Source organism: Ovis canadensis, chromosome 22 (assembly GCF_042477335.2).
Source record: "Ovis canadensis isolate MfBH-ARS-UI-01 breed Bighorn chromosome 22, ARS-UI_OviCan_v2, whole genome shotgun sequence".
Lineage (NCBI taxonomy): Eukaryota > Metazoa > Chordata > Mammalia > Artiodactyla > Bovidae > Ovis > Ovis canadensis.
Window position 1 is genome coordinate 57629979 of NC_091266.1, and position 141524 is coordinate 57771502.

Sequence of the window (141524 nt, forward strand, 5' to 3'; positions counted from 1 at the left end):
GGTAGAGGATGGAGTCATTGCAATGACAAGAATGAGGAAGGGCTGCTGTCCTTTGTGTTCTGAACTGAGTTATCCATGGGGCTTCCTCTCCAGTTTTGGGGCAGGATTCCCCTCCCCCAGCCTCCACTGTCTCACTGTCCTGGAAGGTCACTTCGGTTCTTCATCTGGTCTTCCCATTCTTGGTTGCCAAATGACTCCTGAATGCATTTCGTCTCACTTCCTTAGAGAAACTGCCTCTGCCATCGAGTCACATGGTTTTTCACCCCTTAGCAACTGGCACTAATACTCTTGCAAAGGTCACCATGCAGGTCTGTCTCTAAGACAAGACAGTCTGCTTCTGCGGGGGAGGGACCTTTTATACCCCCTCCTCCCTCGTGGATATTTTGTATTCCCAACTCTTATTCCTTTTTTTTGCTGTGTGCAGGACAGGTGCACAATCACGGCACTCTTTTTTTTTTTATGATCCTAAACCTAACTCTTCTGGATCCAAACAATCATAACCTCCTCTCATAATAACCATCATAACATAATAAGCAATAACAAGCAATCATAACCATTCTGGTCATAATCATAAGAGGAATCCACCGTGGTATCTGGTCTTACGGGCTCCCTAGCAGATGTGTATCCTGGTTCTCTTCTCCTGTCACCTGACACTCATCAATTGTTGGGCTGCCAGGAGGGCAATGGAAAACAGTCAAGTCCCTCGGAAACATGCCTCTTCTCATCAAGGGGAGAGGAGGAATTGGGGAACAACGGGAAAAGCTATAGGACTGAAAAAAGAAATCCAATGTTGAACGTAACTTTCATCTGGATGGAACCTAATGCAAACGTCTGGCCCGAAATCCTGCCTGGTGACCAATACAAGACATGGGTTCCTAGTATCCTTCCAGAATGAAGCTGCGGAAGATCAGGGGTTCACAACTCATGGCAAGGAAGCTGAGGTGTCATCTCATAGTGTCCACATCTCAGCTGAAAGGCAAGACGGGGCTCACTCAGGCCAGGATAACAAAGGCAAGTCCTGAAAAGCCATATGCTTCTGACCAAGAGTTACCGACCTTCAAGAGAATTTTGGGAGGGAAAAAAAAAAAAAAAGAACAACAGGAAACCTTCTAGGTAGGTTGTGGGAGTTTTACCAGAGTCTGGTGATAAAGACCAGGGATCTCAAAGTGATATCTACATAAGAGAGGGATTGTGGGCAAAGTTGGAGGAGGTCGGAGGCAGGTTTGGTGGGTTTGCCGGGCTGGACAATAAAAAGGTTGAGTGCTAAAGAATTGATGCTTTTGGTGGTGCTGAAGACTCATGAGAGTCCTTTGGACAGCAAGGAGATCAAACCAATCAATCCTAAAGGGAATCAACCTTGACTATTCCTTGGAAGGACTGAAGTTGAAGCTCCAATACTTTGGCCAGCTGATGGGAAAAGCTGACTCATTGGAAAAGACCCTGATGTTGGGAAAGACTGAAGACAGGGGAATAAGAGGATGACAGGATGAGATGGTTGGATGGCATCACTGACTCGGTGGACATGAGTTTGAGCAAATGCCAGGAGATGGTGAAAGAAAGGGAAGCCTGGTGTGCTGCAGTCCACGGGATCTCAAAGAGTCGGCCATGACTGAGCAACTGAACAAGAAAGGGTCAGGCAATGCGAATACCAAGGGCATAAAATCAAAGCCTGCGAATGGTTGGAAGTGGTTCAGTTCAAGGTCACATGTTTCTCAGTTCCTGGATTATGGAATGAGTATGAGACCCGGAAGATGATGGCTAAAGCTAATATAAGCCCATGGAATCCATGAATATCTCTTACGTCTTCTCCTCTCCAATCATGTCTGCAATGTCATCCTCATTTCTTCAAGGCCAGGGGCCAATAGGAGAGTGCCATGCCAGGACAAACCATCTCAGAGATGCTTTTCCCCTTGGCACTGTGTCCTGTATTTGCTCAGCAGCCCACATCCTGCTCTGCCCTGAGACTTGGAGCAGACTTCCCACAAATTCATTCACATTCTCCCAGATTAAAGTCAAGCCTATATTCAGGGAGCACTTGAGAGACTTAGAGGTTCACCTAGAAGGAAGTTGGAAATTGCACTGCTAATATCAGCACTTTTGCAGTTGGGAAATTGCCAGACTGTTACACAACAATCAGTCTAACCCACCTAAATTGTTCCACAGATTAGCCATCGATTGTTAGAAGAGCCCCTGACTTCCTTTATCTTTATGGCACCAGTACAAATATAGTGTCCTGGAGGACACGCCTCCTTTTAACTACGAACCTATAAATATCAAGGCATTTTTACTGAGATTGAGAAGAACCCAGCAAAATGGGGATCTCTACAGTCATCCTTCAAATATGTCTTTTATTGGGTCAAATTCTATCTACAGGTATTATATCTAATTATTACATTTGTTTTTCACTGCTGTAAATCTGAATCATGGCAAATTATATCTGTTTCTTGGTGCTCTTCTTTCATCTCAAGAGGAGTTTTATATCAAGAATGGGGGGATAGTTCTTTAATGATCATTGTAATTGCAAAGATTTCTTGCTTTGTTTCTGGCTGAGAAATGCAAAGGTTGTAGTTAGAAAAAGCCAATCACTATGTCAATTGTCTTCAGTGACTCACTCAACTAAGGAAATGACTGACTGGTTTTAGAAAAATTCCTGAAATTAAGGAAAAATGTATATTATTAAAACTAAAGCTTTGTTATCATTGATTAAACCTGTGGTTTGTGCATTGATGAACATGGCCAGCAAAGATTGCCCTGTAAATGCATGTGATGTGACTTCTATCTGCTGGTGTGTCTGGCTTGATAATTAACATTTACCAAGCAAAATCAGATCACATAGCTGAGCACAGAAAAGATCATTAAGATTCCAAGTCTATGTCTGTCACTGCTTTATTTTTAAATTTTTATTTATTTATTTGGCTATGTGGGGTCTTATTTGGGGCTCGTGGGACCTTGGCTGTATTATGTGGGATCTTCCGTTGCAGTACATGAGCTTGCCTGCCCTGAGGCATATGAGATCTTAGTTCCCTGACCAGGGATCAAATCTGCATTCTCTTCATTGCAAGGCAGATTCTTAACCGCTGGACCAGCAGGCAAGTCCCTGTCTGTGACTGGTTTAGATAAATGATTTGGAGATTAGTTTCAAGCACATCTTTGTGTTCTTAGAATGTCAAGTGACAAAATGGACATGAAAGAGCCCTGGGTAAATCACTGAGGCCTTGAACTGCAACGTCGTTTTACCGAGATGCTAAGGGAACAGGATGTTTAGCCAGTCTGTTTATCATTCCTCCCTTCCTGTCTGTCTCTCTCTCTTGTTCTCTTATCCCTCTCTGTCTGTGTCTAGGTCTGTGACAGGAAACTCACTGACGGGCAACACTTGCCTTCCCCTCTTGTCAGGAGGACCTCGGCGGGTACTGGCTCTGGACAGACTAGGGGCCAGAGACTGTGTCTCCATTAGAATACTGGAAAATGGAAGGCAGTGTTTTTAGCTCTGGCTTTTATCAATATGAAGTTCATCCCCAGACTTGCACTGGCTCTGAAAAGTGACGGGGAGTTCACGTCAGCCCCTAAGGGACAGGAAATGAATTGGCCTGTGTTATCTACAAAGGGGGCTTCCTTGATAGCTCAGACGGTCAAGAATCTGCCTGCAATGCAGAAGACCCCGGTTCAATTCCTGGGTCAGGAAGGTCCGCTGGAGAAGGGATAGGCTACCCACTCCAGTATTCTTGGGCTTCCTTGGTGGCTTAGCAGGTAAAAAAAATTGCCTCCAATGTGGGAGACCCAGGTTGGATCCTTGGGTTGGGAAAGTCCCCTGGAGAAGGGAAAGGCTCCCCACTCCAGTATTCTGGCTTGGAGAATTCCATGGACTGTATAGTCCACGGGGTCACAAATATTCGGACACGACTGAGTGACCTTCACGTCACTGTCTACAAAGGGGCTTACGGCACCCTCTACGAGTGGCTTGAGCGGCTGTGGTTTTGCATGTTATGTGCACACACAGCACAGACACGCATACCGGCATCTGCATTTTAGCCTTGAGAATTAAACCTCTGCAAAGTGGTTGCTCTGTACCAGGTACTCTGCGAGACAGACACCTACCTTTTCTTGTTTAAATCTGCTGACAACTCCCAAGTTGGGTATCCACCCTGCAGATGAGGAAACTGAGGCTCAGAGAGGTTCTGTGTCTTGTCCAAGGTCAGCAGTTGTTGCAGGGCTGGGCCAGGATTTGAACCTGGAGGAGGTCTGCTGGCATTTGAGTAGAGGATTTGGCTGGTTAGCTCCCACTGTTTCTTGCGGAGAACTCAGCTGAGGAGATGGACGGTGGCTTTCAGCTCAGAGCTGGAGCCCTGTGGAGAAGCTCCGTGCTGGGGAAACCCAGGCAGCAGACACTGCCCAGTTCTAGTCTTTGCACAAATTCTTGAGAAAAAGTCAAAGAGTTCAGGTTTGTGCTGGCCTAAAGGGGCCATGAAACTCCTGCTCTTGGCAATGTCTTTGGTTCTGTCATTTACCAACTCTGAGGCCTTTGCAAGCCTCAGTTTACTCACTGATAAAATGGGGTTGTGTTCCAGCTTCATAAGGCTGTACAGACATGGGGTCACCCATGCAGTGTCTGGCATGTGGAGAGTGTCTGGGTGCCATCCACTGTGACTCTTCTGGGCATAATCCTAACACGATTTCCTAAATGCAAGGTTGTATGTTGGATTGGATCCTAGAAAAAGGAAAAACTGGTGAAATCCAAATAAAGCCCGGAGTTTTGTTAGTAGGAGTGTACCCTCGTCAGTTTGGTAATCGTGACAAATGTAACTTGGTCATATGAGATGTTATCATGAAGGAAAATTGGGTAAGAGGATATGGAAACTGTGTATTTTCTGCAACTTTTCCGGAAAGTTATTCTGAAATAATCTTTTTTTTTTTTTTTAAACTCAACTTCCCTTGGTCTCATTTCTTCAAGGTCAAAATGAGAAAGTAATAATTGCTTACAAATTAATTCCTGGAAAAGTTTTAATGCTTGTACTTCCCCTTTTCACAGTTTATTGGGGATCTGGGCAATAATTAACACATTAAAAAGAAGGAGGAAATTGTGAGATGTCCTTAAGTGGCTGACATTGGGCTGGGGTAGGCCCTTCTGTTATCCTTTAAATAGGTCCCGCAGATGTCTAATTATTCCCTCATCAGCTCTCTTCGCTGCAACTTGTCTTTACTGCGCAAGCTACCCCCTGGGTGTTAGGTCACTCAGTCCAATCTAGGTGTGGAGTGTTCCAGAATGAAGAGGAAGTCCAAGACCATGCCCAGAGCCTGAGTCTCAGCCAGGCACCCAGGACCCTCGTTTCCAGCCTCAGGTCTCTCCATAGCTGGCTTGACAACCCCCACCAGGGTTTCAGTTCCAACCTGTCCCCTGCTGTTTTCCACCCCATAATTTTATTTGCTCTGCCCCTTTCCAGCAGGATGCTTTCCAGCAGGATGTCTTACAGTGCAGAGCACATCTGTCCCGGCCGCCTTACACCCTCAGGAGCTGCCTCTTGCCATGGTGTCTCTCATGCAGTTGCCTCCACCTGGAACACAGTCTTATTCTTCCCCTCCTCACCGCCTCACCTCTGGCTAAATCTAGCTGCTCTTTTTTAAATACCATGGGCATTGTCCCATCCAGGAACCCTGACATGTACGCTCAACACACACACACACACACACACACACAAGCCATGTGTCATCCTATGCTTGCCACTCTTATTCTCCGATAGCATCTTAACTCTATGGATTTTTCTAGAGATCCTGCTATGCAGGGAGTCCCTGGAGGGCAAGGACCATGTCTGGCTCACTTAGTACAATAGCGTGCATCCCTTGGAGCCTCGCAGAGGCTCCTGCTGGCCATAATGGAGGGGCAGGAGGACCCTTCCTGAGATCTTCTCTCTGTGCCCTGGGCCAGGTCCTGAAAAGTATTTCTCATCCTTATGTATCGTTTAAAGAGAGCCAGACACCATACTGGGGCTTCCCAGGTGGCTCAGTGGTAAAGAATCCACCTGCCGATGCAGGAAACGTGGGTTCAATACTTGGTTCGGAAAGAGCCCCTGGAGTAGGAAATGGCTACCCTCTCCAGCATTCTTGCCTGGGAAATCCCATGGACAGAGGAGCCCGGCAGGCTACAGTCCAATGGGGTGGCAAAAAGAGTCAGACATGACTTAGTAACTAAACAAGACCCCATATCAGGAGCAATCTGCATAGCTGCTAAGTCGTGTCTGACTCTTTGCGACCCTATGGGCTGCAGCCTGCCAGGCTCCCCTGTCTGTCGGAATCTCCAGGCAAGAATGCTGGAGTGGGTTGCCATTTCCTCCTCCAGAGGATCGTCCTGACCTAGGATCGAACCCACATCTCCTGCACTGGCAGGCAGATTCTTTATCAGTGAGCCGCCAGTGAAACCCCTAAATCTGCTGGTTTCTCTTTGGCATGCGTATTCATTTGTGTTGTTTTAAAACTGCACGTAAGTGATACCATACAGTGTCCTACAAGTCTCTTCCCCACTCTTGGCTGCCCTAAACCCAGTGCAGTGTTGTGGCATGGAGGTGGTGGAGACAGAGCATCACCAGGTAGATAACGGGGTCATTCACAGGAGAGCCAGGAATGTTGCTTCCCAGCGGATACTCATGACTACTGAGCATGGAGTGCAGTGTATGAGCTGGGCTCTTGAGGAGGGGAGGGCAGGGACGGAGGGTGGACTAGCTATTCTTTGAGTCCCCAAAGCTGGGTTGGAAGGGAAATAGGACTACAGTGACCAGATTCCCCTTGTCCTGAGATAGGCAACCTGACAGTGAATCCCAAATACCTGTCCATTGCTCGGAGGTAATAATTAGAAGACACACCCTCACTGTGCCTCAAATTCCTCCCTAGAAATGGCCCATTTGCTGCCTGATGACTGCAGTTGTATCCTCCCATGCTGGTACCACCCCAAACTCTACCAGCCCCAGTGCTGTCAGGGGCAACGCTGACCACAAACCCTCCATCACTAAAGATTATTATTTCAGAATGCTTTGCTTTCTTACAAGTTGAAATGGAATCTCGTTTGCACTTGAATTTTGGGAAGGGGTGGAGCTGAGCTATGAGCACATTTACTCTGGGGTCAGTGCCCTTGACTTCCGGCATCAGTTTCACTGTCAGCGCTGTGTGACCTTTGACAAGCTGTTTTACGTCCCTAAGCCTTGGGTTTCACTTCCATAAGATAGACTGCGTAATAATCTGACACTGTAATAATCTGATAAAGGATATCCTGAGGATAAAATGAGATACTGCAGGTAGCACAGTTAGCTCAATGCTGGGAATGCTGTAATTGCCAAGAGATAAGAGTATCTCATCTGCCTCCCTACATGTCCCCTCCTCTCCCCTTCTTCTCTTTCTTTCCTCTTCCTCCCTCTCTGCTTTATCCTTAGCTTCATTTTTTTCCGTATCTTCTTTTTCTTCCATCCTTGTTCTTTTCATTTAGCCTACGACCCCACTTCCTTCCGAAGCTAAAAGAATCTGCCTCCTGTATTACCTGCCACCACATCTCCCGCATTCAGCCTCAAACCACAGCTTTTAATGCACAGTTAGGGTGGAGAGTATAGGAACTAGAGAAATACAGAGCAAAGGTTAAAACACACTCATCCTATCACCTGAGATTGGCTTTATTAAAATACGTATTTCTTTCCAATTACATGTGTATGGAGGTGATATCATTCCCCGCCCCCCATGCCCCCACCCTCTCTGAATGGCATGCCAAATCTTAGTTCCCTGACCAGGAGTCAAATCCATGTCCCCTGCAGTGGAGGCTCAGAGTCTTAACCACTTGACAGGCAGGGAAGCCCCTAAAGGATAGCATTTAGCATACAGTTTTCCTATAGCTTATATTCTGAACACTTTAACATGCAGTCATGATTTTGGGAAATTGAAGTTTTTTTTTTTCAGGTTTTATTCTTTTTAAAAAATTTTTGCTTTATTGAGGTATGATTGGCCAAGAAATTTACAGGATATTTAAAGAGCACCTTGTGGTGATTTGATATGCGTATGCATGGTGGAAAGATTCTCCCTCATCTAGCTGAGAACATATCCATCACCTCACATATCTATTTTTATTTTGGTGAGAACATTTAAGTTCTACACCCTTAGCAAATTTCAGTTGTATAAGAGATGCAGTTTTATCAACTATAGGCCCCATGTTTTACATTAGATCCTAAGATCTTATTCATCATCTGGCTGAAAGTTTGTACCCTTTTCCCAACCTCTCCCTATTTCTATCATCCCTTTTCAGATTCTTTCTGTAATTATAATGGATAATACTGTGAAGATCATGTTTGTTCATGCATCTTTGTCCATATTAAGTAAATTATGATTTCCTTTGGTTAGATTCTTAGACATGGAATTACTGAGTCAAAGAGTTGATCGTTTTAAGACTTTTAAAGCATATTGGTACATTATTTTCTAGCAATCTACCAAGTCTTTCTCCAATAGTAAAAAAGGAGAATGGAATCTTCTACAACTTTGCTGAATCTGAATATTACCATTCAAAACTCTTGGCTGAATTGTTGGTTAAAAATTGATGTACAGTTATTTTACTTTGCATTTCTTTGCTTTATAGTGAAGGTGAAAATTTTTAAGCCATTTAATTTCCTTTACTCGAACTGTCTGTTTTTATCTCTGTTTTTTTTGTGTGTGAAAGTTAGTATCATCTTTGTTGGTTTATAGAAACTCTCTCTGTTTGTCTATTATATTGAACAAACTCTCTCCACTTTGTCCATTATATTGATGACAAATATTGTCCCAATTTGTTATTTGCCTTTAAATTTTGATTTCCTTCTGCACAAATATTTTAACATAATTAAATTTATTGCTATTTTTCTTTGTAATTTCCTGTTGATTTAAAATCTAGAAATTTCACAAAAATCAAATAAACATTTAATTAGTTTCTTGTTTTCATTTGTTTAATAAAATCCTGTTCTTTGGTTTTGAAAATTATTTTCCCTTCTGGTGTGAAGTAAATATCTAAAGTGATTCTAAAATAATTTAAATTTTAAACTTTGCTTTAATTTTTATAGCTTTATTTTGAATATTTTGGACCTAATCATAATTTTTTGAATGCTGACAACATGGCAAACACTATATTAATTAAGCACCTGATATATTTTTCTACCTTTGTCTTCACAATAACCTTGTGAAGTAGGTTAGTATAACTATCTTTTTACAGATGAAGAAACTAGGACTGAGTGAGAATAAATGGCTTGCCCAAGTTTAGAGACCAAATAAATAGGAGAGCTAGAATTTGAACTCAAGGCACCTGTCTCCCAGGTTCATAGGTGGGTAAGACCCCCAGTCCCAAAGCCACATTGTCCCTTTCCCCTCCACATCAGTATTTTTTTTTTCTTTTTCAAGAACTTATCAGTCATTTCCAGTCTATTTACTTTTCTTGATAAACTTCAAAATTGTTTTTTAAAGACCAATCCAAGAGAAACTTTTTGATGGAAATGATATTAAACCTATGCATTAGTTTAGAACCACTGATAGTCCTATATTCAGTCCTCCCATCCGGAAACCCGATTCATCTCTTCATCTGAGTGACAGCCAAGAGGCTTTACATAGAGTTGGCGGTTTCATTCTTATGGGTTGCTCCTCAAGAAAGTTTATTTAGGGCTTTACTTCCTTGCAGCCTGTTTTCATCCACTCCTTCTTCCTCTCTGCCTGGTGCTGTCTGTTCAGAAGTCCTGGTTCCATTCCGGGAGCTCTCCTTCTGGACTCCTGACGTCCCGCAATCAGAGCTCTCAGTTCCCTGTCCTCTAACTGTTTGTCTCTAAGTTTCGTCCACTAGAGCCAATTTCCAGAGGCAGCACTGTGTCATCTCAACATTCCCCCCGCCTGCTGGAGTCAGGCATCCAGCTGTTGTTTGTTTTCAGCGGCTAAGTTATGTCCAACTCTTTGCCACCCCTTGGACTGCAGTGCACCAGGCTCCTCAGTCCTCCACTATCTCCCAGAGTTGTCTCAAATTCATGCCCATTGAATCAGGGATGCCATCTAACCATCTCATCCTCTGCTGTCCCCTTCTCCTCCCGCCTTCAACCTTTCCCAGCACCAGGGTCTTTTCCAATAGTCAGCTCTTTGTATCAGGTGACCAAAATATTGGAGCATCAGTCCTACAAATGAATATTCAGGGCTGATCTCCTTTAGGATTGACTGGTTTGATCTCCTTGGAGTCCAAGGGATTCTCAGGAGTCTTCTCCAGCACCACAATTCAAAAGCATCAGTTCTTCGCTCAGTCTTCTTTATGATTCAACTGTCACATCTGTACACAACTACTGGAGAAACCATAGCTTTGACTCTACAGACCTTTGTCTGCAAAGTGATGTCACTGCTTTTTAACCTGCTGCCCAGGTTTGCCTTTCCTTCCAAGGAGCAAATGCCTTTCAGTTTCACGGCTGCAGTCACCATCTGCAGTGATTTTGGAGCCCAGGAAAATAAAATCTGTCTCTGCTTCCACTTTTGCCCCTTCTATTTGCCATGAAGTGATGGGACTGGATGCCTTGATCTTAGTTTTTTTAATGCAGAGTTTTTCAAGCCAGCTGTTTTACTCTTCTCTTTCACCCTCATCAACAGCCCATTGCTCCTCTTCACTTTCTGCAAGCAGCGTGATTGTTGAATACATCATTCCCTACCACTCTGTCAAAACACTTTCGCTGCAGGCCGTAGACAGTGGTTTTCAAACCTTAACATGTGTCAGAATCACCTGGAATGGATACATATTGTTTGACATCACATCAAGGGTAAATTCTTAAGTCTGGGGGAGGCCGAAGAATTTGCATTTTTTTTTTTAAAACAAATTCCCAGGTGCTGGTTGGTGCTGAAGATGCATGGAACCATTTTAAGAACCATTGTTTTAAAAGAACCCTTTTCTAATGTGACTGGGTCAGGCAGTTGTTTTTTTTTCCTGCAAAAATATTGTTTAAAATCACAAAATATGATAGATACACATTTAAAATGTTTCCTTTTATCTTAAAACATATAAACACACTTTGACTCGCCAATCTGTTGCTGTAGGCTTCTCTCTCAACAGAGGTCTTCAGCAGTTCTGCAGCACCTTTCTTGTATAAATTGCTCCCATTTGGCATATCTATAACTTTTAGTTTTTAGTCTCTTCAGAGTGTGAAATGAAAGACCTTTGCAAAGCAGCCTCCTAGGTGGCTCAGTGGTAGAGAATCTGCCTGGCAGCATAGGAGATGAGAGTTCCATCCCTGGCTCAGCAAGACCCCCTGGAGTAGGAAATAGCAACCCACTCCAGTATTCTTGCCTGGGAAATCCCACGGGCACAGGAGCTTGGCGAGGTACAGTCCATGAGGTCACAAAAGTGTGGGATATGACTGAGTGACTGAATGAACAAAGAGGGTATAAGTTCAATTGCTTTAAATATATATCTCCCTTTTGCTGCCTAACCCACTCAATTTCTTTTTAGCACCTTAATTTTATTTCCAAAGCATTCAGCCTTATTTTTTTGAAAGACATCTTTCTATTTGTACCATATTTGATCGATTTACTTAATATTTATTTTAGTGTCAAGTACAATCAACATAAACAGGTTCAGGACTCATATCTGTCATTCACTGATCACACAACTCGGTTGGAATGCAAGTTGCTAAGTGTACTAGAAATTAGCCCACCAGCGCTAGTGGTCAGTAGGTTTAAAGGAAGGATGGAGAGCTCAGTGGATCTGGCTCGGGGGTTAGTTACCTAAAGGACAGTTAAGACAACTTTTTGTCTACTGCCCCTGCTGGAATGCCTTCCGTCTAGTGAGTGCTAAGTCACTTCAGTTATGTCTGACTCTTCGGGATCTCCCATGGACCACAGCCCGCCAGGCTCCTCTGCCCATGGGATTTCCCTGGCAAGAATACTGGGGAGTAGCTAGATATTGTAAATAAAAATATAACACATCCAGTTAAAGTCAAATTTTAGATAAAAGTTTTAAGTATACATATATTCCATGTACTATTTTGAACATACTTACATTAAAGAAGAATTCATTGTTTATCTGAAATTCAAATTTTACTGGGCATTCTGAGTTTCATCTGGCAACTCAACACCTTTCACCCTGTTCTTTCTTGACATATATCTATGCCTTCTTCTAAGCCTTGTTGAAAGATCCTGTCCTCTCTGGATTCCTCCTGCCCTTCTTCCAAGCTCAGGAATTGCTTCTTTTGAGATTTCCATTTCCCCTCCACTGTGTTCCTCATTGGCCAAAATGGAGAATTACTGGTTAGCAAGTCTGGCTGCCAGGGGCTTCCCAGGTGGCTTGGTGGTAAAGAACCTGTCTACGTATGCAGGAGATGCAGGAGACACGGTTTCAGTCCTTGGGTGGGGAAGATCCCCTGGAGGAGGGCATGGCAACCCACTCCAAGATTCTTTCCTGGGAAATCCCATGGACGGAGGAGCCTGGTAGGCTGCAGTCCATGGGGTCGCTGAGGGTCGGACACGACTGAGTGACTTCACTTTCACTTTTCACTTGCATGCATTGGAGAAGGAAATGGCAACCCACTCCAATGTTCTTGCCTGGAGAATCCCAGGGACGGGGGAGCCTGGTGGGCTGCCATCTATGGGGTCGCACAGAGTCGGACACGACTGAAGCGACTTAGCAGCAGCAGCAGCAGAGTGACTGAGCATGCGCACGAAGTCTGGCTGCCATTGGCCTCTGGGCTCCCGAGGACTACATCTTACCTACATCTCCCTCTCCTCTGTGCCCCTCGTGTGGTCAGAGACAGGTCCATATTCCCTGAGTGAATCAATGAATTAATGAATGATGGGTCCCGCTACCCTCCGAAGCAAAGAGCAATGCAACTCCCTCTGCTGCTCGAATTAGCTGATGGGAGGAGTGTGGGTCTGGCTTTAACACTTGTTTTTGGAAGAGCTCTCATCTGGCTGTTTTTCTTTGTATTTCCAGCAACATCAACAACGGAAGGCACCACAGACACTACTTTCTGGGAGTTACTCAGCTCTGGTAAGTCCATCTGAACTCCAGGTAGGCGGGGCGACTGTGGTGCCCAAGGCCACCCCCAAGGGCTCAGGAGGGACTGCCACAGAGAATTCTGCTGGGTTTTAGATGTGGGACAGGAAGTGTTTCCTCTGATGGGGTCCACCTAGACCCTTAGCTCCTTCCTTGTGAGGTTCCATACTGACCATGAGCTCGGCCCCGAGGCTCCATACCAGTGTCTGTCCAGTCACACTCCTTCCCTAAGGTCTCTGGCCCCCAGGCGGCCCACTGGGTGTCCAGCAGGGCGGCAGGGGCAGTGGTCAGCGGGGGGAGTGGGTGTCGGGGGCAGTGGACTGCGGGGGGAGTGGGCAGCAGGGGGAGTGGGCGGCGGGGGCAGTGGTGGGTCAGCATGTCTAGCTGAGCCTCTCCGGTGAGAATCACATTCCTCTTCTTCTCTAGAACTGCTAACAAGTCTTGGGGAAATAAGGAGCACCCTGGCCTCAGTCAGTGCTTCAAATGCTAACTGCTGTGTGCCCTAATTCCTCTTTTATGGCAGTCCTGTGTGTGCATGAGCATACCTGCTTGTGCAAAAGCACAGACTATGATTTGAGCCAAATACAAATAATACAGATGGTAAATATATATGCACTGGAAGGTAGAACAGTGAAATGGTTAAGAGCAACCATCTGAGTATAGGTCCGGCTGTCACTTACTGGTCAGTTGATCTGGGTCACCTACTCAAGCCAGCTTTCCTATATGGGGTTATATGAGGATAAGCTGAGATGACACTTGTAAAATCCTTGAGTATGATGTAAAACTCTGGAGCATGACCGCAGGTTCTCAGGCTAGAAAATGTTCAAAATCATCTGCCATGATTAAGCTTTTAAAAATGGGCCTCCTTGGGTGTGTGCAAGGAAGAAGAGATGGCATAAGTGCAGACTTCCTGTTTTAAAACAACAACAACAACAACAACAAAAACAAGTCTTTGTGGACTTTCACCCTGCAGGCATTTTGGAAGCAAGCTTAGATCTCTCATTTCACGAGATCTTTAATTCAGAGCCAACTACAAGAAAAGCAATGGCTCAAAGGTGGATTTCTTGGTTAGGGTCCTTATGCATGAAACATGCACATGTCTGATTTTTCTTTTATTCTTTTATAGTTTCTGAGTCAGATCCTCCCACAACACATGGTTAGTGTTTTGAAACGGTATGGTGTATTTGGTTTAAAGTTTATCATTCTATACAGCTATTTATATCTGAAGAATAAACACAGCCTCTCTGGAATTTAGTGAATGGTATGAGGGTTGGGTAATAATGTGATTTGTGTCCTTTATGGAAATACAAAGGCAATAGAAACTTCTTTCAGCTACAGCACAAATGGACTGTGGTTATACAGTTAGTTTTTTCTTTGATTTTGTTTTGCCTTTGCCTCAAACTTCAGTGCACATCAGAATCAACTAGGGTATTTGGTTGAATGCAGGTCCTTAGAATTCACCTCCCCACCCCAGACACTTGGATTTGGGTGGTCTGGGGTGGGACTTAGGAATCTGAATTTTTATGTAACTGAAAATAAAGATGGCCTGCAGACCCCATTTTCAGCAAGCATGCTACATGGCCCAGGACTGAATTAAGCTTCCATGTTTGCAATGTGCTTACAAGATTTGACTAAGAATTTCCAAAGCAAGTGACAGAAGATCTAAGCATATATTTTAAGTGCTACCTTTTTAAACTTATTTTTTCTTAATGTCTACGTTTTGCTTAATGTCAAGTGAATGCGGCTTTTAAACATTTTCCCAAATGGTTATTGGCTACATCATAAGTCTGGCTTGTTGATGTAAAGACTTTTCCATAAGAGAGTTGCTAACACTGAACTTCCACACATCTTTCACAATGGGCTCAACATCTATGCCACCTCATCTGTCAAGAGCTAGTCCTACCAGGATCCTTCTAAACAGGACAGGCCCCTGTAGCGAATTAGGGTTTTATGGAAAGATATACAGTAATCTCTGAACACACAGTTACAAGTACAGCTATGATGGGTGCTGAGGAGAGATATCCTTGGCAAGAGGCATGTGCTTAAGCCATCAGAGAAAGCCACCCCGTGGAAGTCACAGGTAAACAGAGGTATAGGGCTGGTGTAAGAGTTGGCCAGACAGAGGAGGAAGGAAGAGCATTTTTCTGTTATTCCTGGCACTGATGCCAGGAACTCGAGGGAACAGATATAGATTTCGGCTGACTTAGTCACCCTACCCTCACCCCCACCCTAATGTTTTATCTAAGCATCATAGTGCCCTGATGGGGGCTTATCTCTAAGTTCCATTTCCCAAACTGTGCCTTTGACGTATTTTCTGAAGCTCTAGGGGAAAAAAAGGACTTCTGATCAATGGAGTACAGAAGTGTCAGCTGCCATTGGCAGTAGAACAGCATTTGTCTTTGGGGGCAAACGAGTGAAGAGCAGGCAAGTGGGTGGCTGCCACTCAAACACAGTTCTTGTTTGCCTTCTAAGTCTCTGTCTAAATCTGCATGGAGACGATGGAGGCGAATCCAGAAGAGGATCCATGAGCACATTTCCGGGATGCTAATCCTTGGTCACGTCTTGAATTGTTGTTACACCAAGCAACGAGCAGTCTGGCACAGCCTCCATTTTGTCCCATCCTGTCCCTCTCTAAGTCACTTCAGTCATGTCCGACTCTGTGCGACCCCATAGATGGCAGCCCAACAGGCCCCCCCATCCCCGGGCAAGAACACTGGAATGGGTTGCCATTACCATCCCCTTAGGCTGGACATCCTCCGCTTAGTCCATGGAGAGGGCTCAGACAAGGTTCCCATCCACAAAATCCTTAGACTTGGAGATCGATGCAGTCTGCTCAGCAGAAAAGATAGTATTCAGGAGAATGAAATAAGCTGGGTGATTTCTGAGCATAGATCGCATGGGACTGTTGACTAGTGTTAGGGGGCCTGGTAAACAAATATGTACTTTATTACGTCTAAAACTACTGAATGCCCCATAGCCGACCCATTTGTTTTGAAGTTCTATTACAAAACCCCAAACGCTTTTAGCAAGAATGCTGCAGGCTCACAAGCCCAAGACTGAATCACAGCGCCCCCTGGCGTGATTGTAAGGTGAACCTCAAGCCGTTTGCTATGACCGTGTGTCATTTACAAGCAGCAGAACCGACTAAGATGAATCTGTATTTCTTTGTATATCAGGAGAATTTCCAGACTATAAATGATGGTAAAACATTTTTTCTTTACTTGCCTTCCCCGGGGCTTTGCTTGCTGGCTGGGTCAGCCAGGGATGCGGTGAACTGAGGTTGAGCGCAGCCTTGGCCACAGGACAAGGGCCTGCCCTTTAGAATGCAAGGATGGAGCAGGAGGAGTCCAGGGGTGCCAAGACCCTTGGTGCGTCCTAGACACACACTCAACAAGTCCCCTGTGTCCTTCTCCCTTCATCTCTCTCAGTCAGTCAGTCACTTAGTTGTGTCCGACGCTTTGCAACCCCATGGACTGCAGCACGCCAGGCCTCCGTGTCCATCACCAGCTCCCAGAGTTTACTCAAACTCACGTCCATGAGTTGGTGATGCCATCCAATCGTCTTATCCTCTATTGTCCCCTTCTCCTCCTGCCTTCAATTTTTCCCAGAATCAGGGTCTTTTCAAATGAGTCAGCTCTCTGCCTCAGGTGGCCAAAGTATTGGAGTTTCAGCTTCAGCATCAGCATCAGTTCTTCCAATGAATATTCGGGACTGATTTTCTTTAGGATGGACTGGTTGGATCTCCTTGCAGTTCAAGGGGCTCTCAAGAGTCTTCTCCAACACCACAGTTCAAAAGCATCAATTCTTCGGCACTTAGCTTTTTTCTCTCTGCTGCTGCTGCTAAGTCACTTCAGTCGTATCTGACCCTGTGTGACCTGATAGACGGTAGCCCACCTGGCTCCCCTATCCCTGGGATTCTCCAGGCAAGAACACTAGAGTGGGTTGCCATTTCCTTCTCCAATGCATGAAAGTGAAAAATGAAAGTGAAGTCACTCAGTTGTGTTGGACTCTTAGGGACCCCATGGATTGCAGCCCACCAGGTTCCTCTGTCCATGGGATTTTCCAGGCAAGAGTACTGGAGTGGGGTGCCATTGCTTCTTCTCTCTACCTGTCAGTTATTCATTGCATGAGATTAGCTTCAGCTTGGAGTCAGGAGGTGGTGGGAGGGGGGTAGAATCAGTGCCTCTTCTTGCCATGAATGCCAGTTCTATCGAGCACAGTTAACATCTCCCAAGGACTTGCTTTGTACCCTGCACAAAATTATTTTCTTACAAAGAATGAGTTAAGATATGTATATTTTTAAAAAGCATTTGAAAGACTGGCTGGCACAGAATAAGTGCTCAACTAGTGCCGGGGTCCAGCCCCGGTGGATCCAGGGTAATTTGAAGCAGAGACGGAGTTGGCGTCTAGGAAAGGACTACTTAATTAGAAATATAAGATTAGGAAAGAATAGTATAGTAGGAAAATTAGTGTAGAAAAGATGGTGAATAACTTGGTTTACGTGGAAAGCTAATAAAGTCTCAAGACAAGAAACTTGCACCACCTACGTAGGCCACTGGCGCCCGCTTGAATAGCGGAGGGTGCCCCACCTTGGGCTCCCTCTCGCGTGGGTCTTAGAAGCCAGGGCAAGTAAGTATACATGGTGAGCCTCCACGCCCTAGATGGGAATTCAGCCAGAAAAGAAGAGAAGGAGAAAGACCACACAGGGGAAACCAGTCTTTCCAGTGACTGGCCCATCCTTTATTGTTCAGGAAAGTTTTTTATACTTTTGGTTGTACATAGAGATCAATGGACAATAGAAAGTTATGCAGCGTCAGCAGCCCTGACTCTTATCAAGACCAGGCTTTCTCTCTGCATACCTAGCTGTATACACAAGTCTTAGGTGATTTACATCGTCTTCTGGCCAAAAGGCCTATTAGCATTTTAGGGCCCTTTTCTGATAAGGGTCTGTCAACCAGAAAACTCATTTGCCTTAATAGTGTTTTTTTTTTTCCAAAATCTGGTACCACTCTCAGAAAACACTAATTAAGGTTACATTCTTACATAGCAAGAACACAACAATTTATAACAAAGAAACAGGAGTACAGTGATTTATAACAAAGAGAAAATTAATTAAGTCAAAAGTCTAGTGTTGCTAACATCAAAAACTACTATATTCCTTCTTCTATATCCCAATTACATTGATTAATATCCTTCAGGTGCCTAAAAGATAAAGAATATGAAGGCCTGGCAGCAGTCATTGACTCAACAGTGAAACCCATCACCAATATAATTTTTAGCTTTTTAGAAAAGGCTCTATATCTTTAAGATGCTTTAAGCTTCATGCCTCTTGCGGTTGGGGGGCCGTAAGCAATCGCATGTATAGTTGTAAAAATCCAGACAGACCAGTCAGGTAAGTTAGAAAGCTATCAGAGGGGTTTAAGCCGAGGCATTCTTTTTATATGCAGGAGACTTATTGACTGGAGCTCTAAGTTAATTCCTTTTAGAGGAAGGTGGTGGGGGACAGCCCCCCTGTAATGTCAGAAGAATAGGTGGAAAGCATAATGCAGTAAGGCAGGCAGACTCTGGTTTTGGGGGTAGATGCTTGAGAAAATTCAGCGAGGCTCCCTTAAGGCCTGACTTGCCTTTGCCTGTCGGACCCCTTAACCTCATGACCTATGCCACGGGCGGGACTCCTGGTGCTGGCTCCCAGCAAACTAGTGCACACAGAAAGTGCTACTGCCACGAAATCTTCCCAACAGCACTTTGAGGTGAGCAAGATAATTAACTTGGTGCAGATGGGGGAACCAGGGCATCGTTGGGTAACTTGTCAAGTTCTGTGTCTCAGGTCACGTGGTGGGCCAGTGGCTGGGCAGGGATTCGAACCCAGAACAGGTCCCTTTGGCTCTGTCCATGATTCTTTCTAAATGGATCCTCTCTCATCCTTCTCCCCAGTGAGCATATACACCCTTTGTGCCAACTTTGGTACATTAGCATCTTTCATGCACTCACTTAGGGCAGCTGACCCTGCTATTGGGTCCTGGCTGTGTTGAGGCCAATCCCTGCCCTTTCAGAGCATGCCCTGAGGGTCCAGGAATGGCCTGGGAGGGACCTGAGGAGCAGGTTTCTGGTGATTGACCTCCAGGAGAAAGGCACAGGTGAAAGCTGGATTTCTGCAGGGACCATTCACAGAAATGATCAGAAGGGGGCAGTGGCTGGAGCTAAAAATACCCCCAGAACGCACCTTAGGAAAAGCCTACAGGCCATCCAATTGGCTATTCCTGCTTCCCAGGTGGCACAGTGATAAAGAATCTGTCTGCTAATGCAGGAGACACGGGTTTGATCTCTAGGTTGGGAAGATCCCCTGGAGTAGGAAATGGTGACCCACTCCAGTATTCTTGCCTGGAAGATTCCATGGACAGAGGAGCCTGGTGGGCTACAGTCCATGGGGTCGCAAAGAGTCAGACACGACTGAGCACACACACACTCAGAGCAACCTCTGGCATTTACTGTGTGGGCTGCTGTGTGTACATACATGTCACTAAGCATAGGATATGGCTGTGAAATCCAGTCATCACCTGAGAATGTGTCCCCCAAGAGAGCATTTCTGTCCAAGCAGTCATGTTGCAGCAGGTATCTTGGCTTTGGAGATGCATCTTGGGAACATTTTTCCTCCTAGTTGGGGCCACCCTTGGGAATATATCAGTGACAGTAGATGTCATCATCTTGGAGTATGTTTGCACCATAGAAATAGGCAGCTGGTATTTGAAGTTTGCGTGTGTGTTGGGTTGCTTCAGTTGTATCCGACTCTTTGTGACCCCAAGGACTATAGCATGCCAGGCTCCTCTGTCCATGGGATACTCCAGGCAAGAATACTGGAGTGAGTTGCCATGCCCTCCCCCAGGGAATCTTTGTGACCCAGGGATCAAACCCAGGTCTCCTGCATTGCAGGCACACTCTTTACTGCTGAGCCACCAGGGAAGCCCATTTCAAGTCTGGTCTTGTGAATAGATTTGGGCCATTCATCGATGGGGTGATTTTTTTGAATGGAGATTATGCTTCCACAATTGGTGAGGATAACATGGTGGGCATGGAGCATGAGGAACAGGACTTCCTTAGAGACAGAAAACCAAGCTCTACTGGATCTCCTTAGAGCTGTCTCTGCAGGTTGATCCCTCCCCTATCTCAGAGTCAAGGTCCATGGAAGAGACACCCATTCAGAGAGGCCTTGTTCAGAAGCCCTCCCCTTTGAGAGCTGAGGTGGTAACAGAAACCAAGAATGTCCCTGATGGCCTCCAACATTGAATGAGGGCTGGCAGGGAGACAGATTTGCCTTCTGCTTCAGCAGGAACACAGCCTTGGGGCAGTGGGCAGGGCTTCTGTATCTTTGCCTCCAGCCCCATTTCTGAGCCAAGCTTGAGGGCCAGTCCTCCCTGGAGGAGAGCCACAACCCAATGACCCTTCCTTCTCTCCACTCTGCAGTTATATTTGCCACGTAGGAACTCTCAACAGTGAGCGCAACAGAAGGTGATGTTTGTTATGTGGGATCCTTGTGGGCTGATTCCCCTGCCGCACCCAGAGGTCTATATCTGGTCCAGAAGAGGTGCAGAAGGCACAAGGGATGGGGGTGCTCAGCTCTCAAAGGGGAGGGCTTCTGAACAAGGCCTCTCTGAATGGGTGTCTTTTCCATGGACCTTGACTCTGAGATAGGGGAGGGATCAACCTGAAGAGACATCTCTAAGGAGATCCAGTGGAGCTTGGTTTTCTGTCTCTAAGGAAGTCCTGTTCCTCGTGCTCCATGCCCACCATGTTATCCTCACCAATGCATGCTGACCTTGGGTCAGGCTAGGATTCAAGGTCACTGGCTGCAGAGCCTGGAGAGGCAATTGAAATCTGTTGAGGGGGCCAGCTTGTCTGGGCTCTACCTGAGTCCATATGAGGCCTCATTGATTTTTGTTCACTCTACAGGAACCATGGTCCTTTAGCCTGGGGTGCAGAGGTCCTGTAACCCACCCTGGAGGCCCCTCCAATAAGAGAGCTGAGAGTTACATCCAGGAGAGCCTGAAGTCCTGGCAGCCTGGGCTGGGGGAAGACAGTCTCTGTTTATTTCCCTGTGATGAAGGTTAACTCACAGCCATATTCAAAGGTGGCCCCCAGCCCAGGGAACTGTGGCCACTTATTGCTGTTTAGTCACTTTGTTGTGTCTGACTCTTTGCAGCCCAATGGACAGCAGCAAGCCAGGCTTCCCTGTCCTTCACCATCTCCCAGAGCTTGCTCAAACTCATGGTCATTGAGTTGGTGATGTCATCAAACCATCTCATCCTCAGTTGACCCCTTCTCATCCCCTCCTCAATCTTTCCCAGCATCAGGGTCTTTTTCAATGAGGCAGCTCTTTCCATTAGGTGGCCAAAGTACGGGAGTTGCAGCTTCAGCATTTGTCCTTTCAGTCAATATTCAGGGTTGATTTCCTTTAGGATGGACTACTTTGCTCTAAAGCCATTAGAAGTCCCCTGAATCTGGAACCTGCCTTAGGCCTGTGACCTCAAGAGAAACATGAAGTGGTTCCCTGTGCTGCCCTCTAGGGATTGAATTGGGTTTGGCCCTGAGGCTGGTGAACGGAGAACACAGGTGTCAGGGCCGGGTGGAGGTCCTGTACCGAGGCTCCTAGGGTACCGTGTGTGATGACAGCTGGGACACCAATGACGCCAACATGGTCTGCAGGCAGCTGGGCTGTGGATCGGCCATTTCAGCCCCAGGAGATGCCCGGTTTGGTCAGGGTTCAGGGCCCATTGTCCTGGACGAAGTGGGCTGTTCAGGGCATGAGACCTACCTGTGGAACTGCCCCCATAGCCCCTGGAACACACACAACTGAGGAAACAGCGAGGACGCCAGTGTCATCTGATCAGGCGGGTGTCGATAACCTGGGTGTGCTTCTCTGGAGGTGGTTTCATGCTTACATTCTGATCCCCTCGAGAAGCAGTCTCTACATTTCCCTTTTCCTTGAAATCCTCCTAGTGCTTTGCTTATTTAGTATATTAGCTTTTGTCTGGACCCTGGGTGTGTAGATGGGAATTAGAACAAAAAAAGAAAAAGAAAGGAAAAAAAAAAAAGGAAAGTGACATTTCACTCCATGCCCTAGTGCAAACCAGAGCCAAAAGAGAGCCGGTCTGCCAGGAGGTCTCTGAGCAGAGATCGTGGGCTGGGGCTGCAGGTGGCCTCTGTTCTGCCTCCTGAGTCCTGGATCTTAAGAACTGGAAAGTATGGTTCTGCTGTGAGCAGGGCTGTGGCCCCTGTGTGGCCTGCCAGGCACCATCTTGTCTCCCTTAAGGTCGAATCTGACAGATCACACACGGGACTTGACCTGGAGCTGGAGCCCTGTCTCACTGCCTCAGTGGATCCATAAAAGCTGTGAGCCTGGCAATTGACTCTGGATCTACTGTGTCATCAAGACATAGAGTGAATTACCTCAATATTGCAAATAAGAGATGCTGGTCTGTTGGAACTTCTCAGGAGGAGCCTCTTGGGAGGGTTGAGGATGACAGAGGGTGGCCCATCCATCCCTGGCAGAGCAGATGCATGGACTGACACCTCAGCGGCTCTGCAACTTAGCATCACCCCTTTGCCCACGTGAAACCCCTTCTGTGCATTGTTTCTGACCTGCGTTCTCTGTCCCCCAGCTGCCCAGACCCAGTCCACGTTTGTGCCAGGTGAGTCCTGCTGCCTCTTGACTCCGGTATGTCCCCTCCCCAACAGTCACCCCCAGAGCCCCCATCCAGTAGCCCCTGGAGGCGACTGTGGAGGTTTTCCACCTCTCTGTACCTGCCCTGGTCACTCTGGACCACAAAGACAGTTCAGGATGAGCCGTAACACAGGCATCCTCTGGACTGGCTCAGTGATTTCAGGACTTCGTGGCTACACAGAGTCTCCCCAGAGCTTTGGGTGACAGGGTGGTCTGTCCTGGGGTCATTTCTGCTTGAACATATTCTCTGGACCAAGAGCTATGTGTATGGAGAGGACAGAGCTTTTTCCTGTCTTCCACCCCAGATGGAGTCTAGGCGATGCTCTTACCAAGAAGTACCCAGTCAGCAGGGCATGCTGATGGCTCTGTGGGCTGTGCTGCCTCCTTAGATGAGTGTGTGCCTTTGATGGCATGATCTGGGCTCACAGCAAACTCTCAGAAAAGGCTTCTTCTCCTCGGACGGTAGAGCCCCTCAGATCCCACTGTCCTGTTCCTGGTCATAGGAAAAAGACCAACCTTGATTCTCCCAACCTTCTTTGTAATCCTGCTCTGTTTCCCCTGCAGATTGGTGGAATCCAACTGGCTATGGTAAGGGTCATTCAGATCCTGCTAAAATACCATTCAATATCATGGTAATCCAAGCCTATGGCCCAACCAGTAACGCTGAAGAAGCTGAAGTTGAATGGTTCTATGAAGACCTACAAGACCTTTTAGAACTAGCACCCATAAAAGATGTCCTTTTCATTATAGGGGACTGGAATGCAAAAGTATGATGTCAAGAAACACCTGGAGTAACAGGCAAATTTGGCCTTGGAATGCAGAATGAAGCAGGGCAAAGACTCATAGAGTTTTGCCAAGAAAATGCACTGGTCATAGCAAACACCTCTTCCAACAACGCAAGAGAAGACTCTACACATGGACATCACCAGATGGTCAACACCAAAATCAGATTGATTATATTCTTTGCAGCCAAAGATGGAGAAGCTCTATATAGTCAACAAAAACAAGACCGGGAGCTGACTGTGGCTCAGATCATGAACTCCTTATTGCCAAATTCAGACTTAAATTGAAGAAAGTAGGGAAAACCGTTAGACCATTCAGGTATGACCTAAATCAAATCCCTTATGATTATACAGTGGAAGTGAGAAATAGATTTAAGGGTCTAGATCTGATAGATAGAGTGCCTGATGAACTATGGAATGAGGTTCCTGACATTGTACAGGAGACAGGGATCAAGACCATCCCCATGGAAAAGAAATGCAAAAAAGCAAAATGGCTGTCTGGGGAGGCCTTACAAATAGCTGTGAAAAGAAGAGAAGTGAAAAGCAAAGGAGAAAAGAAAAGATACAAGCATCTGAATGCAGAGTCCCAAAGAATAGCAAGAAGAGATAGGAAGCCTTCTTCAGCAATCAAAGCAAAGAAATAGAGGAAAACAACAGAATGGGAAAGCCTAGAGATCTCTTCAAGAAAATTAGAGATACCAAGAAATATTTCATGCAAAGATGGGCTCGATAAAGGACAGAAATCGTATGGACCTAACAGAAGCAGAAGATACTAAGAAAAGGTGGGAAGAATACACAGAAGTACTGTACAAAAAAGATCTTCATGACTCAGATAATCACGATGGTGTGATCTCTCATCTAGAGCCAGACATCCTGGAATGTGAAGTCAAGTGGGCCTTAGAAAGCATCACTACGAACAGAGCTAGTGGAGGTGATGGCATTCCAGTTGAGCTATTTCAAATCCTGAAAGATGATGCTATGAAAGTGCTGCACTCAATATGCCAGCAAATTTGGAAAACTCAGCAGTGGCCACAGGACTGGAAAAGGTCAGTTTTCATTCTAATCCCAAAGAAAGGCAATGCCAAAGAATGCTCAAACTACCGCACAATTGCACGCATCTCACTTGCTAGTAAAGTAATGCTCCAAATTCTCTAAGCCAGACTTCAGCAATACATGAACTGTGAACTTCCAGATGTTCAAGCTGCTTTTAGAAAAGGCAGAGGAACCAGAGATCAAATTGCCAACATCTGCTGGATCATGGAAAAAGCAAGAGAGTTCCAGAGGAACATCTATTTCTGCTTTATTGACTATGCCAAAGCCTTTGACTGTGTGGATCACAATAACCTGTGGAAAATTCTGAAAGAGATGGGAATACCAGACCACCTGACCTGCCTCTTGAGAAATCTGTATACAGGTCAGGAAGCAACAGTTAGAGCTGGACATGGAACAACAGACTGGTCCCAAATAGGAAAAGGAGGACGTCAAGGCTGTATATTGTCACCCTGCTTATTTAACTTATATGAAGAGTACATCATGAGAAACGCTGGACTGGAAGAAACACAAGCTGAAATCAAGATTGCCGGGAGAAATATCAATAACCTCAGATATTCAGATGACACCATCCTTATGGCAGAAAGTGAAGAGGAACTAAAAAGCCTCTTGATGAAAGTGAAAGAGGAGAGTGAAAAAGTTGGCTTAAAGCTGAACATTCAGAAAGCGAAGATCATGGCATCCAGTCCCATCATTCCATGGGAAATAGATGGGGAAACGGTGGAAACAGTGGCAGACTTTATTTTGGGGGGCTCCAAAATCACTGCAGATGGTGACTGCAGCCATGAAATTAAAAGACGCTTACTCCTTAGAAGAAAAGTTATGACCAACGTAGATAGCATATTCAAAAGCAGAGACATTACTTTGCCGACTAAGATCTGTCTAGTCAAGGCTATGGTTTTTCCTGTGGTCATGTATGGATGTGAGAGTTGGACTGTGAAGAAGGCTGAGGGCCGAAGAATTGATGCGTTTGAACTGTGGTGTTGGATAAGACTCTTGAGGGTCCCTTGGACTGCAAGGAGATCCACCCAGTCCATTCTGAAGGAGATCAGCCCCGGGATTTCTTTGGAAGGAATGATGCTAAAGCTGAATGAAGCTCCAGTACTTTGGCCACCTCATGTGAAGAGTTGACTCACTGGAAAAGACTCTGATGCTGGGAGGGGTTGGGGGCAGGAGGAGAAGGGGATGACCCAAGATGAGATGGCTGGATGGCATCTTGACTCGATGGACGTGAGTCTGAGTGAACTCCGGGAGATGGTGATGGACAGGAGGCCTGGCGTCCTGCGATTCATGTGGTCACAAAGAGTCAGACACGACTGATCGACTGAACTGAACTGAAACTCCCAGCATGCCACACTCCAGTCCACAGACATGGGTGCAGTTCCTGCCTCGTGGTCGCAGGTTATGAGGTCACCACCTCATCTACTCTGAGATGGTTGCATTCGCTTGCCAGAGTTATGGATAAGCTTTACTATAAGTTGTGCCATATGTTACTCAGAATGCTTTTGTTTGCAAGTATTAGGATGGCCACTCACACTCTTAATTGGGGCTGGTGCCACGGCCTACATATCGAGGGTATTGAGCCGTAGGGCAAACTTCAGGTACAGCTGGATCCAAAAATTCCAGTACTATTTATCACCATGCACTTTTCTGACCTCTGCTTGGTTTGTTTATGAGCTTCAGTGTCAGGTTGCTTCCTGCCCGGGGGCACTTGTCAGCCACAAGTCTCCTGCCACAGGAGGAAAGAGTCTTGTTCTCGATGTTGAGCAGAAAGTCCTGCGGGGATTGTGAAGAGCCTGCTGGTAATAGGTGCCTTCTCCCCAGTCATCTCCAAGTCCTCCAGTAATATCCAACAATTCCAAGGTTGTTTCAGGGTTCAAGCTTAAAAAAAAAAAAATTCAAACTATACTTTGTGTGTGAAAGTACCTGAATACATACTGAGTGAAAAAGTGTTCCAAATAACCCTGGGCTGACGTAGTGGGTTGCCACGTGGGGTGAATGGCCGAACTCGGTCCCTTGGTGGGAACTGGGAAGCTGTGTCAGTGGTCTTCTGTGGCAGAGGCTCATTCTACCCCAGAGGTCTGGGAAGTAGGTTGCCCACTCAGGCTGTGGGCTTCCCTTCCTCCCACCCGCATCCTGAGACAGGATTCAGTCTCTGAATTGCTGAATGTGGGATGCCATCAGAGAACCTGCAGACTGAGTCCACAGTCCACAGTCCAGGATTCCATCACACAGCCATCGGAGACAGAGTGATGCACACGCTCAGTCACGTCCGTATGCACTCACTACCTAGACCTCAGCAGCCTTTCCCTGGAAGAATTCTGAATCTCAGTCCTCAGTGCCTTTTCCTTCATGGGAAACAGGAGGGTGACTTTTCCTGTCTCCTTCCAGGAACTGAATCGGGTTTGTCCCTGAGGCTGGTGAATGGAAGTGACAGGTGTCAGGGCCGGGTGGAGGTCCTGTTCCGAGGCTCCTGGGGCACTGTATGTGATGACAGCTGGGACACCAATGATGCCAACGTGGTCTGCAGGCAGCTGGGCTGTGGCTGGGCCATTTCAGCCCCAGGAGATGCCCGGTTCGGTCAGGGCTCAGGGCCCATTGTCCTGGATGACGTGGGCTGCTCAGGGCATGAGACCTACCTGTGGAGCTGCTCCCACAACCCCTGGAACACACACAACTGCGGACACAGTGAGGACGCCAGCGTCATCTGCTCAGGTTGGTTTCCATGACCTCCATTTTAGTGACTGATTTTCTCCCAACAAGAGCTCTTCTTTGCACTGGGCTCCAATCACACTGATCTGTCATGGAAGATGGGTGGTTTCACAGATTCCATCGTTGGTAGATATTGGTCCTGGATTTCATGGATCCACTGCAGCCCCTTCTGTATTGGACCCCCAGAGCAGGGGGGTGATTATAGGTTGGAAGAGCAAATTCCCCTCAGCCTTTTTTATATTGTGAAGCCTGATGTCTGAGCTTGATGTTTCATATTCCGTTATCCTGGACACAACCCAGGCCACCCTTTTCAGGCCCTGGAGTGACTGGGCATCAGCATCTCTCTCTCAGGGACCTGATGGGTTTCTTGCATTGCAACCTGGGTGCTCAGCCTGATCATGCTTCCTCTTTCTTGCAGCTGCACAGATCACCTCCTCCTCTCCAGGTGAGTCCCTGCAGCCCCACCCAGCCACACCCTTCTCTGAGATTCCACCTTTCAGTTTTCCAGAAGGAGAAGAGCAGTTACCTGGGTAGTCATTTCCTTCTGAGGAATCTGGAGGCTATCTTTCAGGGAATGTTTAACAGTAGGATTCCCGTGTGCTGTTTCCCATCTCCCTTGAGCCCTCTGTTCCTTATCAGTTCCTGTCAGCAGCCAGAGGAGGGGCAAACCACTCCCAGGACTGAGATCATAGAGTTGGGATGCTTGCCTAGGATTTCCTTCATTAGCTTTTCTGTATGGTGAAAGGGATTATCTATGACCCTCTTTTGATATGGATTGACTTTTTGCCTTATGGCCTCTATTGCTCCTTGTTTCCTTGGTAAATTGGAATGTCTGGTGTTTTTATCTTTATTTGAAGAAGCTACCTTGTAATACAGTATATAGACTCACACAGAATTCAGTAAAGCACCCTTGTTCCACCAGAGACTTGGGTCCCCGTGTCCTTCCTTCTCTCTCCTTCTCTCTCTCTATTTCTGGCTGATTCCCTGGAGCACGAAGGCCGCTGCATAACCCAGGGAATATTAGCCTCTTTCCTTCTGTCACTTTCTTATCATCAACTCGGACCACCAGGTTCCAGTCCATTAAAGGACCCCAACAAGTGGTGCCCAAAACAGGGGCCCGATATACGCGGCACTTCAGACAGAGTGACTCAGGGCCTATTGAGGCCAGTAAGTACAAGGACATGGGCCAAAAAGCTGGAAAGCCCCTTCACTTTTCTACTTTACTTCATCATTCATATAAAGTTCAGAGACTTTCAGTTCACGCCAATGAGCAGAGACTCGTCTTCAAACAATAGTTGAACAAAATCCCTGGTTCCTTATGAAGACAGTTTTGATTTAGAAATTTGGTACTGGGTAAAAGAGAATGTTGAATGAGCCGCCAGATGAGGAAAAAATATTCCAATTGATTTCTGGCCCCTGTGGGCTCTCATTAAAGCTTTAATTCTGCCATTTCAAGGCAATTCTAGCCTTCTCGATATTCGACAACAGACAGAACACTTATTACATAAATATGAATTAGATGATGAAACTTTACAAAAGGCCCAGTTAGAACAACATAAAATATTTCAGAATTTTCTTACAAGCTCTGCCCAGGCTACTCCAAATGCTCCTCCTCTGCCAACAGGCGCAAATCCAAAAGTCTCTCCTTTGCTGGGACCTAATGATTCTGATGACTCTCCTGAGACACTTTTTGACACCAAAACAGGCAATACTTTTCTGGATAATAATGATAAGGCCTTAGCACAAACTCATATTTGCAAAAAATTGCTACCTATTCACTCTCCTTTGCGACAGAGGCTCTCTGAATCGCTGGCTTTACAATCACAAGTCTCTGAAGCTGATGGTTTTTCCACCTTCCAAGTTTTAAGAAATGCTAATGCTCAAGGGCAAATAATACCTCAATATGAAGGTATTAACTTTTTCACATGCAACAAATGAAAAAGGCTGTAACTATATATGGCCCACATTCGTCTTTTACTAGAGAAATTCTAAATGCTATGGTGTCTTCTATTGCAACATTTATTCCCTGTAATTGGTGAACTTTAATAAAAGCTCTCCTTAAACCAGAATATCTTCAATGGACAATGTGGTTTCAAGATATAGCCAGAGATCATGCTATCAAAAATGCTCGAACCGGTGCTTCCCAAAATCAAATTACTTTTGAAATGTTAACTGGCACCGGACAGTTTGACGCTATAGAAGCTCAAATACAATGCCCTCCTTTGTTGCATGAACAATTAAAAACAGTGGCCCTTGAAGCTTGAGATAGAATTACTCCTCAAGGGGAGCCTGCAGGTAGCTACACTAAAATATTGCAAGGACCTAATGAAACTTATGCTGATTTTTTAGCTAGATTAGAAACTGCTATTTCCCGTACTGTAATCGGAGAAGAAGCCAAAAGGCAACTAGAGAAATTACTTGCTTATGAAAATGCAAATCAGGAATGTCAAAAGGCTATAGCCCCAATTCATGAGACAGGGACTATTATTGATTATTTGAAGGCATGTCGCAATCTAGGATCAAAAACTCAAAAAAATGCAAATGCAAGCTGAAACAATGGTTGCTTGCTTTAAAAAGGGAAATGAGGGATGTTTTATATGCGGGGATAAGAACCGTTTAAAAAGGGATTGCCCTAAGAAAGCTGATAAAAAACCTCCAAAAGTCTGCCCCCACAAACCTTCGGTCTTTTACTTGGCTGGTCTAGTTTGACTTCTAAAGGAATTACTGTTCACCCTGGAGTAATCGACTCAAGTTATTGTTATGCCCAAGTCGCGAAATCTCCCAATGACCAACAGGGAGCCGATATCCGATGCAAAAGCAAGAGAGTTTTTATTACCAAGCTTGAGCTGGGGCTCCCACCATTACTGACGCAGCGGCTATAGGGAGGAGCCCTGGGTTTTGGGTTACATTGCTTATATAGGGAGTGTTCATGAAAAAAAGAATTTCTAGGTAGGGGGATGTCTGATTGGTCACTTTCTTTTGAAGCGTTGTGTGTTGGTTTTTGATTGGCCCCTATTACCTAGGTAGACCTTAATTTCCTGAACATTAAGTCAGGAGATTCTGGTCTGGGGTCCGATTGGCTCATGGGTGGTGGGGTGAGGTCAGGGGATTTCCAAAGGCTCTTTTCCCGGAACCTTACAAAATGGAGTTTTTCTGTTAACAAAATGGAGTAGTTTAGATTCTTCAGTTATAAAGGAGAAATTCAAATTATGATGTCATCTAAGATTTTATGGCAATTCAAAAGGGGGGACAACATTGCTCAATTACTTCTTTTACCCTATATTTCTATTAATTCCTCTAATGATGTGTGGACAGGCGGATTCGGCAGTACAGATAAAAAATACAATCATATATCGTACAAGCTTGTATTCCCCTTCCTTTTGTTTTAGCCATAGGAAACTTATAATTCAATAAGACTTTACATTCTGTAACTTGTATAAATTGCAAATTGTATACCTGTCTTAACTCTTCTGTTTCCTTAAGAAATGAATCCCTTTTGATTCTTCTATCTCAACGTAATTTGTGATTACCAGTAAATCTCCAATGGCCCTGGGAAGAAGGTCCCATGGCCGGGCTTGCTTCCCAGTTACATACTAAACCACTCTGATGATCTAAATGATTCGTTGGATGGTTGATTCTTGGCATTTGGGGATTAATAACTATTTGCACCATTGTTGCCATCGCTGGTGTTGCTTTACAAACCTCAATTCAAACACATAATTTTATCCAAGATTGGACTAAAGATGCTCATACTATGTGGGCCACTCAGGCTCAGATAGATGAGGATATTCAGAATGAAATACAGGAACTAAAAACAGTCATCAGATGGGTTGGAGATCAATTAATAGATGTACAAAAACAAGTGATACTAAAATGTGATTGGAATTCTACTCAATTTTATGTTACTCCTGTTCAATTCAACCATAGTACCTATAACTAGGAGCAAATCAAATTTCACTTACAAAACATACATGATAATGCCTCTTTGAATGTACAATTGTTGCAAAAAGAAATCTTTGAAACCTTCTGTAGAAGTCTGCCCTCATCCACCACTGGGAATTTTATCTGGGCTAGACCCACGAGGATGGTTCCAAAGCATCACCCACAGCATTGGGTCTGGAACTATAACTCTGGCGATTGTCTTGGCAATTATACTTGTTGTTTACCATTGCTTTTCTGAAAAAATTGCTAAAACTAAACAAACTCAAATGGTCAGGACCATTTTTACAAATATAATAAAATAAGGGGAATTGTCAGGGAATGTTTAACAGTAGGGTTCTGTGTGCTGTTTCCTATCTTGCTTGAGCCCTCTGTTCCTTATCAGTTCCTGTCAGGAGCCAGAGGAGGGGCAAGCCACTCCCAGGACTGAGATCGTAGAGTTGGGATGCTTGCTTAGGATTTCCTTCATTAGCTTTTGCATGTGGTAAAAGGGATTATCTATGACCCTCTTCTGATACGTATTGCCTTTTGGCTTTATGGTCTCAGTTGCTCCTTGTTTCCTTGATAGCTTGTAATGTCAGGTCTTTTGATCTTTATCTGAAGAAGTATTACCTTGTAATACAGTATATATACTCACACAGAATTCAATAAAGCACCCTTGTTCCACCAGAGACTTGGATCCCAATGTCCTTCTTTCCCTCTTCCTCTTTCTCTCTATTTCTGGCTGATTCCCTGAAGCACGAAGGCCAGCTGCATAACCCAGGGAATATTAGCTTTTTTCCTTCTTTCACTTTCTTATCATTGACTCCAGACCACCAGGTTCCAGTCAATTTAGGACCCCAACAGCTTTCCAGTGACCAGGGTTGTCACTCAGCTGCCCCTGGAGGGACCTCTGGTCCCCTACCACCTCCTGCTGCCTGTGCCTCTTCAGAGCTGCTATGAGGGGAGACAGGATTAGGTCCTCTAATCATTTCTGTGAAAATAAGTGTCCCAGTCATGCCATGCAGAGCTGTGACCATGTTAGAAGCATGACTGAGTAGCAGACTCACAAATGTCTGCCTATTAAAAAAATTCCTTCATGTTGAGAGCAATTCCCAAAATGATCCTTTGGCCTCAGTGATAATATCTGATGCTGAATAAGATGGCAACTTCTATGTACTGATTCCATATGGCCAGTTACACTGTTGGTGGGAATAGTCAAGGTTCTGAGATGACCTTATTAGGACAAGGATTTACTTTCTCCACCAAAGTGAGGACCTTGGAATTTAAATATTTTTAGCAGCATCCTAAAATCACTTGTTTTCTCTTCTAGACTGGTGGACCCCAAAAACTACAACCACACAGAGTAAGTAACACATTTTTCCACCTGACCTACAGGCTTTGGGATTCACTCCAGTCCACAGACAGGGGTGCAGTTCCTGCCTCTTGGGTCCAGGTTCTGAGCTCACCTCCTCATCTACTCTGGACGGTTGCCTTCACTTTCCAGAGTTATGGATAAGCTTTACCTACGAGTTGTGCCATAAGTTACCCAGAAAGCTTATGTTTGCAAGTATTAGGATGGCCACTCACACTCTCTTAATTGGGGCTGGTGCCACGGCCTACATATCGAGGGTATTGAGCCGTAGGGCAAATGTCAGGTACACCTGGATCCAGAAGTCCCAATACTCTATGTCCCCATGCACTTTTCTGACCTCTGCTTGGTTTGTTTATGAGCTTCAGTGTCAGGTTGCTTCCTGCCCGGGGGCACTTGTCAGCCTCAAGTCTCCTGCCACAGGAGGACAGAGTCTTGTTCTCGATGTTGAGCAGAAAGTCCTGCAGGGATTGTGAAGAGCCTGCTGGTAATAGGTGCCTTCTCCCCAGTCATCTCCAAGTCCTCCAGTGATATCCAACAATTCCAAGGTTGTTTCAGGGTTCAAGCTTAAAAAAAAAAAAAAAGATTCAGGCTAGACTTTGTGTGTGAAAGTACCTAAATATGCACTGAGTGGAAAAGTGTTCCGAATAACCCTGGGCTGACGGAGTGGGTTCCCACGTGGGGTGAATGGCCGAACTCAGCACCTTGGTGGGAACTGGGAAGCTGTGTCAGCGGTCTTCTGCTGCAGAATGTCATTCTATCCCAGAGGTCTCAGATGTAGGCTGTGGGCTTCCCCTCCTCCCACCTGCATCCTGAGACAGGATTCAGTCTCTGAATTGCTGAATTTGGGGAGGATATCAGAGAACCCGCAGAGCGAGTCCACAGTCCACAGTCAAGCTTTCTATCACACAGCCATTGGAGATAGAGAGTGATGAACACGCTCAGTCACGTCCGTATGCACTCACTACCTAGACCTCAGCAGCCTTTCCCTGGAAGAATTCTAAATCTCAGTCCTCAGTGCCTTTTCCTTCATGGGAAACAGGAGGGTGACTTTTCCTGTCTCCTTCCAGGAACTGAATCAGGTTTGGCCCTGAGGCTGGTGAACGGAGAACACAGGTGTCAGGGCCGGGTGGAGGTCCTGTACCAAGGCTCCTGGGGCACCGTGTGTGATGACAGCTGGGACACCAACGACGCCAACGTGGTCTGCAGGCAGCTGGGCTGTGGCTGGGCCATTTCAGCCCCAGGAAGTGCCCGGTTTGGTCAGGGCTCAGGGCCCATTGTCCTGGACGAAGTGGGCTGTTCAGGGCATGAGACCTACCTGTGGAGCTGCTCCCACAACCCCTGGAACACACACAACTGCGGACACAGTGAGGACGCCAGCGTCATCTGCTCAGGTGGGTCTCAATAAGCTGGTGTGCTTCTCTGGAGGTGCTTCTTGCTCACATTTGGATCCTCTCGCAAAGCACTCTCTACATTTCCCTTTCCTTTGAAATCCTCCGAGTGTTTTGCTTATTTAGTATGTTAGCTTTTATCTGGCCTCTGGATATGTAGTTTGAGAATTACAAAAACAAAACAAAAAAAAAAACGGAAAGTGCCGTTTCGCTCCATGCCCCAGTGCAAACCAGCGGCAAAAGAGCGCAGGTCTGCCAGGAGGACTCTGAGCAGAGGGCATGGGCTGGGGCTGCCAGTGGCCCCAGTTCGGCCTCCTGAGTCCTGGACCATGGCCCTGCCAAAGAACCGGGAAGCACGGTCTGGGCACCAGGACTGCTGTGAACAGGGCAGTGGCCCCTGTATGACCTGCCAGGCACCGCCTTGTCACCCCCTAAGGTCGAGCCTGACAGATCACACACGGGACGTGACCTGGAGCTGGAGCCCTGTCTCACTGCCTCAGTGGATTCATAAAACGTGTGAGCCTGGCAATTGACTGGATGCACTGTGTCAGCAAGACACAAAGTCAATCACCTTGATTTTGGATATAAGGGGTGCTAGTCTGCCGGGATATCTCAGAAGGAGTATCTCTGAGGGTCGAGAACAGCAGAGGCCCTGCACTCCACGGCAGAGCAGGTGCACGGACTGACCCCTCACCTGGTCTGCATCTTAACATCACCCCCGTTATACCCTTGGTGCCAATACTGTACTATGTGTCTGACGTGCCTTCTCTCTCCCCCAGCTGCCCAGACCCAGTCCACAGTTGTGCCAGGTGAGTCCTGTGGCCTTTAGACCCCAGGATGTCCTCTCCCCAGCAGTCAGCCCCTTGGCCCCCAACCAGTAGCTCCAGAAGGGGACTGAGGAGGTTTTTCACGTCTCAGTACCGGCCCTGGGCACTCTAGAGCATGTAGATGGTTCCAGATGATCCTTAACACAGGCGTCCTCTGGACTGGCTCAGTGATTTCAGGACTTCGTGGCTACACAGTGTCTCCCCAGAGCTTTGGGTGACAGGGTGGTCTGTCCTGGGGTCATTTCTGCTTGAATGTATTCTCTGGACAAACATTTATGTGTATGGAGAGGACAGAGCTTTTTCCTGTCCTCCACCCCAGATGGAGACTAGGCAATGATCTTACCAAGAAGTACCCAGTCAGCAGGACATGCTGATGGCTCTGTGGGCTGTGCTGCCTCCTTAGATGAGTGTGTACCTTTGATGACATGATCTGGGCTCATAGCAAACTTTCAGAAAAGGCTTCTTCTCCCCAGACGGTGGAGCCCCTTAGACCCCACTGTCCTGTTCCCGGTGATAGGAAAGAGACCAGCCTTGATTCTCCCGATCTTCTTTGTAATCCTGCTCTGTTTCCCCTGCAGATTGGTGGTATCCGACAACTGGCTATGGTGAGTGTCATTGAGATCCTGCTAAAGTCCCAGCAGCCACACTCCAGTCCACAGACATGGGTGCAGTTCCTGCCTCTTGGGTCCGGGTCTGATGTCACCACCGGATCTAATGTGGATGGTTGCTTTCGCTTGCCAGAGTTATGGATAAGCTTTAATATAAGTTGAGCTATATGCTACTCAGAATGCTTTATTTTGCAAATATTAGGATGACCACTCACACTCTCTTAATTGGGGCTGGTGCCACAGCCTACATATCGAGGGTATTGAGCCCTAGGGTAAATGTCAGGTACACCTGGATCCAGAAGTTCCAATACTCTATGTCCCCACGCACTTTTCTGACCTCTGCCTGGTTTATTTATGAGCTTCAGTGTCAGGTTGCTTCCTGCCGGGGGGCACTTGTCAGCCACAAGTCTCCTGCCACAGGAGGACAGAGTCTTGTTCTCGATGTTGAGCAGAAAGTCCTGCAGGGATTGTGAAGAGCCTGCTGGTAATAGGTGCCTTCTCCCCAGTCATCTCCAAGTCCTCCAGTGATATCCAACAATTCCAAGGTTGTTTCAGGGTTCAGGCTTAAAAAAAGAGAAGATTCAAGCTAGACTTTGTGTGTGAAAGTACCTGAATATGTACTGAGTGGAAAAGAGTTTCGAATAACCCTGGGCTGACGTAGTGGGTTCCCACGTGGGGTGAATGGCCGAACTCAGTCCTTTGGTAGGAACTGGGAAGCTGTGTCAGCGGTCTTGCAGAGGCTCATTCTACCCCAGAGGTCTGGGATCTAGGTTGCCCACTCAGGCTGTGCGCTTCCCCTCCTCCCACCCACATCCTGAGACAGGATTCAGTCTCTGAATTGCTGAATGTGGGGATGCCATCAGAGAACCTGCAGAGCGAGTCCACAGTCCACAGTCCAGGATTCCATCACACAGCCATCGGAGACAAAGAGTGATGCACACGCTCAGTCACGTCTGTATGGACTCACTACCTAGACCTCAGCAGCCTTTCCCTGGAAGAATTCTGAATCTCAGTCCTCAGTGCCTTTTCCTTCAGGGGAAACAGGAGGGTGACTTTTCCTGTCTCCTTCCAGTAAGCGAATCGGGTTTGTCCCTGAGGCTGGTGAACGGAGGTGACAGGTGTCAGGGCCGGGTGGAGGTCCTGTATCGAGGCTCCTGGGGCACCGTGTGTGATGACAGCTGGGACACCAATGACGCCAATGTGGTTGCAGCCAGCTGGGCTGTGGCTCAGCCATTTCAGCCCCAGGAGGTGCCCGATTTGGTCAGGGCTCAGGGCCCATTGTCCTGGATGATGTGGGCTGTTCAGGGCATGAAACCTACCTGTGGAGCTGCTCGCACAACCCCTGGAACACACACAACTGCGGACACAGCGAGGACGCCAGCGTCATCTGCTCATGTGGGTCTCAATAAGCTGGTGTGCCTCTCTGGAGGTGCTTCTTGCTCACATTCTGATCCCCTCGACAAGCACTCTTACATTTCCCTTTCCTTGAAATCCTGTGAGTGCTTTGCTTATTTAGAATATTAGGTTTTGTCTGGCCTCTGGGTATGTAGATGGGAATTAGAACAAAAACAGAAACCCATAGTGTCATTTCGCTCCATGCCCCAGTGTAAACCAGAGGCAAAAGAGTGCAGGTCTGCCAGGAGGTCTCTGAGCAGAGGGCATGGGCTGGGGCTGCCAAGGGCCCCAGTTCTGCCTCCTGTGTCCTGGACCGAGGCCCCTGCAAGGAACTGGGAAGCACGGTCTGTGCGACAGGATTGCTATGAGCAAGGCAGTGGCCCCTGTGTGACCTGCCAGGCACCGCCTTGTCAACCCCTAAGGTCGAGCCTGACAGATCACACACGGGACATGACCTAGAGCTGGAGCCCTGTCTCTGCCTCAGTGGATGTATAAAAGCTGTGAGGCTGACGATTGGCTCCGGGTCCACTCTGTCATCAAGACATAGAGTCCATTACCTTGATATTGGAAATAATAGATTGTAGTCTGCTGGAACTTCTCAGGAGGAGCCTCCTGGGAGGGCTGAGGATGGCAGAGGGTGCCCCATCCACCCCTGGCAGAGCAGATGCGCAGACTGACACCTCAGCGGCTCTGCAACTTAGCATCACCCCTTTGCCCATGTGAAGCCCCTTCTGTGCACTGTTTTTGACCTGCGTTCTCTGTCCCCCAGCTACCGAGACCCAGTCTTTGGCTGTGACAGGTGAGTCCTGCTGCCTCTTGACTCCAGGATGTCCCCTCCCCCACAGTCACCCCCAGAGCCCCCATCCAGTAGCCCCAGGTGGTGACTGTGGTGGTTTTCCATCTCTCAGTACCTGCCCTGGTCACTCTGGACCACAAAGACAGGTCCAAATGAGCCATAACACAGGCATCCTCTGGACTGGCTCAGTGATTTCAGGACTTTGTGGCTACACAGTGTCTCGCCAGAGCTTTGGGTGACAGAGTGGGGTGTCACTGTGGTCATTTCCTTTTGAACATATTCTCTGGACCAAGAGCTATGTGTACGGAGAGGACAGAGCTTTTTCCTGACCTTCACCCCAGGTGGAGACTAGGTGATGCTCTTAGAAGTACCCAGTCAGTAGGGCATGCTGATGGCTCTGTGGGCTGTGCTGCCTCCTTAGATGAGCGTGTACCTTTGATGACACGATCTGGGCTCACAGCAAACTCTCAGAAAAGGCTTCTCTTCTGCAGAAGGTGGAGCCCCTCAGATCCCACTGTCCTGTTCCCAGTCATAGGTAGGAGGCCAGCCTTGATTCTCCCGACCTTCCTTGTAATCCTTCTCTGTTTCCCCAACAGACTGGTGGAATCCGACAACTGACTATGGTAAGTGTCTCTCAGGTCCCGCTAAATCCCAGCAGCCACTCTCCAGTCCACAGACATGGGTGCCGTTCCTGCCTCTTGGGTCCAGGTTCTGAGGTCACCACCGCATCTACTCTGGACGGTTGCCTACACTTTCCAGAGTTATACATCAGCTTTACCTACATGTTGTGCCATATGTTACTCACAGTGCTTTTGTTTGCAAGTATTAGGATGGCCACTCACACTCTCTTAATTGGGGCTGATGCCACGGCCTACATATCGAGGGTATTGAGCCCTAGGGTAAATGTCAGGTACACCTGGATCCAGAAGTTCCAATACTCTATGTTCCCATGCAATTTCTGACCTCTGCTTGGTTTGTTTATGAGCTTCAGTGTCAGGTTGCTTCCTGCCCGGGAGCACTTGTCAGCCACAAGTCTCCTGCCACAGGAGGAAAGAGTCTTGTTCTCGATGTTGAGCAGAAAGTCCTGCAGAGATTGTGAAGAGCCTGCTGGTAATAGGTGCCTTCTCCCCAGTCATCTCCAAGTCCTCCAGTGATATCCAACAATTCCAAGGTTGTTTCAGGGTTCAAGCTTAAAATAAAAGAAGATTCAAGCTAGACTTTGTGTGTGAAAGTACCTGAATATGTACTGAGTGGAAAAGTGTTCCGAATAACCTTGGGCTGACGTAGTGGGTTCCCACGTGGGGTGAATGGCCGAACTCGGTCCCTTGGTGGGAACTGGGAAGCTGTGTCAGCGGTCTTCTGTGGCAGAGGCTCATTCTACCCCAGAGGTCTGGGATGTAGGTTGCCCACTCAGGCTGTGGGCTTCCCCTCCTCCCACCTGCATCCTGAGACAGGATTCAGTCCCTGAATTGCTGAATGTGGGGATGCCATCAGAGAACCTGCAGAGCGAGTCCACAGTCCACAGTCCAGGATTCCATCACACAGCCATCGGAGACAAAGAGTGATGCACACGCTCAGTCACCTCCATGTGGACTCACTACCTAGACCTCAGCAGCCTTTCCCTGGAAGAATTCTGAATCTCAGTCCTCAGTGCCTTTTCCTTCAGGGGAAACAGGAGGGTGACTTTTCCTGTCTCCTTCCAGGAACTGAATCGGGATTGGCCCTGAGGCTGGTGAACGGAAGTGACAGGTGTCAGGGCCGGGTGGAGGTCCTGTACCGAGGCTCCTGGGGCACCGTGTGTGACGACAGCTGGGACACCAATGACGCCAACGTGGTCTGCAGGCAGCTGGGCTGTGGCTGGGCCATTTCAGCCCCAGGAAGTGCCCGGTTCGGTCAGGGCTCAGGGCCCATTGTCCTGGACAATGTGGGCTGTTCAGGGCATGAGACCTACCTGTGGAGCTGCTCCCACAGCCCCTGGAACACACACAACTGCGGACACTACGAGGACGCCAGCGTCATCTGCTCAGGTGGGTCTCAATAAGCTGGTGTGCTTCTCTGGAGGTGCTTCTTGCTCACATTCTGATCCCCTCGAGAAGCACTCTCTACATTTCCCTTTTCCTTGAACTCCTTCGAGTGCTTTGCTTATTTAGTGTATTAGCTTTTGTCTGACTCTGGGCATGTAGATGGGAATTAGAACAAAAACAGAAACCGATAGTGCCATTTCGCTCCATGCCCCAGTGTCAACCAGCGGCAAAAGAGTGCAGGTCTGCCAGGAGGTCTCTGAGCAGAGGGCATGGGCTGGGGATGTCAGTGGGCCCAGTTCTGCCTCCTGAGTCCAGGACCGAGGCGCCGGCAGGGAACTGGGAAGCGTGGTCTGTGCACCAGGATTGCTGTGAGCAAGGCAGTGGCCCCTGTGTGACCTGCCAGGCACCGCCTTGTCAACCCCTAAGGTCGAGCCTGACAGATCACACACGGGACGTGACCTGGAGCTGGAGCCCTGTCTCACTGCCTCAGTGGATCCATAAAAGCTGTGAGGCTGACGATTGTCTCTGGGTCCACTCTGTCATCAAGACACAGAATCAATCACCTTGCCTTTGGAAATAATAGATGCTGGTCTGCCGGGACCTCTCAGGGGGAGCATTGGAGGGTTGAGGATGGCAGAGGCCCTGCCCTCCATGGCAGAGCAGGTGCACGGATTGACCCCTCACCTGGTCTGTATCTTAGCATCACCCCTTTGCCAGCGTGGAGCCTATTCTGCAAAATGTGTGTGACCTGCCTTCTTTCTCCCCTAGCTGCCCAGACCCAGTCCTCGGTTGCGCCAGGTGAGTCTTGCTTCCTCTTCACTCTGGGTTGTCCCCTCCCCCCAGTAACGTCCTGGGCCCCCAACCAGTAGCCCCAGGAGGGGACTGTGGAGGTTTTCCATCTCTCAGTACCTGCCCTGGTCACTCTGGACCACAAAGACAGTTCCAGATGAGCCATAACACAGGCATCCTCTGGACTGGCTCAGTGATTTCAGGACTTTATGGCTACACAGTGTTTCGCCAGAGCTTTGGGTGACAGGGTGGTCTGTCCTGGGGTCATTTCTGCTTGAACGTATTCTCTGGACCAAGAGCTATGTGTATGGAGAGGAGAGAGCTTTTTCCTGTCCTCCACCCCAGATGGAGACTAGGTGATGCTCTTAGAAGTACCCAGTCAGCAGGGCATGCTGATGGCTCTGTGGGCTGTGCTGCCTCCTTAGATGAGTGTGTACCTTTGATGACAGGATCTGCGCTCACAGCAAACTCTCAGAAAAGGCTTCTCTTCCGGTGAAGGTGGAGCCCCTCAGATCCCACTGTTCTGTTCCCGGTCATAGGAACAAGACCAACCTTGATTCTACCAGCCTTCTTTGTAAACCTGCTCTATCTCCCCTCCTGACTGGTGGGATCTGACAGCTGACTATGGGGAGCATCACTTGATGCTGCCGCACTATCAGCGTTCAATGTCTAAATCTTGGCTTAAAGCTCTGTGTTCACCACCTCATTCAATGTCAGGGATTCCGTCTGCTCATCTGAACTGTGGATAACCACGACCTATCCATTAGAGAATGTATTCGTTAGGCTGTTTCAGTTTCCATGTGGCAGAATTTCAACTGACACTCAAGCTGGGCTAGGACCTAGTAACTTTCGTGTCCAAGACATGTAGTCATAGTTCTGTCTTCAGGTAGAGCTGGGTCCAGAGGTTCCAGGACTACCTGTCTTAACCACTGTTTATACCCGTGATTTTTATGTGTTTGGGCTTCATTCTAACTTTACTTCCTGTCATGGGTTGCAAGGATCAGCTCCAAGTCTCCATCCCAATGGGGAGAAAGATGCTCTTTGTTCTAGACCTTCAGCTGACAAGTTCTGGAGAGACTGGCAAGCTCAGGTTCTGCCTCCTGAGTCCTGGACCGTGGCACATCCAAGGAGCTTGCAAGCACGGTCTAGGTACCAGGTCTGCTGTGAGCAGGGCAGTTGCTCTGTGTGACCTACCAGGCACCACCTTGTCACTGGCTAAGGTTGAGCCTGACGGATCACACACAGGACCTGAGCTGGAGCCCTGTCTCTGCCTCAGTGGATGTATAAAAGCTGTGAGGCTGACGAATGGCTCCGGGTCCACTCTGCCATCACGACATAGAGTCCATTACCTTGGTATTGGAAATAATAGATCGTAGTCTGCTGGAACTTCTCAGGAGGAGCCTCTTGGGAGGGTTGAGGATGACAGAGGGTGGCCCATCCATCCCTGGCAGAGCAGATGCATGGACTGACACCTCAGCGGCTCTGCAACTTAGCATCACCCCTTTGCGCACGTGAAGCCCCTTCTGTGCACTGTTTCTGACCTACGTTCTCTGTCCCCCAGCTACCCAGACCCAGTCCACGGCTGTGCCAGGTGAGTCCTGCTGCCTCTTGACTCCGGGATGTCCCCTCCCCCACAGTCACCCCCAGAGCCCCCATCCAGTAGCCCCTGGTGGGGACTGTGGAGGTTTTCCACCTCTCAGTACCTGCCCTGGTCACTCTGGACCACAGAGACAGTTCCAGATGAGCCATAACACAGGCATCCTCTGGACTGGCTCAGTGATTTCAGATGTTTGTGGCTACACAGTGTCTCCCCAGAGCTTTGGGTGACAGGGTGTGGTGTCACTGGGGTCATTTCTGTTTGAACATATTCTCTGGACCAAGAGTTATGTGTATGTAGAGGAAGGAGCTTTTCCCTGTCCTCCACCCCAGATGGAGACTAGGTGATGCTCTTACCAAGAAATACTCAGTCAGCAGGATATGCTGATGGCTCTGTGGGCTCTGCCGCCTCCTTAGATGAGTGTGTACTTTTGATGACACGATCTGGGCTCACAGCAAACTTTCAGAAAAGGCTTCTTCCCAGATGGTGGAGCCCCTGAGACCCCACTGTCCTGTTCCCGGTCATAGGTAGGAGGCCAGCCTTGATTCTCCCGACCTTCCTTGTAATCCTTCTCTGTTTCCCCTACAGACTGGTGGAATCCGACAACTGACTATGGTAAGTGTCTCTCAGGTCCTGCTAAAGTCCCAGCAGCCACTCTCCAGTCCACAGACATGGGTGCCGTTCCTGCCTCTTGGGTCCAGGTTCTGAGGTCACCACCGCATCTACTTTGGACGGTTGTACTTCACTTTCCAGAGTTGTACTCAGCTTTACCTACATGTTGTGCCATATGTTACTCACAATGCTTTTGTTTGCAAGTATTAGGATGGCCACTCACACTCTCTTAATTGGGGCTGATGCCACAGCCTACAAATTGAGGGTATTGAGCCGTAGGGTAAATGTCTGGCACACCTGGATCCAGAAGTTCCAATACTCTATGTTCCCATGCAATTTCTGACCTCTACTTGGTTTTGTTTATGAGCTTCAGTGTCAGGTTGCTTCCTGCCCGGGGGCACATGTCAGCCACAAGTTTCCTGCCACAGGAGGAAAGAGTCTTGTTCTCGATGTTGAGCAGAAAGTCCTGCAGGGATTGTGAAGAGCCTGCTGGTAATAGGTGCCTTCTCCCCAGTCATCTCCAAGTCCTCCAGTGATATCCAACAATTCCAAGGTTGTTTCAGGGTTCAAGCTTAAAAAAAAAAGAAGATTCAAGCTAGACTTTGTGTGTGAAAGTACCTGAATACGTACTGAGTGGAAAAGTGTTCCGAATAACCTTGGGCTGACGTAGTGGGTTCCCACGTGGGGTGAATGGCCGAACTCGGTCCCTTGGTGGGAACTAGGAAGCTGTGTCAGCGGTCTTCTGTGGCAGAGGCTCATTCTACCCCAGAGGTCTGGGATGTAGGTTGCCCACTCAGGCTGTGGGCTTCCCCTCCTCCCACCCGCATCCTGATACAGGATTCAGTCTCTGAATTGCTGAATGTGGGATGCCGTCAGAGAACCTGCAGAGCGAGTCCAGAGTCCACAGTCCAGGATTCCATCACACAGCCATCAGAGATAATGAGTGATGCACACGCTCAGTCACATCCGTATGGACTCACTACCTAGACCTCAGCAGCCTTTCCCTGGAAGAATTCTGAATCTCAGTCCTCAGTGCCTTTTCCTTCAGGGGAAACAGGAGGGTGACTTTTCCTGTCTCCTTCCAGGAACCGAGTCGGGATTGTCGCTTAGGCTGGTGAACGGGGGTGACAGGTGTCAGGGCCGGGTGGAGGTCCTGTACCGAGGCTCCTGGGGCACCGTGTGTGACGACAGCTGGGACACCAATGACGCCAACGTGGTCTGCAGGCAGCTGGGCTGTGGCTGGGCCATTTCAGCCCCAGGAAGTGCCCGGTTCGGTCAGGGCTCAGGGCCCATTGTCCTCGATGACGTGGGCTGCTCAGGGTATGAGACCTACCTGTGGAGCTGCTCCCACAGCCCCTGGAACACACACAACTGCGGACACTACGAGGACGCCAGCGTCATCTGCTCAGGTGGGTCTCAATAAGCTGGTGTGCTTCTCTGGAGGTGCTTCTTGCTCACATTCTGATCCCCTCGAGAAGCACTCTCTACATTTCCCTTTTCCTTGAACTCCTTCGAGTGCTTTGCTTATTTAGTGTATTAGCTTTTGTCTGACTCTGGGCATGTAGATGGGAATTAGAACAAAAACAGAAACCGATAGTGCCATTTCGCTCCATGCCCCAGTGTCAACCAGCGGCAAAAGAGTGCAGGTCTGCCAGGAGGTCTCTGAGCAGAGGGCATGGGCTGGGGATGTCAGTGGGCCCAGTTCTGCCTCCTGAGTCCAGGACAGAGGCCCCAGCAAGGAACTGGGAAGCACAGTCTGTACACCAGGATTGCTGTGAGCAAGGCAGTGGCCTCTGTGTGACCTGCCAGGCACCGCCTTGTCAACCCCTAAGGTCGAGCCTGACAGATCACACACGGGACGTGACCTGGAGCTGGAGCCCTGTCTCACTGCCTCAGTGGATCCATAAAAGCTGTGAGGCTGACGATTGTCTCTGGGTCCACTCTGTCATCAAGACACAGAATCAATCACCTTGACTTTGGAAATAATAGATGCTGGTCTGCCGGGACCTCTCAGGGGGAGCATTGGAGGGTTGAGGATGGCAGAGGCCCTGCCCTCCATGGCAGAGCAGGTGCACGGACTGACCCCTCACCTGGTCTGCATCTTAGCATCACCCCTTTGCCCACGAGGAGCCCATTCTGTACAATGTGTCTGACCTGCCTTCTTTCTCCCCTAGCTGCCCAGACCCAGTCCTCGGTTGCGCCAGGTGAGTCTTGCTTCCTCTTCACTCTGGGTTGTCCCCTCCCCCCAGTAACGTCCTGGGCCCCCAACCAGTAGCCCCAGGAGGGGACTGTGGAGGTTTTCCATCTCTCAGTACCTGCCCTGGTCACTCTGGACCACAAAGACAGTTCCAGATGAGCCATAACACAGGCATCCTCTGGACTGGCTCAGTGATTTCAGGACTTTGTGGCTACACAGTGTCTCGCCAGAGCTTTGGGTAACAGGGTTGTCTGTCCTGGGGTCATTTCTGCTTGAACGTATTCTCTGGACCAAGAGCTATGTGTATGGAAAAGACCGAGCTCTTTCCTCTCCTCCGCCCAGTTGGATTCTAGGCGATGTTATTACCAAAAAGTACCCAGTCAGCAGGGCATGCTGATGGCTCTGTGGGCTGTGCTGCCTCCTTAGATGAGTGTGTGCCTTTGATGACAGGATCTGCGCTCACAGCAAACTCTCAGAAAAGGCTTCTCTTCCGCAGAAGGTGGAGCCCCTCAGATCCTGCTGTCCTGTTCCCGGTCATAGGAACGAGACCAAGCTTGATTCTACTGGCGTTCTTTGTAATCCTGCTCTGTCTCCCCTCCTGACTGGTGGGATCCGACAGCTGACTATGGGGAGCATCACTTGATGCTGCCGCACTATCAGGGTTCAATGTCTAAATCTTGGCTTAAAGCTCTGTGTTCACCACCTCATTCAATGTCAGGGATTCCGTCTAGTCATCTGAACTGTGAATAACCACGACCTATCCGTTAGAGAATGTATTCGTTAGGCTGTTTCAGTTTCCATGTGGCAGGATTTCAACTGACACTCAAGCTGGGCTAGGACCTAATAACTTTCATGTCCAAGATATGTAGTCATAGTTCTGTCTTCAGGTAGAGCTGGGTCCAGAGGTTCCAGGACTACCTGTCTTAACCACTGTTTATACCCGTGATTTTTATGTGTTTGGGCTTCATTCTAACTTTACTTCCTGTCATGGGGGCAGGGGTCAGCTCCAAGTCTACATCCCAATAAGGAGAAAGATGCTCTTTGTTCTAGACCTTCAGCTGACAAGTCCTGGTGAGACTGTAGGACTCAGGTTCTGCCTGCTGAGTCTGAGACCGTGGCCCATCCAAGGAGCCTGGAAGCACGGTCTAGGTACCAGGTGTGCTGTGAGCAGGGAAGTGACCCCTGTGTGACCTGCCAGGCACCAGCTTGTCACTAGCTAAGGTCGAGCCTGACAGATCACACACAGGACTTGACCTGGACCTGGAGCCCTTTCTCTGCCTCAGTGGATGTATAAAAGCTGTGAGGCTGACGATTGGCTCCGGGTCCACTCTGTCATCAAGACATAGAGTCCATTACCTTGGTATTGGGAATAATAGATCGTGGTCTGCTGGAACTTCTCAGGAGGAGCCTCTTGGGAGGGTTGAGGATGGCAGAGGGCGCCCCATCAACCCCTGGCAGAGCAGATGCATGGACTGACACCTCAGCAGCTCTGCAACTTAGCATCACCACTTTGCCCACATTAAGCCCCTTCTGTGCACTGTTTCTGACCTACGTTCTCTGTCCCCCAGCTACCCAGACCCTGTCCACGGCTGTGCCAGGTGAGTCCTGCTGCCTCTTGACTCCGGGATGTCCCCTCCCCCACAGTCACCCCCAGAGCCCCTATCCAGTAGCCCCTGGAGGTGACTGTGGAGGTTTTCCACCTCTCAGTACCTGCCCTGGTCACTCTGGACCACAAAGACAGGTCCAGATGAGCCATAACACAGGCATCCTCTGGACTGACTCAGTGATTTCAGGACTTTGTGGCTACACAGTGTCTCCCCAGAGCTTTAGGTAACAGCGTCGGGTGTCACTTGGTCATTTCCTTTTGAACATATTCTCTGGACCAAGAGCTATGTGTATGGAGAGGACAGAGCTTTTTCCTGTCCTCCACCCCAGGTAGAGTCTAGGCGGTGCTCTTACAAGTACCCAGTCAGCAGGGCATGCTGTGGGCTGTGCTGCCTCCTTAGATGATTGTGCACCTATGAGGACATGATCTGGGCTCACAGCAAACTCTCAGAAAATGCCTCATCTCCCCAGGCGGTGGAGCACGTCAGATCCCACTGTCCTGTTCCCAGTCATAGGTAGGAGGCCAGCCTTGATTCTCCCAACCTTCCTTGTAATCCTTCTCTGTTTCCCCAACAGACTGGTGGAATCCGACAACTGGCTATGGTAAGTGTCTCTCAGGTCCTGCTAAAGTCCCAGCAGCCACTCTCCAGTCCACAGACATGGGTGCCGTTCCTGCCTCTTGGGTCCAGGTTCTGAGGTCACCACCGCATCTACTTTGACGGTTGCCTTCACTTTCCAGAGTTGTACATCAGCTTTACCTACATGTTGTGCCATATGCTACTCAGAATGCTTTATTTTGCAAGTATTAGGATGGCCACTCACACTCTCTTAATTGGGGCTGGTGCCACGGCCTACATATCGAGGGTATTGAGCCGGAGGGTAAATGTCAGGTACACCTGGATCCAGATGTTCCAATACTCTATGTCCCCACGCACTTTTTGACCTCTGCTTGGTTTGTTTATGAGCTTCAGTGTCAGGTTGCTTCCTGCCCGGGGGCACTTGTCAGCCACAAGTCTCCTGCCACAGGAGGAAAGAGTCTTGTTCTCGATGTTGAGCAGAAAGTCCTGCAGGGATTGTGAAGAGCCTGCTGGTAATAGGTGCCTTCTCCCCAGTCATCTCCAAGTTCTCCAGTGATATCCAACAATTCCAAGGTTGTTTCAGGGTTCAAGCTTAAAAAAAAAAAAAGATTCAAGCTAGACTTTGTGTGTGAAAGTACCTGTATATGTACTGAGAGAAAAAGTGTTCTGAATAACCCTGGGCTGACGTAGTGGGTTCCCACGTGGGGTGATTGGCCGAACTCGGCACCTTGGTGAGAACTGGGAAGCTGTGTCAGCGGTCTTCTGTGGCAGAGGCTCATTCTACCCCAGAGGTCTGGGATGTAGGTTGCCCACTCAGGCTGTGGGCTTCCCCTCCTCCCACCCGCATCCTGATACAGGATTCAGTCTCTGAATTGCTGAATGTGGGGATGCCATCAGAGAACCTGCAGAGCGAGTCCAGAGTCCACAGTCCAGGATTCCATCACACAGCCATCGGAGTTAAAGAGTGATGCACACGCTCAGTCATGTCCGTATGGACTCACTACCTAGACCTCAGCAGCCTTTCCCTGGAAGAATTCTGAATCTCAGTCCTCAGTGCCTTTTCCTTCAGGGGAAACAGGAGGGTGACTTTTCCTGTCTCCTTCCAGTAAGCGAATCGGGTTTGTCCCTGAGGCTGGTGAACGGAGGTGACAGGTGTCAGGGGCGGGTGGAGGTCCTGTATCGAGGCTCCTGGGGCACCGTGTGTGATGGCAGCTGGAACACCAATGACGCCAACGTGGTCTGCAGGCAGCTGGGCTGTGGCTCAGCCATTTCAGCCCCAGGAAGTGCCCGGTTCGGTCAGGGCTCAGGGCCCATTGTCCTGGATGATGTGGGCTGTTCAGGGCATGAGACCTACCTGTGGAGCTGCTCGCACAACCCCTGGAACACACACAACTGCGGACACAGCGAGGACGCCAGCGTCATCTGCTCATGTGGGTCTCAATAAGCTGGTGTGCTTCTCTGGAGGCGCTTCTTGGTCACATTCTGATCCCCCGAGAAGCACTCTCTACATTTCCCTTTTCCTTGAAATCCTGGGAGTGCTTTGCTTATTTAGAATATTAGGTTTTGTCTGGCCTCTGGGTATGTAGATGGGAATTAGAACAAAAAGAGAAACCGAAAGTGTCATTTCGCTCCATGCCCCAGTGTAAACCAGAGGCAAAAGAGTGCAGGTCTGCCAGGAGGTCTCTGAGCAGAGGGCATGGGCTGGGGCTGCCAGGGCCCCCAGTTCTGCCTCCTGTGTCCTGGACCGAGGTGCCGGCAAGGAACTGGGAAGCACGGTCTGTGCACCAGGATTGCTGTGAGCAAGGCAGTGGCCCCTGTGTGACCTGCCAGGCACCGCCTTGTCAACCCCTAAGGTCGAGCCTGACAGATCACACACGGGACTTGACCTGGAGCTGGAGCCCTGTCTCTGCCTCAGTGGATGTATAAAAGCTGTGAGGCTGACGATTGGCTCTGGGTCGACTCTGTCATCAAGACATAGAGTCCATTACCTTGATATTGGAAATAATAGATCGTAGTCTGCTGGAACTTCTCAGGAGGAGCCTCCTGGGAGGGCTGAGGATGGCAGAGGGTGCCCCATCCACCCCTGGCAGAGCAGATGCGCGGACTGACACCTCAGCGGCTCTGCAACTTAGCATCACCCCTTTGCCCACGTGAAGCCCCTTCTGTGCACTGTTTCTGACCTGCGTTCTCTGTCCCCCAGCTACCCAGGCCCTGTCCACGGCTGTGCCAGGTGAGTCCTGCTGCCTCTTGACTCCGGGATGTCCCCTCCCCCACAGTCACCCCCAGAGCCCTCATCCAATAGCCCCAGGTGGCGACTGTGGATGTTTTCCACCTCTCAGTACCTGCCCTGGTCACTCTGGACCACAAAGACAGGTCCAAATGAGCCATAACACAGGCGTCCTCTGGACTGGCTCAGTGATTTCAGGACTTTGTGGCTGCACAGTGTCTCCCCAGAGCTTTGGGTGAGAGTGGGGTGTCACTGTGGTCATTTCCTTTTGAACATATTCTCTGGACCAAGAGCTATGTGTACGGAGAGGACAGAGCTTTTTCCTATCCTCCACCCCAGGTGGAGACTAGGTGATGCTCTTAGAAGTACCCAGTCAGCAGGGCATGCTGATGGCTCTGTGGGGCTGTGCTGCCTCCTTAGATGAGTGTGTACCTTTGATGACAGGATCTGGGCTCACAGCAAACTCTCAGAATAGGCTTCTCTTCCGCAGCAGGTGGAGCCCCTCAGATCCCACTGTCCTGTTCCCGGTCATAGGAACGAGACCAACCTTGATTCTACTGGCGTTCTTTGTAATCCTGCTCTGTCTCCCCTCCTGGCTGGTGGGATCTGACAGCTGACTATGGGGAGCATCACTTGATGCTGCCGCACTATCAGGGTTCAATGTCTAAATCTTGGCTTAAAGCTCTGTGTTCACCACCTCATTCAATGTCAGGGATTCCGTCTGCTCATCTGAACTGTGGATAACCACGACCTATCCATTAGAGAATGTATTCGTTAGGCTGTTTCAGTTTCCATGTGGCAGAATTTCAACTGACACTCAAGCTGGGCTAGGACCTAGTAACTTTCGTGTCCAAGACATGTAGTCATAGTTCTGTCTTCAGGTGGAGCTGGGTCCAGAGGTTCGGGACTACCTGTCTTAACCACTGTTTATACCCCTGATTTTTATGTTTGGGCTTCATTTTAACTTTACTCCCTGTCATGGGTTGCAAGGATCAGCTCCAAGTTTCCATCCCAACGGGGAGAAAGATGCTCTTTGTTCTAGAGCTTCAGCTGACAAGTTCTGGAGAGACTGGCAGGCTCAGGTTCTGCCTCCTGAGTCCTGGACTGTGGCACATCCAAGGGGCATAGAAGCACGGTCTAGGTACCAATTCTGCTGTGAGCAGGGCAGTGGCCCCTGTGTGACCTACCATGCACCAGCTTGTCACTGGCTAAGATTGAGCCTGACAGATCACATGGGACTTGACCTGGAGCTGGAGCCCTGTCTCTGCCTCAGTGGATGTGTAAAAGCTGTGAGGCTGACTATTGGCTCCGGGTCCACTCTGTCATCAAGACATAGAGTCCATTACCTTGATATTGGAAATAATAGATCGTAGTCTGCTGGAACTTCTCAGGAGGAGCCTCCTGGGAGGGCTGAGGATGGCAGAGGGTGCCCCATCCACCCCTGGCAGAGCAGATGCGCGGACTGACACCTCAGCGGCTCTGCAACTTAGCATCACCCCTTTGCCCACGTGAAGCCCCTTCTGTGCACTGTTTCTGACCTGCGTTCTCTGTCCCCCAGCTACCCAGGCCCTGTCCACGGCTGTGCCAGGTGAGTCCTGCTGCCTCTTGACTCCGGGATGTCCCCTCCCCCACAGTCACCCCCAGAGCCCTCATCCAATAGCCCCAGGTGGCGACTGTGGAGGTTTTCCATCTCTCAGTACCTGCCCTGGTCACTCTGGACCACAAAGACAGGTCCAAATGAGCCATAACACAGGCGTCCTCTGGACTGGCTCAGTGATTTCAGGACTTTGTGGCTGCACAGTGTCTCCCCAGAGCTTTGGGTGAGAGTGGGGTGTCACTGTGGTCATTTCCTTTTGAACATATTCTCTGGACCAAGAGCTATGTGTACGGAGAGGACAGAGCTTTTTCCTGTCCTCCACCCCAGATGGAGACTAGGTGATGCTCTTAGAAGTACCCAGTCAGCAGGGCATGCTGATGGCTCTGTGGGGCTGTGCTGCCTCCTTAGATGAGTGTGTACCTTTGATGACAGGATCTGGGCTCACAGCAAACTCTCAGAATAGGCTTCTCTTCCGCAGCAGGTGGAGCCCCTCAGATCCCACTGTCCTGTTCCCGGTCATAGGAACGAGACCAACCTTGATTCTACTGGCGTTCTTTGTAATCCTGCTCTGTCTCCCCTCCTGACTGGTGGGATCTGACAGCTGACTATGGGGAGCATCACTTGATGCTGCCGCACTATCAGGGTTCAATGTCTAAATCTTGGCTTAAAGCTCTGTGTTCACCACCTCATTCAATGTCAGGGATTCCGTCTGCTCATCTGAACTGTGGATAACCACGACCTATCCATTAGAGAATGTATTCGTTAGGCTGTTTCAGTTTCCATGTGGCAGAATTTCAACTGACACTCAAGCTGGGCTAGGACCTAGTAACTTTCGTGTCCAAGACATGTAGTCATAGTTCTGTCTTCAGGTGGAGCTGGGTCCAGAGGTTCGGGACTACCTGTCTTAACCACTGTTTATACCCCTGATTTTTATGTTTGGGCTTCATTTTAACTTTACTCCCTGTCATGGGTTGCAAGGATCAGCTCCAAGTTTCCATCCCAACGGGGAGAAAGATGCTCTTTGTTCTAGAGCTTCAGCTGACAAGTTCTGGAGAGACTGGCAGGCTCAGGTTCTGCCTCCTGAGTCCTGGACTGTGGCACATCCAAGGGGCATAGAAGCACGGTCTAGGTACCAATTCTGCTGTGAGCAGGGCAGTGGCCCCTGTGTGACCTACCATGCACCAGCTTGTCACTGGCTAAGATTGAGCCTGACAGATCACATGGGACTTGACCTGGAGCTGGAGCCCTGTCTCTGCCTCAGTGGATGTGTAAAAGCTGTGAGGCTGACTATTGGCTCCGGGTCCACTCTGTCATCAAGACATAGAGTCCATTACCTTGATATTGGAAATAATAGATCGTAGTCTGCTGGAACTTCTCAGGAGGACTCTCTTGGGAGGGCTGAGGATGGCAGAGGGTGCCCCATCCACCCCTGGCAGAGCAGATGCGCGGACTGACACCTCAGCGGCTCTGCAACTTAGCATCACCCCTTTGCCCACGTGAAGCCCCTTCTGTGCACTGTTTCTGACCTGCATTCTCTGTCCCCCAGCTACCCAGGCCCTGTCCACGGCTGTGCCAGGTGAGTCTTGCTGCCTCTTGACTCCGGGATGTCCCCTCCCCCACAGTCACCCCCAGGGCCCCCATCCAGTAGCCCCTGGAGATGACTGTGGAGGTTTTCCACCTCTCAGTACCTGCCCTGGTCACTCTGGACCACAGACACATTTTCAGATGAGCCATAACACAGGCATCCTCTGGACTGGCTCAGTGATTTCAGGACTTTATGGCTACACAGTGTCTCCCCAGAGCTTTGGGTGACAGGGTGTGGTGTCACTGGGGTCATTTCTGCTTGAACATATTCTCTGGACTAAGAGCTATGTGTATGGAGAGGACAGAGCTTTTCCCTGTCCTCCACCCCAGATGGAGACTAGGCGATGCTCTTACCAAGAAATACCCAGTCAGCAGGACATGCTGATGGCTCTGTGGGCTCTGCCACCTCCTTAGATGAGTGTGTACTTTTGATGACACGATCTGGGCTCACAGCAAACTCCCAGAAAATGCTTCTTCTCCCCAGATGGTGGAGCCCCTGAGACCCCACTGTCCTGTTCCCGGTCATAGGTACGAGACCAGCCTTGATTCTCCCGACCTTCTTTGTAATCCTGCTCTGTTTCCCCTACAGATTGGTGGAATCCGACAACTGACTATGGTGAGTGTCATTCAGGTGTTGCTAAAGTCCCAGCAGCCACACTCCAGTCCACAGATATGGGTGCTGTTCCTGCCTCTTCGGTCCAGGTGCTGAGGTCAGCACAACATCTACTCTGGACGGTTGCCTTCACTTTCCAGAGTTATACATCAGCTTTACCTACATGTCGTGCCATATGTAACTCACAATGCTTTTGTTTGCAAGTATTAGGATGTCCACTCCCACCCTCTTAATTGGGGCTGGTGCCATGGCCTACATATGGAGAGTATTGAAACGTAGGGCAAATGTCAGGTACACCTGGATCCAGAAGTTCCAATACTCTTTGTCCCCACGCACTTTTTGACCTCTGCTTGGTTTGTTTCAGGGTTAAGCTTAAAAAAAAAGATTCAAGCTAGACTTTGTATGTGAAAGTACCTGAATACGTACTGAGTGGAAAAGTGTTCTGAATAACCTCGGGCTGACGGAGTGGGTTCCCACGTTGGGTGATTGGCCGAACTCGGCACCTTGATGGGAACTGGGAAGCTGTGTCAGCGGTCTTCTGTGGCAGAGGCTCAGTCTACCCCAGAGGTCTGGGATGTAGGTTGCTCACTCAGGCTGTGGGCTTCCCCTCCTCCCACCTGCATCCTGAGAAAGGAGTCAGTCCCTGAATTGCTGAATGTGGGGATGCCATCAGAGAACCTGCAGAGCGAGTCCAGAGTCCACAGTCCAGGATTCCATCACACAGCCATCAGAGATAATGAGTGATGCACACGCTCAGTCACGTCCGTATGGACTCACTACCTAGACCTCAGCAGCCTTTCCCTGGAAGAATTCTGAATCTCAGTCCTCAGTGCCTTTTCCTTCATGGGAAACAGGAGGGTGACTTTTCCTGTCTCCTTCCAGGAACCGAATCGGGTTTGTCCCTGAGGCTGGTGAACGGAGGTGACAGGTGTCAGGGCCGAGTGGAGGTCCTGTACCGAGGCTCCTGGGGCACTGTGTGTGACGACAGCTGGGACGTGAATGATGCCAACGTGGTCTGCAGGCAGCTGGGCTGTGGCTCAGCCATTTCAGCCCCAGGAAGTGCCTGGTTCGGTCAGGGCTCAGGGCCTATTGTCCTGGATGACGTGGGCTGCTCAGGGTATGAGACCTACCTGTGGAGCTGCTCCCACAGCCCCTGGAACACACACAACTGCGGACACCACGAGGACGCCAGCGTCATCTGCTCAGGTGGGTCTCAATAAGCTGGTGTGCTTCTCTGGAGGTGCTTCTTGCTCACATTCTGATCCCCTCGAGAAGCACTCTCTACATTTCCCTTTTCCTTGAAATCCTGCGAGTGCTTTGCTTATTTAGTGTATTAGCTTTTGTCTGACTCTGGGCATGTAGATGGGAATTAGAACAAAAACAGAAACCGATAGTGCCATTTCGCTCCATGCCCCAGTGTCAACCAGCGGCAAAAGAGCGCAGGTCTGCCAGGAGGTCTCTGAGCAGAGGGCATGGGCTGGGGCTCTCGGTGGCCCCAGTTCTCCCTCCTGAGTCCTGGACCGAGGCACCTGCAAAAACTCGGAAGCACGGTCTGTGCACCAGGATTGCTGTGAGCAAGGCAGTGGCCTCTGTGTGACCTGCCAGGCACAGCCTTGTCAACCCCTAGGTCGAGCCTGACAGATCACACACGGGGCATGACCTGGAGCTGGAGCCCTGTCTCACTGCCTCAGTGGATCCATAAAAGCTGTGAGGCTGACGATTGTCTCTGGGTCCACTCTGTCATCAAGACACAGAATCAATCACCTTGACTTTGGATATAATAGATGCTGGTCTGCCGGGACACCTCAGGGGGAGCATTGGAGGGTTGAGGATGGCAGAGGCCCTGCCCTCCATGGCAGAGCAGGTGCATGGAAGGACCCCTCACCTGGTCTGCATCTTAGCATCACCCCTTGCCCGCGTGGAGCCCATTCTGTACAATGTTTCTGACCTGCCTTCTTTCTCCCCCAGCTGCCCCGACCCAGTCCACGGTTGCGCCAGGTGAGTCCTGCTGCCTCCTAACTCTGGGTTGTCCCCTCCCCCCAATAACGTCCTTGGCCCCCAACCAGGAGGGGACTGTGGAGGTTTTCCATCTCTCAGTACCTGCCCTGGTCACTCTGGACCACAAAGACAGTTCCAGATGAGCCAAACACAGGCGTCCTCTGGACTGGCTCAGTGATTTCAGGACTTTGTGGCTACACAGTGTCTCCCCAGAGCCCGGGTGACAGGGTGGTCTGTCCTGGGGTCATTTCTGCTTGAACGTGTTCTCTGGACCAGGAGCTATATGTATGGAGAGGACAGAGCTTTTTCCTGTCCTCCACCCCAGGTGGAGTCTAGGCGATGCTATTACCAAGAAGTACCCAGTTAGCAGGGCATGCAGATGGCTCTGTGGGCTGTGCCGCTTCCTTAGATGAGTTTGTGCCTTTGATGACAGAATCTGGGCTCACAGCAAACTCTCAGAAAAGGCTTCTTCTCCCCAGACGGTGGAGCCCCTGAGACCCCACTGTCCTGTTCCCGGTCATAGGTAGGAGACCAGCCTTGATTCTCCCGACCTTCTTTGTAATCCTGCTCTGTTTCCCCTGCAGATTGGTGGTATCCGACAACTGGCTATGGTGAGTGTCATTGAGATCCTGCTAAAGTCCCAGCAGCCACACTCCAGTCCACAGACATGGGTGCAGTTCCTGCCTCTTGGGTCCGGGTCTGAGGTCACCACCGGATCTAATCTGGATGGTGCTTTCGCTTGCCAGAGTTATGGATAAGCTTTAATATAAGTTGAGCTATATGCTACTCAGAATGCTTTATTTTGCAAGTATTAGGATGGCCACTCACACTCTCTTAATTGGGGCTGGTGCCACGGCCTACATATCGAGGGTATTGAGCCGTAGGGCAAATGTCAGGTACACCTGGATCCAGAAGTTCCAATACTCTTTGTCCCCACGCACTTTTTGACCTCTGCTTGGTTTGTTTATGAGCTTCAGTGTCAGGTTGCTTCCTGCCCGGGGGCACTTGTCAGCCACACGTCTCCTGCTACAGGAGGAAAGAGTCTCGTTCTCAATGTTGAGCAGAAAGTCCTGGAGGGATTGTGAAGAGCCTGCTGGTAATAGGTTCCTTCTCCCCAGTCATCTCCAAGTCTTCCAGTGATATCCAACAATTCCCAGGTTATTTCAGGATTCAAGCTTTGAAAAAAAAAAAGATTCAAGCTAGACTTTGTGTGTGAAAGTACCTGAATATGTACTGAGTGCAAAAGTGTTCCGAATAACCTTGGGCTGATGGAGTGGGTTCCCACGTGGGTGACTGGCCGAACTTGGCACCTTGGTGGGAACTGGGAAGCTGTGTCAGCGGTCTTCTGTGGCAGAGGCTCATTCTACCCCAGAGGTCTGGGATGTAGGTTGCCCACTCAGGCTGTGGGCTTCCCCTCCTCCCACCTTTATCCTGAGACAGGATTCAGTCTCTGAATTGCTGAATGTGGGGATGCCATCAGAGAACCTGCAGAAATAGTCCACAGTCCACAGTCCAGGTTTTTATCACACAGTCATCGGAGATAAAGAATGATGCACACACTCAGTCACATCCATATGGGCTCACTAACTAGACCTCAGCAGCCTTTCCCTGGAAGAATTCTGAATCTCAGTCCTCGGCGCCTTTTCCTTCATGGGAAACAGGAGGGTGACTTTTCCTGTCTCCTTCCAGGAACTGAATCGGGTTTGTCCCTGAGGCTGGTGAACGGAGGTGACAGGTGTCAGGGCCGGGTGGAGGTCCTGTACCGAGGCTCCTGGGGCACCGTGTGTGATGACTACTGGGACGTGACTGATGCCAACGTGGTCTGCAGGCAGCTGGGCTGTGGCTCAGCCATTTCAGCCCCAGGAAGTGCCCGGTTCGGTCAGGGCTCAGGGCCTATTGTCCTGGATGACGTGGGCTGCTCAGGGTATGAGACCTACCTGTGGAGCTGCTCCCACAGCCCCTGGAACACACACAACTGCGGACACCACGAGGACGCCAGCGTCATCTGCTCAGGTTGGTTTCCATGACCTCCATTTTAGTCAGTGATTTTCTCCCAAGAAGAACTCTTCTTTGCCCGGGCTCCTATCACAGTGAGCTTCCATGGAAGATGGGCTATTTTCCTTCCTCCATCATTGATAGATCTCAGTCCTGGATTTAATGTATCCACTGCAGCCCCTTCTGTATTGGACCCCCAGAGCAGGAGTGTTATTACAGGTTGTAGGAGCAAATTCTTCTCAGACTTTTTTCATTTGTGGAGATGATGTCTGAGCTTGATATTTCATATTCAGTTCTCCTGGACAAATCCCAGGCTGCCCTTTCAGGCCTTGGAGGGACTGGGCATTCAGCATCTCTATCTCAGGGACCTGATGGGTTTCTTGTATTGAGCCTGTGTGATTAGGTTCATCATGCTTCCTCTTTCTTGCAGCTGCACAGATCAACTCCTCAACTCCAGGTGAGTTCCAGTAGCCCCACACAGTGAGGCTCCTCTCTGGGATTCCACTGTTCATATTTATAGAAGAAGAACACCCTCTTCCTAGGGATTCATTTACCTCCGAGGACTCTGGAGGCTGTACAGAGACCAGTGGAATCCCCAGGACCAGGGACGTCACTCAGCTGTCCCTGGAGGGACCTCTGGCCCCCTGCCATTTCCTGCTGCCAGTGCCTGCTCACAGCTCCTATGAGGGGAGACAGGATTAGGTTCTCTGATCATTTCTTTCAAAATAAGTGTTCCAGTCATGCCATGCAGACTGTGACCACTTAGAACCATGACCAAGCAGCAGACTCGCAAATATCTATCAGTTAAAAAATTTCTTCAGGTTGAAAGCAATTCCCCAAATGATCTTTTCCCACAGTGATAATATCTACTCCTGAATCAGGTGGGAACTTCTATGTACTTTACCCACATGGCCAGTAACACTGTAGGTAGGAATAGTCAAGGTTCCGAGTCATCCTTATTAGGACAAGGATTTCCTTTCTCCACCAAAATGATGATGATGGAATTTAAAAATTTTCAGCAGCATCCTAAAGTCACTTTTTTTTCACTCTAGGTTGGTGGCCCCCACAAACCACAACCACTCAGAGTAGGTAACACATTTTCCCACCTGACCCGCAGACCTTGGGTTTCCTCTCCCCAGGCTTGGCTGCTGGTCTCCAGGCTGCAGTCAGGGTGTTCACTCTCCAATGAGTCCACCTCTCCTGACTTAATGCCACGTGATGTCCCCCAGCTGATGTCCCAACCCCAGGAATGCTGTGCCTCTCTCCAGGCTCTTCTTCATCATTTACTAGTCTGACCAGGATGAGATTCCTACGTCTAGTCAGTCTCTAGATGATGCTGACCACCTGTTTATGTCCAGCTCCTCGCCTGGGACACTAGTCGGGGGTCAGCACAAACTGGATGGACCTTGCTTCACTGCTGAGCTTGGTGTGTCACCAGCAAAGGCTCCCAACAGCCTGCTTCTGAGTTGCCACTGAATCACCCTTCACTACCCCACCCTGCTTCCAGATCTTTCTGCTGCATCCTCACCCTTCCCTCCTCACCACTGGGCTCCCTACAGCAGCAGCAGCTTCAGGCTGCCCCCTCCCCATGATCCATTCTCTCAGTGATGGTCGCCTTCAGCCAATGGCAAGGTCAATCCCTTACATTGAGGAGGGGATATCAAGTTTGTAAGAGTGAAATTGCCCAAGTATTTGCTGTTGTTTGTGAAGAATGATGTGTAAGATTGATGTTTCCTATGCAGCTCCCTGGTGCAACTCCTAGGCCTCCCTTCTCTGGCCACGGAGGGGCTGGGCACTCAGCATCTCTCTCAGGAAACTGATGGGATCATTGCAGCCCATCGTGGATGCTGAGGCTGATCATGCTTCCTCTTTTCTTGCAGGACCAGGAATCAACCTCTCCACTCCAGGCCCTGCCAGCCCCACCCAGCCAGGTATGTCTCTGGGATTCCACCTCTCAGGTTTCCAATAGAAGAGCAGCCTCCTCCTGGGGAGTCATTTCCCTCCGTGCCAGGGTCCAGCCCTGGTGGATCCAGGGAATTCGAAGTGGGGACGGAGTCAGCATCCTAGGAATTAATTGTTTAATTAAAGATATGGAGGGAGATTAGAAAGAAATAGTGTAGTAGGAAAATACTAGTGGAGAAAAAGAGGCTGAATAACTTGGTTTACGTGGAATACCAATAAAACTCCAAGACAAGGAATTTGCACCATCTACATAGGCCACCGGTGCCCTCTTGAATAGCGGAGGGTGCCCCGCCTTGGGCTCCCTCTTGCGTGGGTCTTAGAAGCCAGGGCAAGTAAGTAGACATGGTGAGCATCCACACTCCAGATGGGAATTCAGCCAGAAGGGAAAGAAAGAACGACACGGGGGAATCAGTCTTTCCAGAAACTGATCCATTTTATTTATTTTCAGGTTTGCTTATATACCTTTTGTTACACATAGAGACAAATGGAAATTTTAAAGTCACAAGGGAGTCAACAGTCTTGACCTTTATCAAAATCAGGTGCTTCATATAAATGTATACAGAAAGGTCTTAGGGGTTTTACATCATCTTCTGGCCGGGGGGCCTGCTAACATGTTATGATCCGTTCTTTTCTGATAACGGTCAGTCAACCAGAAACTTATTTTCCAGGGGTGATTTTTCTTAAACCAGGCACCACCCTCTGAAGGTACCAGATAAAGTTGCATTCCTATAGGGTGAGGGTGTAGTGGGTTACAATTAAGAAAGGAATTTACTTAGCCTAAGGTTAACATGATTAATCTTAAAGGTTAATACTTATTTCTCCTATATGCTAGTTATATTCATTATAAGGGCAGGGAATATGGAGATTTAGCAGCAAACATTGGCCCAATATATTAAAAACTCTTCACCAACATGATTTTTATCTTTAGAAAAACCCAATGCTAACTAAGACTTTCAAAATACTCCAAACTCTCCGTGCTGTTTATGATTGAGAGGTTGTAAACAATCATGTACATAGTAGCAAGAGTGTGGATAATCCTGTCACACAAGCTAGTCTGCCACCAGAGAGGTTTGACCTGAGACACCCCTGTCATGCCCAGGAATTTTTATTAACTGGAGCTGTAGGTTAACTCCTTTTCCGATAGAGGTGGTGGGTGATAGCTCCCCGTAAAGTCAGAGGTATAGGTGGGAGCATAAAGCGGTAAAGTAGGCAGACTGTGGTTTTGGGGGTAGATGCTCGGGAACGGGGGGTTTCCTGAGGCTCGGTCCCGCCTTTGCGTTTGCCAAAGCCTCCTTCCTCGTGACCTTTGCCACGGGCGGAGTTCCTCACACTGGCTCCCGGCACCTCTGAGGACTCTGGAGGCTGTTCAGTGACCCACTGAGTCCTCAGGACCAGAGCTGTCACTCAGCTGTCCCTGGAGGAACCTCTGGTCCCCCGCCACCTCCTGCTGCCTGTGCCTGTTCAGAGCCGCTATTGGGTGGAGAGGATTAGGTCCTCTGATCATTTCTATGAAAATAAGGGTCCCAGTCTTGCCATGCAGAACTGCCACCATCTTAGAACCATGATCGAATAGCAGCCCTACAGAGGTTTATCTCTTAAATAATCCTTCATGTTGAGAGCAATTCCCCAAATGATCTTTATGACACAAGGATAATGTCTGGTGCAAGTATGTTTGGATGTGGTGTGTTCTCTAACCCCTTTTGGCTGGTCACAGTGTAAATTGGTATAATCAAGTCTCTGAGAAGTCCTGAAGTAAGGAGAACAATTTACTTTCGCCATCAAACTCTTGAGCATGGAATTAAAACCTGATCCAGCAATATCCTAAAATCACTTGGTTTTCTTTCTAGATTGGCTGTCCTCAACAACTACAACCACTCCGAGTAAGTATCACATTTTCCCACCTGGCCCGCAGGCCTTGGGTTTCCTCTCCCCAGGCTTGGCTGCTGGTCTCTGGGCTGCAGTCAGGGCACTCACTCTCCAGTGAGTTCACCGCTCCTGACTTTCCTGCCACGTGGCGTCTCTGTAGCTGATGTCCCAACACCAGGAGGGCTGCGCCTCTCTCCAGGCTCTTCTTTGTCATTTAATCACCTGGCCATCCGGCGAGTCGGGTCTCTGGTCAGTGTCTAGGTGAAGTCTCCCACTGTGTAGGTCCCGACCCTCGTCTGGGACACTAGTCCCAGGTCAGTGCAGCCTGGATGGAACCTGGCATGTAATCAACAAAAGTTCCCAATAGCCTGCTTCTGAGTGGGTGCTGAACCGCCCCTCACTGCCCCCCCGACCCTGCCCCAGAGGTCACCTCTGCATCCCTAGTCTCCCCTCCTTACCACCTGGTCTCCTACAGCAGCAGCAGCAGCTTCAGGCTGCCCCTCCCCCTGACCCATTCTCTGCAGTGCTCTAGGGTATCTTCCTCAAATGCCAAGGTCTGTCCCTGCCTCAAGGCCGGAATCCTTAGCACCATCTGGACACAGATCCTCAGTGCTCAGGGTAATCTCTAGGGCTTGCAAATTCTTTCCCATTGTGGAGTTGATTCCTGCCATCCTTCCCATCCCTGCTCCATCCACATCGGGGTTCCCCAGTTACGCCAGCTACTCTCATACCTACTCTCATACCAGCATGTTCCTTCGCACATGCTGTTCCCTCTGCCTGGAACACACTTCTGACCTTTTGGCCTCACATCCCTGTGTACCCGTCCCCTTTCCCTCCTCAGTTTGAGTCAGGAGCCAAATCTCGCAGCTCCTAGCACCTCCTGGGCTCTGCTCCATCACAGTCCCACCCCTGGAGGCTGGGATCCACTCTTTTCACTCCCCACACTGGGGAGGGACGAGGAGAACCGTGAGGAGATGGCTTCCCTAAGTACAGCTGCCCTGTATGGGCACCGCCCTGACCCTCAGTAGGTAGTCCAGGTGTAGGCGCCTCCCGGTGGATTTCCCCCGTGTGACTGCACGGTGTACACTGCGGGTCATCGGCATTTCTCCCTTTGTCCCAACAGCAAATTATTCCTGCGGAGGCTTCCTGACCCAATCTTCAGGGAACGTTTCCAGCCCGTTCTACCCTAGGAACTATCCGAACAACGCCAAGTGTGTGTGGGACATTGAAGTTCAAAACAACTACCGAGTGACTGTGACCTTCAGAGATGTCCAGTAAGTGCGTGTGACGGTGTGGTGAGCACCTTGCAGACAGTTTAGGAGGAGAGAAATGGCGCTTCAGAAGAGATATTTGCCCCACTGCCCTTTGTTTCCCTAAGGGTTCCATTTTCGACCGAGCCTAGAAGCAGCCGCGGAGGGGATGCCAGGATCAGAGTCCTGGGTCAAATTGCAGGCCTGTCACTACTTTGCTGCGTGACCTCAGGAAATCATTTAACTCTCCTGAGCCTCAAAAGAGGATAATAAAATACCCACTCCCCTCCCTTCCTGGTTCCTGGGAAAGTCACAGGAGAAATATATGAAAATACTTGGGCAAACCAATGGGAGGGATTATTGTTAGAAGCAGTAATAGCACAAAGAATCCTATTAACAACCACACTAGTTTTTCTGAACTCTTTTCTCTCGGCTCCCTCTTTCTTGGGGGAGTGGTTTCTGGCAGAAGAGGAATAATTCCTGTGGCAGAGCATAGGTTATCTGTTGCTCATCCAATGAAGGGTGGGAATCCTTGTTTTAAGCAGAGGAGACAACATCAGAACCACTGGGATATATGATTGGCTCAAGGGACGGGGGTGACCACACAGAGACACCAATAGCTTGTAGAGTCCTGGAAAGCGGTACCATCATTTTTTCTCTAACAGTCACCACTGAACAAAGTAGTTTTTTCTCTAGATTTCTGATTGCAGTGGCCTGAGAGTTTCTGCCTTGGAAATTCGTGTGGAGTTTTGCAAAAGATATGATGCTATGTTAATCTCTTCATCATTACTATTCATTTGGGGGATTGTACTTAAAGCTCATGAAGTTCTACAGAGGAAGGTTGACCGTGACTAGTTCTGAGCCAGCATCTTAATAACAATGATCACCATTTGTGGCATTTTAGGAAGGCACTTTTCCACTGTTGGAGCCTCATGATCGCTCTCTTTAGTATACTTGCATTGGGAGATTTCACCTTTATAAATAAGAAATCTGAGCTGCAGAGAGGTTATCTGACTTGCCCAGTATTTATTTGTTCAATTATTTGTTTCTGTCACTATGAATTCATGGATTTTAAGAAAAAAATTCTATGGGAAACTGGGGTCTTTTTGATCAAAGAAAAAGTTGAAGGTGGGATGTCATTCTTTCTTACGAACTGTGAAGGGCTGTCAAAAGAGCAGCTGTAGATTTCATATGCATGACCCCAAAAGGCAGGACTAAGAGCGATGTATGGAGGTCATGGGAGGATGAACCTCCACTGGATTTAAGAAAGTCTAACAAACTGGTGGTTACCAGTGGGGAGAGGGGTTGAGGGAGGGGCACTTGGGGTAGGGGATGAAAAGGTACAAACCATGATGTAGAAAACAAACTACAAGGCTCTATGGTATCAATACAGCCCAGGGAGGAGAGCCAATATCTTTTAAATAAGTGTATATGGAGTATAGCCTTTAAATATTGTAATCACTATATTTACACCCATAATGTGTAATATTATACACTGACTCTACTCCGGTAAAAAATGAAAGTCTATTCCTTTCGATTATTAATTTTGTTGAAGTTTCTGGCTTAGAGATGTAACACCTCTGACCGCCGGCATCAAATCCTGGCTGAAAGTGAAGCCAGACTGTGCCTTCCATCTCTGCAGGCTGGAAGGCGGCTGTAACTACGATTACATCGAAGTGTACGATGGCCCCCACCACAGTTCCCAGCTGCTCGCCCGGGTTTGTGACGGGGCAAGGGATTCCTTCACCTCATCGTCCAACTTCATTTCCATCCGCTTCATCAGCGACACCTCCGTCACCAAGAGAGGGTTCTCAGCTGAATACTTCTCCATTCCTTCCAATGGGAACACGAGTAAGTCCTCGCCCATCCGGGGTGACGCCTCTGAGCGCCTTTGGTAGCTCAGCCATCCCAGGGCTGTGGAAGGAGAAACAAGAGCCGCCCCGTCAGGTCATCAAGGCTTGGTGTGGGGCAGAAGGGGGCCAAGAGCAAGGGGTCTGGGGACTCCGGCTCCCCAGGACTGGCTGATGGGTGGTGGGTTGGCCTTTCTGTGGTCAGCAGAGACAAAGCAGAAGGGGCGAGAGGATGCTGTCATCAGACGGTGAGATGTCAGTGCCAAGGGCAGAGGGGACCACCTGGCTTGAGACCTTGTGGCCTTCCCAGAGTGTGGGACACTGTGGCCTTGTTCTGAGACCTAGCACATTTGGCTGATTCCTGAAAGTAGTCTGAGCTGCTCTCTCAGCCACGTCCAGCAGAGGCTGGCGGCCACGGTTGGATCTGTTAAATGGACTGATGTACAGATTGACCAGGGGCTGGGCAAGGAGATGTGCTGGCTATCTTTGTGGTCAGGATTTTAAGCACTGACCTGCCCTTAGCTGCAGGACCTATGCTAAGTCCATAGCTAAGGATGTTGATTTCCCAATATCCCTGAAAGTTGCCCCAAGTGTTACTCTGTGTGTGTGTGTTTGTGTGTCAGTCACTTAGCTGTGTCTGACTCTTTGCAATGCCATGGACTGTAGCTCATCAGACTCCTCTGTCCATGGGATTCTCCAGGCAAGAATACTAGAGTGGGTTGCCATTCCCTTCTCCAGGGGATCTTCCCCACTCAGTCATCGAACCTGAGTCTTCCGCAATGTGGGCAGATTCTTCACCATCTGAGCCACCAGCGAGGCCCAAGTGCTATCCTACCAAAAGGATAAATGGCAACCTGGCAGAAACATTTTGTTGTTTTGCATCTTGCCTCCATTTCTCCATCAGAGGAACCCTAGTCCCTGTGCCCTTATAGGGGTCTCAGGAGAATGAAACTGACTTGAGCCCCAGGGCATTTGGGGGTGTGGTGAGCTGTGTCCACAGGAAGACCATGTGTCAGCCATCTCAGTCTTTTTCTGTGGGCTTAGCGGGAGGTTCGCTGACTGACTGCACCGTCTGCCTTTGGCCCCCAGAGCTGCTTTGCCTGCAAAATCACATGCAAGCCAATGTGAAGACGAGCTACCTCCAATCCCTGGGCTACTCTGCCAGGGACCTTACCATTCCCGGCTCGGACACAAGCTACCAGTGTCAGCCCCAGATTACGTCAAGCCAGGTGACATTCATGATTCCCTACTCTGGCTGCGGCACCACCCAGCAGGTAAGCCTGGAGCCTCCCCCCACCTCCTGCCAAGCAAGCTTTCTTAGCAATGGCTGCTATGCTTTGGAAATCCTGGGGACCCAGAAAACATGGCTGTGGTATAACCAGAACATAATCTGGGTGAGGATATAAATGTGTTCCTTGGTGTCATGATGTGGCTGCAGCCACGTTCAAACAGAAAAAGAAGGTCAGTGGGGAGTTTTCTCCCACAATGTCCAGCAGAGAGGATGCCTGGTAGGCTGCCATCAGGTCAGCAAGAACAGTAGCAACTCCCAGAGGCAGTTCCAGGTTTTGAAGGTCCTAGAGCTTACATAGGTCGAGGTTGGGGTGGGTGAGAGGGACGGGTGCCTCCTTTGTGGAAAGAACGCAAGCATATCTTACTTTTAGAAATCTTACAGAAACGCATGGTGGTGCCAGCGCATTGCTGACCCCTGGGAGGACCTGTGCATGGGGTTGGGGTGGGGATGGGGGTGCTGAAGCCTAAACTTAATTGTTTTTAGTCGCTAAGTCGTGTCCAGCTCTCATGAACTATAGCCCACCAGGCTCCTCTGTCCATGGGATTCTCCAGGCAAGAATATTAGAATGGGTTGCCATTTCCTTCTCCGGGGGATTTTCCTCATCCAAGCATCAAACCCAGACAGATGCTTTTTACAACTGAGCCGCCAGGGAAGCCCTTAAGCTTATTAGCTTCACAATACATCCGCCTCTGCAGGTGCCACTTGTTGGACTGTCACCACCTAGGGTGACCAGCTGTCTTGGTTGACCTGGGGCTTGGCCAATTTTAGTGAGGAGAAGTCCCATGTCCCGGGAAACTCCTCGATCCTGTCACCCTACAAGTGACAGACCCTGAGATTAGTCCCTGTAAAACTCCTGAAGTCCTCCAGCAACAAGATACAAGCAACAAGCCTCCCCTCATTGTCATCCCACTTGAAAAGCAGGGAAACTGGGCTTCCAGGAGTCAAGCAGGTTGCCCAAGGCTCCTTAGCCAGGTAGGTAGTGACAGGGCTGACGTCAGACTCCGAGAATCTCAAAAATGTGGCAATGGGTGAAAGAAGGCAGGCATGCCAGATCCCCTGCCCTGTGATTCCATTTCTGCAAAGCTTAGAAATGGAGAGTCAGTGTGTGATGGGCCAGCCTGGTGGGGGCGATGCCTGCAAAAGGCAGATGGAGCTCTGGGATTATGAGAATGTCGGGCCTCTTACTGCCAGCAGTATAGAGGGGATGATGAGAATGTCGGGGATGATGAGTATAGCCCTGCTGGCACTCTTGGAGTTGTTGCATTTAACTCCATGCAAATTTATTTCAAACTCTCCATTCTAGTTCTGAATTTTTGAGTGCCACCAAAGTAACCACTTCCAGATCTTGTCTTTCAGGGAACAGTTCAGTTCAGTTCAGTTCAGTCACTCAGTCATGTCTGACTCTTTGCAACCCCATGAACTGCAGCACGCCAGGCCTCCCTGTCCATCACCAACTCCCGGGGTCCACCCAAACCCATGTCCATTGAGTCGGTGATGTCATCCAACCATCTCATCCTCTGTCATCCCCTTCTCCTCCTGCCTTCACTCTTTCCCAGCATCAGGGTCTTTTCCAATGAGTCAGCTCTTTGCATCAGGTGGCCAAAATATTGGAGGTTCAGCTTCAACATCAGTCCCTCCAATGAACACCCAGGACTGATCTCCTTTAGGATGGACTGGTTGGATCTCCTTGCAGTCCAAGGGACTCTCAAGAGTCTTCTCCAACACCACAGTTCAAAAGCATCAATTCTTCAGCACTCAGCTTTCTTTATAGTCCAATTCTCACATCCATACATGACAACTGGAAAAACCATAGCCTTGACTAGACGGACCTTTGTTGACAAGGTAATGTCTCTGCTTTGCAATATGCTGTCTAGGTTGGTCATAATTTTCCTTTCAAGGAGTAAATGTCCTTTAATTTCATGGCTGCAAGCACCATCTGCAGTGATTTTGGAGCCCCCAAAAATAAAGTCAGCCACTGTTTCCCCATTGCCATGAAGTGATGGGACTAGATGCCATGATCTTAGTTTTCTGAATGTTGCGCTTAAGCCAACTTTTTCACTGTCCTCTTTCACTTTCATCAAGAGGCTCTTTAGTTCTTCACTTTCTGCCATAAGGGTGGTGTCATCCGCCTATCTGAGGTTTTTGGTATTTCTCCCAACAATCTTGATTCCAGCTTGTGCTGCACTCAGCCCAGCGTTTCTCATGATGTCAAGGAACAGACACAGAGCAAATGCAGGTTTGTTGTTGTTTAGTTACTGGATCATGTCCGATTCTTTGGGGACCCCAGGGACTGTAGGCCCCAGGCTCCTCTGTCCATGGGATTTCCCAGGCGAGAATACTGGAGTGGGTTGCCATTTCCTACTCTAGGGGATCTTCTTGACCCAGAGATCCAACCTGCGTCTCCAGCATTCACAGGTGGATTCTGTACCATGGAGCCACCTAGGAAGTTTTTTATTAGGTTTAGTCTGCAGCAAATATACAGCATGAAATGCTCAAATGTGTATAGTGTGTGTGACACACACGATCAGAGGGTGTGTCAGTCACCAAAGACATTCTGCCCATTTGCTGTGTGCCAGGCAAGGGGCCATGAGGGTGCTATGCCTTGTCTGTTCCAGTCACAAGGAACAGTGACAGAGACAGGGGACTCTCGACTAGCTAACCAGATGAGCCTGTGGGCAGCAGATGGGTGCCTGGGCCCGAGGGTCTGCAGTCAACACTGCGGTCACCCAGCTCCCATCGGATCTCTTTCTGGGAGGACCTGAGTGGGTCATGGAGGCATAAGTGCAGAGAAGCGTACAGATGAGTCACGCCCTGCAAACACTCTAGTCCACCTGGCTTTTACATTTTGCAAATCAGTCATGTTGGATTCTGGTTTGTCCTGAGTTTAGTCAGTGGGAGTCGGTCCGCCACAGACAACCACCCTTCCTGGCTCCAAATGTACAGCCTGGAGCCTCTGATGTCTGGGCTATTCCATCTGTGTTCTTTCATTTCTGTTAGGAGATGCCAAGGCCACAGGGCAGCCCCAGTCTTCTAACCTGGATGGTCGTGGGCTGCATAGGTTAATTCTTATTCTTCTGCTTATTTAAATACCTGTATCCTCTACAAACCATGCCTCCAAGGCAGGCCCACATTTCCTTCATCTTTGCCACAGCCTACGCCCCTTGGTGCAGAGCCTAAGCCTTTATAATCAGATTACTAACGGCTGGTTTGTGTGCCAGACACTGAACTCTGAGTTTCAACGAGACTTTCAAAATTCTTGAGACAACCTTTATTCCCATTTAATCAAGAGGAAACAGAGGCTTACAGAGGTTAAGCCACTTGCTCAAGGCCACATGGTCACGAGCCGAGATTCAAAGACAGGATAGTGTGATCTGTAGCTGAAACTTTCTGCATCTCCTCCAGGTACCCTGTTTAGGTGGTGTTGGGCAAATGTAGAGGCCAGGACAGCCTGCCCTCCCCGTCTATCCCATGCCTTGCACAGTGTGGGCGTGCGTGCTTCGTCACTTCAGTAGTGTTCGACTCTTTGTGACCCCTTGGACTGCAGCCCACCAGGCTCTTCTGTCCATGGGATTTCTCGGGCGAAAATACTGGAGTACGTTGCCATGCTGTCATCCAGGGCATCTCCCCAACCCAGGGATCGAACCCACCTCTCTTGCATCTCCTGCATTGGCAGGCAGGTTCCTTACCCCTAGTGCCACCTGGGCAGATGTCTAATAATGAATTTTAATTTAAAGTCAGAACTGCTTCTTATGATCAAGAACTAAACCCTCATGCCACGTGGCTTGGTGTGCATTCAGAATCTAGCTTGAGCATGGAAACCAGAGACAAATATGGATTCAAAAACACTCCCATGTGTATGTCCAAACTGAAGACACTTCAGTTCAGCTTTGAAGGAGTAACAGGATGACAACATTTATGTGGTTTATTGTGCTGATCACTGGCACGCCAATATAAAGTTCCTCATTTTTTAAAAGAAAATGTAAATACAGCGTACTTCCCATAGAGGCTTCCCTGGTAGCTCAGGTGGTAAAGAATCTGCCTGGAATGTAGGAGACTGGGGTTTAATCCCTGGGTTCAGAAGATCCCCTGGAGAAGGGAATGGTTTCCTGCTCCAGTATTCTTGCCATGGACAAGAGGAGCCTGGTGAACTATAGTCCACATGGTTGCAACGAGTCAGACACAACTGAGCGAGTAACAGTTCCCATGGAGGCCTGGAAGGCATAGAGCCCCTTCTAGGTTCTTCTCCAGACCTGAGGCCAAAGTGCAGGCTCTGGCATCCCCTGCAGCCCAGAGACTCGTTCTGACAGGAAAAAAGGGAAACCAAGGTGAGAGAAGAGGCAAGGTTCCCCCAGCAGCAAAACCACTTTGAAAGTGAAAGTGACATTGCTCAGTCGTGTCCGACTCTTTGTGACCCCATGGACTGTAGCCTACTAGGCTCCTCTGTCCATGGGCTTTTCCAGGCAAGAGTACTGGAGTGGGCTGCCATTTCCTTCTCCACTAAAACCACTTTAGTTACTTGTTAAACTTTTCTCTTTTCACAAGTCTTTCTGGAAGGGACTAACTCAGAGCTGAGCTCTGCAACTTCAGATATGGAGTGAAAGCCTCTGCAACACATGCTGTTCTAAAGAATAATTATATTTAGGTTGTACAAGTGCTGGCTTCAGAAGGGAACTTGTCTAATCTCCCAAATGGCCAGGAATGTACTTTTGTTCCTCACGGTGTACATGACTGTGACTCAACGACTCACTTCTTTTGTTGTTGTTGACTCAGCCGCAGGGCATGTGGGACCACAGTTCCCTGACTAGGCATTGAAGCTTCGCCCCCTGCATTGGAAGCACAGTCTTAACCACTGGACCACCAGGGAAGTCCCCCTTCCATTTTTTTTTAAAGAGTAAGGTTGTCTTACATTTTACAAGGGCTTCTATCTAGGCCACTATTTTTGTGTCCATTCCTGCAAAGGCGCCCACAGCTGGTGGGAACTCGTACCAGGCAAGGTTCTGACCTTCACAGCATTTGGGAGGGAGCCCTCCCCCCTCCCCTGTCTCCACCTGGGAATGCTGCTCTTGTGCTCAGCTCACCTGCGGCCAGATGATCATGACCGTGGGGCTTCCAGGGGCACTTGTTCACTTGTGACCTTTTGGCCATTTGGGCTTGCTACTGCCAGCTCCATCCTTCTTTCATCACAGTACTTTTGCTGGGCTTCTATGCCCCAGGTCTTTCCTCCATTCCATGAATTTTTATTGATGCTAATAATGCTATCATCAACACCACCAAGCTCTGGGAAAAGTGAGATGCTTAGACATCACCCTTTCCTTGAGTTGCTCACAGAGCATCAGGTTGCGAGACTCTTTTCCCTGGAGAGGTTGTTCTTACAAGACGTAAGCCCATCAAGCAGCATGAGAGACCTAGTGCTGCTTCCTGAAAGGTGCAGTAGGAAATGGTGTTGTGGTTTGGGGAGCAGAGAGGCAAAACATGATGGAAATGCTCCTGTGTTGCCATGGCGCCCACCCCGTGCTCCATAAGAGCCTCTGGGGAGGTTCCTGCCCAGAGGTCAGAGAGCTGCCACGGCTATAAGTCTGGATCTCTGTTGCTTTGGGCTCCAGCAGCTTCAGACACCAAGCTGCAATAGCTACACGCATCCCCACAGCACAGTGAAATCGAATCCCGCCAGCCGCCCCTCCCTCACAACTGCCTCCCAGCAAGAGTGAGACTGAAACAGAACAGCCCGAAGGGCCCCGAGCCAGGAAGATCAAACTCAGCTTAGTCATACAGCCAGGGTAGGGGTCATCCAGACACACCCATCCTTCCTTGAGCAGCAGCTCCCGGGAGGACCACCAACCTCGTGGTCTGTATCATGAGGCAAAGGAAAGGGGAGGTGTGAAAGGAGGGAACCTTGCTGGGAAGTGTGTCTACCCCAGGTGACAGTAGCCATAGCGACAGATACCTCCCATCTCTCTGAGGCTTTGGGAGCATTTTGTAGTCTTGCAGCACCACTTCAATCTCCTCCTAACCCAAACCAGCAATGAGATGCCCTCAGTGGATGACATTTGCCTGAGTCTGCTCTCCTTCCTGCCCCTCCAGGTGGATAATGACACCATTACCTACTCCAACTTCCTCAAAGCGACTGCTTCAAGCGGCATCATTAACAGGAAGAGGGACCTCCAAATTCACGTCAGCTGCAAGATGCTCCAGAACACCTGGGTTAACACGATCTATGTTACTAATGACACCATCGAGGTTGAGAACATACAATATGGCAATTTTGATGTGAACATTTCCTTTTATACATCCTCTTCGTTCCTGTATCCGGTGACCAGCAGCCCATACTATGTGGACCTAAACCAGAATTTGTACCTTCAGGCTGAAATCCTCCATTCTAGAGCCTCCCTAGCCTTATTTGTGGACACCTGTGTGGCATCACCGAATCCTAATGACTTTACATCTTTGACCTACGATCTCATCCGGAGCGGGTAAGTAGCATCTTCTGGGAGTGGACTTCGGCCTTTACCTGATAAACGCATGCCCAGCTAGCCCAGAGTGCAAGGAAGGCAGGCTGGGCTCCAGCAGCTCAGGCTTCAGCAGCCAGGCTATCATTTCTGGGTATCTGGAGAGCTCAGGGAGTTTTCAGTTGCCATCCAGCAGGTTAGCTGTAAAGTAAAATTAGACCAAGTGACTAAACTCCAGGCGAGCCTTAAGGTTCCAAAGATATGCATATAGCAGGAGCAACACTGATTTTGAAGCAGACTGCGGTTGAGAAACCAGCTCAGTGCCATGCTAGCTGCATCACCCTGGATGGAAAATCACACCTCTCTGGGCCAGTTTCTTCAGCCATCAGATGAGTGTAGTGAAGCCCTTATCCCAGTCTGTTGGGAAGGTTAAACAGGGGTAGATGGGGCAGTGGACAAAGAGCCTGCCCAGCAGGTGGCCCACAGGAGGGTTGTGAAAGGCAGCAGGTGGCCTGGTGACTGCCATCCTCCCCGGAGGACGTGCCGCGCATGGTTGGGTGGCGTGAGGAGCGCAGCGCCTTGCTGAGAGCTCACGGCGACTCCTCTGCTCCTCCAGGTGTGTGAAGGATGAGACCTACCGACCCTACCACCAGCCCTCGTCCAACATCGTCCGCTTCAAGTTCAGTTCCTTCCACTTCCTGAACCGCTTCCCCTCCGTGTACCTGAAGTGCAAGATGGTCGTGTGCAGGGCGTATGACCCCTTCTCCCGCTGCAACAGAGGCTGCATCGTGAGGGGTAAGAGGGACGTGAGCTCCTACCAGGAGAAGGTGGACGTCGTCCTGGGACCCATCCAGCTGCAGGCCTCGCCCCAGAAGAGGAAGCTGGGTAGGTGGCCCCCCTCCCACCCCACCATCTGCCTGGGCCCTGGACCGTGAACTGCAGGGACTCAGGCTGCTTTCGTGGGTGTCCTATTTCCCCTTGAATAGGGCACCTGTGCTATATGACACGGAGTCGATACAGAGTCGAACTAGACCTGGTTCCCATGTTCTTCCAAGGGCTTCTGGTCTGTGGGGGGATGCATGTGAGGGGTTTGGTCAAGACAGTTCTAACCTGGGACACAGCACACCTGACACCTTTATCCTGCGGGTTCTGAATACAAATCTCACACTCATCCATGAAACAAAAACGTTAATACTCTTAGGACTGCAGAGAGGGTTACATAAAACACCATTAGTTACACTGCTTTGGCCTCTGCCTGGTACAAGTCATTGGCTGCAAAGAGCAGTGACTTTGTTCCTATCATATTGTCATCAATGTTAACATTAATGATCACGTTATTACCTATGATGAGGACAAACTTTCCCCTCAGGGTCGTGACCTCAGGGTCCGTGCAGGGCCGTGTAGATGCAGGCAGGACTGGTTTATTTTGACAGCTCCCAGCGGTTGACCCTGGAAAAGCCATTTCGTGTTCTGCACCTGGAATGGGGAGCAGAGTTCCCCTGCTGTGCTGTTCTGTTGTGGGTGTGGATGAGGCTATGTTTGCAGAGGGATTCCCATCATTTCTGGTCCAGGCTGGGCCAGGTCAACAAATGTGGTGGCGTTAGTGATGGGGCAGCAGTAGCTGCCACAACCCCCCCTGAAGGCACAGGCTCCTCCTCACAGAGGTTCTTTGACAGTTCCCTCCCTCCCAGGGCCCAGACCCAGGCCCTGCCCTAGTCTGGCTGCTTCCAGGCTCTTCCCTCACATTTTCAGCATTCCGGGCATCTTTGTTGTTCAGTCACTCAGTCGGGCACTGTCCTTCACTATCTCCCAGACCTTGCTCAAACTCGTGTCCGCTGGGTCGGTGAGGCCATCCGACCATCTCGTCTTCTCTCCTCCTGCATCCAATCTTTCCCAGCATCAGGGTCTTTTCCAATGAGTTGACTCTTTGTATCAGGTGGCCAAAGTATCGGAGCTTCAGTTTCAGCATCAGTCCTTCCAGTGAATACTCAAGGTTGATTTCCTTTAGGGTGGACTGGTGTGATCTTTGGAAGATCATCTCTGGAAGATCTATTGTGTGCCAGGAGATAGAACTAAATAAATCAAAACCCCTGCAGCTCCAGCAGGAGGAGACACAGCTCCATCATATGTCACCCGCCTTGAGGGGTGGAGCTACAGAGAGAAGGAAGGTGGGGCAGGGACCAGGCAAAGGGTGCCAATGGGGACCAATCTTATCTCTCCCCTCTCTCTATTCCCACTGACAGGGCAGTAACTTAAGTCCTGTGTCTCTCCCTCTTGCTGGGACTTTGTAGCCATTCCCAGATGGGGTCAAATGCCCCAACTCCCTCCTTTCACATCCATTAGGAGCCTTCAGCCAGAAAGACTATCCCAAAGCCCACCTCTGCCCTTCTGTTTAGAATCCTTCATAGCTCCTGAGAGCTGACAAGACACTGTGAAATCTCCCAGGGCTGATACTCAGCTGCCTTGAGGTGGGGGCAATCTGGCCTCACTTTCCTGAAAAGCACACCTCTCTTCCTTTATTTTTCTTCCCTCCCACCAAACGGTTCTGATTGCCATCACCGTGCCCTGGGACCCCCCCCCACACACACACACACCTAGCCCTTACTTGTCTCCCCTTCTCCTTCCCTGCTGGGCTCATCCTGATCCCGAGTCTCCTTTCCTTCCCAGACCGGCAGGTGGTGGACACGGAGGAGGAGACCAGCACCCACGGGAGCTACCACAGTGCCACCATTTTTGCCGGGGTCCTCGTGGTCATGGTCGTGGCTGTGGCAGCCTTCGCACTGGCGCGGAGAGTGCGGGCAGCCCGTGCCCAGCCTCCAAGCACTAAGATGTGAAGCAGGAGGACGCAGTGCTCAGACCCAAGTCCCCGTGCTCTGGAGTGCGTGAGGAGGGAAGAAACCAGTGTCCAGAGCTTGGTACCCAGAGCACATAACTGTGTTAAACTCTGGCCCAGTGCATGGTGGGGATGGACAGAGGAGGGGGGTGAGAACAATGAGCACAGATTTCCTCCGAAACACAGGCTCGGCACAGGAACAAAATGTCAGGCAAGCAGGTCAGGGACCTAAAAATCCTGCCTGCAGCTGGGAGCTTACACACTAGGAGCACTCATTGTGGATAGAATTTCTTTTCTGACCTTTTAGGAACCAGATTCTTTGGCCTGTGGTGTATATATCTTAGCCTTTCCTTGTTATAGGGCAAGCTGAATAAAGAACTTTTTTCAAAGCAGCTGCCAGATTGGTCACTTGTTTCCGGGGCTGCACCCAGCATTGACCTCTTCGTGTTTGGTGGACGGCTAGAGGGGCTCCCGCAGGAATGGAAATGGCCATGGGGCCCTGCTCTGTAGTGACGCCAAGACTGAGGAGACTGTGGAGTGAGCAGTGGACAGACGGGACCAACACAGCTTCCCAGCCTTTTCCACTCACAGCCCTTGGGGGTCTTCATAGGCAAGGTGATCGCGGGTGGGCAGACTGCCACCTACCCCCACATCTGCCTGCCTCCCCTCCCAGGACACATTACAGCCTCTGTAGAAGAGCCTTGGGGACATTTCCTTCTTGCTACGAGTCCTTGATGGAGCAGGTAGTTTCAGGAGGCCGAGGCTGGCCTGAGGGTCAAGCTGGGACTGTGGGTTGAGAGGGTAAAATGTCAGGAACTTACAAGGGGTCACAGGAGAGAAACCAGCAGTGACCCTGGACACATCTCCTTCCTCCCATATGGTCTTCTGGGAGGTGTGAGGAGGAGAGTGGATTTGGTGGAGAGTCAGGGAATACAGGAAGTGGGAACCTTTGAAGTCTTTGTGAAGGCATCTCCCACCAGGCTGACATGCTGCGGCAGAGGGTTGGCCATTTGGCCAGTAAAACCTCTGTCCTCTGTCCTTTGGCCAGTGGACCCTCATTTAAATCACTCTTGTTTGGGAGAAGGCCACTCACCTCTGCTTTCCTGGGACCTTCTCGGTTTAGCACAGCTCTCCTGTGTCCTGAGAACACTCTCTGTCCCCAACAAACTGGGAGGGTTAGTCTACCTAGACTTCTGGCAGCAGGGCTACAGGGGAGCTGGTGTCTAGCTTCCCATGACAACCACCAAAAGCAGATAGGCAGGAGATGGAGGCAGGAGACCAGGTCACAGTGCAGGGTCTAAGGTGGCTGCTACCCACCTTGGTCCCAGCACAGAGTTTGGGAGACCACCTGTGGCTCAGATCATTGGTCATTTTTGTGATTTTGGTCTCTAGGAGCTAAGAACAGATGGGTGAGAAAACTTGAGGTTTTGCTCTGGACAAGATCAAGACCCTGAGTTACAAAAGCATGTGGGCCTTTGCGGTGCGTGTGTGTGTGTCTCTGTGCATGCCTGTGTGTGTATGTGTGTGAGTGTGGATCTGGAGTGGTCTGGACACTGTCTTCCAGCACCATTTGAGGATGTTGAGTCATCACTCATGTTCAGTCTCTGCCTGCAGAAGAAATGGAAAAAAAAGTCTCTAATTGAGAAGGGTCCCTGGTGGCTGGAGTCTCAGGACCCAGTTCTAACAGGAAGCCCATTTCAGGAGGAAACTCCTGGAAGGGAGGCTAGTCTTGCTCTGACTTCCCTGGAGGGAAGAAGGCGTTTGGGAGTTGTCTGCCTTTTCAGAAGGACCAGCTGGCATTTGCTTACAGGCTGTGTCCACAAAGCCCCTGGTGCTGAGCTCACCCTGGGCTGAGCTTTGCAGGGATGGAGAGCAGTCAGATAAGGCCCAGGGCTCATCCCTGGACTTGTATTCAGCTTGTAACTGTGTCAGTAATGTGTCTGACTCTGTTCTCTAACACGGGAAAGCAGATGGACACCATTCCTGGAGATAAGGCTGTTGAACTGGAGTCCAGTTTAGCTTGAAGGGGAGGCAAAAGTTTACCTTTACCCTATTAGGATTTTATGTGTCAGGGCCTGTGACTTCAGCTGACAGCAGACAACTCAACAGGAGAAAAGCAGACAAGCTTATTTAGTGCAAGTTGAACATAATATGAGGGGAAACTTCTTAAGAAATGAAAAATTCCCAAATTGGGAAATTTACTTGCTTCTATATGTGTTTCAACAAAGAGAAGCAACTGTGGAAAAGTAATTACATCATGTGGGGAGGATAAAATAGGATGATTTTATCAAGATCTCTGTGTGTAAAATTCTCTGGACTCAACTTTATGTCCTGATGATAAGAATGTTATTTCCTTCTGGCATAAAGGGCATGCATTTCAGTGGCAACTTATTTCCTGCTTATGAGAAAAACAAAGAAGGTCAGAGCGTGCATGTGTGTACGTTGTTATTTTTCTGGATTTGCCTTTTTTCCAAGTGTCTTTAAATCAAAATAGTCAATAGGCCATATCAACATATTTTACAGTGGGAAGTTCTGAATTCCTTCAGGGGTAAACATAAAAACATGTTCAAGACTTTAAATAGGTTCAGTTGTTTTAAAAATAAGTCATTTCACACTTTAGAGTCACTCTGGAGCCTCTTTGGCTGACCTGGTCCAGGCCAGCGGTTTGCGGTCTTCACTGCTCCCAACTTCAGCTCTTACAAAGGCGACTTTCCAGTCACTTTGAGAAACATTCCTTGGCCTTTGGGTAAAAACCTCCCTGCAGTTCAATGCATGACAATATGGATAACATAGGGGAGAAAAATCAAAAGCTTAAGTGGCTTCAAATAGAAGAGCAATGTTTCTAAGACCTGGAAACATTGATGAAATACTAATGGCTGGTGGGGTGAAGCTCAGGGGTTACATGGGAGCTGGGACCCCCTGTCTCTCTCACAGGCAGGACCTACTGGAAGGACCAGGAGCGGGCCAACCTCATGGGGACTGAGGAGCATCAACCCAACCAATGACCATCAGCCAAGAGAGGCTGATGAAAATCTGCTGGGTCTGGGGCCCCACTGTGGGAGGCACAAGACAGACCCAGCTGGCACTCTTGGATCTCGGACCAGATCTCCTACTAGAGCTGCCCTTTCCCAGTCTCTCTGCAGGAGGTTCAGTTGATTCTGGGCTCATGGCCCAGGAAAGAGTCACATGGAGGTCACTGCAAAACTGCTAAGACAGGAGAGGAGAGTGTGGGGATGGAGGATGGGGACAGGGCAGAGGAAGAAAGACACAAAGATTCACAAAAACATCCCACTCCAAATGGACCTGTGAAACCAAACGACATCACATAAAGCAGACGAAATGCTAAACGTTGGCCAACGAAGTCAACAACTGGAACAGATATTCACTCTGGATTAGCTTGTTTGTGTGAATGTTTTAACAAGGTGGATTTTATATAACATAGGATGAACCATTTTAAAGTGTACTTCAGTGGAATTTGGTATAATCACCATGTTGCTGCTGCTGCTAAGTCGCTTCAGTTGTGTCCGACTCTGCGACCCCATAAATGGCAGCCCACCAGGCTCCTCTGTCCATGGGATTTTCCAGACAAGAGTACTGGAGTGGGTTGCCATTGCTTTCTCTGAATCACCATGTTGGGCAGCCACCATCTTTGTCAACTTGCAATGCATTTTCAGCAGCCCTAAATGAAGCCATGTGCCCATAAATGGTCATCCCTCTCCCCCTCCATCCAATTGGAAGGTTAACACTACCTCACAACCATGAATCTTTTATGTCTTTATGGATTTACCTAGCATTTTAGATTAATTTTTTTAAGATTAATTTTTAAGAACACTCCTGCAAAGACTGTAATTGGAATCTTAAAGGGGACCAATGGTATCATTGAAAGCATAACTTCTGATATTTCTAAAAAAATTATTTTGAAATAACTTAAAACTTATACAGGCGCAAATTCTCAACAAAATCCTAGTATACTGAATCCAGCAATGTATAAAAAGAATTATGCTCACAGTCATGTGGGATCTATTATGAGTACACAAGTCTGGTTCAACATTCAAAAATCAATTATTGTAATCTAGGACATCAAAAAGGCAAAAAAGAAAAATCACATGATCAGAACAATATATGCATAAAAACACTTGAAAGAATTCAGCTCATTCATCAGAAGTATTCAGAGTGAAATAGGAACAGAGGGAAACTTCCTCAGCTTGTTAAAGAATATGTATAAAAACCCCATAGCTGACATCATACTTACTGAGAGACAATGCTTTCCCACAGATATCTGGGTCAGGGCAAGTATATCCTCTCTTACTACTCATTTTCAGTATCATACTGATTACTGAAAAGTTTTGCTTCTCGTATGCAATAGGCAAAGAAAGTAAGTAAAAAACATTCAGATTGGTAAGGAAGATATAAACTTTGTTCACAGATAACATGATCATTTCTTAGATAATATGAAAGAATTGTTTAAAAAAAAAACTACTGGAAGTAATACATGATCATAGTAAGGCTGCAGAATGAAAAAGTTAATACACAAAAGTCAATTGCTTGCCTATATATTAGCAATGAACAAGCAAAAATTTGAAATAAAACCTATATAATTTACTTTAGAACCCCCAAATGAAATGCTTAGGGTTTAATCAAACAATTTTTTTTCATGATTTATATGAGAAAAACTACAAAACTCCATTGAAAGAAATCAAAGGCCAGCTAAGTGAACGGAGAAGCAATCCATGTTCACAGCCAGGAAGACTCAGTATTGTCAAGATCCCAAATTGAGCTACGAATTCAATGCAACTCCTTTTGATATCCCAGCATGTTATTTTGTGGGTATTGACAAGCTGATTGAAAGCTTTATTTGCGGAGGGAAATGATTCAAATAAATGAGAAATTATTGAAGGAGAAGAACAAAACTGGGAGACTGACACCATCTGACTTCAAAATTTACTACAATGCTACAGTTACCAAGGGAGTATGGTCAGCTCACACAGCTTAATTGAAACAAAACAAAAGATCACTCAAAAAACGCGGAAGTCCTAAATAGACAGTTCTCCAAAGAAGACACACAGAGGGCCAATAGACACATGAGAAGAATCAATACCACTAATTATTAGAGAAATACAAGTCAAAACCACAATGAATTATCATCTCATACAGATAAAAATTGCCATGATTAAGATATCTACAAATAGCAAATGTTGGAGCTTGTGGAGAAAAGGGAACACTCCTACACTGTTGGTGGGAATGTAAATTGGTGATGCCAATATGGAGAACAGTACAAATGTTCCTTAAAAACTAAAAATAGAGTTAACATATGATCCAGAAATCCCACTCCTAGGCATATATCCAGAGAAAGCTCTAATTTAAAAAGATATATGTACTTCCCCTGGTAGTACAGTGGTTAAGAATCTGCCTGCCAATGCAGGGGCCACGAGTTCGATCCCTGGTCCGGGAAGATCCCACATGCCACCACGGAGCAGCTAAGCCTGTGCGCCACAGCTACTGAAGCCTGTGCCCCACAAGAGAAGCCACTGCAACAAGAAGCCTGTTCACCGCAACGAAGAATAGCCCCGATGTCCACAACTAAAGAAAGCCCTCAGCAATAAAGACTCAGTGCAGTCAAAAATGAATACAGAAAAATAATTTTAAAAGATACATGCACTCTAAAAAATATACATCATCGCAGCACTGTTTACAATAGACATGACATGGAAGCAATTTAAAAGCCCATTGACAGGTGAAAGAATAAAGGAGATGTGGTGTATATATACATATGTAGAGAGATATATGCATACCATGGAATACTACTCAGCCATAAAAGAATGAAATAATGTCATTTGCAGCAACACAGATGGACCTAGAGGTTGTCGTATGAAGTGAAGTAAGTCAGAGAGAGAGACAAATGTCATATGATACCAGTTACATGTGGTATCTAATCATATATCTTGGTTCTTACACACAAGAGTTGAAAACATGTTCACACGAAAGTCTGCACTCAGATATTATGCAGCTTTATTAATAATTGTCATAACTCAGGAGTAACCAAGATGTCCTTTGGATGGTGAATGGGTCAGTAAAGTGGAGTACGTCCAGAAATGGAACATTTTGTAGCACTAAAGAGAAATGAGCTATCAAACCACAAAAAGACATGTGGAAGAAACTGAAAGGCCTATTGATAAGTGAAAGACGCCAATCTGATAAAGCTATACACTGTGCCATTATAACCACTTGACATTCTAGAAAAGGTAAAGCTATGAAGACAATAAGAAGGTCAATGGTTTGTAGGGCTTAAGGGAGAATGATGACAATGTGGAGCACAGAGGATTTTGAAAACTGTGATAATTCTCTGTGTGCTATTATAACGATGGATCCATGCCATTATATGTTGTCCAAACCCATGGATGTTCAACACCAAGAGTGAACCCTCATGTAAACTATGAACCTCAGATGATTATGATGCTTCAACTCTGATTCATCAGTTATGACAAATGCTGCACTCTGATGAGTTTTGATGACAGTAGAGGACGCTGTGCATGTGTGGAGCATGGGTTATGTGGGGAACCTCTGTTCCTGTCTCACAACTGTGCTCTGAATCTAAAACTGCTTAAAAAAAAGTTGTCTCATGATGGGACTTCCCTGGTGGTCCAGTGGTTAGGACCCCACCCTTCCACTGCGGGGGCCCATGTTTGATCCCTGGTCAGGAAACAAAGATCTCACAAGTGGTATGGCATGGTCAAAAAATGGTTTTATGGAAACAAGCATAATGAGACAGATTTTAAAATAAGTATTTTACCCATTCATCCATTCATTACTTCTTTGATTCAATAAATATCTCTGCCAAAAAAAGAACTAGCAATTCAAACTTTTCTGCTTCAAAAAACCATGCTTCCTGAGAGTTTTTTCTAATAGTACAAAGCGAGTTTTATTTAGTACCTAACATATGAGATAATTTCACATAAATTACAAGACTTGACAGAGAAATGAAGGGTACTTGGTGCATATTTTGTCACAGGATGTAATGGATTACAATTTCCTGAGAGTTTTTTTTTAAAAAGAAATAAAACTCTCAACAAAGTGTATATAGAGGGAACACAACTCAACATAATAAAAGCCATATATGACAAGTCCACAGCTCATATCATAGTCAGTGGTAAAATGCTGAAAACGTTTCCATCCAAGATGAGGAACAAGTCAAGGATGCTCACTCTCGCCACTTTTATTCAACATGGTATTGGAATTCCTAGTTACAGCAAGCCGAAAAGAAAAAGAAATAAAAGGAATCCAAACTGGAAAGGCAGAAGCTAAATGTCACTGCTTACAGATGTCATCATAGAACATGTGTGTTCAGTCACTCAGTCGTGCCCGACTCTGCAACCCCATGGACTGCAACTCACCAGGCTCCTCTGTCCATAGAACTTTCCAGGCAGGACTAGTGGATCAAGTTGCCATTTCCTACTCCAAGAGACCTTCCCGACCCAGGGATTGAACCCACTTCTCCTGCATTGGCAGGAGTTTTGTCAAATGTGTTGCACTGAACTTTGACTGTATGGATCACAACAAACTGTGGAAAATTCTTTAAGAGATGGGAATTCCACACCACTTTATCTGCCTCTTGATAAATCTGTATGCACGTCAAGAAGCAACAGTTAGAACCAGACATGGAACAACAGGCTGGTTCCAAATTGAGAAAGGAGTACATCATGGCTATATACTGTCACCTTGCTTATTTAACTTATATACAGAGTACATCATGCAAAACGCCAGACTGGATGAAACACAAGCTGGAATCAAGATTGCTGGGAGAAATATCAATAACCTCAGATATGCAGATCACAGGCAGAAAGTGAAGAGGAACTGAAGGGTCTCTTGATGAAAGTGAGAGAGTGAAAAAGTTGGCTTAAAGCTCAATATTCAAAAAATTAAGATCATGGCATCCAGTCTCATCACTTCATGGCAAATAGATGGGGAAACAATGGGAACATTCATATACTTTGTTTTCTTGGGCTCCAAAATCACTGCAATGGTGACTACAGCCATGAAATTAAAAAATGCTTACTCCTTGGAAGAAAAGCTATGACAAACCTAGATAGCATATTAAAAAGCAGAGACATCACTTTGCTGACAAAGGTCCATCTAGTCAAAGCTATGGTTTTTCCAGTACTCATGTATGAATGTGAGAGTTGGACTATAAAGAAAGCTGAGTGCCAAAGAATTGATGTTTTTAAACATTGGTGTTGGAGAAGACTCTTGAGAGTCCCTTGCACTGCAAAGAAATCAAACCAGTCCATCCTAAAGGAAATCAGTCCTAAGTATTTGTTGGAAGGATTGACGCTGAAGCTGAAGCTCCAAAACTTTGGCCACCTGATGTGAAAAACTGACTCATTGGAAAAGACGATGATACTGAGAAAGACCGAAGTCAGGAGGAGAAGGGGTTGAAAGATGGTTGGATGGCATCACTGACTCAATGGACATGAATTTGAATAAGTTCCAGGAGTTGACAATGGACAGGGAAGCCTGGCATGCCATGGGGTCGCAAAGAGTCAGATACAACTGAGCTGAAGTGAACTTGTACATTGGCAGGCTGATTCTTTACCACTGGCACTACCTGGGAAGCCCCATAGTACAGATGCCACCCAAGAACTACTAGAACTCATTGATAAACTTCGCAAATTTGCAGGATACAAAATTAATATATAGAAATCTATTGCACATCTACACACTAATAACAAACTATCAGAAAAAGAAATTAAGAAAACAATCCATCCATTCATAACCACATCAGAGATTATTTAATAAAATGTGATGACTGATGCCCTGAAATTGTCTACAGAGCAAAAAAAGTTTTGTGCTCAAAGGCCATGCTTTCAGGCAGTTTTACAAGGAAATATTGCTCTTTTCAATTATCTTTATCTCATTCAAAATATCTTAGAGATCTCAAAAAGGCTACCCAAATCATTTTAAATATAGAAAAATCTGATAAAACTATGATCTGATATGAGTAATAGGCAAGGATAGTACAGGAAAGGAAATCAGTAAATAAAATTTATGAACATAGGTGCAAACATACAATAAAAAGGATAGGACAGAACTTCAGGAAACTAAATTCCATAATTTAAAAAATATTCTTAAAAATAAATATTTATCCTAAAGATGCAAAGAGAACTTGAAATAAAAAAAAAATCTGTGAAAGTAACTTCTCATATTAATAGAATAAACACTAAAATCCATATTAACACCTCAATGGATACAGAAACAAACTCAAAAAAATTGAATAACTATTAATGTTATAACAAAGCTATTAGAAATTAGTCATTGAAGGAAACAAGTTTGCTTTCATAAATCACGACTAGAAAGAACATACAGCAAAACGTACAGTTTATGATTGAGACATAAAGAGCATTCCTAGGAGTGTCAGCCCACTCCAGTGTTCTTGCCTACAGAGTCCTGTGGACAGAGGCGCCTGGTGGGCTGCCGTCTATAGGGTCCCACAGAGTCGGACACGACTAAAGCAACTTAGCATGCATGCATGTATTGGAGAAGGAAACGGAAACCCCCTCCAGTGTTCTTGCCTGGAGAATCCCAGGGACGGCAGAGCCTGGTGGGCTGCGTCTGTGGGGTCGCCCAGAGTCGGACACGACTGAAGCGACTTAGCAGCAGCAGCAGTAGAGTGAAAAACACGGCAAGATGGCTGTCATTGTGTTTCATCAATTTTGTGCTGGAAGATTTAGGAATGATGGCCTTTCCTCCAAAGAAAAGCAGAGCTAGAGCAGGTCTGCTTAGCTTGGGGGCTCAAACAAAAGAGAGCTGTTGTTCTTCTAAGACTCTCTAGGGAATCTTAGAAAAACTTTGCGTCCCTCCTATCCTGGGAACCTGAAGGGGTAAGGTTGTCTTTTCTGCACCTGTCAGTCAGGTTCCTTCTGACTGGGACCCCCATCTCAAACGCTGTCAACCGCAAGGACGGGCAGTGCCTCCTGGAGCTGGAAGGGGCTTTGGGGTGAGCTTGCCCAGCGGCTCTGGACTGGCGGCCCCACCATCCTCTTGCTCTGCCTCCTTTGTGACTTGGCTTCACCCTCAGTTGGGAGGACGTGGAGCAGACCTTTCCCACCTCCCCTGCAGCCAGACCTCCCCTGTCCCTTCACCTGGGGACATGCTCATTCCTGCACCATCGCCAGGACGGGGACTCCCTGTTGACCTCCTCTCAGAGCTCGATCTGGGGTCAGCTTTTCCCGTGGTCCATGGCACACACAAGGGGAACAGAAACGGAATGAAATTGCAGTTCTCTGTCAATGAGGAGGGAATCCGGGCTGGGAAGGCAGCTTACAAAATGCCCAACAGACCCTTCAGAGCCTCCCTGGGAATAAAACCATGGTCACTGAGAAGGAGGCAATGCCTATCCATGGGATGGTCTAGAAAGAGAGCAGCTGGGAAGATTTGATGAGGTGGGAGACACTTAGGAAGGGTCTGGGAACCGGGTACAGACACCCAGCGCGTCTCATGGAGAGGAGAGGAGAGGGGAGGTGTGCTGGGGAGCAGTCCACAGGGAAGGGGCTAGAAGCAAGGCGACCAAGCTTGTCTAGGAACCTCAGAAACCAGGCGTGAGCTTTGGGACAAACATCTGAGGGACGGAAGTCCTCAAAAACTATTATGTCATAAATTTCCTCCAGGGGGCACAGACACTTCAGGAACCTAAGACTGATTCCTGAGTGTCCCTGGGAAAGGGACTGTAGTTTCTTTTCTCCCCAGGCAGTCACAGCCCTGCTTGTTCGCTGCTGGGGAGGACAGCGGGCCTGACACATGGGGACTGAAGGCAGGATGCTTGGGCTGGGATGGAAGACAAGCAACTGCCTTCCCCCCACGGCTCCCGCATTCCCTCCATCCAGGCGTTTACAGCCATGGGGTGCTCCTTGTTCTGTCCACAGACCAGAGCCAGGGAGTATTCTGTGTGTAGGAACTGCAAGGGACAACAGAGAATGGTAAGGGAAGGGAGATTCTAGATGGAAGGAGAACTGTGAGGAATGATTATATTTTATACAAATAGCAACCAGGGAGCCTAACCAACTGGAGCAGAATCAGCATTGTTTTCTGAGAGGGAGACCCTGTCCAATAAACTTCCTCCTCCATTCATCAGCCAGAAGAGCCTGAGTGAGCAGATGGCTCAGACAGCTTCCCTGTGTTCTACTGGAGGTGGAATGTCCCTCCCACTGGGAGCCCATCAGGGCTCCTGTAAAGAAAGGTATGAGTTAGAAAGAGCAGGAAGTTTCTGCAGCTCATGAGGAAGAATGATGCGACAGTAATAAAAGCTTGGCTCAAACATATGTATGAACAGACATTTCTCACAAGAAGTGGGGTTGGACTGGAAACACTGGAGAAGTGGCCGAATGCCCTGGAGTTGGAGAAATGCACATGTTAATAGAGGACATTATTTCAAACAATTGTAATCACCAACATGCTTTGAAAGACTTGGTAAAATTCAGAGCTGTTTAATCAGGAAACTGGACATTGGCTTCTCCTGGTTGGTGTGTATATAGCTGGTAATGGTCCTTGGAAGGCAAGTGGGCTGCCATTCCTTTTGATGGCTGAATGGTTATCATTTTAGGGATGGGCCATGTTTTATTTATTTATCAGATGATGGAAATTTGGATTTTTTTCACTCTGTCTCTTATGAATAATGCTGCTATGAATATTCATGTACAATTTTCTGTCTGGACGCACATTTTCATTTCCTTGGTAAATACCTAGTAGAAACCTGGGCCATATAGAAACTAGCGTGGAACATTCAAGAACCTGCTAGACTGTTTTCCATAGGGGCTTCTGCTGGGTTCTCACAACTGTGACAATCATCGGACTGAGCCTCGTGGTCTCCACATAACAAATATAGAAAGAATTCCGACATGTGCGCCCAGGTCACCCTTGTGGACACACCACACACACGCTATGTACTTCAGTTTCCCCATCAGTCGTGACCCACACCTGGAGCAGACAGGGGCTGTTTACCTGCCTTTGCCCTGAGTGACACAGAAGGGCTCTTAAGACCAGGCAGCTGGGACGTCAGACTGGTCCTGCGTCTGCCACTGGTGCCCTGGGATGTGGGCGAGTCCCTTGGCCTCTCTGGGTCTCAGTTCCTCTCCATCTAAGTCCTACTGAGGTTTATGAAGTAACTAGAGGTGGACACGCTGCAGCTGAGCCCCAGGGAAGAGGGCCCTGCAAACAGGGCACCCTGGTGGTCTGTGGCTGATTTGCCAGCCTTCATCGAAGACCACGAAACAGGAGAGGGAGAGACCAGGCCATGACTCATCAGTCTGAGTGGGAAAGGACACAGAAAGTCTCTGACAAAGACAGAGGGGAAGCAGCAGGCGCCTCCCTTCTGGAGAACCCGGGGCTCCTGCAGCCCAGTGGGGCTGGGCTCCAGGGGAGGAGGAGGTCAGGTGTCAGCTGCTGTGTGTATATAGCCCCAGGCCTCCGGGGCCAGGCTCAGAGCTGAGGCTGGTGCCAGGCTGCGAAGATGAAGCTGTCCAGCGTCATCCCTTGGGCCCTGCTGCTCAGCACAGGTAAAGCCTGGCCCCCAGCCCCTTGCCTCCTGGCCTCTCTGCTTCCTGTTCAACCTAGAAAGTCTGTGCAGTTTCGCGTGTTGCCATGGAAAAGGGTCTGCAAGCTGCCCTCCTCCAAGGAGATGCCACCCTCAGCCTGGCCTGGAGGAGGAGGGTCCAGCAGCATGGCCATGACCCAGGGCTGCGCGTATAATGATTTTTAAGCATTTCCTGGGCTGTCCGTCCTTGTTCTGGCATGCATTCCCTGGGCCCCCTCTGCCTTAACCAGTGTCCCCTGGGATGCTTCCCTGGTGGCTCAGCTGGTAAAAATCTGCCTGCAATGCGGGAGACCTGAGTTCAACCCCTGGGTTGGGAAGATCCTCTGGAGAAGGGAAAGGCTACCCACTCCAGTATTCTGGCCCAGAGAACTCCATAGACTGTATAGTCCGTGGGGTCGCAAATAGTCGGACACGACTGAACGATTTCACTCACCTGGGATGCCCTGCAGAACAGCCAGCCCTCACCCACACCTGGATGAAGTGAACCAGTCATGGTCAGCTTTTCAGGGGTCTTGGTGGTGTGACAGCGTGGGTGCTGTATGTGGGACCCTGGCTGGACCTGATTGGAGGGTGGCATCCAAGGGGAAGCGGGGGCCCCTGGAGAAGCCCCTGGACAGGTGGGAGTGCTCTGCCTCTGCCCCTGGGATGGAGATGTGGCAGCAACATGAGCTCAGCAATGACCCACAGGAGCAGCAGCTCCCAGCAGGGCTGAGGACATCCTGACAGGTAGTTATAGTCCTTCAGGGGGCTCGGTGTTGGGCCTGCACTGAACACAGAGGGCCCCATGCTGGCTTGGGCTCCCCAGGTGGTGCTAGTGGTAAAGAATCTGCCTGCCAATGCATTCAACTCAAAGGAGATGTGGGTTCGTTCCCTGGGTTGAGAAGATCCCTTGGAGAAGGCAACGGCAACCTGCTCCAGTATTCTTGCCTGGAAAATTCCTTGGACACAGGTGGCGGGCTACAGCCCATGGCATCTCAAAGAGTCTGACATGACTGAGGGACTCGCTACTCATGCTGGTTCCCAGTGCTGGTGGGAAAGAATCGGAAGGCAGCCATTTCTTCAGGGAAACCTCTGTCTCCTCCTTCCTGCTTCTCTCTGTCTGTCTCCTTTTGTCCTTCCTCCTCTGCCCTTTTCAGTTCCGTCTCCCCTTTTCCTCTCTCCTCACTCAGCTCCCCTCCCCTTCTCCCTGCTCACCTTTGCCCCTCACACTTCCGGTCAGGGACTGTCCCCATGACTAGGCTCTTTCTTCCCTCCCCCCTTTTCTCCCTACAGTCAGTGGTGGGTCACGACTAGGAGCTGAGTGGGGGCCGAGTGGAAAGAGAGGGTCATGCAGCCAGTGTGTGCGCCCAGATCCTTCTCAGGGTCCCTCCCAGGCTCCTGTGATGAGGCCCTTCCTGTCTCCCTGGCCCGGGTGGGGGTTTGGAGGGGCAGCCCTTCTCCTGGGACACTTCGTGGGTGCCTTGTAGGTAGAAACGGGTCCATCAGAGCCCCTCCTGCTTCTTCTCTTTCTCAAGTGCCTTCAGTTCAAATGGTCAGTAGGTCAAGATGGCATGTTTGGGGGTGATGTGTCTTGAACTCCTACAAGGGGCTGTTTGTCCCCCTGCTTCAAAGTCAGGACCTCAGACTCTAGATCCGAAGAGGTCACTGTACGTGTGGGTCCAGGACAGAGATGTCACCTGAAGGGACAGGAATGATTTCTGCTTCTGTCCTTGAGGCCTGCTTTCAGGCAAACCTTCATTTGTGTCTTCCTAAGCAGACAGTGATGGATGCCCCAGGGTGGGGAGGATTTTTTAAAAATATATTTTAATTTTTATTCTTTTCATTAGGAAAGTATGATAACGCATTTACAGGAGGCTTGGAAAATACAGAACAAAGTTACATATAGTTCCGCTGTCTATTATAGTAATTTTTTTAATAGATAAATTAAGATGTTTCATTGGAGCTTTAATATCAAACTCTCAAAAGTAATAGAATGAATATACAGAGAAGTAAAAGGATAGATACAGACCTGAGAAGCCCTGTGAACCAATTCAACATAATTAAGATTTATAGATTTTTCCCACAACAGCCAGATACCATTCTATTCAAGTTCCTATAGACTGTAAACTAGGAGACACAGGAACCTATCCAGGGACATAAGACAAGGTACGAAACTTTCATGGTTTAAAGGTATTGAAATCATAGTCTCTTTTCCTATCACTGTGGAATTATTTTAGAAATCAATATCAAAAGAAATTTGAAACTAACTGTGCCCCCAAACCAATGAGACTTCAGGACTCAGGAAGGGTAGGTGGAGATGGACCCCAGTGTCCTGGTTGACATTTATGGTCAAATAGTTTCCAGAGGGCTTGTTGATCTCTATTGACTAAGGAAAGCAGTTTCTATGGGCAAGGAAATGAATGAGTGGCAGGTTACCTAGCAGGGAGCATCTCTGGGCCGGGCACTGGGCTATGCATGTGTGGACTGTTCTCTGGAACCGAGGAGGCTCCTACTGTTCAGTTTCCATTTTAGAGATGAATGGATTGAGGCTTAAGGAGAGAAAACAACTTGTCCAAAGCCAGGCATCCCTCATCCTCACAGGGCTATGACCCAGGGCCAAGAATCAGATATTCTTAAGCTTTGCTTTGCCTGATTGTTGTATCGTGAAGGTAAGCCACAGTGCAAGTGCACCATGGGAGACCTTGTGATTGAAATCAGGGCCCTTGATCCATGCACCTAACTCAGGTCCCTGATACAGCGAAACTGCTACAAATTAAGATGGCTCACTTCTCCTCAACTGAAATTTTACTCAATGTGTTCACTCCAACATCAACTTCACCACCAAAGGATTAACAAGAAACGTTCATGTCCTAGTTGGGTGAACTACTCTCTTAGTTTGGCTGGGACTGAGACATTTTCTGGGAGAAGGTAGTTCAGTGCTGAGATCTGGATAGTCCTAGGCTAAAGGGACAAGGTGGTCACCTTCCTGGGGGCTGACTCTTCCAAGTCTGGCTGCAGAGAGGGAACATTGGCCCTAAACTGAGTAGATCTGGGGAAAACAAAGACATCAAGAAGAATGGGCCAGCTTTCGAAGGCCCTCCTTCTGCCCTTCCCCTGTGTGACCAGGACGGGCCCCAGGGTGGAGGACAGTAAAGCATTTCTCTCATCTCACTGCCATCCCTTGGCACACAGCTCCTCCTCACAGGGTTGTGAGTTTTCCATTCTCTTACCCTGACCCCTCTGTAACCTCGCATTTTCACGATGTTTTCCTGTTTTGCTACCTTTCAGCCACACTGGTTTCAACAGAATCGGATGAAGGTAAGTGTGGACGATGTGATTTTACCACTTCCCCTCATCACGTAGAGATGAGCCTTAACGTTGAGGCGCAAGAGGCTTCTCTACAAGGGAAACGTACGTACCCATTACCAAAAGAACGTAGCTTTCTGTGCTTCACAGCCTGGTTGCATCATCACAGTCCCTAACTCCAGTCTCTCCAGACCTCTGAGGACTCCCCCTTCTGCCTCATTCCTTCTCTCCACCCCACCACATCTTCCAAACTCGGGAGTGGCCTCACGGTGGGGGAGGAGGAAGGGGCCGCCTCTCCACACAGCAGGTGGCCAAGGTGGATGGAGCCGCCTCCTAATGGCTGGGGGACATCACCGTCTTCAGGGTCAGAGATGAGAGTTTCTCAGGGAGAGGGAGTGAGGACATCATGATGGACCGGGTCAGAGGGTGCAGCTGACCAGAGATGGGTTGTGTGCTCGAGAGGTTTCCAGGCCCAGGCACTGGCTGAGCACCTTCCAACCAGGAGCTCATTAGATCCAAATGCCCGAAGGAAAGTGCTCCTTTTATCCCCACGCACAGACGCGGAACCTGGGCGCCACTGAGTGGGTCCCGGTGCTCCCTGCGCGTCTGCACAGCGAGCGGGTTTTCATGCCTGGGAGGGGTCTGGCTCCTCAGGCTGTTCCTCTGCTGTTTCTCAGGCTTCACGGGGAAGAGACACGCAGGACACAGAAGGAGGGTTTGTGTGCACCTTTTGACTTCCAGTCTGGCCATGCATTTGATGATAAAGATTTATTTGCTGAAGAGGGATTCAATATATCTGTTTGCAGGGGTCAAAACAAATTTCAGTGATGGGTATGGTTCCCTTTAAAATGTTTCAAAGAGTAAAACATTAAAATCACTTTTTTGGAGGTCACTAGACTTGGATCATTGATGTTGATTTGTGATTTCTGGAATCTGGAAATCACAAGGTTTCATGATGGTGTGGAGCCCAAGGATGGTAGAGCGACCCCCGCTCCCCAGCCCAGGGGTTGTCACAGCCTCTGGGTACCAAGAAACCTGCCTTGTGTTGTAGACACTAGAAAATGTGGGGGCGTCCACAGAAACTTCTCTGGGAGGATCTCCAGCAGTTTCTCGTGGGGGCCGAAGTGTACCTGGACCATCCTCTTGAAGAGCGGTTATACAGTTGTCCTGACAATTCCATTTCTCAGGTCAGTGCTCAGCTGAGTGCTCTTTGCTGATGTTGTGGTTTTATGGGAAGGTGTCCCTCTTTGCCCCTTCCCGTTCCCCCTGCACCACCCAGCACACACATCCGGACACATCCTGACCCCAGCTCACTCCTGCTGACGACCTGCATGGCCCCCTGCCCTCTGCATCAAGCTGACCCTCCTTGCACGGCTTTCAGATCCCTCCAGGGGACCCCGATCTCCCCTCCCTTCTAACCTCTCCTCCCCTCTGCCCCTTCTCTGAGCTGAGCCAGCACACACTGAGCTGTGGACCCACCAGACTGTTGGGCAGCTCTGAGCCTTTGCTCACACTGTGCCCTCTGCCTGGAAGGCATCTTCCACCTCTCCCAGACTCACCACCTGCTGCTTAGGGTCCTCATTTCCTAGTTCATGAGTTCACTGGAGGAAGAACTTTTCCATCACACTGGAAACCCCTGCTCTGACTCTGTCCACAGCTGGGCAGATCTTTCTCGGATTTGTGCCCCATCCGTTAATCCGTGCAAAACGCTGGAGGAATTGACAGCATCACATCACTCTTGCTGATGTCCGAGTGTGTCTCTCCTAGGATGCGTGTCTGTCTCTTGTCTGCTTGTTTTACCTACGAGTGAATAAATGGATGAAAGATCGAATAAATGTTTGAAACTATGAAGGAAGTTATAACGCTCCAGAAGGTATTTCCAAACTAGCGATAGTTACAGCATTTCTGTAGCAGGGTATTCGTCATATATTTTAACCTGGAAGTGACATTTTCTTTATGTGTGGAATCAAGGTCACTGTCAGGGGAGGCTGAGATTAGTTCTATCATCTTAGAACTGAGGGCCGTGTCCTTCTATGAAGTCAGGTCTCCCACGAGGCGGAGGAGCTGCTCCGTGTGAGGAGGACACACGGAAATGCCTGCCTCACAGCAGGGCTCAGACCATCCATCAAAACCACATGCCAGGGCTGAAGGAGGCAGGCATTTCCTACATCCCCATTTCTGTTAGGATCAAAGGGATAGATTATTCTAAAAGCTTTCATTATTGTGCCTTTGACCCTCTCCAAGACCAGTTTTGGATATGGGACTAGGAAGGAATCAGTCCGTCTAAGAGTGAGCTAGTACAGAGGGAGCTGAGTGTGTGTCCTGGTGAGATGTCCCTTCCGTGTCTCGTTTTAGCCCAGAGAGGCTCCAACCTCCCTCCTGGGTGGGGCACACGCTGGTGGCTGAGAGAGGAAGACAGGGCGGGGTCAGGTCTGATGGGCAGGAGGAGGAGACGGAGACCTTGGCAGGAGGGTCTCAACTCGTTTGTGCACTTTGCCCACAGCAGCGAGACCTGGATGCCCCTCTCGCCTCTGCAGGTCCTGGAGGCCAAGTGGGGGTCCTGGGCCCCCTGTGCCAGGGGTGCAGAGGGTGAAGCAGGAGTGGAGTCACACACGCATGTCTGGGCCTCACCTGACTCCGTGCTTGTTGCCCAAGGAAATAGTCCTCAGGGTTGGCTATACTGTGCCCTCCGGCGGTTCCTGATCCCAGAGTCCTGGGTGGGCTTCCCTGAGCCCCATCAGTGGGGTTGCCCAGGAGGCAAGGAGTCACCTGGGGGACCACCACCCCCTCCTGAAGGATGAGTCTCCTCCCCTGTGGGCACCAGCCTGGGAAGTCTGGTGCACAAAGCTGTGTGATTGCGTGGGGTCTGGACAGGGGAGGCTGCCTGCCAGGGGGACCACGATTCCCAAGGCTGACGCCTGCCCTTCCCTCTGCTCCAACAGCCTCAACTGTAATGAAGAGGATGTGGAAATCATAGACGGGCCGCCAGACAGTACTACATTTGGGAATTTCTGTTCAGGGGGACCCCTGGTGTTTACATCTTCTTCCAATGTCATGACCGTGAAATACTACAGAAGTTCCAACCAGCCAGTATCTCCTTTTGATATATTTTACTACGAGCGTCCATCAGGTAGGTGAGATGGACAGGGGTCTGCTGACGTGCCCTCTCCTGTCCGTGCGTGGTTCTGAGGGCACGTGGCTGTTACGTGACTGCTGAAATAAGGTGGAATCTAAGTTCTGCATGATCATCACTGGGTGAGCCAGAGTCAGCATGACCCAGTGAGGCTCTCCAGAGACACCCACCCGCTCATTCCCAGCATTTTGCATCTGACATACTGGAATTGGAAAGACCCATATGAAAATTCTTTTCAAATTTTACTCTTTCCATTGATTATGTCCCATATTCTTCCCAAAAAGAAAATGTCCCTTTCTGGATCTTATAATACAATCGTAAGCATTTCTAGTGTGTACATTTAAAATGTGTACTACACATAGTATACTATATCAAATGTATATAGTTACCAGATATATAGATATAACGCACATATATCTCTTTGTATATAGATTTAGCAGGATGTATATTCGCCATTTACTACGCAAAATGTATATTATGGTCACCAAATATTTATGCATACAAATATATACATGTGTCACTTAGGGCAAGTCAGACACGGTTTCTCAAAACTGTTTCTTTTTTCTCATTAATGATCAGTTAAACTTTCCCCCCACTTATCAATGGGAAAAAAATGCTCGTATAATTGAAGTGAAACGAAAGTCGTTCAGTCGTGTCCAACTCTTTGCAACCCCATGGACTATACAGTCCATGGAATTCTCCAGGCCAGAATACTGCAGTGGGTAGCCTTTCCCTTCTCCAGGGGAACTTCCCAACCCAGGGCTCGAACCCAGGTCCCCCGCATTGCAGGCAGATTCTTTACCAGCTGAGCCACAAGGGCAAGAAAGTGAAAGTGAAATCACTCAGTCGTGCCTGACTTTTTGCGACCCCGTGGATTGTAGCCTGTGAGGTTCCTCCATCCATGGAATTTCCTAGGCAAGAATACTGGATGTGTTGTCATTTCCTTCTCCAGGGGATCTTCCTGACTCAGGGATCAAACCCGGGTTTCCTGCATTGCAAGCAGATACTTTTACCCTCTGAGCCACCAGCGAAGTTCCCCAAGCCACAAGGGAAGCCCATGAATACTGGAGTGGGTAGCCTATCCCTTCTCCAGCATATCTTCCCAACCCAGAAATCGAATCAGGGTTTCCTGCATTGCACGCAGATTCTTTACAAACTGAGCTATGAGGGAAGCCCCTGTGTAACTGACTTAACCAAACTCTAGTTAAGTTCTCTATCCACAGCTTAGTGATCGTGCTCACACCTAAGAGTGGACAAGTGTTGCCGATGAAAACAATCTTCCTGGAAGACTCTTCTGGAATCAGCTGACCACGAGGAGGGACACATCCTGGTCACCTGTCTGATCACACCTGCTCATCCCATCCCGTCTCCTCCATTCTTTCCAGCCTTCTGTCTCTTCCCTGCAAAGAAAGATTCCTTACTCCAGAGTTTTCGATACTTGCCGGTCTTGCGGTTCGGTCATTCTGCTTGTCTTTATAATCGTTTTGAATAAAGTCTCTTTACCGGAGTCTGGATTTGTTCCTTTACTCTAAATGTCCTCATGTCACAGGTTAGAGAATCAGACATCAGTGAGAATGAGAGGAACCTCTTCTGAAGTTCTTTAAAACCATAGGCTTTTTAATTTTTTTATTTTTTGAGGACTGTCTTCAGATAGTTACTTTGCCTATTTCCTATTTCCCTCTTGTGCCCAAGATAAACCTCTCAGACAGAGTAGAGACATTGGAGCATCTTTCAGCTAAACTTTCTGATGATGTGGTTGGTGATAAAGAATATCTGATGGTGATGCATTAAACTTCTAATGCCCATTGGCCAACCAGAACGACGTTCGGGTGTCTTAAAAAGATCTGCAAAGAGTAAAACATGTTTTGTTTGTGGGATCATCAGATTCAGGGTTTTTTTTTGGTTAGTTGGTTTTTTGGTTTTTAATTTTTAGAATGTTGTGCTGGTTTCTGCCATGCCACAACATGAATCAGCCATGATTTCACATATATCTCGTCCTTCAGGAGCCTCCCTCCCCTCCTCCATCCTACCCCTCTAGGTCATCACAGAGCACCAGACTGGGCTCCCTGTGTTACAGAGCAACTTCTCTCCAGCTGCCCGTTTCACACACGATATGCTGATGCTGCTTTCTCCATTCAGCCCACTCTCCCCTTGCACAGGTCCAGTCTCTATATCTGCATCTCCATTCGCTTCAGTGGCAGCCCACTCCAGTGTTCTTGCCTGGAGAATCCCAGGGACAGGGGAGCCTGGTGGGCTGCCGTCTATGGGGTCGCACAGAGTTGGACACGACTGAAGCGACTTAGCAGTAGCATACCATTTTTCTAGATCTCATAAGTAAAGTAAATTATTAGTCGCTGAGTCATGTCCAGCTCTTTGCAAACCCATGGACTGTAGCCTGCCAGACTCCTCTGTCCATGGCATTTTTCAGGCAAGAATCCTAGAGTGGGTTGCCATTCCCTTCTCCAGGGGATCTTCCAGACCCAGGGATCAAACCCAGGTCTCCTGCATTAGCAGGAAGATTCTTTACCATGTGAACCCAAGCCCCAAATCCCATCCGTTTCAATTCAGTCACTCAGTCATATCCAGTTCTGCAACGCCATGGACTGCAGCACGCCAGGCTTCCCTGTCTATCACCAACTCCCAGAGCTTGCTCAAACTCATATCCATTGAGTCGGTGATGCCATCCAACCATCTCATCCTCGGTTGTTCCCTTCTCCTGCCTTCAATCTTTCCCAGCATCAGAGTCCTTTCCAACTAGTCAGTTCTTCACACCTGGTGGAGCTTCAGCATCAGTCCTTCCAATGGACATCCAGGACTGATTTTCTTTAGGATTGATGTGTTTGATATGGCCTTGCCACCCTGAACATGGCCAATCTCATCTGACCTTGGAAGCTAAATCCCATATATATGTGCTAATATACAATATTTATTTTTCTGACTTTCTTCACTGTCCTTAACAGGCTCCAGGGTCATCCACCTCACTAGAACTGACTCAAATTTGTGCTTTGATATGGCTTAGTAATATTCCCAGATTCAGGTTTTGCTGTTGCATTTTACCAGAGGCCAGGATGTTAGGAGGACCAAGAAGCATAATGTCTGCCTGAGTGACACAAACCCCACACATGAGGGCACACTCGTATCCTCCTCTGTGTCATTTTGTTCTCTATGGAGAGTTGGAGGATGTAGTCTCTTCCCAGACTTGGGCAGGGTCATCAACTCCCCTGAAAGCACCACTAGTCTATCCAGACCATCCAGATGAGACCAGCTCAGAAAGTCAGGTTGGGGTCCCCCTTCCTCAAGTGAGTTCCCTGGAGGTGGGGTTTCTCTGCTGATGTTGTCGATTTTAGGAAAGATCCCACCCGGGCCTCTTCCCGTTCACCATCCCGCACACACATCTGAACACAGCTGATTCCATTCGCACTTCCTGTTGAAAACCCTTCTATGGATCTCCGTCTTCAGGATACAGTTTACCCACCTTAGCCTAGTTTTCCAAAATCTCTCCTTTTCTGACCTTCCCTCCCTTCTAGCCTCTTCTCCCCTCTGCTCTTCTCAATGCCGGACCATCACACACTGAGTTTCGGAGACTGAAGAATTTGGGGCAACTCCATGCCTTTGTCACATGTCTCGTCTGCCAGGATCGTATCTGTCCAACCCTTTCGACTCACACGCCCTCTGCCAAAACACCCCCCATAGAGGATACCATGGTTCGGATTGAGGGCTAAGGTTACCTTGTCATCTTCCTGACACCTCTTAGGTGCAGGGACCTGGATCCTTCCCCCCCTCCCCTCACTTACCTTGTGTAAGTTCCTGGGTCATTTAACTTATCATTTGTTTATTAGCTGTGTGGCTGTACCATTGTGGGACTCCAAGGTCCAAGTTGCAATCCTTAAATGAATGAATGAGTAAATGGATATAGGTTCACACATGCACTTTCAATGATCCTGTAAAGTACTGCGTTTCTTTCCAGCCAGTCTTCACACAGGTTAACTTGGGAATCGTATTTCCTTCCATTCTAGGCTGAGCTGAACATAACCTATACAAAACTTTGTTTATGTTTTCCAAATCTCTTGTAAATATGTTATCATACTTTCACAATTTAAAAAACAAAAAATGGAATTAACAATGAGAAGATTTCTTTTCAGAAAGTCGATAGTTCCAGAGAGTTTAACAATGAAGATCACTGTTTCAGTGATCTTTAACTTCTCCAAAATATGTTGAGGAAGTGAAAAGGGTACCCAGCTCATTTTATAAATTTAGAAGAAGCTGATGTAAGTATAATCTGATACGAGTAATGGGAAAGAACAGTACAGGAAAGAAAACTTCATGCAATCTAATTCAAGAACATAGATGTCGATATAAGAGAAAAAAACGAAATAGAATACAGTTTTAGAAACTGAACTTAGTAGTGTAATAATATTTGCAAAGCATAAGGATTTATTCTAAGAGTACAACGATACACCAAAAAGCTATTTAGAGGAGCTTGTCATGTTGGCAGAATAAACATAAAATCTATAATACACATGAATAGATTCAAAACAAATGAAACAAGATTCTGTAACTATTAACGATGTCAAATACAACTCTTAGAAACCACTCACTGATGGGCACAAGCTTAACATCATAAAGTGCAGCGATGAAGAACATCTAGCAAGATGGCTTTACTGATGAGTCTTTGGAAGGAATTCCATTACATTACGAGCAATAGAGAATGGCTGGCATCACCCTTGGTCAATTTTCTGCTGCAGGATTTGACATTTTTGCTTTTACTACACACACACACACACACACACACACACACACACACACACACACAAACAGAGCTGGAGCAGGTTTGCCAGCTTGGGGATTCAAAAAGGGGATAGAATGTTTTTCTTTTTTTAAGACTCTCTAAGAAATTTTGGGAATACTTTTTTGTCCTGGGATTCATGGCACCTTGAAGGGGTGAGGATGTTTCCTCCTTCAAGAGACTTACACACCATCCCAAACACCTTCAAGCACAAGTACAGTGCCTCCTGGAGCTGGAAGGGAGGGGGCTTTGGGGGGAGCTTGCCCAGTGGCTCTGGACTGGTGGCCCCACCACCCTCTTGCTCTGCCTCCCTTGTGACTTGGATTCACCCTCAGTTGGGAGGACGTAGAGCAGACCTTTCTCACCTCCCCTGCAGCCAGACCTCCCCTGTCCCTTCACCTGGGGACATGCTCATTCCTGCACCATCGCCAGGACGGGGAGCTTCCTGGGGACACTCACACCACCTCCTTCACCACTGAGGCCAGTTCTTGGAGCTGGGTGTGGGGTCAGCTTCTCCCAAAGCCTGTGGCACATGCAAGGGGACCAGACACTGAATAAACCTGTGGTTCCAGGAAGGCAGCTTACAAAAGGCCCAGCAGACCCTTCAGCTCCTCCCTGAGAATAAAATCGTGGTCACTGAGAAGGATACAATGCCTACCCATGGGACGGTCTAGAAAGAGAGTACTGGGAAGCTCTGACGGAGCAGGAGGTACTTAGGGGGTCTTTGAGCCAGGTGCAGACACCCAGTGCATCTCATGGAGAGGAGAGGAGAGGTGTGCCGGGGAGCAGTCCATAGGCAAGGGGCTGGAAGCAACGCAACCAGGCTTCTTTAGGAACCTCAGAAACCAGGTGTGAGCTTTGGGACAAACATCTGAGGGACAGAAGACCTCAACAGCTGCTGTTACCCCAGAAATTTTCTCCAGAGAGTGTTGTGAATTTAGGAATCTAAGACTTTGATTCCTGAGTGCCCCTAGAAAAGGGACTGTTTGGTTTTCTTTTTTCCCCCTCTAGGCAGCCGCAGCGCTGCATGGACACTGCAGGGGAGGACAGCAGGCCTGATATGCAATGACGTAGGATGAAGACAGGCTGCTTGGGCTGGGATGGAAGATGAGGAACTGGCCTTCCTTCCATGGTTCCTGCATTCCCTCCATCCAGGCACTTCCATCCATGGGCAGCTCCTTGACATCTCCACAGACCAGGGCCAGGAAGCATTCTGTGAGCTGTGGACTGTGACAGGAATCTGGAAATGATGAGCAAAGAGAGATTCTAGATGGAAGGGGAACTGTGAGGAATTACTGCATGTTATCAGAGTCCCAACCAGGGAGCTTGACCACTGGCGCAGAACCAGCATTGTTTTCTGAGAGGGAGACCCTGTCTAATCAGCCTCCTCCTCAGGAGAGCTTGAGTGACCAGATGGCTCAGCCAACTTCCCTGGGCTCTGCTTGAGGTGGAATGTTTCCCCCACTGTGAACCCATTAGGGCTTCTATAAAGAAAGATATGACTTAGAACAGGAAGTTTCTACAACCCATAAGGAAAAGTGAGTGATGCAATAGTAAGAGAAACAGGCCCAAAGATACGCATGAACAGGCATTTCACCAAAGGCCTACAGTTGAGCTCAAGACATATGGAAAAGAGACCAAACTTACTGAAATTTGGAGAAACGCACATTTTAAAAGATGTTTTATGAGCATTTCTAATCTGCAAGGAATTCTGAAAAATTTAATAAAATTCAAAGTTGCTAACCTTCAGGAATATGGGCATTGTGTTCTCCTGGGTCGGGGTGTAATTGTAATGGTCCTTGAAAGGCGATTGGCCTGCTGTTCCTTTAAATGGAAGAATGACTTCCATTGTATAGACAGACCATGTTTCACTTATCCATTCGATGATGGATGGATGGACATTTGGGTTTTGACCACTCTTTGATAGAATAAGGCAACTATGAATATTCATACACAAAATACCTGGTAGAAAGGTGGCTTATATATCCTCCATGTGTTGAGATTCTGATGCATGTTTTCAACAAGGAGCTCTTCTGGTTTCTCATAACTGTAATGCTCTCACTAGTCTGAACCATGTGGATCTTGGTATAAGTATAGCATAAATGCCAGCATGTGTACACCTTTCTCCCTTGTGGACACAGCACACACAGGCTGACATGTGCTCCAGCTGCCCCACCAATCGTGACCCGCACCTGGAGCAGATGGGGGCTGTTGACCTGCCTTTGCCCTGAGTGACACAGGAGGGCTCTTAAGACCAGGCAGCCGGGACGTCAGACTGGTCCTGCGTCTGCCACTGGTGCCCTGGGATGTGGGCGAGTCCCTTGGCCTCTCCGGGTCTCAGTTCCTCTCCATCCAAGTCATATTGGGGTTTATGAAGTCACTAGAGGTGGACACGCTGCAGCTGAGCCCCAGGGAAGAGGGCCCTGCAAACCAGGGCACCCTGGTGGTCTGTGGCTGATTTGCCAGCCTTCATCGAAGACCACACAACAGGAGAGGGAGAGACCAGGCCATGACTCCCCAGTCTGGGTGGGAAAGGACACAGAAAGTTTCTGACAAAGACAAGGGGGAAGCAGCAGGTGCCTCCCTTCTGGAGAACCCGGGGCTCCCGCAGCCCTGCGGGGCTGGGCTCCAGGGGAGGAGGAGGTCAGGCGTCAGCTGCTGTGTGTATATAGCCCCAGGCCAGGCTCAGAGCTGAGGCTGGTGCCAGGCTGCGAAGATGAAGCTGTCCAGCGTCATCCCTTGGGCCCTGCTGCTCAGTACAGGTAAAGCCTGGCCCCCAGCCCCTTGCCCCCAGGCCTCTCTGCTTCCTGTTCAACCTAGAGAGTCTGTGCAGTTTCCCATGTTGCCTAAGAAGAGGGTCTGCAAGCTGCCCTCCTCCAAGGAGATGCCACCCTCAGCCTGGCCTGGAGGAGGAGGGTCCAGCAGCATGGCCATGACCCAGGGCTGCGCGTATAATGACTCTTAAACACTGTCTGCGCTCTCCCTCCTTCTTCTGACATGTGTTTTCTGGCCCCCCTGCCTAACCCCTACCTCAGCCTTATGCCAATATCCCCTGTGATGCCTGGTGGGACAGCCAGTCCTCTGTCCAGACCTGGAGGAGGTGAACCAGTCGTGGGCAGCTTTCCACGGGTTTTGGAAGTGTGATGGTGTGGGTGTGGGAGGTGGGACTCGGTCTGGACCTGATTGGAGGGTGGCATCCAAGGGGAAATAGAGGGCCCTGGAGAAGTCCCAGGACAGATGGGGTGCTCAGTATCTGCCTCCCAGGCAGGGAGATGTGGCAGCAACATGAGCTCAGGAATGACCCGCAGGAGCAGCAGCTCCCAGCAGGGCTGAGGAGGTCCTATGGGGGTCTTAGCCCTGCAAGGGGGATGGGCGCTGGGCCTGCGCTGAACATGGAGGGACCCGTGAGGATTCTCAGTGCTGGAGGGAAAGAAGAGATGGCCATGCCTTCAGGGAAGCCTGTCTCTTCCTCCTAGCTCTCTCTGTGGGTCTTACTCTGTCCCGTCCCCTTCTCTGTGCTTTTCTGCTCCAGCTCCTCTTTTCATTGACCCACACTCTGCTTCCCTCCCCATCCCCTGCTCCCCTGCAGGCAACTGTGGTCATGACTAGGAGCTGTGTGGGAGGCGGGTGGGGAGGACCGGCTTGTGCTGTCAGCGTGTGAGCACAGATCCCTCTCAGCATTTATCCCAGTCTCCTGTGATCAGGACCTTCCCATCTCCCTGGTCTTGGGTGGAGTGGGTCGTGGTTCTCTCCTGGGACACTCTGTGGGCAGCTTATAGGTAGAAACAGGTCCATCAGAGCCTTCCTGCCTCTGATGTTTCTCAAGCACCAGCAGTTCAAATCAACAGATCAAGGCAGCATGTTTTGGGGGTGAACTCCTACATGGGGCTCCTTGTTCCTCTGCTTCAAAGCTGGGACCTCAGATTCAAATCAGAGGAGGTCACTGGATTATGCGTCCATGATGGGAAGATGTGTGATTCTGCCCTTGAGATCTGCTTTCAGAGAAACCTCGATTTGTTATTTTCCAGAGCCGATGTGATGGATGCCCCATCCATCCATGGAGGGTGGGGAGGTTTCCTCTGTGGCCCCCAATCCTGTGCCACTTCAGTACTCAGGATGGGCAGCTGGAGACGGACCCCCATGTCCTGGTTGACATCTATGGTCACATAGCTCCCAGAGCACTTGTTGATTTCGATTTACTGAGGAAAGCAGTGTCTACGGAAAAGGAAATGAATGCGGCGGGAGGTTGACAGTGGCAGGGAGCGTGGTGGACAGACTCTCTGGGCTGGGCACTGATCTGTGTATGCGTGGACTGTCCTCTGGAACCAAGGACAGTCTATTATTAAATTTCCAGTTTACAGGTGAATGGACTGAGGTTTGTGAGAATAAATGCCTTGTCAAAAGCAATCCAGCTCTCACCCGAGCCACTCTGAGCCCCAGGGCCCATCTGATTCCTGCACTGTCTGTGCCCATTGGTCACATCATGAGGACAAGCCAGGGTCTCATCAATGGTGGAGGCTGAGGGGCTGAATCAGCACCCTTGACCCAAGCCCTGGACTCACTTCCCTGATACTGTGAAACTTCATAAATTCAGATGGTTCACTTCTCTCCAGTGGAAAATCGACTTCATTTTGTTCAACCTCAGATTGGTCACTGACCTCAGTGAAGAATTTTTCAAACAGTTCACATTCATTAGAGTGATGAAATGTCTTGTGACCAGGTTGGAGAGGTTTCTTGGGAGAGGGTCTTACAATGCTCAGACTGGGAAATTCTTGGGGAAATCAGGACAGGTGGGTCAGCATCCCGAGTGCTGACCTCTAATTGGCTCCAGGGTGGGGGCATCACAGAAGACATGTGGAATTGGAGAGACGAGGAGAAAGCAGCTGGATAAAGGAGTCTTGAAGGAGGAGGGCCAGACCTCCATGCTGCCCTGCCCCTATGAGACCAGGTTCGTCCTGGGGACAAAGACAGCCAGGCTTTTCTGTCTGTGCTCGACTGCATCTTCCTTGAGACTCAGCCCTTCTCCACATTGTCTATGAGAAAGGCTTGGCTCTTCCGTAACTTCCACCTTGTCATCCTGACTTTCTGTTTGTTTTTTTTCTTTCAGCCACATCGGATTCAACTGACAGGCTTCCCTGTAAGTGCACAGATATTATTTCATTCTTTCCTGCTCATCACACAGAGAAGTGCTCGGGGGTTGCAGTTTCAATAGCTCTCTTGGAAATAGTAGTACCGGTTTACCATTTTGGTCAAAGGAACTTGGCATTTCCGGAGCTGACTGTCGGCCTCGGTTTTAACAGTCCTTAGGGCCCCATACCCCCTGACCTCTCATGACTCCCACCATGCTCCTCCTCCCTGCCCCACCTTTCCTCCTCCACAGCCCAAAAGCCTCTCCTGCCCTCCTGCATGCACAACCTCACTAGGCAGGAGTGGGACCACCGCTCCACAGCACAGGTGTCCCAGGATGACGAAGCTGCCTCCAATGGCCAGAGCCTGGAGGGCTGAGGGGCATCACTGTGTCTAGGCAGAGGGTGTGCTGGCAGCAGGAGGGGTGCTGGGCAGAGGGACAGGCTTCCTCCTGACGAGAGGGCTGATTGATGATTGATAATTGATCGATTGATGATCAATTGGTTTCCCTGGTGACTTCTGGCCCAGGTACTCGAGGAGCATTTTTTATAAATAGGAAGTCTTTTGATGATAAACACCCCCAAGGAAAGTACTGCCTTTATCCTCACTTGATGAAAAATGTTTCATCATGTAAGGTTGAAGTCCTTCTATTTTCAGGTGTCAGACCAAATTGCAGTAACGTGTGTGTGGGTTTGCTATGTTCTGCAGAGTACAAGATAAGATTCACTTTTGGGGGACTCCAGACTTAGACCCTGGAGGTTCCTTTGTGATTGGCGGAAGGGGAAGTTAGGACCACGTACGGTGGTGTGGTGCCCAGGGGTGGTACCCTCCCCGCTGGCCTGGTGTTGCTCCTGGGCACCTGTAATTCTCTCTTCAGTTAAAGATAAAAATTTGTGTGGGGACCTTTATGAAGAGGAATATGGCGTGATCTACCCCTATCTGGGACTGCATACGGAATGCCTCTGGACCATCAAGATGGACCCAGGTCACAAAATTGTTTTGGCAGTATATGATCTCCAGTAAGTGCTCTTTGCTGATGTTGTGGTTTTATGGGAGGTGTCTTTCTTGGCCTCTCCCCGTTCCCCGTGGCCCCCTGCCCTCTGCATAAAGCTGACCCTCCTTGCACGGCTTTCAGATCCCTCCAGGGGACCCCGATCTCCTCTCCCTTCTAACCTCTCCTCCCCTCTGCCCCTTCTCTGAGCTGAGCCAGCACACACTGAGCTGTGGACCCACCGGACTGTTGGGCAGCTCTGAGCCTTTGCTCACACTGTCCGCTCTGCCTGGAAGGCATCTTCCACCTCTCCCAGACTCACCACCTGCTGCTTAGGGTCCTCATTTCCTAGTTCACGAGTTCACTGGAGGAAGAACTTTTCCATCACACCTGAAACCCCTGCTCTGACTCTGTCCACAGCTGGGCAGATCTTTCTTTGGATTTGTGCCCCATCCATTAATCCGTGCAAAACTCTGGGGGAATTGACAGCATCACTCCTGCTTATGTCTAAATTTTCTCTAGAGAAAGCAGCCTAATCTCTGGGGGATCAGGGAATGATTTTTTAACTAATGACTGAATAAATGAATGAATGAACCATTGAAAGAAAGAAAGAGTAAATGAATGATAATACGAAAAGTGAACAAAATGATGTGGCAACAGAAAGCATTTGCAATGTAGCAATAAATTACAGCACTGCTATAGCAGGTTAGTCTTCACAGATACAAACGCAGGAGCCACATGTCCATGGCTGGCCACATGCGGTCCAGGGTGGTGGTTGAGACAGGTGATGTTCTCTAGTGACTGAGGGCCCTGTCCCTCCAGACCTTCTATGAGGTCAGTTCTCCCACTAAGTGGAGGAGCTGCTCCGTGTGAGGCCAACCTAGGGATGCCTGCCCCACAGCAGGGCTCAGACCATCTACCCAAAGCACACTCCAGGGCTGAAGGAGGCAGGCATTTCCTTCATCATATTTCTATTATGGTCAGAGGGATAGATTATATGGAAAACTTCCCCTGATTGACCTTTCCACTTTTGCAGAGATTTTTTGTTTGTTTGTTTTCATTGTCCTTGGCACCAAGGAAGGAATCAGTCTAAGAGCAAACAACTAAACAGGGGAGGGCACAGCTAACTAACTAAAAGTCAGCTCAGCTAACTTAGAGAGTGTCAAGTGTGTGTCCTGGTGAGATGTCCCTTCCGCGTCTCATTTTAGCCCAGAGAGGCTCCAGCCTCGCTCCTGGGTGGGACACATGCTGGTGGCTGAGAGAGGAAGATAGGGCGGGGTCAGGTCTGATGGGCAGGAGGAGGAGACGGAGACCTCAGCGGGAGTGTGACAACCTGTGTGTGCACTTTGCCCGCAGCAGGGAGAGCTGGATGCCCCTCTCGCCTCTGCAGGTCCTGGAGGCCAAGAGGGGGTCCTGGGCCCCCTGTGCTAGGGATGCAGAGGGTAAACCAGGAGTGGTGTCACACACTCATATCTGAGCCTCACCTGACTCTTAGCTTGTCCAAGGAAATGGTCCTCAGGGTTGGCCATACTGTGTCCTCCAGTGGGTCCTCATCCCAAAGGCCTGGGTGGGCTTCCCTGAGCCATCAGTGGGGCTTCCCAGGAGATGTGGAGTCATGTGAGGGGAGGGTCCTGGGTGATGCCCCACTCCAGAAGGGTGAGTCTCCTTCCCTGTGGGCATCAAGCCTGAGAAGTCTGGTGAGCAAAGCTATGTGATTGGGTCGGGTCCAGGTGGGGAGGTTGCCTACTGGAGGGACCACGATTCCAAAGGCTGATGCCTGCTTTTTCCTTTGCTCCAACAGCCTCAACTGTGATAAAGAGTCTCTCGAGATTATAGATGGGCCACCAGAATCTTCTAGCTCACTGAAGTTTTGTGACAAGCCATATTTGGAATACGCATCTTGTACCAATACCATGATCGTCAAGTACACAAGAATGCCCAACCACCCAGTCCCTAACTTCTTATTAACTTTCCGTCGCGTGTTGTAAGGTAGGTTTTAGAGAGCAGAGACCTGCTGCCGTGCCCTCCCCTGTCTGTGCATGGCTCCATGGGAGCTAGGTGTGTGGTATTTACGTGATTGTTGAAACAAACTTGACTGTCACTGGGTGAGTGACAGGCAGGGTGACCCACTGAGGCTCTGCAGAATCATCCACCAGTTCTGTCCCAGACTTTCTGCAAACCCTGGATTTTTGAGTTGGAAAGTCCTGATATGAAAATTTTTTGACAAATTTTATTTTTCATCTTGATGATGTGAAAATTTCCTCCCAAATGTAAAATTTCCCTGCTCGATCTTTTAAAAATCCCTTTGGCATTTTCCAATAAATGTATTTTAACTTTGAGGTACAGATAGTATCGCATGTTTGTGCTCAGTCGTGTCCAACTGTTTGCGACCCCATTGACTGTTGACCACCAGGCTCCTCTGTCCATGGAGTCTTACAGGCAAGAATACTGAAGTGGGTTGCCATTTCTTCCTCCAGGGGATCTTCCTGACCAGAGATTAAACTCGCATCTCCTGTGTCTTTGTCATTGTAGGTGGATTCTTTACCATTGAGCCATCAGGGAATATACAATACATATATATAAGGTCTATAGGTGTATAGTAAATATGTAGATATATAGCAGCTATATATATCATATATATACGTATATGTACATATATATGTATACTAGTATACTAATGGAAATTTATGTTCATTATATAGGTGTTATGCAGGTATATAGATACACATGTAACCCACAGGAAACAAGACACAGTCCTCAAAATTGCTTTTTTCCTTATTAATGTTTTGCTGAAAGTTTCCCCCACTTATCAGTTGGAAGAAAATGCTTATTGATTTGAATACCCAAAGTCTATTTAAGCTGGTCTCCATCCCAGAGATTAGCGACATTTGCCTTGTGCCTAAGGGTGGGCAAGCATTACAAATGAAAACAACGGTCCTTGCAGATTTCAGGAATCAGCTGAACAAGAGGAGAGACGCCCACTGCTCACCTGTCTGATTACATATTGACCCCATCCCTCCCTCTGTGTCTGTCCCAGTCGTCTGTCTCCTCCATGGAAGGAAAGACTTACTCCTGAGCTTTAAAAACTTGTCAGTCTAGAGGTTGGCTCACTCTACTTATTGCTGCGATCATTTTGAATAAAGTCTCTTTACCTGAGTCTGGAATTGTTTTTTTTTGTTTTGTTTTGTTTTGTTTGTGAGTCCTCATTTCACAGTGTTGGAGCCTCAGGCGTCACTGAGAGTGACTGAAATCCTCTCTGAAGGTCTTTAAAACCAGAGGAATTTTCCTTTGTCTGAGGCCTGTCTGGAGACAGGAGTTGTGCCTATCAACTGTTTCTCTCACCTTCACAACGAACACCTCCCCAGAAAGAGAAACGAGATGCCGGCCCAAATCTCTGCTAAACTTTCCGGCAACGTGGTTGATGGTAAAGAATATTTGATGAGAATGGGTTGAATCTCTTTGATTCCCCCTAGTACTGTGTCAGGGTTACTTTAGAAGTTCTGAAAAGAGTAAAACATAAAGCCAGCATTGTTTGCCAGTTCATCAAAGTTGGGTGATCCTGTGTTTTATCAGATCAGATGTCAGGAGAATCAAGAAGCACAGTGGTGCCTGAATGGCACAGCCTCTTGTAGGCCTGGAACTGACCAAATTGCCTTCAAGTCTTTCACTTCTGCTCAGAGCGGAGGGGGTGGTGTGGGGGCCTCTTCATGGACCTTGAACTGGGTCATCAACTCCCTCAGGAACAACAATGCCTGATGAGGCCGGCTCAGAGGCATGCTGGGATCTCCCTCCCTCAGGTGAGTTTCCTGGGGGTGGGTTTTCTTTGCTGATGTTTTAGATATTAGGAAAGCTTTCATCCTGATCTCCTCCAGTTCACACGCCACTATTCAGCACATGTATCCAAACAGGATCTGATTCCATTTTCACTTCCTGTCGAAAGCCTTTCTGTGAATCCCTGCCGTTAAGATTAAATTTACCCATCTTAGCAGAGTTTGCGGCTTCCCTGGTAGCTCAGTCAGTAAAGAATCCACCTGCCATGTTGCAGGGCCAGGGTTCAATCCCTGGGTCAAGAAGATCCCCTGGAGAAGGAAATGGCAACCCACTCCAGTATGCTTGCCTGGAAAAATTCCATGGACGGAGAAGCCTGGTTAGAGTTTACAAAATCCTTTCCATCTGACCTTCCCTCCCTCTTAATGTCTTCTTCCTTATATGCTTTCTTAGGGCTGAGCCATCACACACTGAGTATTGGGCCCAGCAGAACTTTGGGCATCTTCCTGCCATTGCTCACACTGTCCCCTGGGCCAGAAGTGCATCCTTAGAACACATCCAGTTTCACCTGCCCGCTTCTGAGGGTCCCCAATTAGTACATCATGATTCAGCTGAATGGATAACTCTACAATTGATAGCTTATGGTGAACAGTGCTGAATTCTTGATCTCTGAAGAAGAAGATTTAGCTTCATGACCAAGGACCAGGCTTGATCACTCAAGAGGTTTTGTGTAGCAGAGTTTTATTAAAGTATGAAAAGGGATAGGGAAATTTTCTGATGTAGACATCAGAGGGGGGATGGAGAGCGCCCCACTCGGTAGTTTTTAGCAAGGGAATTGCATACTTTTAAAATTAGCTATTGCAATAAATCAAAAGAATGTCTCAAGGTTGTAAAAAGTTTACCAGACCCACTCCCACAATTTACATTTTAGGGTAACAGGATTAGAACTTAACAATAGAAAGATCCTACCAGACCCACTTCCATAACATCCATTCAATATCAAGATTAGTCAGAAGGTTTTCAGGAAGGAGAAACTGTCCTCAAGCAGGATCAGTTCGATCAGTCGTGTCCGACTCTGTGCAACCCCATGCTCACCAGGCCTCCCTGTCCATCACCAACTCCCAGAGTTTACTCAGACTCATGTCCATTGAGTCAGTGATGCCATCCAACCATCTCATCCTCTGTTGTCCCCTTTTCCTCCCACCTTCAATTTTTCCCAGCATCAGGGTCCTTTCAAATGAGTCAGTTCATCACATCAGGTAGCCAAAGTATTGGAGTTTCACCTTCAGCATCAGTCCTTCCAATGAATATTCAGGACTGATTTCCTTTAGGATGGACTGGTTGGATCTCCTTGCAGTCCAAGGGACTCTCAAGAGTCTTCTCCAACACCACAGTTCAAAAGCATCAATTCTTCTGCACTCAGCTTTCTTTATTGTCCAACTCTCACATCCACACATGACTACTGGAAAAACCATAGCTTTGACTAGACACATCTATTTGACATGAAGCAATGGGACCAGATACCATGATCTTAGTTTTCTGAATGTTGAATTTTAAGTCAACTTTTTCACTCTCTTCTTTCACTTTCATCAAGAGACTCTTTAGTTCTTCTTTGCTTTCTGCCATAAGGATGCATATCTAAAGTTACTGCTATTTCTCCCAGCAATCTTGATTCCAGCTTGTGCTTCATCCAGTCCAGAGTTTCTCATGATGTACTCTGCATATAAGTTAAATAAGCAGAGTGACAATATACACCTTGATGTACTCCTTTTCCTGCTTAGAACCAGTCCATTGTTCCACGTCCAGTTTGAACTGTTGCTTCCTGACCTGCATACAGATTTCTCAAACAGGACACATTGTTGTTATATAATCCATAGTACAGAGTTTAAACTGAGTCGTTTGTTGTGTAATCATCAGTTCCTGGCTTAAAGAAAAAAAAAAATTTTATGTGACTAAGACTAAGGAATGTAGAGGGAAAAAAAAGAGAGACATTTGTCCTTTCCTCTGCCTTGAGAATTCCAGACCCCTCTCTCCTCCTTGGGGTCCCCAGACGTCTTAGCAACCTGCCTAAGAATTGACTGTCTCATTCCCCTCTTTTCTTTAAGGAGAATTATGTTGCCAAGGGAAAGAGGCATGGTTTTCACTCCATAACTATTTCCTGCTGTTGAAAGGTATTGTCTCTAAACTCATATTGAGGGTCTCTGATCCAGGGACCCCAAATAATAGTTGGAGGAGTCTGTGGTACTTTTAGGAGGCTATACAACCATTCCTAACTTAGAAGCTTTCAAACGGGTAGAAGCAGAATCAGTTACACGGTTACAAGTGCAGGGAGCAAACAGTTCAAGCAGAACAATTAGAATTATCTCCATTAAGATAGTTTTCCACCATGGGGAGGTAGTTAACATTTCCAAAAGTGAGATGACGGAGACTTCAGGAGAATCCATAGCCTGAATCATCTTGTTCATGTGTTTAGTAAAGTGAGTGACATTAGTACTCATATCTGGTACAACATTGGGTATGAGCAATAGCACAAGTTCCTCCTTGTACAGCTGTTACAATATCTAAAGCCAATCTGTTTTGTAAAACCACCTTTCTAATTTGTATTTGTTTAATATAATGATTTGTACTAAAGGCTGAAATAGCTTTTTGAGACTCTTTTAAAGCCTGTTGAGTAAACTTAGTCACAGCATCAACTTGTAGCATAACATCTGTAGTTCTCAGAAAGGGAATGAATATTGCAGCCAGATAATCATACCAGTGAAATACAAACCTTGCCCAGTGAGTTTTAAGGTGTGGTAGATTGGCAGGATTCTCTGGAAGGTCTGAAAATACAAAGCCATGAGTAAGAGGTAAACCTCGGGTACGTCTCCCTATCCAGCCAGGGGGAAGTCATGCCCATAGGTAAGAGCCATATGTCCAGTAAGTCCCATTTGGAGCAAACCAGCATGACTGAGGGATCCAGTCCCAGTCAGCTCCTGGCCAGGCAAAGGGAGGACCTGAACTGGGATTGGAAAACACAGGAATGATTACATTGCATATTTCTTGAGGCAAAAATCCCTTTCCAATCATTATAGTTAAGTTGTCAGCTAACTTCTGGGGATGGCTCTATTTGTTCCAAGCATATAGGAGTGTTAGATAGTAGGCATCCCTTTTCAGGAGTTAGCCATATGATCTTATCCCATATTTGATAAACATCAGGTAGGAAACCACCAGATCTAGATGCGTTTACCTACTTACATACAGCAAAATAGTCATTAAACCAAGGTAATGTATAATCAAAGTTGAAAGTCACATTATATCCATAGTTAAGGTACAAAACGTTACACCAGTCCATCTTAGGATTGCTAGATAGCATTAGACTAAAGAGAGACATCACACGTGATTGCTGATGGTGAAGATATTCACAGAGTTGAAGTCTTCAACCAGAGAAACCCACCATGGGAAGCCTGCAGTTGATGAGGAGGTTGAAAAGGTGAAAGCTGAGTCAAATAGTTCTAAGGCTTTAGGGTCAATGACAATGTCTGTGTGCAAAAAAATGGTCTGCCATACAGACAGTCCCTTCTTGTTAGGGGCAGTTCAAGCCCTCATTAAAGCTATGGGTAAAACGTTAAACCAACTGTCTGTGTTTCCTGAGTTAGCTTACATGGATATCTTTTAATAATGTCATTAGCCTTTTCAACCTTTTCTGAAGATTGGGGTTTCCAGAACAGTGTAAGTGAGATTCTATTCCTAGAGCTTTTGACACCCTTTGAATTAAAGCAGCTTTAAAGGTGGAGCATTTTTGCTCTGGAGGCTCTGTGGCAGCCCAAACCTGGGAATAATTTCACCGATTAAAAATTTTATAACTTCCTTAGCCTGTTCACCATGACAGGGAAAGGCCTCAGTCCATTCAGTACAAGTGTCTACTCAGAACTGTAAGCAAGAAAATCCGTTCGTTTTTGGCATATGAGTAAAAGGAACCACAGCCTTATTTTATATTCATAAATCTTGAACTAGTCTCCATTCATCATGTGACTTTTTCACACCCAAAATAGGAGTGTTGCATAGACTATTACAGGGAATGAATAGCCCCTGCTCCTTTAACTTTTCAATGATGGGTTTTAACTCTTCCTTAACCTCAGGCTTTAGTGGGTACTGCTTTTGATGTGGAATAGGTTAGTGTCTTTGAGCTTGATAAGGACAGGAACAGCATTTTGTGTTCAACCCAGTTTTTCCATTAGCCCACACTTTAGGATTTACACTTTGTTCAATTAATGGGAGAGAAAGAAAAGTCTCCATATTAGTGAAAATAGAGGCCTGGACCTTGCTCAGTATAATCCCTCCCCAGAATGGGTGAGGGAGACGCTGGCACAATCAGAAACTTGTGAGAAAACAACGCAGAGTCCCAGCTGCAGCTTAGACGACTGAAATAATAGCATTTGGCTCTGACTGTCCCATTACAGTAGTGGATCGGGAGGAAAGTGCACCAGGGGCTTCGATTGATTGGCCGCCCACAGTTACTGATAAGCAGGGTTCCTCACGTGTTATTAGGACGGGAGTTTGTGTGGGGACCCCTGGGCACCTTCAGTCCTGATTGTCTTGAGAGCCTGATCCCTGGGGCCTATACCTCTGGGGGCAGTCTCTCCTCCAGTGTGGTCCTTTACAGACTGGACAGAGAGCTGGGGGCAGCTCAGACGCCTGAGAGCAACTTAGCTTGGGACATCCCTCCTCTCCATAGTAATGACCCTTCTGGGTTCCTTTGGGCATTTTTCCTCAATGGGTCTTAAGTCTTTTGTCTGCTTCTTTTTTTCCTCCTTGTATTCTCTCTATCATAATATACTGTCTGAGCCAGCTGTAACAGTTTTTTAAAGACTGATTTGGTCCAAACACCTGTTTTTATAACTTGTGGCAGAAATCTGGAGCTGACTGAGTGAGAAATCTATCTTTTAAGATTATTTCTCCTCTGCACTTTCAGGATCAACATCAGGAAACTTGTGGAGAGCCTCCTGTAGTCTCTCTGGGAATTTACCAGGCATTTCCTTCTCTCCCCGTTCTATGTCAACCAACTTAGCATAAAGTCTCAGTATGCATGCTCGCTTGAGTCCTTCAAGACTACATCTGACAAAGTGGCTCTGTTATTGGAACTGCTTGGCTCCCAGTAGGAAGGAGGACTATTTCATGTTCCCTCTTTCCCCTTACCTTTAAGTCATTCATCTCCAAAAGTAATTTAGTTCAGTTCAGTCTCTGAACTCTTTGTGTCTGACTCTTTGTGACCCTGTGGACTGCAGCATGCCAGGCTTCCCTGTTGATCACCAACTCCCAGAGTTTACTCAAATTCATGTCCATTGAGTCAGTGATGCCAACCAACCATCTCATCCTCTGTCGTTTCCTTCTTCTCCTGCCTTCAATCTTTCCCAGCATCAGGGTCTTTTCCAATGAGTCAGTTCTTCGCATCAGGTGGCCAAAGTATTGGAGTTTCAGCTTCAGCATCAGTCCTTTCAATGAACACTCAGGACTGATTTCCTTTAGGATGGACTGTTGGATCTCCTTTCTGTCCAAGGGACTCTCAAGAGTCTTCATCAAAACTACAGTTCAAAAGCATCTGTTCTGCACTCAGCTTTCTTTATAGTCCAACTCTCACATCCATACACGACTACTGGAAAAAGCATAGCTTTGACTAGACAGACCTTTGTTGGCAAAGTAATATCTCTGCTTTTTAATATGCTGACTAGGTTGGTCATAACTTTCCTTCCAAGGAGCAAGCGTCTTTTAATTTCATGGCTGCAGTCACCATCTGCAGTGATTTTGGAGCCCAAGAAAATAAAGTCTGTCACTGTTTCCACTGTTTCCCAATCTATTTCCGATAAAGTGATGGGACTGGATGCCATGATCTTAGTTTTCTGAATGTTGAGTTTTAAATCAACTTTTTCACTCTCCTCTTTCAAAAGTAGTTGCTTCCCTGCAAACTCAAGTTTTCAAATCCCTAGTCAGTGTCTGTCCCAAGACATGCATTACCTCTCTCAGGTAGCTCATAAGGTAAAGTCAGTCCTGTAAAGCCTTCTGTGTACTTTTCTGGGTCCTCCAGATAGTCTCCCAGATCTCTCTTTACCTGTTGTACCTCTGGGTAAGAAAAGGACTTATGGATTTTTATGGGTTGGTTATTTTTCCCAGTGGGAGCCCCCTGAAGAGGCAGTAAGTTGTGTGGCTGTTCCTCAGCCCCTCTAGCTACCCTTTGCATATGTTCCCAGGGATAAATGAGAGAAACCTGCTTTTTCTCATCCTCATCCTCTTTCTCATCCTTAGTTTTGGTTGTCTGCGCCTCCTCTACTTTGACTGTCTGAGTTCCTACTGAAACGAAAGTAGTCTGAGGCTGCATTGGAACTGGGGTTGTTTTTACTTCTATAGAGACTGAGGCAATGCTTCCTGGAGGGATTCCTTGACCCTCAGGTCACTCAGTTGTGAGCCCCGGATACAGAGTCAGAGGCAGAGTTAGAGGACAGGAGGGAGCTGAAGGCTTTACACCCAAATCTGTACCCTTAGGACATAAGTCTGGCATGTCTCATAGAGAGATTAAGAGCAATACATATGTCACTTCTACCCATTTTTCTTGTTTTCTACAGAACCAGTCTAGCTATAAAACAGTAATAATTGAGATCCTTCAACTGGCCATTGTCTGCCACCCTCCAATGGATATTGTGGCCATGCAGATTTGCAAAAGAAAGTCAGGCATGTCTTCTTTAAACTCTGGGAGTCAAACTTATCCCAGTTTTTCAGGACGCAATCCAAGGGTGTGACTCTGGATTGAGTAGCTCCCATTTTTAAGAAGTAAAAAAAGTGGCAACCAGCGCCTTTGCTTCCTTCCATCGGAGGCGTCCCTCCCTGCTGTAGATGGCGATGTAGACAGACTTTCCACGGAAGCTTCCCTTTCCCTGGCCGGACTTAGTCTGTCCCTTACAGACGCGGGTGCCTTACTCAACCCTCCTGGTTCTACCACCGAGGTGGGCTGGAGATGCACCAGGGATAGACCTGATGGCACCATCCCGAATTGATTCTCAGTTCCTTACCACCAAGACCTTTGTTTGATTTGCCCTTTTCTCTGATGTCACCCAGAGTGTAACAGAGTGGCTTTTCTGGAATGTTCCCCAAGCTAACACTATTAGGGGAAGCATCCTAGTACACATTCCGGAGTACAGTCCTGACCACAGGAGAAGTGGTGAGTCATAAAGGGATGAACGGCAACCAAGATGTCCCTTCTGAGTGTCACCACACCAGTATAGCGAAAGAGGTGGTGGAGGGTTGGTCATCGAGGTAAAAGTGATTTTTGTCCTTGAGCTACCAGGCCAATCCTTCCAATTCATTTCCACAGATTCTACAAAAGGAATATCTAAGGAGTTGAGACAAAAGCCACGGGAGAGTTTCCTCTGGTCCACTAGCAGCTAGCACTACCAAAAGAAGAACCCCATCATACCCTCAAACTGGGATTCCTAACCTAAGTTCTTAGAAACCTCATGCTCCCTACCAGCGCTTCCATCCATATAGTTTGGAGACACAGCTATAACAAGGACTCACTAGTTCGACTTAGATCCTAAACACACTCCTAGCAAGCCTGGGTTCCCATGACTACCAAGCTTGGAGTCGTAAGTAAAAATCTGAAACGAGACCAGGAGCCGACTGTGGCTCAGATCACGAGCTCCTTGTTGCCAAATTCAGACTTAAATTGAAGAAAGTAGGGAAAATCACTAGACCATTCAGGTTTGACCTAAATCAAATCCCTTACGATTATATAGTAGAAGTGAGAAATAGATTTAAGGGACTAGATCTGATAGACAGAGTGCCTGATGAACTAGTACGGAGGTTTGTGACATTGTACAGGAGACAGGGAGCAAGACCATCCCCAAGAAAAAGAAGTGAAAAAAAGCAAAATGGCTGTCTGAGGAGGGCTTACAAATAGCTGTGAAAAGAAGAGAAGTGAAAAGCAAAGGGGAAAAGGAAAGATATACTCATTTGAATGCAGAGTTCCAAAGAAGAGCATGAGAGATAAGAAAGCCTTCCTCAATGATCAGTGCAAAGAAATAGAGGAAAACAATAGAATGGGAAAGACTAAAAATCTCTTCAAGAAAATTAGAGATACCAAGGAAACTTTTCATGCAAAGATTGGCACAATAAAGGACAGAAATAGTATTTACCTAACAGAAGAAGATATTAAGAAGAGGTGGCAAGAATACATAGAAGAACTGTACAAAAAAGATCTTTACGACCCAGATAATCATGATGGTGTGATCACTCACCTAGAGCCAGACATCTTGAAATGCAAAGTCAAGTGGGCCTTAGGAAGCATTACTACAAACAAAGCTAGTGAAAGTGATGGGATTCCAGTTGAGCTATTTCAAATCCTAAAAGATGATGCTGTGAAAGTGTTTCACTCAATATGCCAGCAAATTTGGAAAACTCAGAAGTGGCCACAGGACTGGAAAAGATCAGTTTTCATTCTAATCTCAAAGAAAGGAAATGCCAAAGCATGCTCAAACTACCACACAATTGCACTCATCTCACCCATTAGCAAAGTAATGCTCAAATTCTCCAAGCCAGGCTTCAACAGTATGTGAACCATGAACTTCCAGATGTTCAAGCTGGTTTAGAAAACGCAGAGGAATCATAGATCAAAACGCCAATATCCACTGGATCATCGAAAAAAGCAAGAGAGTCCCAGAAAAACATCTACTTCTGCTTTACTGACTATGCCAAAGCCTTTGATTGTGTGGATCACAAAAAAACTGTGGAAATTTTTCAAGAAATGGGACTTGCCTCCTGAGAAATCTGTATGCAGGTCAAGAAGCAACCGTTAGAACTGGTCATGGAACAATAGACTGGTTCCAAATTGAGAAAAGAGTACATCAAGGCTGTATATTGTCATCCTGCTTCTTTAGTTTATATACAGAGTACATCATGTGAAATGCCAGACTGGATGAAGCATAAGCTGGAATCAAGATTGCCAGGAGAAATATCAATAACCTCACACATGCAGATGATACCACCCTTATGGCAGAAAGCAAAGAAGAACTAGAGAGTCTCTTGATTAAAGTGAAAGAAGAGAGTGAAAAAGTTGGATTCAAGCTCAACATTCAGAAAACTAAGATCATGGCATCTGGTCCCATCACTTCATAGCAAATAGATTGGGAAACAGTGGAAACAGTGACAGACTTTATTTTCTTGGACTCCAAAATCACTGCAGATGGTGATTGCAGCCATGAAATTAAAAGATGCTTCTCCTTGGAAGGAAAGTTATGACCAACCTAGATAGCATATTAAAAAGCAGAGACATTACTTTGCCAACAAAGGTCTGCCTAGTCAAGGCTATGGTTTTTCCAGTGGTCATGTATGGATGTGAGAGTTGGACTATAAGGAAAGCTGAGCACCAAAGAATTGATGCTTTTGAATTGTGGTGTTGGAGAAGACTCTTGAGAGTCCCTTGGACTGCAAGGAGATCCAACCAGTTCATCCTAAAGGAGATCAGTCCTGAGTGTTCATTGGAAGGATTGATGCTGAAGCCGAAATTCCAATTCTTTGACCACCTGATGTGAAGAACTGACTCATTGAAAAAGACCCTGATGCTGGGAAAGATTGAAGGCAGGAGGAGAAGGGGACATCCAAGGATGAATTGGTTGGATGGCATCACTAACTAAATGGACATGAGTTTGGGTAAATTCCGAAGTTGGTGATGGACAGGGAGGCCTGGCGTGCTGCAGTCCATGGGGTCACAAAGAGTTGGACATGACTGAGCGACTGAACTGAACTGACTGGCATGAATCGCAAGTCCATTAAAAGTCTATGATCCATCAGATTATGTTGCTGCTGCTGCTAGGTCGCTTCAGTCGTGTCCAACTCTGTGCGATTGCATAGACGGTAGCCCACCAGGCTCCCCCGTCCCTGGGATTCTCCAGGAAAGAACACTGGAGTGGGTTGCCATTTCCTTCTCCAATGCATGAAAGTGAAAAGTGAAAGTGAATTCGCTCAGTCGTGTCCAACTCTTTGCAACCCCATGGACTGCAGCCTACCAGGCTCCTCCATCCATGGGATTTTCCAGGCAAGAGTACTGGAGTGGGGTGCCATTACCTTCTCCATCAGATTAGGTTAGTAGTTCTAATTTCCCACGCAATTATGAAACGGTCAAAGAGACCAGGAAAAGCTGACTGAGAAAGGAAAGTTCAGCCCACAAGCTTTGCCCATTTCTGGTCGCTCCCCTCTCAGGGACCTTGGGTGCCTTTTGGCAGTGGCAGGTCAGTATAAACCCCCAACAAGGCTCCCCTTTTGGGGGCTGCCTTCAGTCATTACAAGGCACTTTGAAACCACAGAGCAGGGCTCATCACTTGCTTTGCGCAGGGCATGTCATTCATTCACACTGCACACTGAAGAGTTAGTAAAGCAGAAAACATGTATACTGAGAAAGCAGAGAGGCTTGAGCTCTGAGTGTTCTTACCTTGTCCTGAACATCCCGGACGAGCCCCAAAGATGATAACTTACAGTAAATGATGTCGGTCTTGATCTCCGAAGAAGATTTAGACCAGGGACCAGGCTTAATCATTCAAAACCTTTTCTGTAGCAGAGTTTTATCAAAGTAAGAAAAGGAACAGAGAAAGTTTCTGACATAGACATTAGAAGGGGGACAGAGTGTCCCCCTTGCTAGTCTTTAGCAAAGGAATTATATACTTTTAAAATTAGTTATTACAATAAATCAAAAGAATGTCTCAAGTTGTAAAAATTTTACAGGCCCACTCCCACAATTTACATTTTAGGATAACAGGATTAGAATTTAACAATGGAAAGATCCTACCAGACTTACTCCCATAACACACATTCTAAGATATCAGGATTAGTCAGAAGGTTTTCAGGAAGGAGAAACTGTCCTCAAACAGGATACACTGCTGTTATATAATCCCTTGTACAGAGTTTAAACTGAGTTGTTTGTTGTGTAATCATCAGTTCCAGGCTTAAATTAAAAAGTGTTTTATGTGACTAAGACTAAGGAATGTAGAGGGGAAAAAAAAGACATTTGTCCTTTCCTCCTCCTTGAAAATTCCAGACCCCTTTCTCCTCCTTGGGGACCCTGGACTTCTTATCAACCTGCCCAGGAATTGACTCTCTCACCATCACATCTTCCTGACCCTCTCAAGGGAACCAGTGTCTCTCCTTTTTCCCCTTCACTTTCTTCCTGTAAATTTCTATGTGATATAAGTATACATATCATTTCCTTATTTATAATTCAGTACCACTGTGGACCTTCACTTTAGGGTCATTTGGAATTCTTAAGTGAATGAATGAGTGGTAGATTCACAGAAGGATTTTCAATGTCCATTTTCAATGGACAATATGAATAGATCCATTGAAGACATTGAGTCAGTAATTGGTAATCTTTCAAGCAGGCCTACAGGAATTCACCAGTGAATTCTACCAAACATTTAAGGATAAAACTATATTATTTTCTGAATATCTTTCAGAGGATAGAGGCACAGAGAATATGTTCTAATGAAGAATCTAAGCTACTCCATTTTGCTAACAGAAAAACTCCATTTTGTAAGGTTCCGGGAAAAGAGCCTTTAGAAATCCCCTGACCTCACCCCATCACCCATGAGCCAATCGGACCCCAGACCAGAATCTCCTGACTTAACGTTCAGGAGGTCTACCTAGGTAATAGGGACCAATCAAAAACCAACATACAACCCTTTGAAAGAAAGTGACCAATCAGACATCCCCCTACCTAGAAATTCTTTTTTTCCATGTATACTTCCTATATAAGCAACATAACCCAAAACTTGGGGCTCCTCCCTATAGCCGCTGCATCGGTAATGGTGGGAGCCCCAGCTAGAGCTTGGTAATAAAAACTCTCTTGCTTTTGCATCGGATATCGGCTACCTGGTAGTCATTGGGAGATTTCACGACTTGGGCATAACACTAAGCCATTCTATGAGGCCAGCATCACCTTAATATCAAAACTAAACAAAAACAAACTATGGACCAAATCTCTCAGAAACATAGAGGCAAGCGTTCTCAACAAAATGTTAGTGTATTGAATCCAACAGTATATAAAAATAATTATAAACCTCAAGCATTTGACATTTATTATGAGTATGCAAGGCTAAACATTTAAAAATCAATTTCTGTAATTGATTTCTGTAATTCATTGCATCAATATGATGACAAAGAAAAGTCACATGGTTGTAACAAAGGTGTTTGTTTTTTCCTCAAAAAGGCCTTTGAGGAAATTCAACACTTACTCATCATAAAAACTTCCAGAAATATAGGGAAACTTTCTCAACTTGCTCAATAATATCTAGCAAACAAACAAACAACAAAAAAAAACTGTAGCTAGCATCTTACTTGGGGCTTCCTTGATGGCTCAAGCAGTAAAGAATCTGCCCTCAGTTCACGAGCTGCAGGAGGTGCAGGTTTGATACCTGGGTTGGGAAGATCCCCTGGAGAAGGAAACACCTGGGAAATTCTTGCCTGGAAAATATCATGGACAGAGGAATCTGGCGGGCTACAGTCCATAGGGTCCCAAGATTTGGACATGACTACACATGCACACACCATGTCTCACTTAATGATGAGAACCTTGAAGATTTTCCGCTAGTATCGGGTATCAGGCAAGGCTGTCCCCACTCACCACTCCTCTTCAACATCACACTGAAAGGTTTTGCTTCCAATATACAATAAGACAAGAAATGTAAATAAAAATATTCACATTGGTAAGGAAGACAGAAATTATTTTTGCATACAGACTAAACTATCATCCCTTAGAAAATTTGAAAGAATCATCAAAAAAAAAGAAAAAAAACCTGGAAGTAATTCATGATTATAGCAAGGTTTCAGGATATAAAGATTAATATACAAAATCTAATATATCAAAATGAACAAGCAGAATTTGAAATGAAAAACACAATGTAATTTACTTTAGCATCACCCAAAATGAAATATTATAGTTAAGTCAAATAATAATTTTACATGTTCTATATGAAAAAAACTACAAAATTCTGATGAATAAAATCTAAATGAAACTAACCAAATGGAGAGATATATCATTTTCATGGATAAGAAGACTCAATATTGTCAAGATTTCAATTCTTTCTAACTTGATCTATATATTCAGTGCAATTCCATTCAGAATTCCCAGCAAGTTATTTTGTGAATATGGACAAGCTAATTCTAAAATTTAGGTGGAGAGGCAAACGATTCAATCTGTAGAAAAAATATGGAAGGAGAAGTACAAAACTGGAAGACTGATGCTGCTTGACTTCAGGACCTACCATAATGCCACAGTAAACAAGACAGTGTGGTACCAATGAAAGAATAGACCACTGGAACAGAATAAGAAGCACAGAAATAGACCCCCATAAATATAGCCAACTGATTTTTGACAATGGACAAAACCAATACAATGGAGCAAATACAGTCTTTTAAACAAATGGTATTGGAGTAGTTGATGTCCATATGCAAAAATAATAAGTCTAAACTCAGAGCTTCACAAAGGTCTTCATAAAAATCATCCCCAAATTAACCATTCACCCAGATGTAAAATAAAAGACTACAGAACTTCTAAAAGAGGCATAGGAGAAAATCTAGATGACTTTGGGTATAGTGATGATACCAATGGCATGATCCATGGAAGAAATAATTGATAAGCTGGACTTCACTAAATGTACTCACTTAGCTCTGTGGAAACAGTATCAGGATAATGAGATGACAAGCCACAGACTGAAAGAAAACGTGTGGAAAAGACATATCTGATTAAGGACTGTTCTCCAAACATACAAAGTGAAAGTGAAAGTCACTCAGTCGTGTCTGACTCTTTGTGATCCCATAAGTCCATGGAGGGCTTCCCTTGTGGCTCAGCTGGTAAAGAATCTGCCTGCAATGCTGGAGAATTGTCCATGGAATTCTCCAGGTCAGAATACTAGAGTGGGTAACCTATCCCTTCTCCAGCGGATCTTTCGGCCCCAGAATTGAACTGGGGTCTCGTGCATTGCAGGCAAAAACATACAAAGGTCTGTTAAAATTCAAAGATAAGGAAACAGTTCATTTTTTAAAGGGATAAATTTCAACAGACACTTCAACAAAAAGAAAAGTATACAAATGGCAATAAACATGTAAAGATGCACCCCATCATGTGTCACCAGAGGATGGCAAATTAAGACGACAGTGAGATACAGCTTCAGATGACCACATCTGGAATCCTGACAGCACTGTATGCTGATGAGGATATAAAGCAATGGGAACTCCCATACATTGCTGGTCAGAATGAAAAATGGAAAAGCTAAAGAGGAGCGTGAAAAAGTTGGCTTAAAGCTCAGCATTCAGAAAATGAAGATCATGGCATCTGGCCCCATCACTTAATGGGAAATAGATGGGGAAACAGTGGAAACAGTGCCAGACTTTATTTTTTGGGGCTCCAAAATCAGTGCAGATGGTGACTGCAGCCATGAAATTAAAAGATGCTTACTCCTTGGAAGAAAAGTTATGACCAACCTAGATAGTATATTCAAAGGAGAGATATTACTTTGCCGACTAAGGTCCATCTACAAGGCTATGGTTTTTCCAGTAGTCATGTATGGATGTGAGAGTTGGACTGTGAAGAAGGCTGAGCGCCGAAGAATTGATGCTTTTGAACTGTGGTGTTGGAGAAGACTCTTGAGAGTCCCTTGGACTGCAAGGAGATCCAACCAGTCCATTCTGAAGGAGATCAGCCCTGGGATTTCCTTGGAAGGAATGATGCTAAAGCTGAAACTCCAGTACTTTGGCCACCTCATGCGAAGAGTTGACTCACTGGAAAAGACTCTGATGCTGGGAGGGGTTGGGGGCAGGAGGAGAAGGGGATGACAGAGGATGAGATGGCTGGATGGCATCACTGACTCGATAGATGTGAATCTGAGTGAACTCCGGGAGTTGGTAATGGACAGGGAGGCCTGGCGTGCTGCGATTCATGGGGTTGCAAACAGTCGGACATGACTGAGCGACTGAACTGAACTGAACTGGAGACTGTAGCCCACCAGGCTTCTCTGTCCATGGAATTTCTCAGGCGAGAATAATGGAGTGGGTTGACATTTCCTTCTCCAGGGGATCTCCCTGATCCAGGTATCAAACCCGAGTCTCCTGCTTTGTAGGTGAATTCTTTAACACTGTGAAGCTCAGTAACTTTTAATTCATTCAAAATATTTTCTAGGAAGTGAAAATGTTACCCAACTCATTCTACAAATTTATAATAATCTGATATAACTATGGATGGAGGTTCGTGACATTGTACAGGAGACAGGGAGCAAGACCATCCCCAAGAAAAAGAAATGCAAAAAGGCAAAATGGCTGTCTGGGGAGGCCTTACAAACAGCTGTGAAAAGAAGAGAAGTGAAAAGCAAAGGAGAAAAGGAAAGATACGTCCATTTGAATGCAGAGTTCCAAAGAATAGCAAGGAGAGATAAGAAAGCCTTCCTCAGCAATCAATACAAAGAAATAGAGGAAAACAATAGAATGGGAAAGACTAGAGATCTCTTCAAGAAAATTAGAGACACCAAGGGAACATTTCACGCAAAGATTGGCTCAAGAAAGGACAGAAACGGTATGGACCTAAGAGAAGCAGAAGATATTAGGAAGAGGTGGCAAGAATGCACTTCACGACCCAGACAATCACGAAGGCAAGATCACTCTCACTCACCTAGAGCTGACATCCTGAAATGTGAAGTCAGGTGAGCCTTAGGAAGCATCAATACGAACAAAGTTAGTGGAGGGGATGGAATTCCAGTTGAAAGATTTCAAATTCTAAAAGATCATGCTGTGAAAGTGCTGCACTCAGTATGTCAGCAAATCTGGAAAACTCATCAGTGCCCACAGGACTGGAAAAGCTCAGTTTTCATTCCAATCCCAAAGAAAGGCAATGCCAAAGAATGCTCAAACTACCGCACAATTGCACTCATCTCACACGCTAGTAAAGTAATGCTCAAAACTCTCCAAGCCAGGTTTCAGCAGTATGTGAACCATAAACTTCCAGACGTTCAAGCTGGTTTTAGAAAACGCAGAGGAACCAGAGACCAAATTGCCAACATCTTCTGGATCATTCATGGATAAAGCAAGAGAGTTCCAGAAAAACATCTATTTCTGCTTTATTGACTATGCCAAAGCATTTGACTGTGTGGATCACAATAAACTGTGGAAAATTCTGAAAGAGATGGGAATACAAGACCACCTGACCTGCCTCTTGAGAAATCTGTATGCAGGTCAGGAAGCAACAGTTAAAACTGGACATGGAACAACAGACTGGTTCCAAATAGGAAAAGGAGTATGTCAAGGGTGCATATTGTCATCCTGCTTATTTAACTTGTATGCAGAGATAATCATGAGAAATGCTGGGCTGGAGGAAGCACAAGCTGGAATCAAGATTACCAGGAGAAATATCAATAACCTCACACATGCAGATGATACCATCCTTATGGCAGAAAGCAAAGAAGAACTAAAGAGTCTCTTGATGAAAGTGAAAGAGGAGAGTGAAAAAGTTGGCTTAAGCTCAACATTCAGAAAACTAAGATCATGGCATCTGGTCCCATCACTTCATGCCAAATAGATGGGGAAATAGTGGAAACAGTGGCTAACTTTATTTTTCTGAGCTCCAAAATCACTGCAGATGGTGACTGCAGCCATGAAATTAAAAGATGCTTGCTCCTTGCAAGGAAAGTTATGGCCAACCTAGACAGCATATTAAAAAGCAGAGACAATACTTTGCCAACAAAGGTCCGTCTAGTCAAGACTATGGTTTTTCCAGTGGTCATGTATGGATGTGAGAGTTGGACTATGAAGAAATCTGAGGGCAGAAGAATTGATGCTTTTGAACTGTGGTGTTGGAGAAGACTCTTGAGAGTCCCTTGGACTGCAAGGAGATCCAAACAGTCCATCCTAAGGGAGATCAGTCCTGTGTGTTCATTGGAGGGACTGATGTTGAAGCTGAAACTCCAATACTTTGGCCACCTGATGCAAAGAGCTGACTCACTGGAAAAGACCCTGATGCTGGGAAAGACTGAGGGCAGGAGGAGAAGCGGATGACAGAGGATGAGATAATTGGATGGCATCACCAACACAATGGACATGGGTTTGGGTGGACTCCGGGAGTTGGTGATGGACAGGGAGGCCTGGCATGCTGTGGTTCATGGGGTCACAAACAGTCGGACATGACTGAGTGACTGAACTGAAGTGATATAACTATAATCTGATATGAGTTATGGGCAAGGACAGACAGTAAAAGAAATTTTAGTTAATGTAATTTAAGAATACAGATGGAAACAAGATTAAATGAAATAGAATAAGATATAATTTTAGGGAAATGAATTGAGTATTGTTAAAAAATATTTTAAAAAATAAGAATTTATCTCAAAGATGCAAGTTCAGTTCAGTTCAGTTGCTCAGTCGTGTCCGACTCTTTGCGACCTCATGAATTGCGGCATGCCAGGCCTCCCTGTCCATCACCAACTCCCGGAGTACACTCAGACTCACGTCCATCAAGTCCGTGATGCCATCCAGCCATCTCATCCTCTGTCGTCCCCTTCTCCTCCTGCCCCCAATCCCTCCCAGCATCAGAGTCTTTTCCAATGAGTCAACTCTTCGCATGAGGTGGCCAAAGTACTGGAGCTTCAGCTTTACCATCATTCCTTCCAAAGAAATCCCAGGGTTGATCTCCTTCAGAAAGGACTGGTTGAATCTCCTTGCAGTCCAAGGGACTCTCAAGTCTTCTCCAACACCACAGTTCAAAAGCATCAATTCTTCGGCGCTCAGCCTTCTTCACAGTCCAACTCTCACATCCATACATGACCACAGGAAAAACCATAGCCTTGACTAGGCGGACCTTAGTTGGCAATGTAATGTCTCTGCTTTTTAATATGCTATCTAGGTTGGTCATAACTTTTCTTCCAAGGAGTAAGCATCTTTTAATTTCATGGCTGCAGTCACCATCTGCAGTGATTTGGGAGCCCAAAAAAATAAAGTCTGACACTGTTTCTACTGTTTCCCCATCTATTTCCCATGAAGTGATGGGACCAGATGCCATGATCTTCGTTTTCTGAATGTTGAGCTTTAAGCCAACTTTTTTGCTCTCGTCTTTCACTTTCATCAAGAAGCTTTTTAGCTCCTCTTCACTTTCTGCCATAAGAGTGGTGTCATCTGCATATCTGAGCTTATTGATATTTCTCTCGGCAATCTTGATTCCAGCTTGTGTTTCTTCCAGTCCAGCGTTTCTCATGGTGTACCCTGCATAGAAGTTAAATAAGCAGGGTGAGAATATATAGCCTTGACCTCCTCCTTTTCCTATTTGGAACCAGTCTGTTGTTCCATGTCCAGTTCTGACTGTTGCTTCCTGACCTGCATACAGATTTCTCAAGAGGCAGGTTAGGCGGTCTGGTATTCCCATCTCTTTCAGAATTTTCCACAGTTTATTGTGATCCACACAGTCAAATGCTTTGGCATAGTCAATAAAGCAGAAATAGATGTTTTTCTGGAACTCTCTTGCTTTTTCCGAAGATAATTCAAAATCAGACAATCTACCCATGCAATTTTTTGAGTTTTACAGAATAAGCACTAAAGTCTGTATTACTGCTTCACGGATTCAGAAACAAATCCAGCAAAATTCAATAGGCATTAATGATGTAAAAGAGCTCTTAGAATCTTATTGAAAGGAACAAGCTAAATGCCTTAAAGCATAAGTAAAAAAAAATGTCCAGCCAACCTCTAATTTATGGTGACACTTCAGAAGTAATTCCATTAAAGTTAAGAGTAAGACAGAATGATAACCATCACATTTAATCAGCATTGTTTAGGAGACTCTGGTCATTTTAGCATTTTTCTCTGTAAGAAAAAGGAGTTAACATTGTAATAATTGGCAAAAAAAAAAAAAAAGTAATAAAACTAATCTTATTTTCAGCCAATATGATACACATAGAAAATTTTTAAAAATTATCTAAAGTCAATTGATAGGAACTAATGCTAAGATTAAGATTGCTGGATCAATGTGTGAAAAATAGTAATGTTTCCAACGGTAATAACCGATTAGGTGTATCAGGTTTCTATGGGAAAAACTTTTAAATGATACTGAAAGACTAGAAAATGTGATGAAATGGAAGTGTTACAGGTTCAAAAGCCTCAGATCATAAAAATGCCAATTCTGCCCAACAAATCTATTAATTTAAAGCACTTTAAATTAAAATCCACTTTCCTAGAACTTGATAAAGTGAAAGAAAGTGAAATCGCTCAGTCGTGTCTGACTCTTTGCGACCCCATGGTCTGTAGCCCACCAGGCTCCTCCATCCGTGGGATTTTCCAGGCAAGGGTACTGGAGTGGGTTGCCACTAAGACAATCCAAAACTCATATAGAAGAATGAAAGTTCCAAAATAGGGCCGTTTTGAAAAGGAACTGAAATCACACATACAAAGGGGAAAGAGCAGCTATTACCCATGAAGGATTATTATAAAGCTTTGGTCATTAACCTCTCATGTAATTGACACAAGGGTTTCCCTGGTGGCTCAGTGATAAAGAATCCACCTGCAATATGGGAGTCGCGGGAGAAGCGGGTGCTATCCTTGGGTCAGGAAGCTCCCCTGGAGCAGGGCATGGCAACCCACTGCAGTGTTCTTGCCTGGAGGATCCCATGGACAGAGGAGCCTGGCGGGCTGCAGAGTAGGACTTGACTAAAGGGACTTAGCACACATGCACGCGTTATCGGCACAGTGGGAGACAACCGGACACGTGGCTGAAGGACAGTTGGCTATCCAAATAGAGCTCAGACTTTGATTCCTGAGTGTCCCTGGGAATGGGACTGTGTTTTCCTTTTCTCCCCAAGCAGTCACAAACCTGCATGGATGCTGAGGGAGGACAGCGAACTTGACACGCAGGGACTGAAGGCAGGATGCTTGGGCTGGGATGGAAGACAAGCAACTGCCTGCCTCCCACGGCTCCTGCATTCCCTCCATCCAGGCATTTACAGCCATGGGGTGCTCCTTGTTCTGGTCCACAGATCATGGCCAGGGAGTATTCTGTACTTAAGGGACTGCCAGGGGTAACAGGGAACGATAAGGCAAGGGAGATTCTAGATGGAAGGAGAACTGTGAGGAATGATTACATTTTATAGAAATAACAACCAGGGCACTTAACCACTGGAGCAGAACCAGCATTGTTTTCTGAGAGGGAGACCCTGTCCAGTGAGCCTCCTCCTCCTCCATTCATTAGCCAGAAGAGCTTGAGTGAACAGATAGCTCAGGCAACTTCTCTGTGCTCTGCTTGAGGTAGAAGGTCCCTCCCACTGGGAACCCATTAGGGTTTCTGTAAAGAAAGAAATGACTTAAAAAGAATAGGAAGTTTCTACCACCCATAAAGAGAAACGAGTAATGCAACAATAACAGAAAACTGGCCCAAAGATATGCTGCTGCTGCTGCTACTGCACAAACAGGCATTTCTCAAAAGAACTGGGATTGGACTAGAAACATTGGAAAGTGAAAGTAAAGTCACTCAGTCATATCCAACTCTTTTTGATCCAATGGACTGTAGCCTACAAGGTTCCTTTATCCATGGAATTTTCCAAGCAAGAGTACTGGAGTGGGTTGCCATTTCCTTCTCCAGGGGATCTTCCTGACCAAGGGATCGAACCTGGATCTCCCACATTGCGAGCAGACTCTTTTACTATCTGAGCCACCAGTGAAGCTCAAAATGAACCAAATAAGTGGGCAAGCAGTGGGTGTTCTTAGCAAACGAGGATGTGTCTAGTACTGATTTAGAACCCAAAACAAATTTCACAGCCCCCCTCCCCCCAAGAAAACTGGAGATGCTGGGGATTGAACCCAGGACCTCATGCATGCTAAGCACACACTCTGCCACTAAGCTACATCCCTATTGGAGAAGCAGCCAAGCCCACTGGTGGTTGGAGAAATGCACATTTTAAAAAAGATATTATTTTAAGCATTTCTAATCAACATGGAATTTTGAAAGATTTAGTAAAATGCAGAGTTTTTAAGGTCAGGAAAATGGACATAGCATTCTCCTGGTTAGTATGTGGTTGCTAATGCTCCTTGAAAGACAACTGGGCTGGTGTTCCTTTAAATGGTCGAATGACTTTCATTGTACAAACAGACTGTGTTTTATTTATGCATTCAACGATGAATGGACATTTGGGTTTTTAACCACTCTCCGTTACAAATAATGCAGCTAGGAATACTCATGAGTAATGTTCTGTGTGGCCATGTTTTCATTTCCTTGGATAAATAAGTAGTAGAAAGTTGACTTATATAGAAACTTGGATGAAACATGTTAGGAATCTGCTACATGTTTTCAACAAGGAGCTCTCCTGGGTTCTCATAACTGTAACACCTCATTATCAGAGCCATGTGGGTGTTGGTATAAATATAGAATAAATGCCAACATGTGCACACCTTTCTCCCTTGTGGACACACCACACACAGGCTGACATGTACTCTGACTCCCCCGCCAATCGTGACCCGCACCTGGAGCAGACGGGGGGCTGTTTGCCTGCCTTTGCCCTGAGTGACACAGGAGGGTTCTTAAGACCAGGCAGCCAGGTCATCAGACTGGTCCTGTGTCTGCCACTGGCGCCCTGGGGTGTGGATGAGTCCCTTGGCCTCTCTGGGTCTCAGGTCCTCTCCTGTCCAAGGTGTTGTGAGGCTTATGTAAGTCACTGGAGGTGAACATGCTGAAGCTTAACCTCAGACAAGAGAGCTCTCAAATAAGAGTTCTGTGTGGCCAGTGGTCCATGTCACCTATTATCCAGGACCGCAGGAAGAGGAGAGGAAGAAAAGAAATTGGTCATTATTTCCCAGGGGAAAAGGGCACAGAAAGTGTATGACAAAGACAAAGAAAAAACAGCAGGCAGCCTGCTTCTCCTAGAGAACCCGGGGCTCCCGCAGCCCTGCGGGGCTGGGCTCCAGGGGAGGAGGAGGTCAGGCGTCAGCTGCTGTGTGTATATAGCCCCAGGCCTCCGGGGCCAGGCTCAGTGCTGAGGCTGGTGCCAGGCTGTGAAGATGAAGCTGTCCAGCGTCATCCCTTGGGCCTTGCTGCTCAGCACAGGTAAAGCCTGGCCCCTGGCCCCCATCCCCTTGCCTCCCGGCCTCTCTGCTTCCTGTTCAACCTAGAGAGTCTGGGCAGTTCTCTTGTTGCCCAAGAAGAGGGTCTGCAAACTACTCTTCTCCAAGGAGATGCCACCCTCAGCCTGGCCTGGAGGAGGAGGGTCCAGCAGGATGGCCATGACCAGTGGCTGAGTATACAATGATTTTTAAACATTTTCTGGGCTGTCCGTCCTTGTTCTGGCATGCATTCCCTGGGCCCCCTCTGCTTTAGCCAGTGTTCCCTGGGATGCCCTGCGGGACAGCCAGCCTTCAGCCCAGACCTGGAGGAGGTGAACCAGACGTGGTCAGCTTTGCAGGGGTCTTGGAAGTGTGATGGTGTGAGTGTTGTAGGTGGGACCCTGGCTGGACCTGATTGGAGGGTGGCATCCAGGGGGAAGCGGGGGCCCCTGCAGAAGCCCCAGGACAGGTGGATGCTCTGCCTCTGCCCCCGGGATGGGGACACGGCAGCAACACGAGCTCTGAGATGACCCGCAGGAGCAGCAGCTCCCAGCAGGGCTGAGAATGTCCTACGAGGGCAGGGGTGGTGTCTTAGCCCTGCAAGGGGGCTGGGCGCTGGGCCTGCGCTGAACATGGAGGGACCCATGAGGATTCTCGGTGCTGGAGGGAAAGAAGAGACGGCCATGCCTTCAGGGAAGCCTCTGTCTCCTTCCTCCTTGCTCTCTCTGTGGGTCTTACTCTGTCCCATCGCCTTCTCTGTGCTTTTCTGCTCCAGCTCCTCTTTTCATCCACCCACACTCTCCTTCCCTGCTCCCCTGCAGGCAACTGTGCTCATGACCAGGAGCCGAGAGGACGGAAGGACAGACTTGTGCTGTCAGTGTGTGAACACAGATCCTTCTCAGCATTTATCCCAGTCTCCTGTGATCAGGACCTTCCCGTCTCCCTGGTCTGGGGCTGTGGGGATGGGGAAGGGGAGCTCTGCTCCTGGGACATTTTGTGGGCAGCTTATAGGTAGAAACAGGTCCATCAGAGCCCTTCCTGCTTCTGCTGTTTCTCAAGCACCATCAGTTCAAATCAACAGATCAAGGCAGCATGTTTTGGGGTGACGTGTGCTGAACTCCTCCAAGGGGCTGCTTGCTCCCCTGCTTCAAAGCTGGCACCTTAGATTCTAGATCTGAGGAGGTCACTGTACATGCAGGTCCATGATGGGAAGATGTGCGATTCTGCCCTTGAGATCTGCTTTCAAAGAAACCTCGATTTGTATTTTCCAGAGCAGACGAGATGGATGCTCCAGGGTGGGGAGGTTTCCTTTGTGGCCCCCAATCCTGTGCCACTTCAGTGCTCAGGATGGGCAGCTGGAGACGGACCCCCATGTCCTGGTTGACATCTATGGTCACATAGCTCCCAGAGCGCTTGTTGATTTCCATTTACTGAGGAAAGCAGTGTCTACGGAAAAGGAAATGAATGCGGCGGGAGGTTGACAGTGGCAGGGAGCGTAGTGGACAGCCTCTCTGGGCTGGGCACTGAGCTGTGTATTCGTGAACTGTCCTCTGGAACCAAGGAGGCTGTTACTATTAAATTTCCAGTTTACAGGTGCATGGACTGAGGTTTGTGAGAATAAATGTCTTGTCTAAAGCCATCCAGCACTCACCCAAGCCACACTGGGCCCCAGTCTGTTTCCTGAACTGTGCTGTGCCCACTTGTCAAGCCCTGAGGATAAACTACAAGCCACAACAACAAAGAAAACAGTGATTGCTGTCAGGCCCCTGACTCAGTTCCCTGACATGGTGAAACTTTCATAAATTAAGAATGCTCATTCTTCTCAGCTGAGATTTTTATTCCATGCATTTACACCAAAAGCAAATTCATCATTGGTCTCATTGAAGAATTACAAGAAATACTCAAGTTATTTTTGAGTGCCCCTCTGTTCTGATTGGCCCAGGACTGAGAGGTTTCTTAGGAAATGGCAGGTTCAACCTGCCGAGCAGAAACTCCCAGGTTAACTGGAGAAGCCACTCAGCCTCCTGAGAGCTGACTTGTCTGATTGTGGCTCCAGAGCCAGAACATTCATTTTCACTGAGTGGGCCTGAGAAACAAACGGTCACAGCTGAATGAGCAAGTCTTGAAGGCGGAGCACCAGACTTCTGCTCTGTCCCTGCAGGACCCGGCTCTTCCCAGGACAAGGGCAGCCAAGTATTGTGCGCCCAGCATGATCCCTGGAAACACAGGGTGGGCACTGTGTGTGCCATAGCCTTGACACTTCAGTAACTTCCGGCTTTTCATTTGTTGTTCTCTTTTGATGTCTTTCCAGCCACAGTGGATTCAATGGACTGGCTCCCCCGTAAGTACAGTCTTAATGCTTTTACCATTTTATGCTCCTCACAGGGAGAAGTGCTTTAGGGCTTCAGTTCAGATGCCTCTCCTGGAAACACTGGTGTCAGTTTACCTTTTGGTTAAAGGAACTTGGCATTTCCAGAGCTGACCGTCAGCCTTGGTCTTAACAATCCCTAGGGTCCCATACCCTGACCTCCTACGACTCCCACCCTGTTCCTTCTCCCCTCCCCTCCTCACCTCCTCAACTCAGGAGCTTCCCCTGCCCTCCTGCCTGCACAACCTCATGAGGCAGGAATGGGACCACCTCTCCACAGCATAGGTGGCCCAGGACAACGGAGCCACCTTTAATGGCTGGAGCCTGGAGGGCTGAGGGGCATCACTGTGTCCAGTGTCAGATATGAGAGCCTCCAGGCAGAGGGTGTGTCGGCATCAGAGGGGTGCTAGGCAAAGAGAAAAGTTTCCCCCTGATGCGGGGGCTGATAGATGATTGAGTGATGGATGATTGACTGAGTGACTGATGATTATCAATCGATGATTGATTGATTTCCCTAGGATTTTCAGGTCCAGGTAAAACTTGAACTCATTTGATCAAAACACCAATGATGAAAGTGCTGTTTTATCTTCACTTGACAAACAATGGGCTTCTCTGGCAGTTCAGCTGGTAAAGAATATGCCTGTAATGTGGGATACCTGGGTCGATCCCTAGGTTGGGAAGATCCCCTGGAAAAGGGAACAGCTACCCACTCCAGTATTCTGGCCTGGAGAATTCCATGGACTGTATAGTCCATGGGGTCACAAAGAGTCGGACACATCTGAGCGACTTTCACTTTCACTTGACAAACAATACTTTGTCGACAAGGTGTTAAACTCATATTTTTCAGGGATCAAAACAAACTGCAGTAAAGAGTATGGATCTCTTTAAAATTCTGAAAACCACATTTTCCTGGGTGCTCAGACTGGATTGCGGATGTCTGTTTGTGGTTGGGGAGTGGGAGTTAGGACCACCTGCAGTGGGGTAGGCGAGGGGCGGCACAGAGCCCAGCGGCCTGGTGCAGCTTCTGGGAGACTGGAATCCTTTCTTCTGTTATAGGAAATACTAACTGCGGGGGAATCCTCAATGAGGAGTCTGGAGTGATCGCCACCTATTATGGAAAGAAAACAAACTGTGTCTGGACTATCCAGATGCCACCACAGTACCAAGCTAGGGTGTCTATCCAGCAACTCCAGTAAGTGCTCAGCTGAGTGTTCTTTGCTGATGTTGTGGTTTTATGGGAAGGTGTCCCTCTTTGCCCCTTCCCATTTCCCCCGCACCACCCAGCACACACATCCGGACACATCCTGACCCCAGCTCAGCTCACTCCTGCTGACGACCTACATGGCCCCCTGCCCTCTGCATCAAGCTGACCCTCCTTGCACAGCTTTCAGATCCCTCCAGGGGACCCCGATCTCCCCTCCCTTCTAACATCTCCTCCCCTCTGCCCCGTCTCTGAGCTGAGCCAGCACACACTGAGCTGTGGACCCACCAGACTGCTGGGCAGCTCTGAGCCTTTGCTCACACTGTCCCCTCTGCCTGGAAGGCAACTTCCACCTCTCCCAGACTCACCACCTGCTGCTTAGGGTCCTCATTTCCTAGTTCACGAGTTCACTGGAGGAAGAACTTTTCCATCACACCTGAAACCCCTGCTCTGACTCTGTCCACAGCTGGGCAGATCTTTCTCATATTTGTGCCCCATATATTACCTGCTTTGGGAAGATCCCCTGGAGAAGGGAATGGCATCCCATTTCAATATTCTTGCCTGGAGAATCCCACGGATAGAGGAGCCTGGGGGGCCATAGGGTCTCAAAGAGTTGGACATGACTGAGCGACGACGCACGCACCATTCCTGCCCATGAGTTTGTGCCTACAAGAAAGGGAGTCTTATTTTTGGCAGTCAAGAAATATTTTTCAACTAGTGGGTGCATGGATGAATGAAAGACTGAATGAACAATTAAAAGACAGAATGAATAATACTGCAACAGAAAGCACTGTCAACGCAGCAATAAGTTGTAGCATTTCCGTAGTAGGTTACTCTTCACAGATATTAACACACAGCCACATTTCCACCAATTGCAGACCAAGTGATATATAATCCACAGTGGTGGTGGAGACAGGTGAGGTTGTCTTGTGACTGACACAGCCCTGTCCCTCCAGACCTTCCACAGGGTCAGGTCTCCACTAGGTGGAGGAGCTGCTCCGTGTGAGGAGGACAACCTGGAAATGCCTGCCTCACAGCAGGGTCCAGACCATCTATCGAAACCACACGCCAGGGCTGAAGGAGGCAGGCATTTCCTACATCACCATTTCTATTAGGATCAGAGGGATAGCTTATTCTTAAAATTTTCATTATTGTGCCTTTGACCCTCTCCAAGACCAGTTTTGGATATGGGACTAGGAAGGAATCAGTCCGTCTAAGAGTGAGCTAGTAGAGAGGGAGCTGAGTGTGTGTCCTGGTGAGATGTCCCTTCCGTGTCTCGTTTTAGCCCAGAGAGGCTCCAATCTCCCTCCTGGGTGGGACACACGCTGGTGGCTGAGAGAGGAAGACAGGGCGGGGTCAGGTCTGATGGGCAGGAGGAGGAGACGGAGACCTCGGCAGCAGTGTGACAACCCATGTGTGCACTTTGCCCACAGCAGCGAGACCTGGATGCCCCTCTCGCCTCTGCATGTCCTGGAGGCCAAGAGGGGGTCCTGGGCCCCCTCTGCCAGGGGTGCAGGGGTGCAGTGGAGTCACACACGCATGTCTGGGCTTCATCTGACTCCGTGCTTGTTGCCCAAGCAAACAGTCCTCAGGGTTGGCTATACTGTGCCCTCCGGTGGCTCCTGATCCCAGAGTCCTGGGTGGGCTTCCCTGAGCCCCATCAGTGGGGTTGCCCAGGAGGCAAGGAGTCACCTGCAGCCCTGGTGTGGGGAGGGTCCTGGGTGACCACCACCCCCTCCTGAAGGATGAGTCTCCTTCCCTGTGGGCACCATGCCTGGGAAGTCTGGTGAACAAAGCCCTGTGATTGCATTGGGTCTGGACAGGGGAGGCTGCCTGCCTGCCGGAGGGACCATGATTCCGAAGGCTGATGCCTGCCCTTCCCTCTGCTCCAACAGCCTCAACTGTGCTAAAGAGTACCTGGAGATTATAGATGGGCTGCCAGGATCTTCTGTCTTAGGGAGGGTTTGTGAAGGTTCATTCCTGGAATATAGATCTTCTGGCAATACCATGACTGTCAAGTACTTCAGAAAGCCTGAGCACCCGACTTCTTCCTATGAAGTACTGTACTTTCAGGATCCACAAGGTAGGTAAAAGGAGGCAGGCACCTGCTGACAAGTCCTCCTTCTCTGTGCATGGTCCAGGGAAGTTGGGCATCTGGTGTTTATCTGACTGTTGAAATAAACCCGATTGTCAGCAGATGAGCCAGAGGCAGTGTGACCTAGTGAGCCTCTCCAGAAACAGCCACCAGTTCAATGACAGCCTTTCTGCATCCCCAGATCTTGCAGTTGTGAAGATCTGACATGAAAATTCTTTTACAAGTTTTACTTTACATCTAAACAAGATGATCATTTCCTCTCAAATATAAAATTTCCCTTCCTGATCATATTAAAATCCCTTAGGCATATATTAGTTCAGTCACTCAGTCGTGTCCAACTCTTTGCGACCCCATGGACTGCAGCACACCAGGCCTCCTTGTCCATCACCAATGCCTGGAATTTACCCAAACTCATGTCCATTGAGTTGGTGATGCCATCCAGCCATCCCATCCTCTGTCATCCCCTTCTCCTCCCACCATCAATCTTTCCCAGCATCAGTCAGTTATTCACATCAGGTGGCCTAAGTAGTGGAGTTTCAGCTTCAGTATCAGTCCTTCCAATGAACATTCAGAACTGATTTTCTTTAGGATGGACTGGTTGGATCTCCTTGCAGTCCAAGGGACTCTCAAGTCTTCTCCAACACCACAGTTCAAAAGCATTAATTTTTTGGCGCTCAGCTTTCTTTACGGTCCAACTCTCACATCCATACATGACTACTGGAAAAACCATAGCCTTGACTAGACAGACCTTTATTGGCAAAGTAATGTCTCTGCTTTTTAATGTGCTGTCTAGGTTGGTCATAAATTTTCTTTCAAGGAGTTAGCATCTTTTAATTTCATGGCTGCAGTCACCATCTGCAGTGATTTTGGAGCCCCCCCACCGCCGCCCCGCCCCAATAAAGTCTGTTTCACTGTTTCCACCATTTTCCCATTTATTTCTCATGAAGTGATGGGACCAGATGTATATGTAACCTAAAACAAACCAAGACAGTCCCTCAAGAGTGTATTTTTTCCTCATTAATGATTGACTGCAATTTCACCCACATGTCAATTGGAAGAAAATGCTTCTTAAACTCTACTTAACCTGTTCTCCATCCCACAGCTTAGTGATCTCTGCTCAGGCCTGAGTGGACAAGCATTGCAAAAGAGAACAACATTCCTTGAAGACCCTCTGGAATCAGCTGCCCACAAGGAGAGGCATCTTCTGTCTAATCACACCTGCTGCTCTCAGCCTGTCACCTCCATCCTTTCCAGCCCCCGGTTGCCTAACTGCAGAAAGATTCCTTACTACTGGGCTTTAGATTGTTGCCAGTCTTGTGGTTAGTTTCTTCTATTTATCATTATAATCATTTTGAATAAAGTCTCTTTACCTGAGTCTGGATTTTTTTTTTTTTTTTTTTAGTTTGTGAGTCCTGGTGTTACAGGGTTGGAACCCCAGGCATCGCTGAGAGTAGTTGAAACCCCTCCTGAAGGTCTTAATGCCCAGAGGGTGCTCATTGGTCTGAGGTCTATCTCAGGACAAGAGTGCTATCTATTTATGATTTTCCTTGCCTGCACAAGGAAACCCTCTACAGACATAGCAATGAGACGCTGGCCCGGCTCTCTGCCAAGTTTCAAGCAATGAGCTTGAGGATAAAGGATCTTTGGTGAGGATATGTTGAATGTCTTCTGATTCCCACCATCCAGCTATCAATTATATTTGCATCATAGTCCCTTTTAAAGGTCTGCAGAGAGTCACACATAAAGTTCACATTGTTTGTGGGCTCATCTAATCGGGTGATGTTGCATTTTATCAGACCAGGAGTTAGCAGGGTCAGAAACACAGTGGCCTCTGGATGGCACAGCCTCTTATAAGCCTGGAACTGCTTCCATATCCTTTTCTTCTGTCCAGAGAGGAGGGGGAGTGTGGGGGTCTTTTCATGAACTTGTGGGGAGAACCATCAACTCCTTCAGGCACAATAATCTGTATGTGTGGACCATCCTGTTGAGGTCAACCCAGAGGTCACCCTGGAATCTCTCTTCCTCAAGTGAGTTCTCTGAAGGTGATTTTTCTCTGTTGATATTGTAGCTTTTTGGATCTTTTCCAGTTTACCCCCCACCATCCAGCATAGGCATCTAACCACAATCCGGTTCCATTTTTCACTTCCTGTTGAAAACCAGTCCATAGAGTTAGCCGCCTTAGCAGAGTTTTATCAAACCCTTCTTCACCTGACTTTCCCTTCCTTCTAATGTCTTCTTCCCTCTGGTCCCTCTCAGGGCTGAGCCATCACACACTGAGCTTTGGACACTGCACACCTTTGAGCAACTCTGAGCCTTTGCTCACATTGTCCCCTCAGCCAGGAGTCCCTCCTTCCAACCTTCCAGACGCATCTGCCTGCTGCTTGGGGTCCTCCATGAAGCACATCCTGGTTCAGCTGAAGGGCTGACTCTACCATTGCATCCTTGTGCCTCTCTCACTTGCCTCATATAGATCTCTATGAGAGTTAAGTATTCAGCTGCTGTTAGTCACTCAGTCACATTTGACTCTTGGCGATCCCACGAATGGAGCCTGGGTCGCCTCCATTGCAGGCAGATTCTTTACCATCTGAGCCACCAGGAAAGTCAAGTATGCAGTACCAGTTGCTTATTTATTCAGTGGGTACCACTGCGGCACTCAAACTTTAGGGTCCTACTAGTAATTCTTAAATGAATGAATGAGCGATAAGGTCAGAGTTGTGTTTTCAATGTTCCAATGAGGCTCTGCATTTCTCTCCAGGCAGTCTTCAGTGTTAACATGGGAGTCACGGTTCCCTCAACTGTAGGCTAAGCCAAACACAGACCAGAAAAGATGCTGAGACAGAAGATGTCATCTGTGTGAGGAAGGGTCTCTGTCCTTCCAGACTTGACGTGAGGTCTGGACCTACACTAAGTTACTCTTGTGTGCCCAAGGATGAAACACCTTGCAGATGGCTGCAAAATGGGGCTTAGATTCTATTTAAACATTGCTTCTGTAAACTTGAAATAGTGTGGTCAAGAATCAAGACTGGGGTGCAAACTCAAGGAGTTGGGGTTGACAATACACACATTTCCCATGGCTTATATAATTTCTCGAGGGTTCCGATGGTCAGATGGCTCTGAAAATTTCCCTGCATTGGCCCTTTGCCATTTTCAGAGATTTCAGGCTCTTCCTGTCCTTATGTCTGGGAAGGCTCTGTTTGGTCAAGGGTGAAACCTGTACAGAAGGTCCTGGTTCTTTCTGGACATGTCCCCTGCCTCCTGCTGGATCCCTTAGAGCCTCCAGCCTGTCTCTTGTGAGCAGGGCACGTGCCTGTGGCTGAGGATGAAGGAAGGGATCAGGAGTTAAGAGCAGAGAGGGCTTTGAAGGCCAGAGAGAGAAGCAGAAGGACCTCCTCAAGGTGCTCCACAAGAATATGGACACAACTTGTGCCTCTGATCCTGCTCTTGGATGCAAGCTTGGCTGCTGGGGCCAGCAGCCCCACCCCCAACCCCATCTGCCAGAGGAGGGGCGGTCAGAAGCCAAGGAGTGGCATCTACACACTCAGGTCAGAAGGAAAGCTCTGCTTCTGAGGACAGAAGAATGAAAGGTTTTATTTTCTGCAGAAGCATTCATCCATCTCTGCGAGGCACTCGTCAATTGCTTCCTGAGCTTTCCTTCTCCTGGGCAGCACTGTTTAACCTCAGTTGGTGTATTATGTTGCTTTTCCCTAGCATCTACTTAGAGGAAAGAATTCCTGGGTAAACAGCTCATCATGAAGCCCCTTGATGATTCAAGGGTGTGGGGATGGCAGGCAGGTGACAAATGGAATGCTAGTGACCGGCTAGAGCATGGCTGTCTGGAGCAGAGCCCCACGGAGACTCTCCAGGCATTCGTGCACAGCCCAGAGTCCTAACACCTCCGGGGTGACCATGCGGTTGTCATAGACCTGAGGGAGACTGACTGATAGTCCTGGGCAATGTTGCTGTAATGACCTCCAGCTGTCACAGGAGGGGCTGTGGCTTCCAAACATGTGGACAGAAAGCCTTTGGCCACACTGATGTGGGCAATGGCCTGGCATCTGGGTCTTCCCAAAATGACGTGGGTCAGAAAGACCATGATGACATTGACAGTGGCTCCTCAGTGGAATCAGGAAAAATCAGCCCAGAGTCTATTTCTCAGAGTTGCTTCAGCTTTGATTCCAGTTGGACACATTGGTGCTTTAGATCTAACCTTCCTTGTCTCTCACACAGATGCCCAGCCCCAGACCACACACTGGCCAGGTGAGAACCCAGCACCCCATCTCAGAACGTCCCTTCTCTCCCTGCCCTTCCCCCCATAATATAAACCAGTCCATGTGGCCCTTCTGGACATGTGGCTTATTCTACCACTGGTGATATCCGTGCTCAGTAGGGGCTTCTTTTTAAGGACTCACAAGGCCTTGCAAAGTTTACACTTGCTTTCTCTCTCTCTCTCTCTCTCTCTCTCTGTGTGTGTGTGTGTGTGTGTGTGTGTGTGTGTATGCTCAGTTGCTTCAGAAGTGTCTGACTTAGTGTGATCCATGGACTGTCTCTGCACTGGCAGGTGGATTCTTTCCCACTGCACCACCTGGGAATCGAAAAAGAACATGGAAGTGAAAGTTGCTCAGTCATGTCTGGCTCTTTTGCAACCCCTTGGACTAGACAGTCCATGGAATTCTCCAGGCCAGAATACTGGAGTGGGTAGCCTTTCCTTTCTCCAGGGGATCTTCCCAACCCAGGGATCGAACCCAGGTCTCCCTCATTGCAGGCAGATTCTTAAGCAGCTGAGCCACCAGGGAACCTTGAAAAAATATTAATATATATAACTGAATCACTCTGCTGTACACCTGAAATATTGTTAATCAACCCCATTCCAATATAAAATAAAAACTTTTAAAAATGAAAAGTTTTTTTAAAGTAAAAAGAAAAAAAAAGAAAAGAGAGAGAGAAGCCACCTGGGGCAGAGCTGCAGGAATAAGAAGGACCAGGAGGCTGGGTTACCATGGAGATAAATAACATTTTAATAATGATGGGAAGCAACTTTGCACATGTACTCTTTCCAGGCATTCTCTTCTTCCAGACGGGTGGCCTGTGATGCATAACTGGGGTAGATCCCCCGAGACAGAAAATCCTGATTCATTAGCATGAGGTCGCCAGGAAATTCTGACACGTGCAAAAGACTTCTGTTTGTTAAGCCAGTGATGGACCTCTCCACTTTCTTTGCGGGGAGGAATGGCTTTAGATCATTTGGATGGTACGTTATGCTATTTTTGGGTTCTTCTGACTTGAAAATGACGTTCATTTTTATTTCCTGTCTTTTGGAGGTTTTGCTCTCCGCCTCTCCTCTCCCCTTTTGATGGGCATCATTGCCATCATCGGTGTTGCCGTCATCCTGGCCTTCCCCAGCCCTGCCCCTTGCCATGGGGCCCAGGCCCCCTGCAGGCAGAAGCGAAGAGTCCCTAAACCTTTCGACATAGGGTAGGAGCTGCTTGCTCCGCAGGGCTCTCGCCAGCTGCATACGCTCTATGTGCTTGCTGACATTCAGCCTCTCCCGCCGGGGCATCCTGAACTCCTCCGGGGACACGATCACCTTGGCCGTCCACATTTTCCCCAGGGGCCCACAGGTGGCACAAGCAGGG

General features: G+C 47.8%; 5 protein-coding genes and 1 non-coding gene across 20 annotated transcripts in view; 4 read left to right on the plus strand and 2 right to left on the minus strand.

Annotated features, from left to right (window-relative positions):
- The first annotated feature begins 2286 nt into the window (after window positions 1-2286).
- DMBT1 (deleted in malignant brain tumors 1) lies at window positions 2287-74872 on the plus strand. Of its 15 annotated transcripts, XM_069566757.1 has the most exons (38): window positions 2302-2373; window positions 12938-12994; window positions 22657-22686; window positions 23283-23306; window positions 26942-27265; window positions 27681-27707; window positions 32514-32546; window positions 33623-33946; window positions 34723-34752; window positions 35349-35375; window positions 37543-37572; window positions 38166-38192; window positions 39273-39596; window positions 40362-40391; window positions 41944-41973; window positions 42568-42594; window positions 43677-44000; window positions 44766-44795; window positions 46357-46386; window positions 46970-46996; window positions 49172-49201; window positions 50757-50786; window positions 52342-52371; window positions 52969-52995; window positions 53875-54198; window positions 54961-54990; window positions 55575-55601; window positions 56680-57003; window positions 57416-57442; window positions 58038-58070; window positions 58866-58916; window positions 60795-60827; window positions 61937-62087; window positions 63706-63914; window positions 65003-65187; window positions 71286-71674; window positions 72267-72535; window positions 74318-74872. In XM_069566757.1, the coding sequence occupies exons 1-38, from the start codon at window positions 2313-2315 to the stop codon at window positions 74482-74484; spliced, it is 4152 nt and encodes a 1383-aa protein (XP_069422858.1). In that variant the 5' UTR covers window positions 2302-2312; the 3' UTR covers window positions 74485-74872. The 15 variants fall into 15 exon arrangements, with proteins under 15 accessions (XP_069422859.1, XP_069422858.1, XP_069422863.1 ...); XM_069566758.1 differs by lacking the exon at window positions 23283-23306 and having other exon boundaries at window positions 2287-2373; XM_069566762.1 differs by lacking the exon at window positions 58038-58070.
- Window positions 74873-86982: 12110 nt separating this feature from the next.
- Window positions 86983-97206, plus strand: LOC138427653 (major seminal plasma glycoprotein PSP-II-like). The gene is made up of 5 exons (XM_069567427.1): window positions 86983-87028; window positions 90334-90363; window positions 91403-91538; window positions 93294-93481; window positions 97178-97206. The coding sequence occupies exons 1-5, from the start codon at window positions 86983-86985 to the stop codon at window positions 97204-97206; spliced, it is 429 nt and encodes a 142-aa protein (XP_069423528.1).
- A 3780-nt stretch (window positions 97207-100986) lies between these two features.
- On the plus strand, window positions 100987-106376 carry LOC138427452 (spermadhesin Z13-like). Its single transcript, XM_069566776.1, has 4 exons — window positions 100987-101032; window positions 103378-103407; window positions 104275-104416; window positions 106190-106376. The coding sequence occupies exons 1-4, from the start codon at window positions 100987-100989 to the stop codon at window positions 106374-106376; spliced, it is 405 nt and encodes a 134-aa protein (XP_069422877.1).
- A 22594-nt stretch (window positions 106377-128970) lies between these two features.
- TRNAA-AGC (transfer RNA alanine (anticodon AGC)) lies at window positions 128971-129042 on the minus strand. Its single transcript has one exon. It is a non-coding gene; the product is annotated as a tRNA-Ala (tRNA).
- A 3143-nt stretch (window positions 129043-132185) lies between these two features.
- LOC138427451 (spermadhesin-1-like) lies at window positions 132186-137265 on the plus strand. Its single transcript, XM_069566775.1, has 4 exons — window positions 132186-132568; window positions 133652-133787; window positions 135692-135879; window positions 136994-137265. Exons 1-4 carry the CDS (start codon window positions 132553-132555, stop codon window positions 136996-136998), a joined length of 345 nt encoding a protein of 114 aa, XP_069422876.1. The 5' UTR covers window positions 132186-132552; the 3' UTR covers window positions 136999-137265.
- A 3620-nt stretch (window positions 137266-140885) lies between these two features.
- C22H10orf120 (chromosome 22 C10orf120 homolog) overlaps window positions 140886-141524 on the minus strand; it is a 3085-nt gene continuing 2446 nt past the window's right edge. The window contains exon 3 of the mRNA XM_069566774.1: window positions 140886-141524. This exon is cut by the window's right edge and continues 137 nt beyond it. Coding sequence (XP_069422875.1) covers window positions 140906-141524 — 619 coding nt within the window. The 3' untranslated portion in view covers window positions 140886-140905.

What these genes read in the sequence shown, in the direction of transcription:
- DMBT1 (XM_069566757.1), top strand. Translation starts at nt 2,313, where the DNA reads ATGGGGATCTCTACAGTCATCCTTCAAATATGTCTTTTATTGGGTCAA. An exon ending in CCAGTCCTCGGTTGCGCCAG is followed by an intron (nt 44,796 to 46,356) that starts GTGAGTCTTGCT and finishes TCTGTCCCCCAG; the next exon opens with CTACCCAGACCCTGTCCACG. An exon ending in TGCCAGCCCCACCCAGCCAG is followed by an intron (nt 58,917 to 60,794) that starts GTATGTCTCTGG and finishes TTTTCTTTCTAG; the next exon opens with ATTGGCTGTCCTCAACAACT.
- LOC138427653 (XM_069567427.1), top strand. Translation starts at nt 86,983, where the DNA reads ATGAAGCTGTCCAGCGTCATCCCTTGGGCCCTGCTGCTCAGCACAG. An exon ending in TTCAACAGAATCGGATGAAG is followed by an intron (nt 90,364 to 91,402) that starts GTAAGTGTGGAC and finishes CTTGTGTTGTAG; the next exon opens with ACACTAGAAAATGTGGGGGC. An exon ending in CTGACAATTCCATTTCTCAG is followed by an intron (nt 91,539 to 93,293) that starts GTCAGTGCTCAG and finishes CTGCTCCAACAG; the next exon opens with CCTCAACTGTAATGAAGAGG.
- LOC138427452 (XM_069566776.1), top strand. Translation starts at nt 100,987, where the DNA reads ATGAAGCTGTCCAGCGTCATCCCTTGGGCCCTGCTGCTCAGTACAG. An exon ending in GGCCCTGCTGCTCAGTACAG is followed by an intron (nt 101,033 to 103,377) that starts GTAAAGCCTGGC and finishes TTTTTCTTTCAG; the next exon opens with CCACATCGGATTCAACTGAC. An exon ending in TTCAACTGACAGGCTTCCCT is followed by an intron (nt 103,408 to 104,274) that starts GTAAGTGCACAG and finishes TTCTCTCTTCAG; the next exon opens with TTAAAGATAAAAATTTGTGT.
- LOC138427451 (XM_069566775.1), top strand. An exon ending in GTGTCTATCCAGCAACTCCA is followed by an intron (nt 133,788 to 135,691) that starts GTAAGTGCTCAG and finishes CTGCTCCAACAG; the next exon opens with CCTCAACTGTGCTAAAGAGT.